The 144179-nt window shown below is 37.6% G+C and overlaps 1 long non-coding RNA gene across 1 annotated transcript; it reads left to right on the forward strand.

Moving 5' to 3' along the window:
- The first annotated feature begins 11682 nt into the window (after positions 1 to 11682).
- On the forward strand, positions 11683 to 117171 carry LOC129642286 (uncharacterized). Its single transcript, XR_008709594.1, has 5 exons — positions 11683 to 11780; positions 28467 to 28544; positions 67685 to 67797; positions 105716 to 105742; positions 117073 to 117171. It is a non-coding gene; the product is annotated as an uncharacterized LOC129642286 (long non-coding RNA).
- The last annotated feature ends 27008 nt before the right edge of the window (positions 117172 to 144179 follow it).

Genomic DNA, 144179 nt, shown 5'->3' on the forward strand with positions numbered 1-144179 from the left:
TATTCTTTGCGAGCCTTATGACCCTGCTGCTGCCTCAGAGCTGCTCTGCACAGCACAATGGGCATTTCTGCTGTTCCTCTGCTGCACTGAGCTCTCTCTCCCATTTTTTTTTTTTTTTTTATCAATAATGACACTGTTAAGGGATGCTAAGGGAATACTACTGTGTTCACTCTGTATTGAAGCTTTCCAGTTTTTCACTTAGGCTTCTTTTCCCTCAGATCTAATCATGCAGGCAGGACTATACTAGCAACGGGTTGAATCCACAGCCACCATATTGTACTCAGAGTGTCTCTCATCTAGATTAACTGAGGATATGATACTGACTTAGGGTAGTCATGTTGGGCCTCTTGAGACTTTTCTCTACTCATCCCTAGTTTACAAAACATGCTTTCAAATAGCTGGAACCCAGAGTGGATGTAGTTTATGTTTGTTCTGAGGACTCTTCTCTGCATGCATGCAAATTAAATTTTGCTGGCTCATCAAATATACCCAAGCATGCTTGGATCTTGAAAGTTGCTGATAGAAGGCAACAACTTAATAAGCAATAATAAGCTGAGAACTCTACTATCTGCACATACAAAGAATCAATAATAATCTTAGAGTAATTTACATGTTGACCAAACCAGTCTATATATTCTTCTGACCAATACTCCTGAACTATATTCAGAACTTAGTAAATTTATTATACTGATACACAAGTCAAAATGAAATAATATGAAAATATAGCTACTACTACATATTTAAATACTTGGGAAAGTGGTTATAGTCTTAGACATTTTATGAAATGTTATAATCTGTATTCTTATTAAACAATTAGGTGAAAGAAAGTGAAAGTGAAAGTTGCTAAGTCGTGTCCAGCTCTTTGTGACCCCATGGACTATACAGAGGGCTTCCCTTGTGGCTCAGCTGGTAAAGAATCCTCCTGCAATGTGGGAGACCTGGGTTCTATTCCTGGGTTGGGAAGATCCTCCAGAGAAGGGAATGGCTACCCACTCCAGTATTCTGGCCTAGAGAATTTCATGGACTGTATAGTCCATGGGGTTGCATAGAGTTGGACATGACTGGGATTCTCCAGACCAGAATACTGGAGTGGGTAGCCTTCCCTTCCCCAGGGGATCTTCCCAACCCAGGAATCAAACCCAGGTCTCCTGCATTGCAGGCAGATTCTTTACCAGGTGAGCCACAAGGGAAGTCCAAGAATACTGGAGTGCATAGCCTATCCCTTCTCCAGCGGATCTTCCAGACCCAGGAAACAAACTGGGGTCTCCTGCATTGCAGGCAGATTCTTTACCAACTGAGCTATCAGGGAAGTTCATCACCAAATATAATATATATATGTGATATATATATCTTACATATATAGAGCTATATATATGTATAGTTATATATATAGTTCAGATGAGCTGACCCCAGCTCCTGGCTTTAGATTGGGATGTCACTCAGATCAATGAACATACACTGCATTGATTGGACCAGCACGGGGAATGTGACGTGAACTGTGACAGTCAAAATGCTTCACCTTTTGCTTGAGCTATACAGAGTACTATTAAGTCCAGTAGAGTCACTCTTGACCATCTTTGCCACCACATAAGAAGAACCTGCTTGAGAATAAAACCAACGAAGAAAAGAACCACAAGAAGGGTGGAGAGGAATAAGTCTTGAGAATGCTGATTTTTAGTTGTGGGACTTTTTACTAATGTAAATTGATCCCTTCCCTTTTCTCTTTAAGAATTGAGTTGTGTATTTTCATCTGCAAGAATCCTACCAAGAGCGAAGAATAAAATTGGAACTGTAAGTGAACTTTCCTAATGCACACTTAAACAAAAACCTTGAATTCCCATTTGAAAAATTAGCCTTGGTTGTTTAACCTTACATTAAAAAAAAAATCTGTAACTAATTTTTGTCTTAATATTACTCATGTCAATGATAACTTTTGAATTAAATGTAATAAAAGTTTCATTGATATTCTTATTTCTCTTCTTTTTTCTCTCTCTTCTTAACATGCTCCCTCTCTCCTTTCATACATCAGATTTAGAGAATAAAAAAACATTAGCTTCCATTAATAAAATAAATAAATATAGCTTTTATTTTTATAATATTAGATTTTAACAGGCTATCCACTCAGAGGGAAAACAGCAACTCTGTCAAAATACTGTTTTCATTACTCTCATCAATTAATTAATTAATTATTTGCTAACTGATTAGTTCATAAGTGATTTGGAATTGCTGCTTGGTTGACCAGTAAACCAAGGGCTTCCCAGGTGGCTCAGTGATAAAGAATCTGCCTGCAATGCAGGAGACCTGGGTTCAATCCCTGGGTCGGGAAGATCCTGGAATGGCAACCCACTCCAGTATTCTTGCCTGAAGAATTCCATGGATAGAGGAGCCTGGTAGGTTACAATCCATGAGGTCGCAAAGAGTTGGACACGACTGAAGTGACTGAGTATGCATGTATGAATGGCCGAGTGGTTTTCCCTACTTTCTTCAATTTAAGTCTGAATTTGGCAATAAGGAGTTCATGATCTGAGCCAAAGTCAGTTCCTGGGTCTGGCCAGAAAAGCATTATTTTGCCAAAGCCTTGTATGCCATGGTGGCAAGTTTCAGCCTTACTTCTTGAGACATTGCTCGCTCCTTATGTCTGTCTTTTGCAGACTCAGAAATTTAGAAACAGAGCTATGTTAAATAACTTGAAATTATGAAAGTTCAAATATGAATCCAATGTTTGATGTTCAAGTATTTCAAAAGCTTCCCAGATGTGATATTGTGCTCTTAATTTGTATTGTATCCTTCGAAGATATTTTATTCAGAAGTGTCTGATTTTTTTTCTCATTGTTAAAATAGTAAATAGTTATACATATTCCAAGTAATCCTGCTGAAAAGAGTCATCCCATGCTTTCTCTTTTGACTAAAGATATTTAATCTAAAGAATATAATGCAGGTATACTCTATTTTTAAAATATTAATTTAATATAGTTAATTATATAAAAATAATGTATAATGCAATTATTTAAATTCAAAATGATATTCCTCATGGATTTACTGAAATGGCAAGTTCTTGGAAGCATTAAATATTTTATAATAATACTCTGCTTTATTTATTTCATCTGTATTTGCATAATAAGTTTCTATGTTGTAGAAATAATAGATCAAAAGGAAAGTTTCAATTTATTTAATTGTCAAACAGAATTTCTTGAATGTTGATTGTGAATCAGGAATTTTTGTAAGCATTGAACTATCCCTTAAGGAGCTCTGAGTATAAATAAGGGTACAGAGAAATTATTTAAGTGACAGTGTTCACGACATTTCTTTGTGTATGAAGAAAAATAAATTATAGTTATCATCTTCCAAGAAACTTAAAATAGAGTTTGGGAAAGAACACATACAAACAGTGAATGATAAAAATATTGTCATAGGGTAAATTATAAATACAATTCTATGGTATTGGCAGTATTCTATGAAAACAGAAAAAGAAGTTATCACTTTTAATTGGAAACACAACTAGTAAAATTTGGATATACAGGTGGCATATCCAAGTGGCAGAATATTCCAAATTAGAGCAAAGGTGCATTAAAAACCTCAGAGATGTGAGAACCCCAGAAGGGATATTTAAGAGAGGGTATTTTTACTTGACTGGAACATAAAACAATTGGCAACTTAAATGTAAAGTTGGAGTGCTTTTGAGATGAGTAGTTGGAGAATGGCAATGGTATTAAAAAAAATCTGGTGATGGGTATATAAATAGGAATAAAGATGAGTTACCTAGGAGCAACTGTACTTTTCTTTGAAGACAGTTTCATGAATAGTAATACTAAGGGATAGTAATATGAAGTAGGTAAGACAGGGTAATGTAAAAGGAATACAGGGAATTGATGGCAGGATCATTATTATAATTGTATAGTTCATGTGTCTTTCTGGCTAACTAAATGTGAAAGAGAAATAGAAGAAATTACATTCTAGGTTATATCCAGTATTATGAAGTTTAGTGTGCTAAAGAGTGCTAGTTATGAAAGTATGGCTAGCATTAACTTCATTTCTTTAGCACTTCCCTGACTACCGACCATACTGTTAGCTACTCTTTACTATAAATGCCATTTCTCTCAGTGGTGAGCTGCGGTTTGGATGCCTCTAGGCAAAAGTGCTAGAATAAATATGACACCATTTAGATAATAGAAAAAGATGTCAGTTCACATATAAAGAATTATATACTTGGTATATTTCACTACCTGAAGAATTATATTCTCTAAAATCAAAGTAAGAATATTACTGTTTCCTTAATGATAGTGGAAGTAAAATTAAAATTATTATACTAATATCTAATTATAAATCAATTAGATATTAATAAATCATGAAATATTAGTGTGGTTCTTAGAACCATGTCACTGGAATATATTTTTTAGCTAATTGTGTGATATTTAGTTTTTTCTTTATTGTGGAACATGATAGTCACATTAATCACACAACAGTCATTGAAGATTATAATAGATATTGAAGACATAATAGACATAATATTATTGAAGAGTTATTGAAGAGTTGCTTCATGTTGAAGAAGGAAACAGTTAAATCCTTTAAAAACATTCTAGGTTGAAATTTCATAGATAATCTGAGAGAAAGAGTCCTTTTCAACAAAACTTGAGGAATTCCTCTTGGGGCCTTTATACACCCAAAGCAAAATTATTTTTCTCATTTGAATTTTTTTCTAATCTTTTTTTAACTCTTGAAAAACTTATCTAATGACTTTAATTTAAAAATGGTGACTTCCTATTGGGTTTTAATGACAATGTCAGTTTTAGAACAGATCCTGGTTTCTTAAAAGAAGACAAAGGTTAATGAATCCTGTAAGAGCCTAGTAAATGAGTTTTTCTAATTTTTTTTTTTAACATGCAGAGAGTTTCTGAATTGTAGATTTTTTTTTTTATATGGAGAGTGTCTGTGTGTATCCTTGAAAGACCACGTACATCTGGAGATACTCCATATAATGAAACAAGTAAAGCTGTGTGGAATATGTATATAAACTAACTTTATGTTTATGTGACTCATGCATGCATGCATTTATTTCAGTGTGTGGTTATTTGATAATTTCAATTCACACATTAAAGTTTTTCCTTTAAAAATATGTAATGAAATCCATTGCCAAAAAAATCTACCATCCTAAGGTTTGCAATATTGAATACCCTCCAAACTGTTGGAATCAAATATTAAATACTCTAAGTATATTTTGTTCTTGACTTTGGATTGTTATCAACTTCTATTAAAACTATTACAGCTCCATAATATAAAATGTGCTGTTAGTGAAAAACTGTAATCAGGTCCTGATTTTCTCTCTTGGTTTAACTCTGAGTTACTCTGATTAGATTATGGGCATAAATTAGCCTATGTTATTACTTTCATTTCCACTAAGCAAGTTGGCAAGGGGGAATCAGAAGTTCCCTGGCCCTGGACATAGATAGGAATGCAGTGGAGGAGCAGTAGAACAGAAAAGGCAGATGTTTTATTTTTTCTAATGGCAACCCACTCCAGTACTCTTGCCTGGAAAATCCCATGGACAGAGGAGCCTGGTAGGCTACAGTCCACGGGGTCACAAAGAGTTGGACATGACTGGGAGACTTCATTTCGGCACAGATTCTAAGTCGATTGTGAGGGCTCTTGTGAAGGTTTGGTGAGGAAGCTTCTTTGACAGAACCAGGGGTTGGGGGACTGGCAGTTACAGGACTTCTTATAAAACATTATCCTCACACATACTCTTTTATGGATAATTGTGAGTTCCTACAATGTGCCCAAATTTGTTCTACGTGTTTGGTAAACCTTGGTGAACAAAACTGAAGGAGGAGGGCTTAAAGCTCATTGCAGGGTCAAATGTTAAGAGGTGTTTTAAATCGAACAGGGACAGGACAAGTCATGTTTATTACTTACATCCTAGAATGTGACCATTTCTTACTTCTTCTAACAACCACTTGAAGCAGGTATAATGACCCAGATTTATAGATGAGAAAAGAGCCCATAACATTTAAGTAAATTACCCAAAGTCATATAATCAGTAAGTGATAGACTATGATTTAAGCATGTCATTCAGATTGAAAATGCTGATCTTTTTTACCACAGCACACATGCCTGAAGAAGTTTGTGGAATATTCTAAACTTTATGTAGTTCAGCAAAATCACTGGGAATGTGGGCTTTGGAGAGGCAATCTTTTTTGTGACATTCAGCGTTGCCACTTAGATCTGCGACCTTAGGCTGGTTACTTAAAATTGTTAGCCTCAGTGGAGTAATCATATGTCTGTCGCATCGGATTATTGTGAGGATAAAGACAATAAATATAAAACATCTAGCACAGTGACTGGGACAGAGTAAGTAAGTGTTAAAATATGCTGTCTCTTCTTATCATGATCATCATTATTTACAATATTTTATTATTCTTTCCTGGTGAGAAAAGCTGTTTACCCATTTAAAATTTGTAACTAGGATTAAGAATCCTGGCTCATGGAGCAAGAAAGAATCTAAGTGTAGATTTAAAGATACAAAATTTCAGAAATACCAGGTATGTAAAGACGTGTGCTATTAATTTCAACATTTAAACAATTTTAGCTGACCTGTCACCAAATCCTTGGGTCATTATGGTGTTTTCCGACATTAAATATTTAAATTAGATGCACATTTTCCATTATTAAATTATTTTCATTTGAGAACAAATGAGTATGTTTAATGAAGGCATTGTTTAAAAAAGCACAGCATATTTAACTGAAAACATAAATGAGTGAGTTATAATATTTACATAATACATTTGTGCCATATACATCCCTGTTTTCTAAATTTAACATAATGTTGTACTGCAGTTACACATTAACCTTACAATTAGACACAAGCTATGCAATTAAATGCTCACTTAAAATTAGCAATTATAAATGTCCTTGCATATATAGTAGCTCCTAAAGACTGCAATGCACTTGCAGTAATATCTGCTATATTGTGTGTTGCTTTTCTGCTGTTCAGCAGAGGAATTGAATGGGGAAATAATTTCACACTGCATATAATGCATCTGATATGAAGGAAACTTGAAAATTATTTAGTTACAGATTTCTCTGACCAGGCTTGCACAGTGGCATATATTATGTTAATGGGCAAGCATTTGAAAATGAATTTGAATATTAAATGCACTAAATTTGGGTTCTGACATGAAGGCAGGCAGAGTTTGATATACAATTTACAAACAGGTTCTCTTTAACTCTTTCATTGCTATGGCTCACCGTCACGCTTTGTGCTTGACATTTTTAGTCTCACAATTTTTTCATCACTGAAAATTCCATAATATTGGAATCTAATGATTAGTCTGTACAAATGAAGTTCCACTATAGTATTAGATTTTTATATTCTATATTTAGTTGTACTGCATGTTGTTCAGTGAAAAATAGTTGCTTATTCATGAAAGTTGTAAGTAGGAAAGAAATGAGCCACATCAATCACTTTATTAACGGCATACTGTATTTTTTCGCTTTCATTTGTAAAGTAACACATTTGGGTTGACGTCCGTTGGACTGTATGCTACCAAGCCACCGTTATATACTCAACCGAAATATCTTGGTTTCACGTGGAAGCAGAGATCACCAATTGACTACTAGTGGAATCATCATGTTTAAATTTATAGGAAATGAATAGTTAATAGTAAACCTACCCACCAAAGCGTATTTTTATTGAAAGAGCAAAGTATTACAGTACACCGGATGTTTTAGGTCATTTATTTTGTTTTTGCTCTGGGTCATTTTACAAAAGCACTTCTGCTCTCTAGCGTTAAAATGAGAGCCACTCTACTCCCCAGATATTACCCAGCAGCACTTGGGGGCTCTTAATGATTAATACCATCACCGTCCAGCCACAAACCTTTCTGCCGCAGATAATGCCAGGCAGCAAGCGCGCTTGACACTTTTAATGTATAATTAAGTAGGAAAAGTCAGCACTCAGTATGCAAATTTTTCAAAATGATAAATGATGCCATACAGCAGTAGGGATTGATTTGGTGTAAATGAAACTAATTAAGGAAATGTCAAACATAATTAATAAAACAGGTTTAAGCTGCAAAACATTGTCAATTGAATGAATGAGGAGGCATTGGCTCCCATTGTTTCTGCTTTATTTAGGGCTTGTGTTTAGCTTGTTCTCTTCCTAAATGCACTTTCGCTACCTCACGCCCTCCACTACCAATTCCCAGAGAGGGGGAAAATAAATTTGCTTGTCTCTCCACTGACTGCCGAAATTAATTGCAGAAATCTTGTCCCATCCAAGTGTTACATTCACTCACAGGACATTAACATAACTAATTTGAAAGAGCCCAAATGACTGCATAATAGAGCACTGTCAGTATGCCTGACAGTCTTTGGTCATACCAAATTAGCTTGGTTTTCTAATTGAAATTTTTTTCCTTGGACTCTTTTTATAATTTTTTCCTCAGCTATTCATTTTTGATAAGAACAAAGGTTTTATAATTTACAAAAGAGTGCTTGACCTATAATTACTAGGAGGAAATTAGGGGAGGTAGAAAAGTCAGATTTAGTCCTGGTAATGATGCTAGAGACCTTGCTCCCTCTAGGGAGCCTGAAGAATAATGGAATCTTCTATTTTTACGGGCGACCTGTGCACTGGTGCTGACTGGAACTGTGAATCCACTTGACTTTGCAGATCACTTGCTTAACTCTAAAAGTGCCGGCCGCATGGCAGGCCATTACTCCAAATGTCATTCAAACCAACGCCATTTCCACACGCCCTTCCCATTCAGAGAGTGAATTGAAGAACATCTGTCAGTCCTCATGTCTCACCCTTGTAAATCTTCCATGTGGAATCTCATGCAACTTCGTTTGTGAACCATTTAGGTAGATAAGGGTGAAAGGGGTAAAGGGTTTGTTGAGAGTAAGAAATTTAAAGAGTGCTGAAATGGGGAAATATTATTACCTGCATGCTATGGATGATGCAATCTTATCATGCATGACACAGTTTTTCAAAAGAAGGATTCTGCTACCACTCAATCTTCAGTTTAGAGAGCTTTTCCTCAAAGGATAGTTTTCCTTTTGTGTATGTCATAAAATGATTCAATATATAAGAATGGAATCAGTTCACTTTTTAAATACTTTAATTATGAGTTATACACTCACATGTTACTTTAGATTAATTGAGGAAATTGTGTGGAACTGCAGATACGGAGTGCATAAGAACACAGATGGAATATAAACTCTCTTAGTCCATGAAGTTTCTGCTGAATAGATGGGTAGAGGTACAAGTGCTGTGGCATGGTTTTATTTGTTTAAAGTCTTGCTTCTATTAAACACTCTACTTCTATGTCTTCTTTTATTTGGATCCAAGAAAGTAAGTAATGTTTACATGCAATAGTATGTAAAATTATAAAGACTCCTGACTTTGAACTGTCCAAATCTTCTGAGGCTCATTCCTAGACACTCTCCACTATATTCTTTCTAGTTTTAAAATAATACCTGCTTGCATGTATCAGTTGCTCAGTCGTGTCTCACTCTTTAGGACCCCACAGACTGTAGCATGCCAGGCTCCTTTGTTCATGTGATTTTTCAGGCAAGAATATGGAGTGGGTTTGCCAGTTTTCTCCTTCAGGGCATCTCCTGACCCAGGGATTAAACCTGTGTCTCCATTGTCTCCTGCATTGCAGTGGATTCTTTACCTGCTGAGCCATCAAGGAAGCCCACATGTAATTATCTATTAATTTTATAAGATTGATTCATTCCATTTTTTTAACCAGCATAATATTTTATATGTTATATGCAACTGAAAGGAAAGATGGGTGGTTGTTTTATACAACTTTAAATGGAATAGATATGGAATAAATCAGTAAGATTCAAAATGAATCATTATTACTTCTTTTCTCTTTGTCTAAATAGGACACAAAGAAGTACCTCAGGTTTATTTTATCCAACATTTATGTTGGTAACTTTGCAAAAGTTTTTCTGAGGCATATTTCATATGATCTAATTCTAATTCCACTCCCCCATGCCCAGTTATAAAATAGGAGTTAAGGAATTTATTGACCAAGAAATATCTGGGGTCAGTTTTTAAGGACACTCTTTAGCCATAGCTAAGCAAAGTAGGTTAAACAATGTCATCAAGACCAGAGAGTTCTCTTTCTCATCCCTTGGTTCTGCTTTCCATTGGGTTGATTGCATCTTCAGACTCCACTCTTGGGTCCCAATAGCTTCACGATTAAGAGTGTAGCAGTCCAACAGTTCATTGCAATGAGAGAGAGTTGTTTTCCAGGCAATTAAAGAATTGTTCCAGGATTATCCTTGAATGAACCACCAAGAAAGAGGTAGTCATCCTAAAATCCATTACTAGTACAGACATCTGGAACCAGTTTAAAGACAAAGCCTTGGACTTTATGCTTCCCCTAAAACAGCCCCATCCAAAACCAACTGAACTGTGGGTAGGGAAGAGGGATTCCCCAGGGAAAATTGTGCTGTTTTTATCAAATGAAAGAAAAAATGAGAAAATACTGGTAAAAGCAATAAATATACACTCCACAAGTATATAATATAGTTTCTCCAAGCAGAATATATATTGTGTGGTATTCTTATTCACTGCTGGATGTTATTGAATACTTAATTTAAAAATAGGAAATTTTAAGACTTCTGTGAGTGAAAGGATTGTTTTATTTTTATGATGAATTTACTTAAAGGACGAGATAGATAAAGAGAATATAGATTTTTTTTGATGGTTAATGCTTAGGTATTTATAACTGAACAAAGAGAAATATGTTTTTTAGACTTTTTGTTTAAATTTACACAAGAGTCACAAAGATAGTATGGAGAATTCACTATCCACTTCACAAATCTTCCCCAAATGTTAGCTTACATACTTCTGATATACTTGTCAAAACTTAGAAACTGACATGGTACATGGATATTAACTATAGACTGTATCAGATTTTTACCAGTTTTTCACTTTTTTTTTTTTTTCCTTTTAATTCCCCATTTTTAATGCAGAATGTCGTGTGTTTTGGGCTTCCCTGGTGACTCAGTGGTAAAGAATTTCTCTCCCAATGCAGGAGACATGGGTTCAATCCTTGGCAGCCCACTCCAGTATTCATGCCTGGAAAAATCCCATAGACAGAGGAACCTGGTCGGCTGCAATACGTGGTGTTGCAAAAGAGTCAAACACAACTTAGTGACTAAACAACTACAACAACCCTGTGTATTTGGTTATCATGTCTCTATAATTCTATTTGTGATAGTCTCTCAGGTTTTCTCACCTTCCATGACCTTGACAGTTTTGAGGAGGACTGGGCAGTATTTTGTAGCCATTTGGGTTTGTCTGATGTTTTTTCATGATCAGTTTGAGGTTGTGCAACACTGGGAAGGATGCCACAGAGGCAATGCTCCTTTTTCACTGCATCATATCAAAGAATCTAGTATCAGCATGATTTATCACTGGTGATCCTAACCATAGTTCCTTGGTTAAAGTGCTCTCTGCCTGGATCCTCCACTGTAAAACTATGATTTTTCCCTTTCCATAGTCTATTTGTTAGAGGTGAATCATTAAATCCAGTTCACATTTAAGGGGAGAAGAATTAAACTCCATCCCTTCAGGGAGGAGTATCAGATAATTTGAAAACATATGTTGAAACCACTGTGTACATGCTCAGTTGCTCAATCGTGTCCAACTCTTTGTGATCCCACAGACTGTAAGCCTCCAGGTTTCTCTGTCCATGGATTTCCCAGACAAGAACACTGAAGTGGGTTGCCATTTTCTTCTCCGGGGTATCTTCCCAACCCAGGTATTGAACCTACGTTTCCTGCATTGCAGGCGAATTCTTTACTGCTGAGCCACTGGGGAAATGACTAAAACCACCATAGTAACATGAATATTGATCTCTGGTTCCTCTCCCTTTTCTAAATCCAACTTGAACATCTGGAAGTTCTCAGTTCACGTACTGCTAAAGCCTAGATTGAAGGATTTTGAGCATAAGCTTGCTGGCATATGAAATGAGTGCAATTGTACACTAATTTGAACATTCTTTGGCATTGTCTTTCTTTGAGATCGGAAATAAAACTGATCTTTTCCAGTCCTGTGGCCACTGCTGAGTTTTCCAAATTTCCTGGCATAATAAGTGCAGCACTTTAATGGCATTATGTTTTAAGATTTGAAATAGCTCAGCTGAAATTCCTCCACTAGCTTAGTTCATAGTGATGCTTCCTAAGGCCCATTTGACTTCACTCTCAAGGATGTCTGGCTCTAGGTGAGTGACTACACCATCGTGGTTATCTGGGTCATTAAGAGCTTTTGTTTTGTACAGTTCTTCTGTGTGTTCTTGGCACTTTTACTTAATCTCTTCTGCTTCTGTTTTTTGTCCTTTATTGTGCCTATCTTTGTATGAAATGTTCCCTTAGTATCTCCAGTTTTCTTAGAGACCTCTGGTCTTCCCCTTTCTATTGTCTTCCTCTATTTCTTCACATTGGTCACTTAAGAAGCCTTTCTTATCTCTCCTTGCTGTTTTCCGAATCTCTGCATTCAGTTGGTTATCTCTTTCCCTTTCTCCTTTGCCCTTAACTCTCTTCTTTTCTCAGCTATTTGTAAGGCCTTCTCACAAAATCACTTTGCCTTCTTGCATTTCTTTTTCTTGGAGATGGTTTTGGGTCATCACCTCCTGTACAATGTTATGAACCTCTGTCCATAGTTCTTCAGGCATTCTACCAGTTCTAGTCCCTTGAATCTATTCATCACCTCCACTGTAAAATCAAAAGGGATTTGATTTAGGTCATACATGAATGGCCTAGTGGTTTTCCTTACGTTCTTCAATTTTAGTCTGAATTTTGCAATAAGGAGCTGATGATCTGAGCCACGGTCAGCTCCCAGTCTTGTTTTTGCTGACTGTATAGAGCTTTTTCATCTTTGACTGCAAAGAATATAATCAGTCTGATTTTGGTACTGACCATCTTGTGGGTGACACGCAGAGGGCTTTAATGTCCGTTGCTCCAAATCTTTGTTGTGACGAGACAAAGAACCGAGGAACATACACTCGCATGACAGGAAGTAAATCCATAGACTACTGCTTGACTCAGCAATAAAATCAAAACAAAGTAAAACAAATGATATGTCTTCTTGATGATGAAAAGCTGGCACCACAGAATTAACGAAAAGTGAGTTACAGCTGAATACCAACGACGGAAGGAGGGGACATACGTTTGGAGGTGATGGATGATAAAAGAGCCCTAAATTCTAATTTCTAAATGGTTGAAATATGATGGGAAATTTCTAAAACTGAAAGATTAAGAAATAGCACAATCATTTAAAAACTAATAATGTAAGTAAATAAGGAATAACTCCAAGAATTGTAAATGATTATCAATGGAAATTGGTCTAGGAGGGAACCATAATTTTTCTTTGTATGGACTGCTCTTTCCTTTTTAGCACTCAAAATAGCTTAAAAATAAATAAAATTTAAATGTAAACAGCTTAAAAAAAAAAAGAGCCTCTTGATGAAGGTGAAAGAGGAGAGTGAAAAAACTGATTTAAACTCAACATCATTCAAAAAACTAAGATCATGGCATCTGATCCTAGCACTTCATTGCACATAGATGGAGGAAATGTGGAAACAGTGTCAGATTTCATTTGCCAGACTGATGCTGAAGCTGAAGCTCCAATACTTTGGCTACCTGATGAGAAGAGCTGACTCATTGGAAAAGACCCTGATGCTGGGAAAGATTGAAGGCAGGAGTAGGGGACAACAGAGGACGAGCTGTTGGATGGCATCACCAACTCAATAGACATGAATTTGAGTAAACTCTGGGAGTTAGTGATGCCATGATCTTAGTTTTTTGAATGATGTTGAGTTTAAATCAGTTTTTTCACTCTCCTCTTTCACCTTCATCAAGAGGCTCTTTTTTTTTTTAAGCTGTTTACATTTAAATTTTATTTATTTTTAAGCTATTTTGAGTGCTAAAAAGGAAAGAGCAGTCCATACAAAGAAAAATTATGGTTCCCTCCTAGACCAATTTCCATTGACAATCATTTACAATTCTTGGAGTTATTCCTTATTTACTTACATTATTAGTTTTTAAATGATTGTGCTATTTCTTAATCTTTCAGTTTTAGAAATTTCCCATCATATTTCAACCATTTAGAAATTAGAATTTAGGGCTCTTTTATCATCCATCACCTCCAAATGTATGTCCCCTCCTTCCGTCGTTGGTATTCAGCTGTAACTCACTTTTCGTTAATTCTGTGGTGCCAGCTTTTCATCATCAAGAAGACATATCATTTGTTTTACTTTGTTTTGATTTTATTGCTGAGTCAAGCAGTAGTCTATGGATTTACTTCCTGTCATGCGAGTGTATGTTCCTCGGTTCTTTGTCTCGTCACAACAAAGATTTGAGCAACGGACATTAAAGCCCTCTGCGTGTCACCCACAAGATGGTCAGGGCAAGAGGTAAAGAGAGTGACAGAGGATGAGATGGACATGAGTTTGAGCAAACTTAATGAGATAGTGATGGACAGAGAAGCCTGGCATTCTACAGTCCATGGTCGCAAAGAGTCGGACACAAGTTAGTGAGTGAACAACAACAACAACATGAATATTTGGGGAAGATACCTAGAGGCCCTACAACTATCCATTAAAATTTTTTTAGCATTCATTAGTGGATATTGAGGAGAAGGAGATGGCACCCCACTTCAGTACTCCTGCCCGGAAAATCCCGTGGATGGAGGAGCCTGGTGGGCTGCAGTCCATGGGGTTGCTGAGGGTCGGACACGACTGAGCGGCTTCACTTTCACTTTTCACTTTCATGCATTGGAGAAGGAAATGGCAACCCACTCCAGTGTTCTTGCCTGGAAAATCCCAGGGACGGGGGAGCCTGGTGGGCTGCCATCTATGGGGTCGCACAGAGTCAGACACGACTGAAGTGACTTAGCAGCAGTAGCAGCAGCAGTGGATATTGCCTGGAACAATTATTAATGTGATGTCATAATGGTGATTTTATATTTTCCTTTTCCTTCAAATTATTTTCAACTCTTCATTAAGTAGGTTCGCACAGAGTCTGACATAACTGAAGAGACTTAGTACACACCCTTGCATACAAAATACCACTACTCATATGTTATCATGGCCAAGGAAAAAAAATATTGGCAATCATGAAAAGTGAAGATCATAACATTTGCTGGTGGCAAAATGGTATAGTCACTCTGAAAGCATTTTGGAAGTTTCTTATAAGAGTTAAACATACGCTTATCCATTTGACCCAGCTATCCTGCTCATGGGTTTTTAACCTAGAGAATTGAAAACCAATGTTTACACAAATATCTGCATAAATATATTTATGACAGCTCTATTCATATTTGCCAGAACAAAACCAAAACAAACATAAATGGGAAGAACTCAAACGTCCTTCAGTGGGTGAATAGATAAACAAAATGTTCTCATCCATTCAATGGGATATTACTCAGCAACAAAAAAGACAAAGTGCTGATATATCTAACAACTTGGGTGAATTTCAGAGGTATTAGGCTGAGTTCTTATTAGGCTGTTTGTTTCCATTTGTATGACATTTTCAAAAAGAAAACAAAAAAACCCTATAGTTTTTGAGGACAGATCAGTGGTTACCAGATGTAAGGTTACGGGAGGAAGTAACTACATGAGGATTGCAAAAGTGAGTTCTGTATAGTGAAAAAACTGTTCTGTATCTTGACTGTGGTTGTGGTTACACAAATCCAATATATATTAGAATTTATTGAGCTGTATTTTGAAAGAAAAAAGTCAATCAGTTCAGTACAGTTGCTCAGTCATGTCTGACTCTTTGCAGTCCCATGGACTGCAGCATACTAGGCTTCTCTGTCCATCACCAATTCCCAGAACTTGCTCAAACTCATCTTCATCGAGTTGGTGATGCTATTCAATCATCTCATCCTCTGTCGTCCCTGTCTCCTCCTGCCTTCAATCTTTCCCAGCATCAGGGTCTATTCAAATGAGTCAGTTTTTCACATCAGATGGCCAAAGTATTGGAGCCTCAGCTTCAGCATCAGTCCTTCCAATGAATATTCAGGACTGATTTCCTTTAGGATGGACTGGTTGGATCTCCTTGCTGTTCAAGGGACTCTCAAGAGTCTTCTCCAACACCACAGTTCAAGAGTATCAATTCTTTGGTGCTCAGCTTTCTTTATAGTCCAACTCTCACATCCATGCATGACTACTAGAAAAGCCATAGTTTTGACCAGATAGATCTTTCTCAGTAATGTCTCTGCATTTTAATATGCTGTCTAGGTTTGTCATAGCTTGTTTTCCAAGGAATAAGCGTCTTTTAATTTCATGGCTGCAGTAACCATCCACAGTGATTTTGGAGCCCACGAAAATAAAGTCTGTCACTGTTTCCATTGTTTCTCCATCTATTTGCCATGAAGTGATGGAACTGGATGCCATGATCTTAGTTTTAAGAATGTTGAGTTTTAAGCCAGCTTTTTCACTCTTCTCTTTCACTTTCATCAAGAGGCTCTTTAGTTCCTCTTTGCTTTCTGCCATAAGGGTGGTATCATCTGCATGGTGGTATCATCTGAGGTTATTGATATTTTTCCCAGAAATCTTGATTCCAGCTTGTGTTTCATCAAGACTAGTATTTTGTATGATGTACTCCGCATGACAGTGAAAGTGAAAGTCGCTCAGTTGTGACTGACTCTTTACAACCATGGACTATAGAGCCCATGGAATTCTCTAAGCCAGAGAATTCTGGAGTGGGTAACCTTTCTCTTCCCCAGGGATCTTCCCAACCCAGGGATTGAACCCAGGTCTCCCACATTGCAGGCAGATCCTTTACCAGCTGAGCCACAAGGGAAGCCCAATAATACTGGAGTGCATAGCCTATCCCTTCTCCAGCAGATCTTCCTGACCCAAGAGTCAACCCAGGGTCTCCTGCATTGCAGGCAGATTCTTCCCAATTGATCTATAAGCATAGAAGTTAAATAAGCAGGGTGACAATATACAGCCTTGACATATTCCTTTCCCAATTTGGAACCAGTCCATTGTTCCATGTTCAGGTCTAACTGTTGCTTCTTGACTTGCATACAGATTTCTCAGGAGGCAGGTAAGGTGGTCTGGTATTCCCATTTCTTTAAGAATTTTCCACAGTTTGTTGTGATCCACACAGTCAAAGGCTTTAGCATAGTCAACGAGACAGAAGTAGATGTTTTTCTGGAATTCTCTTGCTTTTTCTGTGATCCAACGGATGTTGGCAATTTGATCTGTGTACTTCAACTGAACTGTACTTCAAAGGAAAAAAGTCAATATCATTATATGGAAATTTTAAATATAAAAACTGAAAAGTAAAATTAATACAGATGCAAACTAATTATTTTATTCTTTGTTAAACCCAGTACTGTGGTAATGTTTTTATTTTTGCTCAGGTTATTTCAGCTTTGGCTACTGGGAGCTCTTCCAGAGATCCATGTAAACATGATTTTTATTGAGATTGATTCATGAAGATTTTATCAGTGAAATTCTAGTATTAACTAAAAGGTTGAAAAGACAATTGATTATATAATTGTTCATTGGAAATGACTAAATTCTTCTGATTATTCAGTTCTATTACAGATAGCATCTGGTTGGTTCAGATTAGTTACTAATAGATTACTTCCTGTGATAGACATTTTTGCCAATTTGTGAATTCTTGCTTTATAACAATTAATTCATATTTTTCATTTCAAGATGACATATATTGATTTGTACAATTTCCTACTTTACCTTGTAGGACTCTCTTTCAAGTGATTTTCCCCAAGTTATTGCACTGAGTAGGTGGATACTTATTTGGGATCCAAAGAAATAGTTACTGGCAATTACATGACATTATTTGATCAATTTATAAAAAGCAGGAAAATGACTGTGAAATTTCTACCAGGAATCGATATTAATATTTCTTAAAGCATAATTAAAAACTGCATAATTCATCTGGTTAGCATGAATTTTGGTAAATCCTTTCCTTTACTGGGTAAATGGAATACTAAATGATGTATATACTAAACAATTATGTTGCAAAGTAATAATTATAAGTAAAATATTATATTATGAGAGAAAATTATTTGATGTATTTTAAAAGAGATAATAAGGACTTCCATGTACTTTGGGGATGGACAATGGTGGTGGTTTAGTCGCTAAGTCGTGTCCAACACTTATAATCCCATGGGCTGTAGCCTGCCAGACTCCTATGTCTATGGGATTCTCCAGGCAAGAATACTGGAGTTGGTTGCCATTTCCTTCTCCAGGGGATCTTCCTGACCCAGGGACTGAACCCGGGTCTCCTGCTTTGCAGGCAGATTCTTTACCAACTGAGCTACTTGGGACAATATCATCTTGAAAATAGAGTAAACAATTCTAGGTATAATCAAAATGCATTTCAGAACTCCAAATAGATTTCTACCACTGTTTTTGAAAAACATAACTTAATGTTTATAACTTGTTTAATAGCTATCACTTTTTATAATAAGCCAAGAAGAAAAACATTAATGGATATGTTTGAGGGAAAATGTGTGTGTGTGTATGTATATGTGTGTGAGAAATATACTGACTACTTTTATGTTGACTTGTGTGGCCTACATGCTGTGTATCTTTTGGATGTTTAGAAGGATTGTTATTTGTGGGAGAACATGATATGATTGGTTATAGGCTATGAACAAAATAAATAGTTTAACTGACACTGATAATAATGATTGACCCTAAAGTAAGCAAAAGATTAAAGGGACAGAGGCTCCATTTTCTATATGCTTGTGTGTTTTAATATCTTGATGCTCTGTTTATCCATTAGAAATAGTAGCAATAGCTGTATCAATTCAAAATGATATCAGCATTACCTGAGTCTACTTATACTCATCAAAGATGTTGGCCTATAAATTTCTTTTCCTGGGGTATCTTTGTCTGGTTTTGGTATCAGGGTAACGGTGGTCTTGTAAGGTGAATTTGGTAGTGTTTTGTCCTCTTCAGTTTTTTATAATAGTTTGAGATGGATAGTTATGAGTTCTTTTATGTATGTTCACAAATATGTGACACAGTTCAGTCCTGGACTTTTGTTTGCTGGAATTTTTAAAAAATTACAAATTCAATTTCATTATTATTTATTAGCTTGTTCATATTGTCTGTTCCTTCTTGATTCAGGCTTGGCAGTTTGTAAACTTCTAGAAATTTGTACATTTCTTCTAGGTTGTCCAATTTGCTGGCCTGTAACTGTTCGTAATATTCTCTTATACTTTTTTGTATCTCTGTGGTATCAGTTGTTATTTCTCCTCTTTCATTTCTTATTTATTTATTTGGGTCCTCTCTTCTTTCTTCTTGGTGAGCCAGATAAATGTTTATAGACTTTGTTTATCTTTCAAAAAACCAACTCTTGGTTTCACTGATCTTTTCTATTGTTTTTTGATCTTTGTTTTACTTATTTCCTCTCTGGTCTTTGCTATTTATGTCTTTCTGCTGACCTTGTGCTTTTTGTTCTTCTTTTGCTAATTTTTTTATGTGATAGGTTAGGCTGTTTATTTGAGATTTTTCTTGTTTCTTGAAGAGGATCTGTATGATAAACTTCCCTCTTAGGACTGCTTTTGCTGCATCCCATGGACTTTGGAGTGTTGTGTTTCCATTTTCACTTGTTTCAAGGGATTTCTAATTTTCCCAATGGTTTCTTCATTGATTCAGTGATTTTTCAGGAGTATGTTGTTTAGCCTTCATGTGTTTGTTTATTTTCCCACTTGTTCTTCCTGTAATGGATTTCTAGTTTTATACTATTGTAGTTACAAAAAATGCTTGATATAATTTCTATCCTTTTAAATTGGTTGAAATTCATTTTGTAGCCTTGCATGTTATCTGTCTTGGAAAATGTTCTATGTGCACTTGAAAAGTGTGTGTGTTTTGCTGTTTTTGTTTGAAATGCTCTACATCTGTAAGTCCAGTTGGTCTGTTGTGTCATTTAAGACCAATGTTTTCTTATTGGTTTTCTGTCTGAGTGATCTGTCCACTGTTGCAAGTGGGGTTTAAACTCTCCTACTGTTATTGTGTTATTGTCACTTTCTCCTTTTATGTCTGTCAGTATTTGCTTTGTGTATTGAAGTGTTCTGCTTTTAGGTGCCTCTATGTTTATTAATGTGATATCCTCTTTTGTATTGATCCCTTTATCACATAATCCCCTTCTTTGTCTTTTCTTATAGTTTTTGTTTTAAAGTCTGTTTCATCTGATATGAGTATCACTTCCCTGACTTTCTAGTCATTTCTGATAATTCGAATGTCAGATATTTCATAACATGACTGAAACAAATTAATACACACATTTCCTTACTACCACGTTATTATTTGGTTTCCATTTATTTATTTCTATTTTATTTATTTTTTAAATTAATTAATTTATTCCATTTATTTATTTCAATTTTATTTCCATTTATTTATTTATTTCCAAACTATTATTTATTATAGTTCTTATCTGTTGTTGTTTTTTGTCTTCTCTTGTGGTTTGCTGGTTTTCTATAATAGTATCTGTGTTTTTTTCTTTTTAGTTTTTGTGTATCTATTGTAGGTTTTCGATTTGTGGTTACCATGGGGATCCTGTGTGTTGACCTTTAACTATGTCTACCTGTTTTAAACTGGTAGTCATTTAAGTCTCAACATATTCTAAAAGATCTAAATATTTTACTCCGTCACTCACATTTTTGTTTTTCATATTTTACAGCTTTATGTTTACCCCTAAACTATTTATTATGGCTATAGTTGGTTTTTCAATTTTTTGTCTTTTAACATTCATACTAGCTTATTTAAGTGGTTGATTCTTAGTCCTTCTTATATATATTTTCCTTTCCTCGTGGGGTTTTTCTTTTCCTATAGATTCTACTTTTCCACTTGGAGAAGACCCTTTTACATTTTTTTAATGGTAGGTTTAGGGTTTATGAACTCTTTCATCAGTACATAGTATATCCTTTTAAATATAGTTATATACTTAGAATATCCATGTAAATCCATCATAGACTAATAAATATTTACTCCTAATATAAAGATAGAAAATTTCCTCTATTTTTATATTCCAATAATTGTTATTGTTCAGTCGCCCAGTCATGTCCAGCTCTTTGTGACTCCATGGACTGCAGCCTGCCAGGCCTTCCTGTCCCTCACCATCTCCCAGATTCTGCCCATGTTTACGTACATTGCATCAGTGATGCCATCCAGTCATCTCATCCTCTGGCACCATCTTCTCATTCTGCTCTCAATCTTTTCCAGCATTAGAGACTTTTCCAATGAGTTGGCATTGAAGTATTAGAGTTTCAGACTCAGCATCAGTCCTTCCAATGAGTATTCAGGATTAAATTTAAGATTTTCTTTAAGATTTCCTTTTAAATTTCCTTAAGATTGACTGGTTTAATCCCCTCTCCAATAATTAACAGCTAGAAAATATAATTTTAATAAGGAATGATTAATCAGAGCAGCAAATATAAAAAATATTTTGTGATACAATTGAATTTTAATATGTGGAAAAACTTTAAATGTAAACTATACAATCTTATCTTAGGAGATTTAAATGAAAATTTGAATAGTTGGATATATAGAGTATAATCCTGGAAAGGGCTATTTTATATTATCAAAAATATCAGTTTTAATGAATGCATAGAAAACATTACAATTTATATACATCAAAATTTGATTTGAACTTGGTAGTGTGACTCTTCATAAAATATAAATTTGAAATTTTCTTTGGGGAAAAAAGTATGAAATTATGACATAAGAAAAAAGTAACTGTCTCCATTAGACATTAGAAAATATATTTTAGTATAAGTGCATAAAGATTTATACATTTAATATCAATGTAATTTAGTATCAATGTACTTTAGTATCATTGCATAAGCTGTTAGTGGCTCAGTCCTGACTGACTCTTTTCAACCCCATGGACTATATATAACCTGTCAGGCTCCTCTGTCCATGGACTTCTCCAGGCCAGAATGCCGGAGTGGTTTGCCATTTCCTCCTCCAGGGGATCTTCCCAACCCAGGGTTTGAACTCAAGTCTCGTAGGTCTCCTGCGTTGTCAGGCAGGTTCTTTACCACTAGTGCCACCTGGTGAAACCCATCCATACATAAAACACTGCATGATTTGTTCAACATTTTGAACATTGAATGATTAAGTTAAAGTTTTGAAATACCAAGAATTATATATCAACTCATATGATAGAATATACTTTCTTTTTTTTAATTTTTAATTTATTTATTTTTTAAAAATTTTATTTTTTAACTTTACAATATTGTATTGGTTTTGCCATATATCGAAATGAATCCACCACAGGTGTACATGTGTTCCCCATCCTGACCCTCCTCCTTCCTCCCTCCCCATACCATCTCTCTGGGTCGTCCCAGTGTACCAGCCCCAAGCATCCAGTATAGTGCATGGAACCTGGACTGGTGACTCGTTTCATATATGATATTATACATATTTCAATGCCATTCTCCCAAATCTTCCCACCCTCTCCCTCTCCCACAGAGTCCAAAAGACTGTTCTATACATCAGAACAGTGGTATAATAATCACATTATTATATACCCGAAAAAGATAAGTAGTAATTAAAGTCAACAAATCCTATATTTCAGTGTTTATAAGACAACAGAGTAAATTTAGCAAGCATATTCAGCATGTTTATATTTGAAATAATTCTATTTTAGGGTGTACAGTAGTATTTATCTATTAAAAAGCACATTTGTTTTAAAATTCTCTTTATGTCCATAAAGACAAAAAGTAATCAAACAACTTGCTAAGGATCTCACAGGAACACTATGGCCACTGTGGCAATCATGTATTTATTTAGGTCCTCTTCCTTGATGGCTCACCAGTAAAGAGTCTTTCTGTGATGCAGAAGACACAGGAGACACGGGTTCGATCCCTGTGTGGGGAGGATCCCCTGGAGGAGGGCATGGCAACCCACTCCAGTATTCTTGCCTGAAGAATCCCATGGACAGAGAAGCCTGCTGGGCTGCAGCCCACAGGGTTGCAAAGAGTGGGACATGACTGAGCGCAAATCACATTCAGGCATTAATTCTAGGAAAATAAATTAAACACCCAAATATGATACTTGTCAAGTCCCTTGGGAAAAGTTATGTTTTTAATATTAATAGTTCTGTCAGGATGTTTGTATCATCAGTATCTTTGGATGATCTTCATTTTAGACTTATGGATTCTGTAATTACGTAAGAGAAAACAGTCTATTATGGGGCAGAATTGGAAAAATTATTTACAAACGTTGACATTTTCTTTTGGACTTAACAGTAGATAGAGTTTATATTATTGTTATTAAAAGCATTTCAAAAGTCATAAGGAAAAGCATTTTCCAAGCATTTACACAGGAAATAGAAAAGGAAGTACTTCTCTTGTTACGGATTTGTCAATATTTTCTAGTCGTTCATTTTTTTCTTTTGTATTTGAAGCTATGTTTTAGATGCACACCAATTTGGAATATGGTATCTTGGTGAATTAAACATATTATCAATATATGTGGTTTCTCTTTAGCTCTACTAATTATTTTCCCTAAAATTTATGTTATCTATAAAATTAAACGGTTGTATTGGTTTTTTGTGGTTACTATGGTTATGTTTTGGTGTAAAATATTTCCCCTATCCTTTTATCTTCTGTCTTTCAGTACTGTGGTTACTAGTGTTTATTATAGATAGCATATAGTTGGATTTTGCGGGTATGCAGTGTAGCTCTTAAAATGAGAGTTCAAAATGCTTTAACTGCAAACATTCTTCCTCTCATTACATGGTATTATTGCCCAGGATTTTTCACTATTTTTAAATACTTTTTAACCTCCTAAACTAGACAGTTATATTATTTACTCTACTCATATTATTTTAGATTTATCCATATGCTCATCATTTTTTATAGGTTGATTTTCTCTCATCTTAAAGTCCATCTTTATTATTTCCTTTAGTGAAGGTCTTATTCTAGCAAAGTGTCTCAATTTTTATTTGCTTAAAAGTATTCTTTTTCACTTATTATTGAAAGATAATTTCTCAGGATATATAGATCTATTCTACTTTATATTATTATTTAAATATAATATTCCAATGATTTGTGGTTTTCATTGTTACTTTTAGATTTTAATTTGTCTTCAAAATTATGAGTGCATTTTTGGATGGCTTTTAAAATGCCATATTTTTCTTTAGCATTATACATTTAATTGAGGTGAGTCTAGGTTTTAGCTTATTTTGAGATAATGATAATCTCAGTGGAGAAGGGACACATTATTGGGGGCAAGAACTCACTAAGTTTCAAATGTGTGGGAACTATTTTACTTCTTAAGCTGGGTGATGAGTTTTATGTATCATATTTGGAGATATTAAATACATATGAAAACTTAAATTTAAGAGTGTCTCATTCTCTAACCAGTCATGCTATAAAACTAGGTACATTATTATTTGTAACAATATTATACACTTATATTTTAACATAATATTCATTAATTTTATCATGCCCCATTTCCTCAACTGGAGTGTGAGCCTGGTTTATTCTACATTGCCTTGTTCATTTTTTAGACTCTTGGGCATGGAGTTCTTCAATGAATAAGCTTCAGTCGATTTACTCATTAGAAAATGATATGAAATAATGTTAAGAATACAGTTTTCTCAGCTAAATCTCTACAGTATTTAATCTAGTTTCACATTCTGAAAATTTTGAGTTGTTAATTAACTATGCTTAGCATTTTCATTTTGCATATTACTTGCTTGTTTCTTGCCTAGATTCTGACTTAATATACCTTTTCATAAAAGCAACTCCCATCTTCAGAATGAATATGTCCTGCATAAAACCACATAAGACAGGTAAATAACATACTGTGGGGGCTAAGTACAATATTAGGTTAGTCTAGTTCCTTCAAAGAGCCCTGTATCCAAGAACCCTTCAGTTTTATAACTTGTTGAGGTACAAGACAGTTCTTAGCTGAGCTGACTCTTTTTTAAAAAAGGAAGGAAAAAGAAGCTTTACTAAAACAAGTGCACATTTAACCCCCATCACAGCTTCATTTGCAGTGGTGTTTAAACTGCAATGGCATTTAGTGCAAATTTTCTATTTTCTCTTGTAGATGGTTGGAAAATGCTTTCCATTGTAACTTTAGAAATACTTTTAATAACAATAATATATATTTTATCTACTATTAAGTCCAAAAGAAAATGGCAATGTTTATAAATAGTTTTAATTTTTCCTTCTTGACAGTTATTGTCCTTCATGTATCTTGAGTTTATGACTTTCTGGAAAATCCTCTATTACCGTTCCACCATTCTGCATATACTCTTTCTCTAGTCTTCCTCTCTTCCTAGAATTTTCTGATGAGTTTTGAACCTTTCTTTTCCTCCATGTCTCACAACCTCTCTCTCAACTAAATTTTCTCCATGTTGTATTTTTTTTTTTAATTTCTTCAGATTTATCTTCTTCAACTTCTCAGCTTCACATGTGGTAAGAGAACCTAAGGTTCTAATCCTGAGATAATGTAGTAATGCATTGGGTTGGCCAAAGTATTCTGTAACATCTTACAGAAAACCCAAACAAACGTTTTGGTCAACCTAATGTCTGCCTATCGGCTGAGGAGTCCCTTTCTGAGCTGTTTTCTGCTAAAGCATGAGGTTTTAAATGTGTTTGTTTAAATATTATATTCCCATTCTGCATGTTAGTTTTTTCCGTTTTATGGTTTTACTGAAAATAAAGCTTATGTTCCTAATAAGCTTCATATAAACAAGAGAAGATTCATTATTCAAACCACACATAATTTAACTAAGAACAATATACAGACTGGCCAAAGGTGATGTTTCATCTGTGTTCTTTAAAAAAACAAAAAATTCCCTGGTATGGCCATCTTCAGGCAGGATTTTAAATTTGGGAGAACATAAAGGAAGGTATTTGAATTCTAACCTTTGCTACAGTCTGGCTGTGGGAACATTCCAAATATATTTTGGGGTCCTTTAAAATCATTTCACCAGGACTGAAATGCTTTCACTGAAGATGGCCTTTGCATAATAGTTTATTATTCAATCTAGGAGGTGATTTAGTTATTCTTCTAGTTATTAGTAATTTTTTGGTAAACTGGGAGTAAGTGATGGAATTTGGCAATAGGGTGTATATATCTAAAGTTGACTGCTATCATTATTGCAAAGTTGCCAGTCTGTCCATTAGAGATTAGGGGAATATTCAGGAAATAAGATTATTGATTCTTCTAAGTGCATGGAGGATTTATAATAACAATGCGTTCTAATTCTTTATCTTCGTCTGTAACATATTGCTAATATTTCTATTTGAAGTGATAAACAGGGCAGTCTTCATGCTTTTATAAAGGCTCACTCTTTTCAAGGCTGTGCCAATTGTGTTAGTCAAAATGACAAATGCCATATATTACTTTTCCTTCAACTCTCCCCCCATAAGCAATTCTGAGAAGAGACAAAATTCTTCTGTGTCTCTGAGACTTTGCACAAGGTCCCCACTGTGGGAAATGTTCCTCTTTTTGTCACCATTCCTCCGCCTTACTCCTATAGCACCCCCAGGTTTTTACTCTCTTTGTAACTTGTGATTATCCTGTGGGATAAGTCTGTATATATTCAGTCTGAGATAGACAGATATTCTCTGAATTCTCTTAACACTGTATGCAGGGTACTGTATTATAACTATCTATTTATTTGAATGATTCTTTACTATTCTCTAATTATTAGATTAGGAGCTCACTGAAAGCAGAGATTTTCATCCTCTCAGTTTCTCCAGTGCCCAGCATACTACAAATAAAGTAAGCAAAGAAAAAAATATGATCTGGTTTAATTACTAGGTTTTAAATAAAGGGTTTATTATATTATAAAAATGATCTTTGAATACAGCTGCTATAGAGTTTCTACTATTCTCCTAAGAAAGACAGCATTTCATGACAGCTATGTTTAGCTAAGCAAAATCATTAGTCAATCTGAGTGTGAACACAGGAACAATTTTGTTAATTTCCTTTCTCAATTTATCTTCAGTTGTTTGTGTTATCCTTCGGTCACTAAGTCGTGTCCGACTCTGCAGTCCCATGGACTGCAGCATATCAGGCACCCCTGTCCTTCACTATCTCCCAGAGTTTGCTCAGATCTTCAGTTACTGAAGATTACAGAAAATTTACTTGCTGACTTATACCAAAACCTTTTCATGGTAACAGTGGTGGAATTAGAAATACTTTATTCTCACTATGTATAAAATTTGGGGACTGAAGACTGATTCAGATTGAAGAAAGCAGAAGTTTACTTTTGTTCTGACTCTACTCTCAGTTATGAAAATCTTCATCCTACTACCTTTTGGTCCAGAAAAACTGATATAAAAAGCAAAAACTCAAGCCTTGGTTAACAAATTTATGGACATATTTGTATAATTTACATAAGTATATGTTTGTTATCTGTCTTACAGAAATTCAGTTATGTCCTAACTGGAAATTTATGGAGGGTAATTCTTATAAATTCAGTTTACACATTGCCTGGTCCAGCACAATAACAGATGTGTAATGCATGTTTTTTTATAATGATGTAAAAATGTTCAGTTGCAAAGGTGGGCTGTGGTCACATAATCTTCCTGTTCCCTGCTCAATGAATAATTCAAGTAGTAGCCTTCACATTCCCCATAAGATTGAGAAGATACACCTATTCCCAAGTCTTGTTTTCTATTATTGAGATGTAAGGAGCTACTGCAAATGCAGAGTCTCTGGGGCCTTGTTACAGGGGCCAGCTTCAAGTTTCTATTGTGAACTCAAAAGGATATGTCAGGAGAAACTTTAGAATAGAATCACTAGCGAAAGAGCAGGCATACTTTCAGGAGCAGGCATACTTTCAGGGGCAGTGTCTGTATTACATGGAGAGTGTGTGTGTATTTGGCAAAATAGTGTATGTGTTGAAGGGTGTTCCTTTACTTGCTTTGTGTTTTATGAACATAGCCAGATATTGAAATCGATCGAAGGATGTTATTTGAAAATATATAATCTTACATGGGGAAATATGGATACCATATTTTGAAATTATGTATCTTATATATGGTTATAATATGGTGCTACACATTAATTAGATAGCTATAATTGACATATATGAGAATTTTAAATAGTTGTATGGTTATGTGAGGGGAGAAAATAAAAAAATAAAATGTAAACCTAAATGCAAACCTATATGTGATGTGGCTATCCGAGTGATTTTGTAACAATTACCCACTGGACAACAGCAAATGAGGCCATTCATTAGGTTCTTGGAACCTGGGGAGAAGCTGTATGTAATGAAAAGTGTTCTGCCTTGAATCAAAAATTTATATCTGTACATTATTGGAGCCTTCAAATTTCACTCCAAATATAACAATTATAACAAAATAAATTTTATGTGTTTATAAAAGATATTAAATATTTTATGAGAGAAAATAGTGCTAAACTTTAGTAACAGATTTCCCATAATCAAGAAAAACAACTTACTGTGTTTTTTTTCCCCTGACCAAGGTTCTGATTTAATGAACCAACCACTTTCTATGCTGCTAAGTTTCCTTGCGCAAGCATTGCCTGGAAAGAAAGTCCTAGGTGAGTAGTCTCAAAAATATTGCTTCATTTACAATTTTAAATGATATTTTCGTAAGAAATCTGTTGACAAAGACAGCCAAAACAGGAAAACAATAGAAAACTTTATGATGTATAAAATGAATTCTTCAAAAGAATTTGGTTTCGAAATGCCAAGGGTTATAAGTCAAATGTATGCAGCACATATTACTATTTATTACCTTGCATTGGCTGAAATTCATCTCTTCTGACAACCCTGGGTAAATCATGTTACATATTTCATAAAATATGAGTGCTGGTCCTTTTCTGAAGATGCCACTTAGTGTGTGAACTCACTGCCATTGGCTGCCTCCCAGTTGCCGTAAGCTCCCTTAAGACCACTACCTCTGCAGAGTCCTATGGCAGTTGAGTCAGAGAAGAAAAGGTATTTATAGAAAACATATGCAAAAGGTTCATAGCTCGTCCAGTTTTTAGTGCACAGACTGACAGCTAAATACAAATTGAGAAATGTAAGTTTCACTTCAAGCAAATTTACTGGGTGAAAACCTCATTTTTTCATTTCATTTGAATACATTCACTGGCTTCTCAGAATATGCAACTTTATAGTGAGCATATTTTTTATTCTTGAAGGCTCATTATTTTACAGTGAGGTTACTGAACCTAGACCACGTAGAGCAGATTACCCAGCATAGTATTAATCAAAATATACATGGCAAATGGGATTCCATACAGTGCCATACAGGCGTCTGTTTTTAACACAGAATAAAAAAGTGTGTTTAGCTCCTTTATTAAAAGGTATTATGGACAATTTATTTTTAAACCATCTCTCTAAGACTGTTAACTGGCATATAATTTAATGTACTCTCAAGGAACTTGACTTTTACTGTTTCCTTCAAAACAATGATATATAAAAGCACCTTGATATAAAGATGACTTTGACCCTGAGAAGAGACTTAAATAGATAAGAATAAATTAAATAATATTTTAGATGCATGTAACAGTTACTCTGGATCTTGTAAAATATTTTCTGTTGTCATGTATGCCTTGATGGAAAAATGAGGCCACTTCTGTTTCTAAAGGCATAACTTTTATTCTCTGAATAAACCGTATCAGCTTTGTAAGTTTTGCTTAAATCTGACAGAGTTGCCAAATGCCTAAATATTTCTAAACCAACAAATGAAAGGAGATCCTGTGAATTTTTATGAGAGAGAAATAAATTCTATTATGTCTGTTTAGGAAATTTGGGACAGTTTAGAGGGTACTGGATTTTATACTATCTTTATTCAGTTCAGTTCAGTTCAGTCGCTCAGTTGTGTCCGACTCTTTGCGACCCCATGAATTGCAGCACGCCAGGCCTTCCTGTCCATCACCAACTCCCGGAGTTCACCCGAACCCATGTCCATCAAGTCGGTGATGCCATCCAGCCATCTCATCCTCTGTCGTCCCCTTCTCCTCCTGCCCCCAATCCCTCCCAGCATCAGAGTCTTTTCCAATGAGTCAACTCTTCGCATGAGGTGGCCAAAGTACTGGAGTTTCAGCTTTAGCATCATTCCTTCTGAAGAAATCCCAGGGCTGATCTCCTTCAGAATGGACTGGTTGGATCTCCTTGTGGTCCAAGGGACTCTCAAGAGTCTTCTCCAACACCACAGTTCAAAGGAGGGTTCAGGATGGGGAACACATGTATACCTGTGGTGGATTCATTTCGATATTTGGCAAAACCAATACAATAGTGTAAAGTTTAAAATTAAAATAAAATAAAATTTAAAAAAAAGCATCAATAGTATTTTCTTAATAGAGAAAAGGAAGCCAATTCACTTCCACTGAAATATAGCCAGATAATTTAATACTAAATAGGCAATAGGGATAATGATAGGAGAAAAAAACTAGGCTAAGAAGTGTAAAACAAAAGTAAACACTGTGACATTTTTAATTGAGTAAATTTTTTGAATGCTAAGTGGCAATAAAACATAAATCATAAAGGTAATGCAAGGATGCATGCTCTTTTCAAAGAACTGAAAATATTTGAGAATAATACTAGTAAGTGAAAAACAACAACAAAAGCAGCAATAAAACCTTGGCATCACCCCTTATTCCTCCGGCAATAAGATTCCATGTCTTGCTCTAGGTACCTAACATAAATGATTTGGAAGGCATCCTAAAAACCTTTTCTATATATTTGCATAGTTATATATATTATTATTTATATCTATATATTAAATGTCCAGGAGATCTTCCAAACCCAGGGATTGAACCTGGGTCTCCCACATTGCAAGCAGATACATTACCATCTGAGCCACCAGGGAAGTCCATGTATTATTATTTATATCTATATATTGAATGTGTATACATGCATGTTTACGTAAATGTATTATACACTACCTATGTTTGTACATATGTTTGGGCCTCCCAGGTGGTGCTAGTGGTCAAGAACCTGCTTGCCAATGCAAGAGACATAAGAGACATGGGTTTGATCCCTGGGTTGGGAAGATCTCCCGGAGGAGAGCAGGGCCACCCACTCCAGTATTCTTGCCTAGAGAATCCCATGGACAGAGGAGCCTGGCGGGCTACAGTCCATGGGGTCACAAAGGGTCAGGCGTGACTGAAGTGGTAGCACAGCACACACGTGTGTGTGTGTGTGTGTGTATTCCACATATAATTAAAAATTTTTTTCACTTGAAGTAAAATGAATCAATATTTTGGTATATGTGTCTTTTGTCTGGCTTTTTCATACTGTTTTTAAGTGTGGCTAGCAGAGACATTACTTTGCCAACAAAGGTTCATCTAGTCAAGGCTATGGTTTTTCCAGTGGTCATGTATGGATGTGAGAGTTGGACTGTGAAGAAGGCTGAGCGCCGAAGAATTGATGCCTTTGAACTGTGGTGTTGGAGAAGACTCTTGAGTCCCTTGGACTGCAAGGAGATCCAACCAGTCCATTCTGAAGGAGATCAGCCCTGGGATTTCTTCGGAAGGAATGATGCTAAAGCTGAAACTCCAGTACTTTGGCCACCTCATGCAAAGAGTTGACTCATTGGAAAAGACTCTGATGCTGGGAGGGATTGGGGGCAGGAGGAGAAGGGGACGACAGAGGATGAGATGGCTGGATGGCATCACTGACTCGATGGACATGAGTCTGAGTGAACTCCGGGAGTTGGTGATGGACAGGGAGGACTGGCGTGCTGCGATTCATGGGGTTGCAAAGAGTCGGACACGACTGAGCGACTGAACTGAACTGAACTGAGTATAAGTATCTTAACCATTTCCCTACTGATAGACATTGGACTAATTTAGATTTTTGTTTACAAATGTCAAGGAATCTTTATGTCTTTGAGATAGATTTCTAAGTGATTGATTGATTTTCCTGGATATTCTAAAATTTTATCTAAGAAGTTTATGCTTGTTTGTATCTCTTCCCCCAATGGTAAGAGAACTCCTCTCACATCCTCATCAACACTTTATATTATCAGCCTTTACTGATAATCTACTGGTAAAATTTTTCATTAATTTAATGTGTATTTCCATTACTACCAGTGAAACTGAGTATTTGCACCTGTCTATTGCATACACACAGACATACATAGACACACAATCTTACATAGATTGTAATCTTAATCCCCCTGAAACAACTCATGCTAGTCGATTTTATTTTCTTTATTTTATGGAAAAGAAAACAGGGTGCAGAAGCATTATGTGGCTTGCCTCAGGAGTTCTGGAATGGTTTTGCTGGAGGGCTCTACCTCAAGGTCTTTTATAAACCTGCTATCAATGTGCCAGCTGGGGCTGCAGTCATCTCAAGGCTAGACTGGGGTAGACCGCTTTCAGGTTGGTGTCACGATTCAGTTAGTTTTTTGCTGCATGAGTTTCACTACAAGTCAGCAACATGGCCTCCGACTTCCTTCAGAACCAGAGAGAGAGAGAGAGTGATAGAGGCTGAGCAAACAGAAACTAGAGTCTTTTTGTAACTGATCTCAGAAGTGATAGATCTCAGAAGCCCGTTACTTTTGCCATATTCCCTTCAATAGAAGTGAATGATTATGTCCAGTTCACAAAGTTAGGGCATTGTGCAGGGGATATACACCGGAGGTAAGCCTCCTCAGGGTGTTAGAGCCTACCTCCCACAAATGCAGAGAATGATGGAGGCCTGCTTTACAATATTGAATTCTTCCCATAGAAGAATATGGGAGGATTCCTTAATGGAATAGTTTTAATTATTTTGTTATTGTGAATGTGTTTAGTCACTCAGTCATGTCTGACCCTTTGCAACCCCACGGACTGTAGCCCACCAGGCTCCTCCGTCCATGGGCATTCTCCAGGCAAGAAAACTGAGTGGGTTGCCATGTCCTCCTGCAGGGGATCTTCCCAACCCAGGGATCGAACTGATGTCTCCCGTATTGCAGGCAGATTCTTAACCGTCTGAGTGAATGGGATTTTACAAATTTCTACTTGGAGGTTAAACAGAGGTTTAACTTGCTGTTAAACAGAAGTTTCTCTCTCTGTGTATGAAACGTTTATAAATTTTATTTTTATTTTACTTTTTGAATTCAATTAGCATTTTGATCTGCAAATAATAATGATTTAAATTCATTTATTTTAATGAAGTATAAATGATTTACAATTTCATATTAGTTTCAGGTAGGTATTCTGCATAGTGGCTGAACATGTTTGCTGATTATACTCCACTTAAAATCATCACAAAATAATAGCTATATTTCCCTGTGCTATACAGTACATCCCTGTAGCCTATCCATTTTACACATAGTAAATTGTACCTCTCAGTCACCTGTCCCTATCCTGCGTCTCTTCCATTCCCTCTGGTAAATATCAATCTGTTCTCCATACTTGTGAGTCTCTTTCTGTTTTACTATATTTATTTGTTTCATTTTTTTAGATATCACATTAGTGAAGTGTGATATTCTCCAGGTTCATCCATGCTGCTCCAAATCTCAGCCACTAATTTTACAGCTGAGAAATATTTCATTGTGTATATATTAATCTTCTTTACTCATGTATCCATTGATGGAATAGTTTGCTTCCGATCTTTAGTATTACAAATAATGCTGCTATGAATATTGGGGTGCATATATCTTTTGGAGTTAGTGTTTTCATTCTGTTAGACATATACTTAGGAGTGGAATTGCTGGATTGTATGGAAGTTTTATTTTCACTTTTATGAGGAATCACCATACATTTTCCCACAGTGGCTTAATTTATATCCCCACCAATAGTGTGCCAGGGTTCCCTTTTCTCCACATCTTCACCAACATTTGTTATTTGTGCTCTTTTTGATGATAACCATTCTGACAGGTGTGAAATGACACCTCATTGTGGCTTTAATTAGCATTTTATAATAATTAGTGATGCTGAGCACATTTTTACATGCCTGTTCACCATCTGTGTCTTCCATGGGAAAATGTCCATTCAGATCTTCTGCCCATTTTTAAATTGGTTGCCATTGTTGTTATTGAGTTGCATAAGTTGTTTATGTAGTTTTGAAAGGTTGTTGTTGAATCACGCGAATACACCGGAATTCTTGGCCCCCGGAGGAGAAGAATTCAATCCGGGGCCAGTGACGAGGCTTGATCGCTCAGAGCTTTTGTGTAATAAAGTTTTATTAAAGTATAAAGGAGATAGAGAAAGCTTCTGACATAGGCATCAGAAGGGGACACAAAGAGTACCTGCTTGCTAGTGTTAACAATGAAGTTATATAATCCAAAGAATGTCTGGAGGTTGTAAAGACCTCATCAGACCTACTCCCATAATTTACATTTTTTTAAATTAATTAATTAATTAATTTTTTATTTTTTTAAATTTTATTTTATTTTTAGACTTTACATAACTGTATTAGTTTTGCCAAATATCAAAATGAATCTGCCACAGGTATACATGTGTTCCCCATCCTGAACCCTCCTCCCTCCTCCCTCCCCATTCCATCCCTCTGGGTCGTCCCAGTGCACCAGCCCCACACATCCAGTATCGTGCATCGAACCTGGACTGGCACTCGTTTCATACATGATATTTCACATGTTTCAATGCCATTCTCCCAAATCTTCCCACCCTCTCCTTATCTTAATTTACATTTTAAGATAACAGAAGGTTGAATCCAAAGACTGTCCTGAGGCAGGATACATCCTTGTAAAGACCAGGTCTACTCCCATAATTAACATTTTAAGATAACAGAAGGTTGAATCCAAAGGCTGTCCTTAGGCAGGATACGTTATTGTTATATAATCCTAAGGAATGTGGAGAAAGAAAAAAAGTTTGTCCTTTCTTCCTCCTTGAGAATTCCAGACCCCTCTCTCCTTGGGGACCCCTAGACTCCCTATCAACCTGCCTAGGAAATGACTCTCTCAGTTTGAATGTTAACTCTTTGTTGGTTATATCTTTTGCTAATATTTTATCCTATTCTGTAGGTTGTCTTTTTGTTTTATTGATGGACTCCTTTATGTAAAAAGCTTTTAATTTGGTACCATTTATTTTTGCTTTTATTAATTTTGTCTTAGGAGACAGATTCAAAAAATACTGCTTTGATTTATGTCAAAGAGTATTGTTCCTATATTTTCTTCAGGAGTTTTATGGTTTCAGATTTTGCACTTAGATCTTTAATACATTTTGCATTTATTTTTGTATATGGTGTGAGGAAATATTCTAATTTCATTGTTTTATGTGTAGCTTTCTAGATTTCCCAGCACCACTTATTGAAGAGACTATATTTTCTCCATTCTCTATTTCTGCTTCTTTTTTTTGTAGATTGATTAAACATAAGTTAATGGGTTTATTTCTGGGCTCTTTATTCTATTCCATTGAGATATGTGTCTGTGCTGATACCATACTGAGTTGATTACTGTGACTTCGTTCTTTTTTTCCTCAGTATTGCTTTAGCAATTCAGAAACTTTTGTGGTTCCATGCAAATTTTAGAATTATTTGTTCTAGTTTTGTGAAAAATATCATTGGTATTTAGTAGAAAGTGAAAGTGTTAGTTGCTTAGTCACGTCCAACTTTTGTGACCCCATGGACGTAGCCCTCCAGGCACCTCTGTCCATGGGATTCTCCAGATAAGAATACTGGAGTGGGTTGCTATTTTCTCCTCCAGGGGATCTTCACAACCCAGGGATCGAACCCAGGTCTCCTGCATTGCAGGCAGACTGTTTACTGTCTGAGTCACAAGCTAGGAATTTAGAAAGAATTGCATTAAATCTGTAGATTGCTTTTGTTAATATTTTAACAATATTAATTCCTCCAGTACAAGAGCTCAGGATATCTTTCCATTTCTTTGTATCATTTTTAATTTCCTCTATCAAGGTTTTGTAGTTTTCAGAAACTAGTTTTTTGCCCTCCTTAGACTTATTTCTCGGTGTTTAATTTCTTTTGATGCAATTTTAAAGAGGATTTTTTCCTACTTTCTCTTTCTCACAGTTCATTATTATTGTATAGAAAAGCAACAGATTTCTGTATATTAAGCTTATATCCTGCAGCTTTACTGAATTCATTTATTCCAATAGCCTTTGAGGGGGGCTTTAGTGGTCTCTGTATATAGTATTGTGTCATCTACATATAACGATAGTTTACTACTTCCCTTTCAATTTGGATGCTTTTATATCTTGTATGACTGCTATGGCTAGGACTTTCAACTATGTTAAATATCACTTCTAATGTATGTTAAATAGGCTGTGAGTTTGTCATAAATTGCCTTTATTATGATGAGATATGTTCCTTCTGTATCAACTTTGATGAGAGTTTTTTTTTTTTTTCACAAATGAATGTTAAATTTTGTCAAATGCTCTTGCTGTGTCTATTGAGATGCTCATGTGTTTTATTCTTTCTTGTGATAATACGGTATATCACATTGATTGGCTGATGTGAAATCATTCTTGCATCCCTAGGATAAATCTTACTTCATCCTGGTGTGTGAACCTTTTATGTATTGTTGAATTTGGTTTGCTAGTGTTTTTTTGAGAATTTTCCCCCTTTTTAAAAAAATTTTATCTTTTAATTGGAGGAAAATTGCTTTACAATGTTGTATTGGTTTCTGCCATACAAGAATACAAATCAGCTATAATTATATACATATGACCTCCCTCTTGAACTTCCCTCCCCTGTCCCCCTCCACCCTCTAGGTCATCACAGAGCAGAACTTCCCCGTGTTATGTAGCAATTTCCTACCAGCTCTCTATTTTACACATGGTAGTGTATATATGTCAAGGCTACTTTCTCCATTGTCCCACTCTTTCCTTACCCCACTGTATCCACAAGTCTGTCTCTGCATCTATGTCTTCATTCCTTCCCTGCGAATAGGTTTATTAATACCATTTTCTAGATTCTATATATGTGCATTAATATACATTTTTTTCTCTTTCTGAATTGCTTTACTCTGCATAACAGGTTCTAGCTACATCCATCTCACTCACCTACACAAAGTCATTCATTTTATGGTTGAACAATATTCCATTGTGTATATATGTACCACATCTTCTTTATCCGTTCATCTGTCAGTGGACATTTAGGTTGCTTCCATGTCCTAGCTATTGTAAATAGTACTGCTATGAACACTGGGGTACATGTGTCTTTTAGAATTGAGGTTTTCTCAGGGTATATGCCCAGTAGTGGAATTATTGGATCATATGGTAGTTCTATTTCTAGTTTTTAAAGGACTGTCCCTACTGTTCTCATAGTGGCTGTATCAATTTACATTTCCACCAACAGTGCAAGAAGATTCCCTTTTCTCCACATCCTCTCCAGCATTGATTGATTGTAGATTTTTTGATGGTGGCCATTCTGACAGGTGTGAGGTGATACCTCATTGTAGTTTTGTTTTGCATTTCTCTAATATTTAGTGATGTTGAGCATCTTTTTGTGTGTTTATTGGCTATCTGTATATCTCCTTGGAGAAGCATCTGTTTAGGTCTTCTGCCCATTTTTTGATTGGGCTTTTGTTTACCTGATATTGAACTGTGTGAACTGCTTATATATTCTGGAGATTAATCCTTTGTCAGTTGTTTCATTTACAGTTATTTTATCCCATTTGTTGAGATTTTTTGCATCTATATTCATCAGAGCTATTGACCTGTAATTTTCATTTGTTGTAGGTTTTTTTTTCTGAATTTGGTATCACAGTAATGGTGACTTCATAGAATGAATTTGAGTTTCATCCTCTTCAATTTTTTAAAATAGTTTGAGAAGGAGAAATATCAATAACCTCAGATATGCAGATGACACCACCCTTATGGCAGAAAGTGAAGAGGAACTTAAGAGCCTCTTGATGAAGGTGAAAGAGGAGAGTGAAAAGCTGGCTTAAACTCAATATTCCAAAACCAAAGATCATGGCATCAGGTCCCATAACTTCATGGTAAAGAGATGGGAAACAATGGAAACAGTGACAGACTTTATTTTCTTGGGCTCAAAATAATAGCAGATGGTGACTGTAGCCATGAAATTAAAAGATGCTTGCTTCTTAGAAGAAAAGCTATGACTAACCTAGATAGCGTATTAAAAAGCAGAGACATTGCTTTGCTGACAAAGGTCCATCTAGTCAAAGCTATGGTTTTTCCAGTAGTCCTGTATGGTTGTAAGAGTTGAACCATAAAGAAGTGTGAGCACAGAAGAATTGATGCTTTTGAACTGTGGTGCTGGGGAAGACTCTTGAGAGTCCCTTGGACAGCAAGGAGGTCAAACCAGTCAATCCTGAAGGAAATCAACCCTGAATGTTCATTGGAAGGACTGATGCTGAAACTGAAGTTCCAACACTTCGGCCACTGGATGCAAAAAGCCTACTCATTGGAAAAGACCCTGATGCTGGCAAAGACTGAGGGCAGGAGAAGGGGACAACAGAAGATGAGATGATTGGATAGCATCACTGACTCAATGGACATGAGTCTGAGCAAACTCTGGGAGACAGTGAAGGACAGGGAAGCCTAGCTCACTGCAGTCCTTGGGGTCACAAAGAGTCAGACACAACTTAGTGACTGAACAACAACAAAATATATTAAAATATATATATATATATATAGTATAATAACATAAATATATAGTGAATATATAAATAATATACAGTAAAATAATATAAACATTATATTATTTGAATGTCTAGTTTCAACACTAATGTACCAGATTTGCAAAGAAGCAGACAAGTATGGTCCATGCACAGGAAAAAATTTAATCAATAGAACCTGTTCTTGAGTAAGCCAAGATACTGTAGTTGAGAAAGATCTAAAATCACCTGTTATAAATATGTGAAAAGAACAAAAAGAAACAGTGTCTAAAAATTAAAAGAAAGTAAGGTCTTCCCAGGTGGCAACAGTAGTAAAGAATCCACCTGTCAATGCAGGAGACCCCAGAGATGTGGGTTTGATCCCTGGCTTGAGAAGATCTTCTGAAGTAGGAAATGGCAACCTACTCCAGTGTTCTTGTCTGGAAAATTCCATGGACAGAGGAGTCTGGCAGGCTACAGTCTATGGGGTCCACAAAACATCAAACATATAGCAACTGAGCACTCATGAGAATAATGTACCAATATATAGACAATGTCTGTAAGGAGGTAAATTTGTTTTAAAAAGGACCAAATAGATAGTCAGAGACTGAAAGTACAATACCTAAAGTGAAAAATACAAAGTAGAGACTGAAGAGTAGATTTGTATTGGCAGAAGGAAAAAAAAAAAAATCAGTAAACCTGAAAGCAGCTTAACTGAGATTATATAATCTGAAACAGAAAAAAAAAAAAAGGCAATGAATAAAAATAACTAGAAAATTAGAGATATATAAGACACCATCAATAATAAATATATATATGTAATGAGGGTTGCAGAAGCTAAGGAGAGAGGTAAAGGATCAGAAACAATATTTAGAGATTAGGGTCAACAGTTTCCCATATTTGATTAAAAGCTTGGGCTTCCCTTGTGGCTCAGCTGGTAAAGAATCCACCTGCAGTGTGGGAGACCTGGGTTTGACCCCTGACTTGGAAAGATCGCTTGGTTAAGGCAAAGGCTACCTACTCCAATATTCTGGCCTAGAGAATTCCATGGACTGTATAGTCCATGGAGTTGCAAAGAGTCGGACATAACTGAGGATTCACTTCACTTCACTTTAATCAATATATCCAAGAGCTTCAAGTAGGATAGAGTTGTAGGTTCACCTCTAAGCACATCATAATCAAACCATTGAAACTAAAGGCAAAGAGAGGAATGTCGAATGCAGCGAGGGAAAAATGATTTATCACTTGAAATTATCCTCAATAAGATTAACATTAGGTTTCCGATCAAAAATCATTGTTGGCTAGAAAGCAGTGTGTGCATTTGTTCTCTGTAGTGTCCAACATTGAAATAACCTATTTCAGTGTTGAAAGAAAAAGACTATTAACCAAGAATTCTGTATCCAACAAAACAGTCAGAAAATTAAGGAGAAATTAAAACATTCCCAGATAAACAAAAACTAAGATTATTTGCCATTAGAAGACCTGCTGTACAAGAAATACTAAACGAGTTCTTTAAGAAGAAATGAAGAAAATCTCAGGCACTTACTTGAATGAATATAAAAAAAATAACAATCACAAGAGGAAATGCAAATGGCCGATAGGCACATGCTCAACATCACTATTTATCAGGGAAATACAAATCAAAACTACCATGAGACAGCACCTCACCTGTCAGAATGGTATCATCACAAAGAAGATAAATAACAATCACTGATGGAGATGAGGAGTAAAGGGAACTCTCCTACAGTGTTAGTGGGAATGTAAACTGATGCAGCCATTGTGGAAAACAATATGCAGATTTGTCAAAAACCTAAAAATCGACTGTCGTAAGACACAACAATTCCACTCCAGGGTATGTATCTGAAAAAACAAAAGTCTTATTCAAAATGAAAAATGTTCCCCAATGTTCATGGGAGCATTATTTACAATTGTCATGATATGGAAGCAACCTAAGTACCTATCAACAGATGAATGGATAAAGAAGATGTGGTGTGATTATATATATATCTATGATGAAATACTACTCAGCCATGGAAAAGAATGAAATTTTGCCCTTGACAGCAACATGGATGGATTTGGCAATGGCACCCCACTCCAGTACTCTTGCCTGGAAAATCCCATGGACGGAGAAGCCTGGTAGGCTGCAGTCCATGGGGTCGCTAAGAGTCAGACACGACTGAGTGACTTCCCTTTCACTTTTCACTTTCGTGCATTGGAGAAGGAAATGGCAACCCACTCCAGTGTTCTTGCCTGGAGAATCCCAGGGACGGGGGAGCCTGGTGGGCTGCCGTCTATGGGGTCGCACAGAGTCGGACACGACTGAAGCGACTTAGCAGCAGCAGTAGCAGCATGCTAAGTGAAATAAGTCAGATAAAAGACGTATACTGTATGATATCACTTATATGTGAAATCTAAAAAAAAGATGCATCCAACTACAGAATAAAACAAAAAAGAAGCAGCCTCACAGATATAGAGAAAAAGCTAGTGGTTGCCAGTGGGGAGAGGAAAGGAAGGAGGGGCAGTATAAAGGTAGCGGATTAAAGAAAAAATTATTATGGATTATGTGAAATCATGTATGTCAAACTTCTGAAATCTGTGAAGCACTATAAAATTTAAAGAATCTTCCATTTAACTAGGAAAAAAGTTACCAAAAAAAGCACCAGGAATGGGACTAGATAAACCTAAACATTGGTAATCCTCTTCTTCTTTTAATAATTAACATAAAAGACATCTTTACAAAGCATAATTTTAAAACTGTATTGATTATTCTCGACAGGGTGAATTCCTGGCATTTCCATATGAATTTTAGTATTAGTTTGTCAATTCTGCAGGAAAGCTAGCTAGAATTTTAATATGAATTACTTTAAGTCTGTAGATCAATTTGGAAAGTATTCCCTTTTTTACAATATTAAGTTTTTGGAATATGAGATGTCTTTCCATTTATTTAGATTCTCTTTAACTTTCTCAACAGTATTTTATAGTTTTTAAGAGTACAAATTTTCTACTTTCATTATATTTACTTCTAAGCATTTTATTATGTTTATGCTATTATAAATGACTTGTGCTCTTAATTTTCTGTTGTATTGCTCATTTCTGCAACTGATTTTAAAATTTCTTTATAATAATATATTTATTCACTGCTAGGTATCTTGGATATTAAATTTGACTTTATTAATGGGAAAAATAGGTTGATTCAAGATTCTTATGTATATCTTGAATGATGATCCTATAATTTAGAAGTATTTTGGCCATGTCACCATTTTGAAAGAGATGCTATGAGATAGATAACTATGCCAGTGTTTCAGTGCTAAAATACATTTTTATGAGGGTTGATACAGACTTTACCAGATGACCTCTTTGGTTTGAGGACAATGATATTGATAGAAATTCAACTCATATTCTTATAAAATTCAGTTACTCATTTATGCCATTCTGTAATTCTATAAAGATGTTGTAAAGTGAACCATGAGAGCTTTGATATCATTTTCTAAAGTATATTTATGTGAGGTTTTATTTTAAAGCCTTGCTACCATAAAAATAGAAAATGTGAAATCGTTTAATATCTAAATAAATTGAACATACCATACATGTTTTTAGTTTCTCAAGCTAAACAATGGCAGCTGTCTGTTGAAATTAACTTTTATGCAGAAATAAAATTTATATTTGATTTTATTTGTGTAATTTGCTAAAATTATTTTTCAGGAAGTGTTATTTTGCATGAAAAATTATAATGAGAAAGCTGTAATTTTGTAAACAGTGTTTTTATGACTTATGTGGATAAAATAAAATTTCCAAGCATAAAAATTAAATGTATGCACATTTTATGTGCATGTGCTCATATGTCTGTCATCAGCTTCTGGAGAGATCTCAAATATCTACTAAGTTAGAAACAACTGATATATCCGATGGGTTCAGTTAACTCAATATAGGCTCCATGGATTAGTACAATTATTTTTGAATTTCTGCTTTGTATTCTTTCTTTTTTATTTTACATCCAGCTGCTTTCCCAAAGTATACTTTCAAATATTTAAAATAATTTCCAAAGTAACATTGCCAATATTGAACTCCTGAATTATTCCCTTAAAAGTGTTTGTCCTGGTTTTCTCATTGCTCAGGAAAAAAAGCCTTAAGAGTCATCCTGGACACCTCTTTCTCTCATATCTTACATCCAATTTACCAGATAATTATTAGTTGTTGTACATTTATTGTCTAATTTAGTGCTAATATGAAGTAGATATTATTATCCTATTTCAGATAAATAGAAGATATTAATAATTATCTTCGCAAAGACACAGTTCTTACTACACCAGGCACTGTTTAACACTTTGAACTATTTTACTTATTGTAACCCAAATAATATTCCTAATAACCATGTGTGGTAGGCTCCATTACTATATCCATTTTACAAGTGGGAAAATGAGGCACAGATTAAGTATAAAAATTTGTTGCCTAAATTCTTATAAATAATGTGTGTAGAAGCCAAATTTGAAACCTAAACATGGCACCCAAATGCAGTAAGTTCCTTTCAGCTGAAAGGAGGAAGTTTTAGGGAAACTTAAATGAAGTACTACATAATGAATAGACACTAAATGTATAAAATTTTAGTTTTCCTCCCTTACCAGTATCCGACAGGTGTTTACCTGATACCCGACACGTGCCAGGCATTAATGCACAAAGACGGGCACAGCATGCTTCTTGCACCCAGGAAGATTATGATCTTGTTTGAGAGATCAATGAAACATAAATAACTGAATATATTGTCATCACTAAATATATGAAACATATGGAGATGAGAGAGAGAGAGAAAAGCTGCAATAAATACTTGTGATAGACAAATCACTATTTGTAAAATAGTAGTCAAGGTATTCATATATACATGTAAGAAAGAATGTATTCTATTCTTACTCTCTGTTTTCGATGATCCAGTGGATGTTGGAAATTTGATCTCTGGTTCCTCAGCGTTTTCCAAAACCAGCTTGAACATCTGGAAGTTCATAGTTCACATATTGCTAAAGCCTGGCTTGGAGAATTTTGAGCATTACTTTACTAGCATGTGAGATGAGTGCAATTGTGTGGTAGTTTGAGCATTCTTTAGCATTGCCTTTCTTTGGAATTGGAATGAAAACTGACCTCTTCCAGTCCTGTGGCCACTGCTGAGTTTTCCAAATTTGCTGGCATATTGAGTGCAGCATGTTCACAGCATCATCTTTCAGGATTTGAAATAGCTCCACTGGAATTCCATCACCTCCACTAGCTTTGTTCATAGTGATCCTTCCTAAGGCCCACTTGACTTCGCATTCCAGGATGTCTGGCTCTTGGTGAGTGATCACACCATCATGATTACCTGGGTCGTGAAGATCTTTTATGTATAGTTTTTCTGTGTATTCTTGCCACTTCTTCTTAATATCTTCTGCTTCTGTTAGATCCCTACCATTTCTGTCCTTTCCTGAGCCCATCTTTGCATGAAATGTTCCCTTGGTATCTCTAATTTTCTTGAAGAGATCTCTAGTCTTTCCTATTCTTTTGTTTTCCTCTATTTCTTTGCATTGATCGCTGTGGAAGGCTTTCTTATCTCTGCTTGCTATTGTTTGGAACTCTGCATTCAGATGCTTATATCTTTCCTTTTCTCCTTTGCTTTTCACTTCCCTTCTTTTCACAGCTATTTGTAAGGCCTCCTCAGACAGCCATTTTGCTTTTTTGCATTTCTTTTTCTTGGGGATGGTCTTGATCCGTCTCCTGTAAAATGTCACCAAACTCCGTCCATAGTTCATCAGGCACTCTGTCTGTCAGATCTAGTCCCTAAAATCTATTTCTCACTTCCACTGTATCATCATAGGGGATTTGATTTAGGTCATACCTGAATGGTCTAGTGGTTTTCTTCACTTTCTTCAATTTCAGTCTGAATTTGGCAATAAGGAGTTCATGATCTGAGTCACAGTCAGTTCCAGGTCTTGTTTTTGCTGACTGTACAGAGCTTCTCCATCTTTGGCTGCAAAGAATATAATCAATCTGATTTCAGTGTTGACCATCTGGTGATGTCCATGAGTAGAGTCTTCTCTTGTGTTGTTGGAAGAGGGTGTTTGCTATGACCAGTGCGTTCTCTTGGCAGAACTCTATTAGCCTTTGTCTTGCTTCAGTCTTTATTCCAAGGCCAAATTTGCCTGTTACTCCAGGTGTTTCTTGACTTCTTACTTTTGCATTCCAGTTCCCTATAATGAAAAGGACATCTTTTTGGGGTGTTAGTTCTAGAAGGTCTTGTAGGTCTTCATAGAACTGTTCAACTTCAGCTTCTTCAGCATTACTGGTCGAGGCATAGACTTGGATTACCGTGATAATGAATCGTTTACCTTGTAAATGCACACAGATCATCCTGTCGTTTTTGAGAAATGACAGAAAAACATCTATTTCTGCTTTATTGAATATGCCAAAACCTTTGACTGTGTGGATCACGATAAACTGTGGAAAATTCTGAAAGAGATGGAAATACCAGACCACCTGACCTGCCTCTTGAGAAACGTGTATGCAGGTCATGAAGCAACAGTTAGAACTGGACATGGAACAACAGACTGGTTCCAAATAGGAAAAGGAGTACGTCACCCTGCTTATTTAACTTATATGCAGAGTACATCATGAGAAATGCTGGGCTGGAGGAAGCAAAAGCTGGAATCAAGATTGCCAGGAGAAATATCAATAACCTCAGATATGCAGATGACACCACCCTATGGCAGAAAGTGAAGAACTAAAGAGCCTCTTGATGAAAGTGAAAGAGGAGAGTGGAAAATTTGGCTTAAAGCTCAACATTCAGAAAACTAAGATCATGGCATCCGGTCCCATCACTTCATGGCAAATAGATGGGGAAACAGTGGAAACAGTGGCTGACTTTATTTTTCTGTGCCCCCAAATCACTACAGATGGTGATTACAGCCATGTAATTAAAAGATGCTTACTCCTTGGAAGAAAAGTTATGACCAACCTAGATAGCATATTAAAGGGCAGAGACATTACTTTGTCAACAAAGGTCCATATAGTCAAGGCTATGGTTTTTCCTGTGGTCATGTATGGGTGTGAGAGTTGGACTGTGAAGAAAGCTGAGCGCCGAAGAATTGATGCTTTTGAAGTGTGGTGTTGGAGAAGACTCTTGAGAGTCCCTTGGACTGCAAGGAGATCCAACCAGTCCATTCTGAAGAAGATCAGCCCTGGGTGTTCATTGGAAGGACTGATGCTGAAGCTGAAACTCCAGTACTTTGGCCACCTCATGCGAAGAGTTGACTCATTGGAAAAGACCCTGATGCTGGGAGAGATTGAAGGTGGGAGGAGAAGGGGATGACAGACGATAAGATGGTCGATGGCATCACCAACTCAGTGGACATGGATCTGAGTGAACTCTGGGAGTTTGCGATGGACAGGGAGGCCTAGCGTGCTGCGTTTCGTGGGGTCACCAAGAATCTGACACGACTGAGCAACTGTACTGAGCTGACTCTCTGTTTACACACCTCCCTGAGAGACTTCTAAGTTCAAGATAAATAAAGACTCTTCATGGTCTCAAAGTGCTCAGCCTTTAGAACTATTTAATTATCTTTTCCAGTAAGAAACACAAAAATCACATCTACAAGGTATGATACGAAATAAAATGAAAGTTCTGAAAGATGAATTCAGAACTAAAGAAAATATAACCTTAGATTTATTTATTTATTTTTGTATGTGAATACATTGCATTTTTCTTATGTAAGCATTTGTCAGGTAAAATCTAGGCTGTAAATTGTATAATTGGGACAGTATTACATGAGATGTTAAGTATATTAGATGCAGTATTTCACCAAGGTCCTGCCTCTTTTTTTACTTCAAGAATTCTTATGCAGATAAAAGTTAACAATTGACAACGAGATTTTGAAACATGGGTCTTAAATATTTATAGACACTAAAAAACCCAGTATTTTCCATTTTCAGCTATATCATGTTCATGGCTTCTCAGATTATTTAACTTTTTGCTTCCTGCCTCTCTTTGTTTCTCTAGCTATCAAATATATAATAGAGAAAATAAGAGAAATTGTTCAAAATCTGTGGAAGGACATTAATTTTAGCAGTAAGTAAATCTTGCTGCTTGAATACCTTTTGTTTTTTAAGGGGCAAGATTCTTGTAAAGATGTAAAAAAACAGTCTAGTAGAATAAAGTACATGTGTTTTCTATGTAAATTGCTAAGATGGAAAACATTTTATTTCATGGCATTAATGTCACAGGTCAGTCAAGAGCTTATTGCCAATCCAGAGGAAATTCTCTTTTCAATGACATATGTCATGACCTTCAACTTCTAGTAGTTGTAAAATGCTTAAGGTCAACTATTCTTACATTCAGAAAATCCAAATGCTGTACATGACAAATGGTAGAGTATATTGTAAGTGATTTTTTGGCCAAACACAGTAAAATATTGCGCTGTGGGCTGAAAGGTTACTGACCCTGTGATATTATGTCTGACACTAATCATTATTTCCCAATTGAGCTATTTGAAAGGATAGTCAATATTTTGTTTGTTAGACTTCTCCTTTTAGTTTATATGAATTGGAAAGATGCTGCCCCTCCCTGTACCTCACCAAATGGAATGTAGCTACTGAAATTTTATCAACCAAAGACAAATTGTAATGAAAAGCAGGATTTCTTTCTTTCTATACAATTTTTCTTTCTTTTTGCTCTGATTTTAATTAGATTTTTTTCATTTTACTCAATGGAAAAAAATAGAAGCTTCACATAAAATTAAAATTTCAGTGTTAACAGTTTTACTATCTAGAAAGAAAAATAAATATTGAGCATGCATCTTTTATATACTATACACTGTACTGATTTTTTTTTTTTTGCTGTTTTCCTTAAATAACAGCCTCAATAGACAATGATTTAGAAATGATTTATCTGCCTTGTCTCTAATATGTGCGTTTCTGAGTTTTCAAAAGCAACAATGGATTTTTTTTCCTTCTCCAAAGTTGACACATCTCACCTCTTGTCCCTTTTCTACAGCTATCCCCCAGCAGTCCAAATGCCAATTAATACTGCTCCCCAGAGATTTTTCCCATAACATACTGGATGAAGGGTGCTGTCCTGTTTCACTATATGTCCCATTCATTATAGCACTTGTCTATTCTGTGTTTTGAGAGATTACAGCATCTAAGTACCAGATATGCATTCATTTGCTGCTCTTTTTGTATAAACCATGGCCTAATCGTCTCTACACTAGAAATGCCTTAGAAATCACTGTTTACTTTTATTTTAGGCTGTCAAAGAGATTAAGAGAAAAAAGTACTACATGACTTAATGTATTTGATTTCTAAATCCTCTGATTGGTAGGGATTGTAAGAGAGAACTTCCAGAACCTGTATCACTGCTTTATATAGCTTCTCATTTCATCCCATCCATGACTCTCATGGTTTATGGCACATAACCTAAAACAGTAAACTTGAGCCACTTAGAGAACATCTGTAACCTTGGAGAGAGAGACTCACTCTGAGACTAGTACATCTGGGACCACACACAGAAGGTATCCTAGGAGCAAAAACAAACAAAACCCCCTCAAAACTGCTATATTTTTTATTATGCAATATTTGTGTTTAGCCGTTGTCACTGTTATTATATCTCATTATTACATTTTTTCCCATGTTTATTACTACTGCTCTGCATATCACAGTTACTGTCTATCAAATATTTTTATTGCTGTAGAATTAACTTTATTCTGCCCCTATCTTTGAAGCAACAGAGGAAAGATTTTTCTATTTAAAAACTAGTGCTGAGATGACTCTAAAATAGAGTGTAACGAATTCAGAATGTGGGAGCAAGTATCATAAGAAGCTTTCCAGCCAACTTTGGCCTAAGAGCTACAAGAGATGTATATTATCACTGTGCTGATAGAGTGAAGTGAAGCATGTTCATGAGACTGTAACATAAGCCAAATTAAATTAAAGGCATTCTTTCCTAGATAGGTGCACAAGAAAGGAACTCAAAATGTCTTGGTACTTTCTTAAGAGGAGCGATCCAAGAATAGAAATGGCACAGATAAAAGGCAACAACCAATCCTCATTACTGTTAAAGATACATAAGGATGTGTCACATTAGGAAGGCACTAGGGTGCCTTCCCTCCATTAGAGCATCATTCACCCTTGCAGGATGGTTTGAGAAGTAGTGCTCTTATTATTGTTGTTTAGTTGCTAAGTTGTGTCCAACTCTTTTACAACCCCATGGACTGTGACCTGCCAGGCTCCTCTGTTTATGGGATTTCCCAGGTAAGAATATTGGAGTGGGTTGCCATTTTCTTCTCCAGGAGATCTTCCTGACCCCAGGGATCAAACTCATGTCTCCTGCTTGGCAGGTGGAGTCTTTACCACTGAGTCATCTGAGGCATATTCCTCCCCTCAAAATCCTTTATTTTAATTGATTAATTAATCCATTAGAATTGTTTTGAGTTATAAATTGAGACATTGATGATAATTGAGCAAATTGATGTGTAGGAAGCCATGATTGGGTTGTCATTATTTGGGGCAAACAAGAATGATTATCTTCTCTAGACTAGAGAGGATTTACGGAATAAAGAAGAATTAAAAAGTAACTAGCATGAAAGAAGTATGGTCCTCAAAATTTGGCTTATGACTAGACTTATCCATTCCTTCATCATTCAGTTAAAGAGAAAAGATATCCTCCCTCCCCATATATAAACAGAATAGGAAGAGTACAGTTTAAGCATTACTATGAACAAAGCTAGTGGAGGTGATAGAATTCCAGCTGAGCTATTTCAAATCCTGAAAGTTGATCCTATTAATGTGCTGCACCCAATATGTCAGCAAATTTGGAAAACCTAGCAGTGGCCACAGGACTGGAAATAGTCAGTTTTCATTCTAATCCCAAAGAAGGGCAATTCCAAAGAATGTTTAAACTAGTGTACAATGGCACTCATTTCACATGCTAGCAAGGTAATGCTCCAAATCCTTCAAGCTAAGCTTCAACAGTACATGAACTGAGAAATTCCAGATGTGCAAGCTGGATTTAGAAAAGGCAGTGGAACCAGAGATCAAATTGTCAACATTCGTTGGATCAGAGAGAAAGCAAGGGAATTCAGAAAAACATCTACTTCTGCTTCATTGACTATGCAAAAGCTATTTACTGTGTGAATCATAACGAACTGTGAAAAGTTCTTAAAGAGATGAGACCACCTCATCTGTTTCCTGAGAAACCTGTATGCATATCAAGAAGCAACAGTTAGAACCAGACATGGAACAATGGACTGGTTCAAAATTGGAAAAGGAGTACCTCAAGTCTATATATTGTCACTCTGCTTATTTAACTTATTTGCAGAGTACATCATGCAAAATGCTAGGCTGGATGAATCACAAGCTGGAATCAAGATTGCTGGTAGAAATATCAACAACTTCAGATATGCAGATAATACCACTCTAGTGGCAGAAAATGCAGAGGAACAGAAGAGTCTCTTGATGAAGGTGAAAGAGGAGTGTGAAAAATATGGTTTAAAAGTCAATATTCAAAAAACTAAGATCATGACATCTGGTCCCATGACTTCATGGCAAATAGAAGGAGAAAAAGTGGAAACAGTGACAGATTTTATTTTCTTGGCCTCCAAAAACACTGTTGGAGAAAAGCTATTACAAACCTAGACAGCATATTATAAAACAGAGACATTACTTTGCCAACAAAGGCCCATCTAGTCAAAGCTATGATTTTTCCAGTAGTCATGTACAGATGTGAGAGTTGGACCATAAAGAAGAATGAAAGTGAAGAATGTGGTATTTGAAAAGATTATTCAGAGTCCATTGAACAGCAAAGAAGTCAAACCAGTCAATCTTAAAGAAAATCAACCCTAAATATTCATTGAAAGGACTAATGTTGAAGCTCTAATACTTTGTCCACCTGATGCAAAGAGCCAACTCCCTGGAAGAGACCCTGATGCTGGGAAAGACTGAGAGCAGGAGGAGAAAAGGGGGCGACAAAGGATGAGATGTTGGATGCATCACTGACTCAATGGACATGAGTTTGAACAAAATCCAGGAGATGGTGAAGGACAGGGAACCCTGGCATGCTGCAGTCCATGGGGTCACAAAGAGTCAGATCAGACACAACTTACTGACTTAACAACAAAAACCATTTTTATTTTGCATATTTCTGCATTGAAACACCTGGAGTAACAGGAAAATTTGGCCTTGGAATACAGAATGAAGCAGGGCAAAGACTAATAGAGTTTTGCCAAAAAAATGCACTGGTCATAACAAACACCCTCTTCCAACAACACAAGAGAAGACTCTACTCATGGACATCACCAGATGGTCAACACCAAAATCAGATTGATTATATTCTTTGCAGCCAAAGTTGGAGAAGCTCTATACAGTCAGCAAAAACAAGACCAGGAGCTGACTGTGGCTCAGACCATGAACTCCTTATTGCCAAAATCAGACTTAAATTGAAGAAAGTAGGGAAAACCACTAGACCATTCAGGTATGACCTAAATCAAATCCCTTATGATTATACAGTGGAAGTGAGAAATAGATTTAAGGGCCTAGATCTGATATATAGAGTGCCTGATGAACTATGGAATGAGGTTCGTGACATTGTACAGGAGACAGGGATCCCCAAGACCATCCCCATGGAAAAGAAATGCAAAAAAGCAAAATGGCTGTCTGGGGAGGCCTTACAAATAGCTATGAAAAGAAGAGAAGTGAAAAGCAAAGGAGAAAAGGAAAGATATAAACATCTGAATGCAGAGTTCCAAAGAATAGCAAGAAGAGATAAGAAAGCCTTCTTTAGCGATCAATGCAAAGAAATAGAGGAAAACAACAGAATGGGAAAGACTAGAGATCTCTTCAAGAAAATCAGAGATACCAAAGGAACATTTCATGCAAAGATGGGCTCAATAAAGGACAGAAATGGTATGGACCTAATAGAAGCAGAAGACATTAAGAAGAGGTGGCAAGAATACACAGAAGAACTGTACAAAAAAGATCTTCATGACCCAGATAATCACGATGGTGTGATCACTGACCTAGAGCCAGACATCCTGGAATGTGAAGTCAAGTGGGCCTTAGAAAGCATCACTACGAATAAAGCTAGTGGAGGTGATGGAATTCCAGTTGGCTATTCCAAATCCTGAAAGATGATGCGGTGAAAGTGCTGCACTCAATATGCCAGCAAATTTGGAAAACTCAGCAGTGGCCACAGGACTGGAAGAGGTCAGTTTTCATTCCAATCCCAAAGAAAGGCAATGCCAAAGAATGCTCAACTACCGCAATTGCACTCATCTCACACACTAGTAACTGCTACTGCTAAGTCACTTCAGTCGTGTCCGACTCTGTGTGACCGCAGAGATGGCAGCCCACCAGGCTCCCCCGTCCCTGGGATTCTCCAGGCAAGAACACTGGAGTGGGTTGCCATTTCCTTCTCCAATGTATGAAAGTGAAAAGCGAAAGTAAAGTCACTCAGTCTTGTCTGACTCCGAGGGACCTCATGGACTGCGGCCCACCAGGCTCCTCTGTCCATGGGACCTTCCAGACAAGAGCACTGGAGTGGGTTGTCATTGCCCTCTCCGATAATAAAGTAATGCTCAAAATTCTCCAAGCCAGGCTTCAGCAATATGTGAATCGTGAACTTCCTGATGTTCAAGCTGGTTTTAGAAAAGGCAGAGGAACCAGAGATCAAATTGCCAACATCTGCTGGATCATGGAAAAAGCAAGAGAGTTCAAAAAAAACATCTATTTCTGCTTTATTGACTATGCCAAAGCCTTTGACTGTGTGGATCACAATAAACTGTGGAAAATTCTGAAAGAGATGGGAATACCAGACCACCTGATCTGCCTCTTGAGAAATTTGTATGCAGGTCAGGAAGCAACAGTTAGAACTGGACATGGAACAACAGATGGGTTCCAAATAGGAAAAGGAGTTCGTCAAGGCTGTATATTGTCACCCTGTTTATTTAACTTATATGCAGAGTACATCATGATAAATACTGGACTGGAAGAAACACAAGCTGGAATCAAGATTGCTGGGAGAAATATCAATCACCTCAGATATGCAGATGACACCACCCTTATGGCAGAAAGTGAAGAGGAACTCAAAAGCCTCTTGATGAAAGTGAGAGTGGAGAGTGAAAAAGTTGGCTTAAAGCTCAACATTCAGAAAACTAAGATCATGGCATCCGGTCCCATCACTTCATGGGAAATAGATGTGGAAACAGTGGAAACAGTGTCAGACTTTATTTTTCTGGGCTCCAAAATCACTGCAGATGGTGACTGCAGCCATGAAATTAAAAGATGCTTACTCCTTGGAAGGAAAGTTATGACCAACCTGGATAGCATATTCAAAAGCAGAGACATTACTTTGCCAACAAAGGTCCGTCTAGTTAAGGCTATGGTTTTTCCTGTGGTCATGTATGGATGTGAGAGTTGGACTGTGAAGAAAGCTGAGCACCAAAGAATTGATGCTTTTGAAGTGTGGTGTTGGAGAAGACTCTGGAGAGTCCCTTGGACTGCAAGGAGATCCAACCAGTCCATTCTGAAGGAGATCAGCCCTGGGATTTCTTTGGAAGGAATGATGCTAAAGCTGAAACTCCAGTACTTTGGCCACCTCATGCAAAGAGTTGACTCATTGGAAAAGACTCTGATGCTGGGAGGGATTGGGGCAAGAGGAGAAGGGGACGACAGAGGATGAGATGGCTGGATTGTATCACTGACTCGATGGATGTGAATCTGAGTGAACTCCGGGAGTTGTTGATGGACAGGGAGGCCTGGCGTGCTGCGATTCATGGGGTCTCAAAGAGTCAGACAGGAATGAGCCACTGATCTGATCTGATCTGATCTGCATCCATATTATTTCTTCTCAAGGTAGCTGAGTTTCAGTGGGTACCTCAACACAAGGAAACCCTCCGATGCCCTCATCTGTGGGAAATAATTTGTATTTTGTGAATGCCATGCAAATAATAGTTCTTCCTGTTTTTTTTTGGAACCAGGTATCTATGTGATAGATAGTTTGTTCTGAATCCCACATATTCTTGACCAATTCTTGTGTGAGAGAGCCTGACTGGAGAGTCTACTAGTGGCTATAGTACTTTTAAAGCCAGGAGACATTTCAAATTTCAGATAAGCAACACATTGTTCTTAATAGCTCAGTTCAGTTCAGTCACTCAGTTGTGTCCGACTTTTTCGACCCCATGAATTGCAGCACACCAGGCCTCCCTGTACATCACCAACTCCTGGAGTTCACCCAGACTCACATCCATCGAGTCAGTGATGCCATCCAGGCGTCTCATCCTCTTTCGTCCCCTTCTCCTCCTGTCCCCAATCCCTCCCAGCATCAGAGTCTTTTCCAATGAGTCAACTCTTCTCATGAGGTGGCCAAAGTACTGGAGTTTCAGCTTTATCATCATTCCTTCCAAAGAAATCCCAGGGCTGATCTCCTTCAGAATGGACTGGTTGGATCTCCCTGCAGTCCAAGGGACTCTCAAGAGTCTTCTCCAACACCACAGTTCAAAAGCATCAATTCTTTGGTGCTCAGCTTTCTTCACAGTCCAACTCTCACATCCATACATGACCACAGGAAAAACCATAGCCTTGACTAGACGGACCTTCATTGGCAAAGTAATGTCTCTGCTTTTGAATATGCTATCTAGGTTGGTCTTCATAGCTCAGTCATGTCCAACTGTTTGCACCCCTATGGACTGTAGCCGGCCAGGCTCCTCTGTCTGTGGAATTCTCCAGGCAAGAATCCTGGAGTGGGTAGCCATTCCCTCTTGCATGGGATCTTCCTGCCCAAGGGACCAAACCTGTTTCTGCTGCATTGCAGGCGGATTCTTTACCATCTGAGCCACCAGGGAAATCACACAGATAGGCAAACAAGACCCAAGATTTTAAGCTATTGCTATCAGGTCATAAAGCAATCATTTGATAAAGCTAGCAATAACACCTGAAATACTTGGTTCTTTACCTTCAGTATATATATTCACTGCTTCTTCAACCTCAGTTGACCAAACATTCTCTTATTTAGTTAAACTCTCTAACAAATATCTGTTTTTTTTTATTGTACTAAAATGAAATAAGTCGTGAGATTTTTTACATCTGTAAGAAATACTGTAATTATTTTTGTCTCTACTTCAAAGAAAGATTATCTGAGTCTTAAGGGAATTTTTCAGGCCACATCATACATCAAACTCTAAACTGAATTTCATAAAGAACTATAGATGTCTTAATTTCCATTATCATAGTATGAGTAATGAAACTGGTCAGAGAGGGAAATAATTTATGTACGTTAATAAGAAAGGGTAATATCAGGTTCTGAGTGGACCCAAGGTTCTGAATGCCAGTTTCATAGGCTCTATACTCCTGATTTGATCTAATCCAAGGAAAGTGCAGAGTCTTGATCAAGTTCAGTTCCTTTGAGTTTCACCCACACAGCGGTTAGAAAGTAGAATCCAAGGATGCTGCAATATAGTACCTGTCCACTTGAATTAATCATTTTCAGAAAAGAAGACTAAAAGTACAGTTAAGAAGCAACAAGGGCAAAAGGGAGATTTACTGCTGATTGAAATGGACTGGTAATTCTTTGTTCATCCTCATAAAAATCATGCAGTGCAGCAGGAGAAAGAAATTAAAGGAGCATTTGGAAGGCCAGTGGCAATGGGGTATCATTGTAAAAAAGGAAAGGAGAGTATATTAGGTGAACCGTAGCACCAAGGAAAGAGAAGCAGGTGTCTGCTGTCCTCCTCTGATCTTGTATTATTCATTACAGAGAACTTGTCCTCATAACAGAGAAAGTTTCTACTTGTAGGAAAGAAAAATATTTTGTAAAAGACACATGAAAGCTTTTTTTGTGTGCAATTCTTTATGTATATGGAAATATGTTTCTGCTGCCAGAATCAGAACTATATTTGTGGCATTTGCTTAAATGTTTATATTTTTATTGACAGCAGAGTTGACAACAGATATAACTGATGTAGGTGAAAAAGACTATTTTTGTCATGACTTGAAAAATAAATATGTCTATAGATATTTTAACTTTCCCAAGGGTTTTCATGTCTTTCATGTCCTTCATCTATTTGTTTACAGGTATTTATTAAGGGTCTGCAGTATCCTAGGCTCTGTTCTATATACTGATGATGCATTGGCTAGTAAGACATCCTTAGAGAGTTGTATTATGGTGGAAAGATAAACAGTGAACAACTAAATGAATAAAATTTTTTGGTGAGCGATACAAAAGCTAAAATCAGATTGATAAATTTAAGCACAGTGTATTAGTAGCCTGCTGCTGCTGCTAAGTCGCTTCAGTTGTGTCCAACTCTGTGCAACGCCATAGACTGCAGCCCACCAGGCTCCTCTGTCCCTGGGATTCTCGAGGCAAGAACACTGGAGTGGGTTGCCATTTCTCTTAGTATAGCCAGAACTAAACCCAGACCTCCTCATTCTCAGGCCAACACCATTTCTGTTATACAAGCAATAAAGGACAAAATAAGATTTATAATATATGTGGTAAAACAGATGCAAAACAAAGATGGTCACTATTCTGCAGTGATGTGTGTTTTCCTCCAGTGATGTGTGTGTTATTATTGGATTTGTTTTTTGTCCTTTGTTTTAGTTAAGCTTGTACTGCTTGTTGGAGAAGGAAATGGCAACCCACTCCAGTATTCTTGCCTGGGAAATCCCATGGATAGAAGAGCCTGGTGGGCTACAGTCCATGGGGTTGCAAAGAGTCGCACGTGACTGAGGGCCTAACACAAACACATACCTGCTTGTATATTAGAAACCACTGCTTTAGAATATTGGGCTTCCCAAGTGGTGCAGTGGTAAAGAATCTGTAGATCCCAGGAAGATCCTCGGGAGGAAATACTGGAGAAATACTCCAGTATTCTTGTCTGGGAAAATCCTCTGGACAGAGCAGCCTAGCAGGCATGCTACAGTCCACGGGGTTACAAAGAGTCGGACAGGACTCAGTGACTGAGCACAGACTCTTTAGAATATTCATTTTTAGATAAAAACAAAAAAAACCAAAGACTGCTGCTGTTGGTGCTGCTGCTAAGTTTCTTCAGTCATGTCCGACTCTGTGACCTCATAGAGAGCAGCCCACCAGGCTCCCCCGTCCCTGGGATTCTCCAGGCAAGAACACTGGAGTGTGTTGTTGGCATTTCCTTCTCCAATGCATGAAAGTGAAAAGTGAAAGTGAAGTCGCTGAGTCTTGTCCGACTCTTAGCGACCCCATGGACTGCAGACCACCAGGCTCCTCCATCCATGGGATTTTCCAGGCAAGAGTACTGGAGTGGGGTGCCAGGGCCTTCTCCCCAAAGACTGCTAGTAAACTTAAAAATCTTGTATATTTAATAATCCATATTTTACCAATAAAGAGAAGGATTTCAAAGTAACTATACTGACAGGGACTCAGTCAAATATGTATTCTTTTTTGTCTGAAGTGTGCTCATCCACTAAACTTAATTTTGAAAAACCCCCACAGAAGGTGAAACTAACTGACGGACGCTAAGTTTCCCAGTACTTCTGCTTGTCTGAGCCGACTAGAGCCGTCACCCAGCTTCTGATGCAGGAACTAGTAAACCACAGAGGAAGGGTAGGATGCATCTCCATGTCAGATGGAATAGGGCCAACACTTCATGTTGCAGGTGGAGCAAAAGAACCTGGGCTATGTTCGTGCTGACTACCTGGAGCCGCTTACAGTGGAGCCCAGAGGGGCAGCTTCTGGAAATCAGTGCCCAGCAGTGTTCTCTTGGGTTGGGATTTGGGGTGTGATTTTGATTACCGCTCTGGCTCTTGCCTGGCTTTTTTGGTTTGCTCAGTTCTGAATCTGTTAATCAGACTGTCCAGTAATTCTTTGAGTGACTTGATATACTATCAATAAATACCTTCTCTGGTTAAATAGTTTAGAGGTGATTTCTGCTGCTTGCAATGTTAAATTCACTATAACTTTATGAAGAAAAATCATATATATAATTTTTTTATAGCTATTAGTTCTATTAGAAACAGATATCAGGTTTTGGATAGGCAAAAGGAGACAGATATATGAATATAAAAAAAATCTCTCCAGGTATTTCTAGCAAATTCTACTACTCCTGTTGAGAATCTCTGGATTAAGACACCTCTCCATTGTTTTAAATGTCACAAAACAATTATTAATTCATTGAGTCCTGAGGCAGAAACCTGGAGGGGGGAAAAAATCAAGGGACCATTTGGTAGAATCTTGGCTTTTGTGGGCACAGGAGCCTGGACATTATAAAAATGTGTTTTGGAAACACGTTTGAGGGAGCTGGAGACTCATGGGAGATTTAATCTATGTGAACAAAAACAGTCTCAGTTACAACTTCATGTTAAATACACATAAAAATATAAGTATAGAGTACTTTTTAAAGTTCAGAAACATGTTATAGCATATGTTTTGTGAAAATATATTGAATGTAATGAGAGATAATTTCTTTAACAATTTTGTCTAAATGAAAGCATCAGTTTTCCTATTGGTATGAATCTCTGTAATTAAGAATCTCATGTTTAGGGGCAATGATCAAGCCTTTCAATAAACAAAAGTAACAAAAGCAACAAAAATTAATGAAAGTAAACAAACAAAAAACAAATAACCAGATCTCCCCTCAAAAAAGGAGGGGAAAAAAATCTATTTGCCATATTCTAAATAGTGAAAACCATAAACTTCGAAACTTGTAATATAATACAGATTTACTTATTGTTTCAGATTTAATTGTTCCAGACCCTGCAAAGAATTGCATTCAGTGAAACAGAGTAACCAGCAGTATTAAAAACTTTTAACTTTGGTCTTAAAAAGAACTTTAGATCAGATCAGATCAGATCAGTCGCTCAGTCATGTCTGACTCTTTGCGACCCCATGAATCGCAGCACGCCAGGCCTCCCTGTCCATCACCAACTCCCGGAGTTCACTCAGACTCACGTCCATCGACTCAGTGATGCCATCCAGCCATCTCATCCTCTGTCATCCCATCTCTTCCTGCCCCCAATCCTTCCCAGCATCAGAGTCTTTTCCAATGAGTCAACTCTTTGCATGAGGTGGCCAAAGTACTGGAGTTTCAGCTTTAGCACCATTCCTTCCAAGGAAATCCCAGGGCTGATCTCCTTCAGAATGGACTGGTTGGATCTCCTTGCAGTCCAAGAGACTCTCAAGAGTCTTCTCCAACACCACAGTTCAAAAGCATCAATTATTTGGCGCTCAGCCTTCTTCACAGTCCAACTCTCACATCTATACATGACCACAGGAAAAACCATAGCCTTGACTAGACGAACCTTTGTTGGCAAAGTAATGTCTCTGCTTTTGAATATGCTATCTAGGTTGGTCATAACTTTCCTTCCGAGGAGTAAGCGTCTTTTAATTTCATGGCTGCAGTCACCATCTGTAGTGATTTTGGAGCCCAGAAAAATAAAGTCTGACACTGTTTCCCCTGTTTCCCCATCTGTTTCCCATGAAGTGATGGGACCGGATGCCATGATCTTAGTTTTCTGAATGTTGAGCTTTAAGCCAACTTTTTCACTCTCGGCTTTCACTTTCATCAAGAAGCTTTTGAGTTCCTCTTCACTTTCTGCCATAAGGATGGTGTCATCTGCATATCTGAGGTGATTGATATTTCTCCCGGCAATCTTGATTCCAGCTTCTGTTTCTTCCAGTCCAGCATTTCTCATGATGTACTCTGCATATAAGTTAAATAAACAGGGTGACAATATACAGCCTTGACGAACTCCTTTTCCTATTTGGAACCCATCTGTTGTTCCATGTCCAGTTCTAACTGTTGCTTCCTGACCTGCATACAAATTCTCAAGAGGCAGATCAGGTGGTCTGGTATTCCCATCTCTTTCAGAATTTTCCACAGTTTATTGTGATCCACACAGTCAAAGGCTTTGGCATAGTCAATAAAGCAGAAATAGATGTTTTTTTGGAACTCTCTTGCTTTTTTGATGATCCAGCGGATGTTGGCAATTTGATCTCTGGTTCCTCTGCCTTTTCTAAAACCAGCTTGAACATCAGGAAGTTCACGGTTCACATATTGCTGAAGCCTGGCTTGGAGAATTTTGAGCATTACTTTACTAGCATGTGAGATGAGTGCAATTGTGCAGTAGTTTGAGCATTCTTTGGCATTGCCTTTCTTTGGGATTGGAATGAAAACTGACCTTTTCCAGTCCTGTGGCCACTGCTGAGTTTTCCAAATTTGCTGGCATATTGAGTGCAGCACTTTTGCAGCATCATCTTTCAGGATTTGGAATAACTCAACTGGAATTCCATCACCTCCACTAGCTTTGTTCGTAGTGATGCTTTCTAAGGCCCACTTGACTTCACATTCCAGGATGTTTGGTTCTAGGTCAGTGATCACACCATGGTGATTATCTGGGTCATGAAGATCTTTTTTGTACAGTTATTCTGTGTATTCTTGCCATCTCTTCTTAATATCTTCTGCTTTTAAGTAGACCCAATTGTGACTGGCTAGGTTTCTATGTGCATGCGTGCTAAGTCGCTTCAGTCATGTCTGTCTCTGTGTGACCCTATGGATTGCAGCCTGCCAGGCTCCTCTGCCTATGTGATTCTCCAGGCAAGAATACTGGCGTGGGTTGCTGTGCCCTCCTCTAAGGGATCTTCCTGACCCAGGGGTCTAACTTGCATCTCTTAGGTCTAACCTGCATTGACAGGTGGGGCCGTGAAGGATAGTGCCACTCTGTTTCCAAGTCCCGCTCAAATCCTCTCTAAACCCAGACTTGGAAGACTCTTTGCTTCCCTCTCCAGTCTTCTCTTTTTTTCTTCTCTCCTGCTTTGGTTCCATCACCTTCATCTGAGTATTGGCTTCATCTCTCTTCTTCTGGAAGCCTCTGTGTTTCATTTATTTTTTCCCCTGGTCTCTGTTTCAACATTTTAGAACTTCAGGAGCTCATTTGATTGAGGCAGTCCCTCTTCAGAAGGTGGAGGGAGATGAGGGAAGCTTGACTGAATAGACAAAGACTGCTGTGGGACTGGGAAGAGGAGGCTGAGGTCAGTTAAGGGTAAAGACATTGATTTTTATACTATTGTCCCCAAAATGCATGTAATGATGTTGTGCAAGGTGAAAATATATTAATTTTCTTTGATTTATTAAATATCTTACATTTATCATTTTGGAGGCAATGTTGCTATTTTGTTTTCTCTTTTTGTAAATCCCAAATTTCATTTTATTTTCTTTTTCACAAAAAAATTCTTCCCCAAATCTGAACAATAAAATGAAGATAGGGGGAAACCAATTTTCTATTGGATTTTTATAATCTTAAATTATGTGTCATTTAAGAAATGGCATAACTTGTGCAACTTAGATAATTGTACATTACATTCCTGCCCTCAGAAGCCCAGACCCTGGAGTGCTACTTTCTCTGTTTTAATACCTGTTTTGTATTACTAATACTATTCAAGTTTATAGAAGTATCCTGAGAAAATCTAGTATCTACATTATTTAAATTCCCTCTCCGTGAACATCCTACCCGCTCAGCTGCTTAGTCATGTCTGACTCTTTATGACCCATGGACTTTAGCACCCCATGTTCCTCTGTCCATGGAATTTGCCAGGCAAGAATGCTGGAGTGGGCTGGCATTCCTTACTCCAGAGTACCCTATAGACTTTTCTAAAATACTAATATCTATCTCTCCATCCATCTATCTACATACCAATATGAAATGTCTATCTGTATCTGTTGCTATATACAAATATATTGCTCTTTATGCACCCTGAGAGTCTCAGTTTTCAGAGTTTGAGAACTTTTATCTTTGGATCTATGTTTGAGATTGAACTTTTGCTGAGGATGGTTTATGTTAAAGAGTTAGTTGTGTTATTCAGTTGGGTGTATATTTGCCCCTTAAACCCAGGGGATGATGTTTGATTGTTACTATTAGATGAATGTTACTGTCATCTGATTTTGGTGTTGACCATCTGGTGATGTCCACATGTAGAGTCATCTATTGGATTGTTGGAAAAGGGTGTTTGCTATAACCAGCGTGGTGGCTCAGAGGTTAAAGCGTCTGCCTGCAATACGGGAGACCTGGGTTTGATCCCTGGGTCAGGAAGATCTTCTGGAGAAGGAAATGGCAACCCACTCCAGTATTCTTGCCTGGAGAATCCCATGGGTGGAGGAGCCTGGTGTGCTACAGTCCACGGGGTTGCAAAGAGTTGGACATGACTGAGTGACTTAACTAACTTTCTCTTGAGAAAACTGTTAGCTTTTACCCTGCTTAATTTTGTATCCAAGGCCAAACTTGCCTGTTATAATAGATGTCTCTTGGCTTCCTACTTTTGCATTCCAGTCCCCTATAATAAAAAGAACATCTTTTTTTTTGTTTTGTTTTGTTTAGTTCTGGAAGGTCTTGTAGGTCTTAGAGAACTATTCAACTTCAGCTTCTTCAGCATCAGTAGCTGGGGCATAGGCTTGGATTACTATGATATTGAATGGTTTGCCTTGGAAATAAACTGAGATCATTCTGTCATTTTTGAGGTTGCACCCAAGTATTGCATTTCAGACTCTTTTTTTGACTGAGAGTTACTCCAATTCTTCTAAGGGATTCTTGCTCACAGTTGTACATATAATGGTCATCTGAGTTAAATTCGCCCATTCCATTCATTCTAGTTCATTGATCCCTAAGTTGTCGATGTTCACTCTTGCTGTCTTCTGCTTGACCACATCCAATTTTCCTTGATTCATGGACCTAACATTCCAGAGGTTCCTATGTAATATTGTTCTTTACAGCATTGGGCTTTACTTTCTCCACCAGACACATCCCCAACTGAGCACCCTTTTCCCTTTGGCCCAGGTGCTTCTTTCTTTCTGTAGCTATTAGCCATTGCCCTCAGCACTTCCTCAGTAGCATATTGGACACTTTCAGATATGGGGGGGTCATCTTCCAGTGTCATATCTTTTTGCCTTTCCATACTTTTCATGAGGTTCTACTGGCAAGAATAGTGCAGTGGATTGCCATTTCCTCCACCAGTGGACCCTGTTTTGTCAGAATTCTTCACTATGACCCATCCATCTTGGCTGGCCCTGCATGGCATGGCTCATAGCTTCATTGAGTTATGCAAGCTTCTATGTCATGCCATGACAAGATTGTTAGCTATGAAGGTTCACTGGTCATAGCAAAAGCCCTGTTCCAACAACCCAAGAGACTACCCTATACATGGACATCACCAGATAGTCAATACCAAAGTCAGACTGATTATGTTTTTTTTTTTTTGTTTTTGTTTTTGTTTTTTGCATCCAGAGATGGAAAAGCTCTACACAGTCAGCAAAAATAAAACTTGGAACTGACTGTGACTCAGATCATGAACTCCTTATTGCAAAATTCAGACTAAAATTGAAGAAAGTAGGGGCACCCCTAGATAATTCAGGTATGACCTAAATCAAATCCCTTATGATTATACAGTGGAGGTGGCAAATAGATTCAAGGGATTAGACCTGGCAGACAGAGTGCCTGAAGAACTATAGACTTGAGGTTTATAACCTTGTATGGGAGGTGGTGACCAAAACCATCCTGAAGAAAATGAAATGCAAGAAGGAAAAGTGGTTGTCTGAGGGAGCTTTACAGTAGCTGAGAAAAGAGAAGTGAAAGGCAAGGGAAAAAGGGAAAAATATACCCAACTGAATGCAGAATTCCAGAGAATAGCAAGGAGAGATAAGAAGATCTGCTTAAATTAACAATGCAAAGAAATAGAGGAAAACAGTAGAATGAGAAAGACGTGACCCAGATAACCATGATGGTGTGCTCACTCACCTAGACCCAGACATCTTGGACTGTGAAGTCAAATGGGCCTTAGGAAGTATTACTATGAACAAAGCTAGTGGAGGTGATGTAATTCCAATGGAGCTATTTTAAATCCTAAATTTATTTAAATTATTTAAATTATTTAAATTATTTAAATTATTTAAATCCTAAATGACAATGCTGCTAAAGTGCTGCATGCAATATGTTAGCAAATTTGGAAAACTCAGCAGGGGCCACAGGACAGGAAAAGTCAAAAGAAGGGTGATACCAAAGAATGTTCAAACTACCGGAAAGTGCACTCATTTCACATACTAGTAAGATTATGCTCAAAATCCTTCCAGCTAGGCTTCAGCAGTTCTGTGAACCAAAATCTTCCAGGTGTACAAGCTAGATTTAGAAAAGGCAGAGGAACCAGAGGAACCAAATTGTCAATGTTCATTGTATCATAGAGAAAGAAAGGAGTTCCAGAAACAGATCTACTTCTGCTTTATTGACTATGTTAAAGCCTTTGACTGTGTGGATCATAACAAACTGTGGAAAATTCTTAAAGAAGTGGGAATACCAGTCCACCTTATGTGTTTTCTGAGAACCTATAATATGCAGATCAAGAAGCAGAAGTGAGAAATGGACATGGGACAATGGATTGGTTCAAAATTCATAAAGGAGCACAACAAGGCTCTATATTGTCACCCTGCTTATTTATTTTCTATGCAGAGTAGAAAATAATGGCATTTCATATGCCATGTGAAATGCCCAGCTGGATGAAGCACAAGCTGGAATCAAGTCTGCTGAGTGAAATATCAACAACCTCAGATATGAAGATACCACTCTAATGGCAGAAAGTGAAGAGGAACTAAAGAAACTCTTGATGAGAGTGAAAAAGCTGGCTTAAAACTCAACATTCAATCACTTCATGGCAAATAGAAAGGGGAAAATTGGAAACAGTGACAGCTTTTATTTTCTTGGGCTCCAAAATCACCGCAGATGTAACTGCAGCCATGAAATTAAAAGACGCTTGCTCCTTGGAAGGAAAACTATGATAAACGTAGACAGCTATTAAAAAGCAGAGACATCACTTTGCCAACTAAAGTTCATATAATGAAAGCTATGGTTTTTCCGGTAGTCATATACGGATGTGAGAGTTGGACCCTAAAGAAGACTGAGTGCTGAAGAATTTATGCTTTCAAATTGTGGTTCTAAAGAAGACTCCTGAGAGTCCCTTGAGCTGCAAGGAGATCAAACCAATTAATCCTAAAGGCAATTAACTCTGAATATTCATTGGAAGGACTGATGCTGAAGCTGAAGCTCTAACACTTTGGCCGCAAGAGCTGATTCGATGGAAAAGACCCTGATGCTTGGAAAGATTTAAGGCAAAAAGAAGGCAATGTTAGAGGATGAGATGGTTAGTTAGCATCACCGACTTAATAAACATAAATTTGAGCAAATTCTGGGAGATAGTGGAGAACAGAGGAGCCTACTGTGCTGCAGTCCATGGGGTGGTAAAGAGTCGAACATGACTCGGTGACTGAACAAGTGTCAGCTAGTGGGTGGAGTCCAGGAATACTGCTAAATCCACTGCAGTGCACGGGCAGCCCCTACAACAGGCACCCAGTCCATGTGTTGAGAGTGCCAAGGCTGAAGAACCCTAGATCAAAGATTTGTGACATAGTTTCACCACTTTTTTTCCTCTATGCCTTTTACAGTAGCCAATATATGAAATTTCAAGCTTTTACTGCTCCACCTCTCCTGTGGAGTATTTTCCTCAAATATAGTTTTTGAAAAATATAACTTTTAGGCATTACATTGTAATGTAATCTAAGATAGGTTTAGTTATCAATATTTTAATTAACTTATTGTTAAGAAATAACAATGCAATATTTAGAAATGGATAAAAATATTTTTCATGTGAATATTATTTTATATTTCTCCATTTTAAAAGATTACATATTATTAAATATATCCCAGTGATGAGAAAATAGTCTTAGTTTCAGATGATTTCTGAGCATACATATGTTGACAAAAGATTCTAAAGTAATTATTTAAATTAATGATTAATTTATAAACTAGATTTTTACTTTTTACATTTATTTAAGTAAAAGTATGAGATCCTAGATGGTTAACTTTTATGTAATTTAATACGATTTTTAATTGCTTTTCCAAGAAAAAGAATTTTGAATTTTTTTCCAGTATTTCATTTGAATCAAAATACTGATAATGTACTACCTCCACAAAAAGCTTGTTTTTATATATTTCATATATATGGGTAATAAGCTGGCTGAAAAAATTGACTTAAAGCTCAATATTCAAGAAACTAAGATTCCAGCATCCAGTCCCATCACTTCATGGCAAACAGATGGGGGGAAAAATGGAAACAATGGCAGATTTTATTTTCTTGGGCTTCAAAAGCACTGCGGACAGTAACATCAGCCATGAAATTAAAAGACGCTTGTTCCTTGGAAGAAAAGCCATGACAAACCTAGAGAGTGTATTAAAAAGCAGAGACATCACTTTCTAACAAAGGTCTGTCTTGTCAAGCCTATGGTTTTTCCAGTAATCATGTATGTATGTGAGACTTGGACCATACAAGAAGGCTGAGGGCTGAAGAATTGATGCTTTTGAATTGTGGTTCTAAAGAAGACTCTTAAGAGTCCCTTGGACACCAAGGAGATCAATCCTTAAGGAAATCAGCTCTGAATACACATTGGAAGGACTGATGCTGAAGCTAAAGCTCCAGTACTTGGCCACCTGATGTGAAGAGCCAATTCACTGGAAAAGACTCTGATGCTGGGAAAGACTGAAAGCAGAAGGGGGCGACAGAGGATGAGATGGCTGGATGGGATCATGGACACCATGGACATGAGTTTGAGCAAACTTGAGGGGATAGTGAAAGGCAGAGAGCCTCCCTCCGCCACCCTCACCTCATCCTATCCCTCTAGGTCTTTAGAAAGCCCTGCGTTGAGTTCCCTGTGATGTTTAGAAAGAGATATAGAATATTTCTTCTAAAATGAAATTAGAAAAGGAAAAACATTGAAGAACATTCTTCTATGTGCCATTTCATCTGCACCTGTATTTTATCAGAAAATAAAATATCTACTTAATGCTAGGAAAATATATTTACATGGGCTATCTTGTTAAACAGCATTGTTTTAATATTTTGATATATTAATATAAAGCTTAATGGGTTGGCTGTAAAGGAAAAAAATTTTAATGTTTTTTCTTTTTAAATTTTTGCAGTATTGTGTGGGTTTCTGCCATACAGCAACACGAGTCAGCCATACTTATACATATTCCCCCTCCTTTGTGAGCCTCCCCTCTCCCGATTCTACCCATCTTGGTCACCACAGAGTGCCAGACTAGGCTCCCTGTGTTACACAGCAACTTCTGGCCAGCTATTGGAGAGTCTGCTATATTACTGGGCACGTTGCTTTAAATGCCATTCCTTTATTTCCAAGGAATCAGGCTCCAGACTGGAAATATTATTTCAGGCTTACAAGAGGTCAATCAGCCAGGCAAATCTTTCCCTTCCACCATATCATTAAGCTCATTTCATGTGAAAAGGGTAACCAAAGAACTAGAGGAATTTGACTATTTATACTTAGTTGCTTGGAAGACCTTGGAGAAATTTTTTTTTTTTTCTCAGAGAGTTGGAGCTCATCGTGAACTAGGTCATGAGCAAAAGATCTGTGTTAAGTCAGGCAGATTTAGTTTTCACATATTGCTGAGAGGTCTGTGCCAAATACTAGGTACATGCAGTACATGGATAATTTGTTCAGTTTCTTTTCTGTAATTTAGAACTAAGGAAAGGTGTGGCAAGCTGCCATCATTTAAATCATAACCAGCAGATTTCATAACCTCTCATAGTCATAGTCCTAACTAACCAAAATCTTTGGTAAATAAATCCAAAATCATCATACGTTCTAGAAGGTATAATTGTTAAGAGAAACGAGAAGTCATAGTTAGTGGAACAAGGTTGGTGCAAGACATACTGTTAATTGCCTACAAAATACCCATTGAATATTTCTCCTTTGCCTAGAGTTACTATTCCCAACCTTAGGAAAGTACACTTGATTAAGTCAGTCATAATAGTTTAGACTTGTGATACCCAAAACAGTAACCACCAGTCATATGTAGCTTTTGAGAACTTGATATGCAATGAGGCTAAATTAAGATAGGCTATAATTATAAAATAGTTATCAAATATTGAAGATTTAAGATTGTATAAAAATATAAAATATTTTGTTCATCTTTTTAAAATTATATTTTGGTTATATTGGGCCAAAATATATTATTAAAATTAATGTTATTTCTTTCTTTTTATATTTTTAATGCAGGTATTACAAAATTAAGGATGATGCATGTACCTTGCATTATGTTTTTATTGGCTAGCAGCATGTAATAATGAATATTTAGAGTTTGCATTTACCTTAAATATTCTTATTTTGACTTCAGTTTTGAATGAAGAAATGTAAAAAAACATGCCCATCTGGAGGAAAGAAAATGATACCAAATGGAATTCTGAATCTATACAAAGTAGAAGAGTTTTAGGAAAAGTCACTATATAGGTAAATATAAACTAAATGACTTCTTATTTTTTCTCTTTTAAATTGAGATATAGTTGCTTTACAATATTGTGTTAGTTTCCTGGGTACAGCATGGTGATTCAGAATTTTTGCCAATAACATTCCATTATAGATTTTTACAAGGTAATGGGTATAGTTCCCTATGTTATATAGTAAAACTTACTTATCAATTTTATATATAGCAGCTTATATCTGTTAATCCTGTACCCATAATTTGTCCCTCTGCACTTCCCTCTCCCCTGTGGTAATGACAAGTTTTCTTTCAATACCTATGAGTCTGTTTCTATTTTGCATATACATTCATTTATATTATATTCCAGATTCCATACATATGTGATATCATATATATAATATTTATAATATTTGTTTTTCTCTGACCAATTTCACTAAGCACAGTGTTCTTTAGGTCCATCCACATTGCTGCAAATGGCAGGATTTCATTCTTTTTCATGACTGAGTAATATGCCATTAGATAGATATGCAATTTGTACACACACACACACACACATACCACCTCTTCTTTATCCATTCATCTGTGGATGGACTTTTGGGTTGCTTGGCTATTGTAAATAGTGCTGGTATGAACATTGGGATGCATATATCATTTCAAATTAGTGATTTTGTTTTTTCTAAGTATATATCCAGGAGTGGAATTATGATCCCTGGATCAGGAAGATCCCCTGGAGAAGTGAATGACTACCCATTTCAGTATTCTTGCCTGGAGAATTCAATGGACACAGGAGCCTGAAGGACTACAGTCCATGGCGTTTCAAAGAGTTGGACATGACTTAGTGACTCAACAACAACAGGAAACATCTCAATGTCACTTTCACAATTTTTTTCCCTGTGGTAGTTCTAGTTATTATTTTTAATGAAACTACCATACTGTTTTGGATAGTGGCTGCACCAATTCACATTTCCATCAACAGTGTACAAGAGTTTCCTTTTCTCCATGTACTCTTCAACATTTGTTATTTGTAGACATTTTCATGATGGCCGTTCTGACTGGTATGAGGTAACATGTCATGGTACTTTTGTTTTTCATTTCTCTAATAGTTAGAGACATTGAACATCCTTTTGTGTGCCTATTGGCCATCTGTATGTCTTTGTTGAAAAATGTCTATTTAAGTCTTCTGCACATTTTTTGGATGGTATTGCTTGTTTTTCTTTTAATATTCAAGTTGAATGAGTATGTGTGTATGTATGCTCAGAAATGTCCAACTCTTTGTGACCCCATGTAGTGCAATCCACCAGGTGCTTCTGTCCATGGAATTTTCCAGGCGACAATATTGGAGTGAGCTGCCATTTCCTTCTCCAGGGGATCTTCCTGACCAGGGATCGAACCTGTGTCTCTTGTATCTCCTACATTAACAGGCAGATTCTTTACCACTAGCACCACCTGGGAATATTAGCCCTTTATCAGTTATATCATTTGCAAATATTTTCTTCCATTTAGTAGGTTCTCTTTTCATTTTGGTTGTGGTTTCCTTTGCTGTACAAATGCTTTTAAGTTCGATTAGGTCTCATTTATTGATTTTTCCTTTTTTTTTCAAAAGAAGTAAGTCCTTTGGGGAACTGACCCAAGAAAATATCATTACAATTTATGTCAAAGAGAGTTCTGCTTATGTTGTCTTCTAGATGGTTTAAGCGTTCATGTCTTACACTTAGGCCTCTAAACCATTTGAGTTTATTTTTGTATGCAATGTGAGGGAATGTTCTAATTTCATTGTTTTACATGTGGTTGTCCACTTTTCCCAGCATCACTTGTTGAAGACACTGTCTTTTCTCCATTGTATATTCTTGACTCCTTTGTCATAGATTGAATATAGGTACATGGATTTATTTCTGTGTTCTCTTATCTGTTCCATTGATCGGTGTGTCTGTTTTTGTGCCAATGTCACACTGTTTTGATTACTGTGGCTTTTTAGTATGGTCTGATGTCAGGGAGAGTTATAATTCCAGCTTTGTTCTTTTTTCTCAGAATTGCTTTTACATTCCAGGGTCTTTTGTGGTTCCATGTAAATTTTAGGATTATTCTAGTTCTATGAAATACTCTGTCCTAAGTATTTTGATAGGAATTTGCATTACATCTGTAGATTGATCTGAGTATATGGATATTTTAATTATACTAATTCTTCAAATTAAAGAGAAGGGAATATCTATTTATTTGAATCATCTTTAATTTTCTTTATCATTGTTTTGAAGTTTTTAGACTATCTTTCACCTTGGTTAAATTCAAATCTAGGTATTTTTATTCTTTTTGATGTGATTTTAAATGGGATTTTTTCCTACTTCCCTTTCTGATTGTTCATTAGTATATAAAAATGCCACAGATTTCTGTATATTAATCTTGTATCTTGAAATCTTGCTGAGTTCATTTATTATTTCTAATAGTTTTTGGATGGAGACTTTAGTGTTCTCTATATAGAGTGTATTATGTCATATGTAAATAGTAGCAGTTTTACCTCTTGGTTTCCTATTTGGATATATTTTACTTCTTTTACTTGTATGATTGCTGAGACTATGCCTTCTAAAAATATGTTAACTAGAAGCTGTGAGAATGGGCCTCCTTTCCTTGTTCCTGAATTTAGCAGAAAGGATTATAGCTATTCACCATAGAATATCATGTTGACTGTGGATTTGTAGTAAATGGCCTTTATTATGTTGAAAGATGTTTCTCTATAAAGACCTTAAAAAAGTATACCTCAATCATCACCTCCTTAGACTTTGTGTTTATTATTGTCATTTATTTGTTTCTATCTAGCAATACATTCAGAGAAGGCAATGGCACCCCACTCCAGTACTCTTGCCTGGAAAATCCCATGGATGGAGGAGCTTGGTGGGCTGCAGTCCACGGGGTGGTTAAGAGTCGGACACGACTGAGCGACTTCACTTTCACTTTTCATTTTCATGCATTGGAAAAGGAAATGGCAACCCACTCCAGTGTTCTTGCCTGGAGAATCCCAGGGATGGTGGAGCCTGGTGGTGTGCCATCTATGGGGTCGCACAGAGTCGGACATGACTGAAGCAACTTAGCAGAAGCAGCAATACATTATAAATCAGATAATCCATTGTTATTGTTTTTGTTTTAAGCTGTTAATTATCTTCTAAAGTGATTTTTCAGAATAAGAAGTCACTCTTAAAGCATGCATGGAATATTTTCCAGGATAGACCATGTATTAGGTCACAAAACAAGTCACAACAAATTTGGGAAGGTAGAAATAATATCAGGCTTCCCTGGTGACTCAGCTGGTAAAGAATCTGCCTGCCATGCAGGAGATCTGGGTTTTATCCCTGGGTTGGGAAGATCCCCTGGAGAAGGGGACAGCTACCCACTCCACTATTCTGGCCTGGAGAATGCCATGAACTGTCTGTAGTCCACTGAGTCAAAAAGAGTCAGACACAACTGAGCGACTTTCACTTTCCTGTTTCTCTATGTCCACTTTGATGATAGTTTTTATCATAAATGGATGTTGAATTTTGTCAAATTCTTTTCCTATTTCTGTTGAGAGCATCATGTTATTTTTGTCTTCTTTTTATTGTTATGGTATAGCACATTGAGCTGAGTGTGGTAAGCCATCCTTGTGACTATAGAATAAATCCAATTTCATCATGGTGTATGATCATTTTTATGTATAGTTGGATTTGGTTTGCTAATATTTTATTGAGGCTTTTTGCATCTATATTCATCAGTGACATTGGCTTGTGATTTTCTTCTTTTTTTTGTAGTGTCTTTGTCTGGTTTTGGTATAAGGATATGTTAGCCTTAGAGAATGAATTTGGGAGTGTTCAATCTTCTGCAATTTTTTTGAATAGTTGAGAAGGATGCTGTGCTGTGCTATGCTTAGTTACTTAGTTGTTTCTAACTGTTTGCAACCCCATGGAATGTAGCCTGCTGGGTACTATGTCCATGGGGATTCTCCAGGCAAGAATAGTAGAGTGAGTTGCCATGCCCTCCTCCAGGGGATCTTCCCAACCCAGGGATCAAACTCAGGTCTCCTGCATCACAGGAGGATTCTTTACCATCTGAGCCACCAGGAAGCCTGATATTGTTTCTACCTTCCTAGATTTGATGTGGCTTGTTTTGTGACCTAGTATGTGGTCTATCCTGGAAAATATTCCTTGCATGCTTAAAGAGTGATTTCTTGTTCTGAAAAATCACTGTAAAGATAATTAACAGCTTAAAGCAAAACGAGTAACAATATATTATTTATAATGTATTTGTAATGATTTATAATGTATTGCTAGATAGAAACAAATATATGACAATAACGCAAAGGTTAAGGAGGTGATGATTGAGGTATATATTTTTTTAAGTTTTTTATGCTCTACTTGAGGGTAGATTTGATAATTAAAGGTGTATTTCAACAATGGTAATGAAAATCCCAAATTAGAGATATAGCTAATAAGCCAACAAAATTGAATCATAAATATAAATATAGTTAATCTCAAAGGAGGCAGGGCATGAGGGAAAAAGAATGTAAGGAAAAGATGATATCATGGAATATAATGAGCTATTTGGTAGATTTAAACTAAAAATTATCAATAATACCTTAAATACAAATTGTATAAGCCTCTCAGTCAAAATTAAAAAAAAATAGAATGGGTGAAAAAAAAGCAAGATCCAACTGTATGCTGCCTAAAAACATACAAAAACACAAATAGGTTAAATATAAAAGTATAAAAAGTGATCTTATACTAACACTCATTAAAGGCAAACTGGAGTGAATTGAAGACAGATATGTAAATAGATACTTGAATGTGAATGTTCATAGGAGCACTGTTTATACTTTTCACCAGAATTTTAGTAAGTAAACATTTACCAACATATTCCTATTCTTAATAGATGTAAAGAAAGCATTTCACCAAATTCAATATCCATCCATGGTTAAAACTCTTAGCAAACCAGGAGTAGAAGTAGACATACTTATCCTAATAAGGGACGTCTACACAAAAACTTCCACTGTATAATCCTAAGGGATTTGATTTAGGTCATACCTGTATGGTCTAGTGGTTTTCCCTACTTTATTCAATTTAAGTCTGAATTTGGCAATAAGGAGTTCATGATCTGAGCCACAGTCAGCTCCTGGTCTTGTTTTTGCTGACTGTATAGAGCTTCTCCATCTTTGGCTGCAAAGAATATAATCAATCTGCTTTCGGTGTTGACCATCTGGTGATGTCCATGTGTAGAGTCTTCTCTTGTGTTGATGGAAGAGGGTATTTGCTATGATCAGTGCATTTTCTTGGCAAAACTCTGTTAGTCTTTGCCCTGCTTCATTCCGTATTCCAAGGCCAAATTTGCCTGTTACTCCAGGAGTTTCTTGACTTCCTACTTTTGCATTCCAGTCCCCTATAATGAAAAGGACATCTTTTTGGGGTGTTATTTCTAAAAGGTCTTGTAGGTCTTCATAGAACTGTTCAACTTCAGCTTCTTCAGCATTACTGGTTGGGGCATAGACTTGGATTACTGTGATATTGAATGGTTTGCCTTGGAAATGAACAGAGATCATTCTGTCGTTTTTGAGATTGCATCCAAGCACTGCATTTCGGACTCTTTTGTTGACCATGATGGCTACTCCATTTCTTCTGAGGGATTCCTGCCCGCAGTAGTAGATATAATGGTCATCTGAGTTAAATTCACCCATTCCAGTCCATTTCAGTTCACTGATTCCTAGAATGTCGACATTCGTTCTTGCCATCTCTTGTTTGATCACTTCCAATTTGCCTTGATTCATGGACCTGACATTCCAGGTTCCTATGCAATATTGCTCTTTACAGCTTCGGACCTTGCTTCTATCACCAGTCACATCCACAGCTGGGTATTGTTTTTGCTTTGGCTCCATCCCTTCATTCTTTCTGGAGTTATTTCTCCACTGATCTCCAGTAGCATATTGGGCACCTACTGACCTGGGGAGTTCCTCTTTCAGTATCCTATCATTTTGCCCTTTCATACTGTTCATGGGGTTCTTAAGGCAAGAATACTGAAGTGGTTTGCCATTCCCTTCTCCAGTGGACCGCATTCTGTCAGATCTCTCCACCATGACCTGCCCTTCTTGGGTTGCCCAACAGGCATGGCTTAGTTTCATTGAGTTAGACAAGGCTGTGGTCCTAGTGTGATTAGATTGACTAGTTTTTTGTGAGTATGGTTTCAGTGTGTCTGCCCTCTGATGCCCTCTTACAACACCTACGGTCTTACTTAGGTTTCTCTTACCTTGGGCGTGGCGTATCTCTTCATGGCTACTCCAGCAAAGCGCAGCCGCTGCTCCTTACCTTGGACGGGGGATATCTCCTCAGGCCTCCCTTCCTGACCTTCAACGTGGGATAGCTCCTCTAGGCCCTCCTGTGCCCGTGCAGCCACTATCCTTGGATGTGGGGTTGGTCCTCCCTGCCACTGCACCTGGCCTCGGGCGTGGGGTTGCTCCTCCCGGGTGCCGCCCCTGACCTCGGACGCAGGGTAGCTCCTGCTACTACTCTCACTTCCACTATGTAGCTCCACTACACAGTGGAAGTGAGAAATAGATTTAAGGGCCTAGATCTGATAGATAGAGTGCCTGATGAACTATGGAATGAAGTTCGTGATATTGTACAGGAGACAGGGAGCAACACCATCCCTGTGGAAAAGAAATGCAAAAAAGCAAAATGGCTGCTGGGGAGGCCTTATAAATAGCTGTGAAAAGAAGAGAAGCGAAAAGCAAAGGACCAAAGGAAAGATATAAGCATCTGAATGCAGAGTTCCAAAGAATAGCAAGAAGAGATAAGAAAGCCTTCTTCAGCGATCAATGCAAAGAAATAGAGGAAAACAACAGAATGGGAAAGACTAGAGATCTCGTCAAAATATTAGAGATACCAAGGGAATATTTCGTGCAAAGATTGGCTCGATAAAGGACAGAAATGGTATGGATCTAACAGAAGCAGAAGATATTAAGAAGAGATGGCAAGAATACACAGAAGAACTGTACAAAAAAGATCTTCATGACCCAGATAATCACGATGGTGTGATCACTGACCTAGAGCCAGACATCCTGGAATGTGAAGTCAAGTGGGCCTTAGAAAGCAGCACTACGAACAAAGCTAGTGGAGGTGATGGAATTCCAGCTGAGCTATTTCAAATCCTGAAAGATGATGCGAAAGTGCTGCACTCAATATGCCAGCAAATTTGGAAAACTCAGCAGTGGCCACAGGACTGGAAAAGGTCAGTTTTCATTCCAATCCCAAAGAAAGGCAATGCCAAAGAATGCTCCAACTACTGCACAATTGCACTCATCTCACATGCTAGTAAAGTAATGCTCAAAATTCTCCAAGCCAGGCTTTAGCAATATGTGAATCGTGAACTTCCTGATGTTCAAGCTGGTTTTAGAAAAGGCAGATGAACCAGAGAACAAATTGCCAACATCCGCTGGATCATGGAAAAAGCAAGAGAGTTCCAGAAAAACATCTATTTCTGCTTTATTGACTATGCCAAAGCCTTTGACTGTGTGGATCACAATAAACTGTGGAAAATTCTGAAAGAGATGGGACTACCAGACCACCTGATCTGCCTCTTGAGAAATTTGTATGCAGGTCAGGAAGCAACAGTTAGAAATGGACATGGAACAACAGACTGATTCCTAATAGGAAAAGGAGTACGTCAAGGCTGTATATTGTCACCCTGTTTATTTAACTTATATGCAGAGTACATCATGATAAATACTGGACTGGAAGAAACACAAGCTGGAATCAAGATTGCCATGAGAAATATCAATAACCTCAGATATGCAGGTGACACCACCCTTATGGCAGAAAGTGAAGAGGAACTCAAAAGCCTCTTGATGAAAGTGAAAGTGGAGAGTGAAAAAGTTGGCTTAAAGCTCAACATTCAGAAAACAAAGATCATGGCATCTGGTCCCATCACTTCATGGCAAATAGATGGGGAAACAGTGGAAACAGTGTCAGACTTTATTTTTCTGGATTCCAAAATCACTTCAGATGGTGACTGCAGCCATGAAATTAAAAGATGCTTACTCCTTGGAAGGAAAGTTATGACCAACCTAGATAACATATTGAAAAGCAGAGACATTACTTTGCCAACAAAGGTTCGTCTAGTCAAGGCTATGGTTTTTCCTGTGGTCATGTATGGATGTGAGAGTTGGACTGTGAAGAAGGCTGAGCACCGAAGAATTGATGCTTTTGAAGTGTGGTGTTGGAGAAGACTCTTGAGAGTCTCTTGGACTGCAAGGAGATCCAACCAGTCCATTCTGAAGGAGATCAGCCCTGGGATTTCTTTGGAAGGAATGATGCTAAAGCTGAAACTCCAGTACTTTGGCCACCTCATGCAAAGAGTTGACTCATTGGAAAAGACTCTGATGCTGGGAGGGATTGGGGCAAGACGAGAAGGGGACGCCAGAGGATGAGATGGCTGGATGGCATCACTGAGTCGATGGACGTGAGTCTGAGTGAACTCCGGGAGTTGGTGATGGACAGGGAGGCCTGGTGTGCTGTGATTCATGGGGTCGCAAAGAGTTGGACACGACTGAGTGACTAAACTTAACTGACACAAAAACTTACAAATAGCATTGTGCTGCATGCATGCTAAGTCACTTCAGTTGTGTCTGAGTCTTTCTGACCCTATGAACTGTAGCCTGTCAGACTCTTTTGTCTAAGGGAATCTCTAAGCAAGAATATTGGAGTAACTTGCCATGCCTGCCTCCAGGGTATCTTCTTGACCTAGGAATCAAACTCATGTCTCTTATGTCTCGTGCACTGGCAGATGGGTTCTTTACCTTTAGAGCCACCTTGGACAACATTGTGTTTAACTGCAAAAGACTTAATCTTTCCACTTAAAATTGACTCCAAAGCAGTGAGGTTGCTCTCATCATTCCTATTCAACATAGTATGGTACATTCTCAGCAGTGCCATAGGGTTGTTGTTCAGATGCCCAGATGTGTCCGACTCTTTGTGATCCCATAAGGCCTCCCTGTCCCTCATCAGTGCAATAGGGTTAAATTATGTTAAAGGCCTACAGGTTAGAAAGAACTAATAAAATTGTCTTTATCCACAAACAATGTGTTGTCTACATAGAAAACTTTAAAAATAACTATAAAAAGTTATTTAAACTAATAGTGAATTTAACAAGGTTACAAGTTACTAGGTCAAGATAAAAAAGTCAATTCTGTTTTCATATGCATGTTTTAAGCAACTTGAAATTTAAATTAAAATCCACTACTTGTATTTGCACCAAGAAATATGTGCTTATATGTAAACCTAGTATAATATGTGTAAGATCTTTATACTGGGAACTACAAAACACAGATGAAGTAAATCAAGGAATACACAAATAAAAGAAGAAAGTTTAGTTTAAGGATTAGAAGACTCAGTATTATTTAGATGTCACCTCTCTCCAAAATAACATATAGATTAAAAGCAATTTCCCAAAAAATCCAAGTAGGATTTTGCAGACATTGCCAAATTGATTCTAAAATTTGTTCATAAAGACAAAAGAATAGTAAAGCAAAAACAAAATTGAGCTACAGAACTTTCTGTTTCTAGTAAGATTTATGATGAAGCTATTGGGTTCACACTTCAGGATGTCCATCTCTAGGTCAGTGACCACACCATTGTGGTTATCCAGGTCATCATGACCTTTTTAATATAGTTCTTCTATGTATTCTTGCCACCTCTTCTTAATATCTTCTGCTTCTGTTCGGTCCTTGCTGTTTCTGTCTTTTATTGTGCCCTTCCTTGCATGAAATGTTCCCTTGATATCTCTAACTTGCTTGAAGAGATCTCTAGTCTTTCCTATTCTATTGTTTTCCTTTATTTCTTTGCATTGTTCACTTCAGGAGGCTTTCTTATCTCTCCTTGCTAAACTCTGGAACTCTGTACTTAATTGGGTATATCTTTACTTTTCTTCTTTACCTTTTGCTTGCATATATTAAAATGACTACACAAAAATTCACCAATTTTTATGGTTTTTTACATGAAAGCTGTCACAATAAAATGTAACAAAATTATTTCTAATGATGTTAAAGACAACTCAGAGAAGGCAATGGCACCCCACTCCAGTACTCTTGCCTGGAAAATCCCATGGACGGAGGAGCCTGGGGGGCTGCAGTCCATGGGGTCTCAAAGAGTCGGACACAACTGAGCGACTTCACTTTGACTTTTCACTTTCATGCATTGGAGAAGGAAATGGCAACCCGCTCCAGTGTTCTTGCCTGGAGAATCCCAGGGACGGTGGAGCCTGATAGGCTGCCGTCTATGGGGTTGCACAGAGTCGGACATGACTGAAGCAACTTAGCAGTAGCAGCAGCAACAGCAGCAGCAGTAAAGACAACTAGGTCCTCCTAGAGCCATCTTACAGGGAAAAAAAGGAATAAATTCTTTGGCCAACCTCATATAATAATCTTGTCAGGCAGTAGTAATGAAATAATAGACATGTAGATCAACGGAACAGAATATGGAATCCAGAGATAAGTCTACACAACTAAATCAATTGATTTTTGACAGATATAAAGCCAATTCAATGGAGAAAGGATTGTGGTTTCACCAAATGGTGTTAGAGCAATTAGACACAAAACTCGAAAGGAAACTTGATACATACCAAAAATTAGCTCAGAATGGCTCGTGTACTAAATATATTATACACAACTATAAAAATTCAAGAAGAAAACAGTAGAGTCTTTGTAATCTTGCCTAAAGATTTCTTGGATAAAGAAAATGATTGATTAAAAATTGCTGAGTTAAACTTTATCAAAATTAAATATATAAGTTTTTGAAAGATACCTGTTGAAACAATAAAAAGATGAGCCATATACTATGTGAAAATACTTATTGAAATAAATGTTTGCAAATATTTTTATCTGGTATTGATTTATATCCAGAATAAATCAATATAAAGAACTCTCAACACTCAATAAGAAACAATCATCTCAGTTAAAATATATGTAATCAATTTGAATGGACACATTACCAAAGAAAATAAACATGTAAAATAAACACATGAAAAATTCTCAATGTCATTAATCTTCAAAATGCAAATTAAATTCATACCTCATAGAATTGAGAAATAAATAAAAATTAAAAAGTGATGATACCAAACACAGGATATGGAGCAAATGGTAATTGCATCCATTGGTGGTAAGACTGCAAATGATAAAACCACTTTACAAAAGTGTATTTTAGAAAGTTAGCATTCCTTTACACAACCTACCAATCGTGGTGAAAATTTATTTTTACACATATATCTATTTGTAAATCTTTGTAATATTATATTTCTTATCCATATAAGCATACACACACCTAATCCAACATTATTCTTAACAGTTAAATATAAAAGAATGGATTTCTGGTTTCATCTCTGATGGAATAATAAGTATTGGCCTTAACCTTTCACTGTAAACAACTCAAAAACTAGAACAATATGTGAAGCAATTATTTTTATGACATTGGAAAATGATGGTAAACGGCTGTTATCCCTGAGAAAAGGAAAACAAAGATGGTGAGCCTTAATATCACCCAGGATTTCTGCCTGATGACAGTTTTCAGACTGTTCGCATGGCCAGAAAACCCAGACAGTGTCTGGTGGCCTTGCTGAGTTAAGAAGCTGGAAACTGTAGTTCAGGGAGGCTGAGACAGAAATTTCATCAAATAGTTCTAAGAGGGAGTTATACAGAAAAAGCTGCATCTGTGTCCTTTAGTATTTGATGGCGATCAGGCTGCACATAAATAGAGCAAAAGTTCACAAGGCTGCACAAAAAATGACTGATAGTCATTTTTAAATGAGCAATGCCACTCTTCAGTATCCATCCACTTCTAGATGTACTCCTTGTCTTACTCTTGGAGTTTAGGATTGCATGCACACTGTGTACATACTAAAAAGTATTGCCCTCTCTAGCTGTTTCCTGAATCCCAACCAAATCCAACTTTCTTCTCTCTAAGGGCTCTGATAACACCAACTACCCACACAAAAATGCTGCTAAACAAACTCATTTGAATAAAAAATAATTGCTCAGTAGGAATTATAGACAGTAATGAAGATGGTGTAATATTGGTGAAGAGACACATAGAAATCAATGGAAAAACACATAGACCTACATGAATATGGCCATTTGATTATTGTCAAAGGTATAAAGAAATTAAACAGATAAATATTGGTCTTGTTAATAAATATTGTTGGCCATGCTTTTGTAAACATGCCAACCTATTTCTTTATTCAAATATTAATACAAAATAAATCATAGATTTAAATGTAAGACATGAATCTTCCAGTTCAGGTCGGTAACTCAGTTGTGTCCGACTCTTTGTGACCCCATGGACTGCAGCACACCAGGCCTCCCTGTCCATCACCAACTCCCGGAGTTTACTCAAACTCATGTCCATTGAGTTGGTGCCATCCAACCATCTCATCCTCTGTCGCCCCCCCTTCTCCTCCCACCTTCAGTCTTTCCCAGCATCAGGATCTTTTCCAATGAGTCACTTCTTCGCATCAGGTGGCCAAAATATTGAAGTTTCAGCTTCAGCATCAGTCCTTCCAGTGAATATTCAGGACTGATTTCCTTTAGGATTGACTGGTTGCATCTCTTTGCAGTCCAAGGGACTCTCCAGAGTCTTCTCCAACAAATACTTCAAAAACATCAATTCTTCAGCGCTCAGCTTTCTTTATAGTCCAACTCTCACATCCATGCATGACTACTGGAAAAACTATAGCTTTGACTAGACAGACCTTTGTTGACAAAGTAATGTCTCTGCTTTTTAATTTGCTGTCTAGGTTGGTCATAGCTTTTCTTCCAAGGAGCAAGCATCTTTTAATTTCATGGCTGCAGTCACCATCTGCAGTGATTTTGGAGCCCCCCAAAATAAAGTCTGTCACTGTTTCCCCATCTATTTGCCATGAACTGATGGGACTGGATGCCATGATCTTAGTTTAACTTTAACAAAAAGAAATAGAAGACATTGCCTATTATTTGGTGTTTAAGCCAAGAATTTTAGAAATGGCTCCAAAAGCATGACCCATAAAAGAAAAACAACTGAAAACTTGAACTTTATCTAAATTAAAAACTTTTCTTTGCCAAACTGTCAAGAGGAGGAAAAATACAGAGTGGGAAAGAATATTTGTAAGTCATGTATCTGATGAATAATTTGTATCTGGAAAATATAAAGAATTCCTAGAATTCAATAATAAGAAAACCAACAGCCCAATTAAAAATTAGGCAAAGACTTGAACAAACACGTCACCAAAGAGGATATAAATACAGAAAATAAGCACATAAAATACCTTCTACATTATTATCCAATAAAAAAAATTCAAATTAAAACCATAGTGGGATACCACTACTCACCTATGAAGTGGCTAAAATTAAAAAAAATAACGACAGCATCAACTGTGGTGATGACAGAGAGAAACTACGGCTCTCTCACATTGCTGGTGAGAATGCAAAATCATACATCTGCTCTGGAAAACAGATTGGCAGTTTCTAATGACGTTAAACATATACCTACCATATGAGTTAGCAATACCATGTTTGGATATTTTCCATAGAGGAGGGAAAACTGATATTCACACAAGAAACCTGTATGCAAATATTGAGAATAACTTTATCTGTTAGGGTCGAAGAGAGCTAAGTGATACAGGACAGAGCATGGCCAAGCCTTGTCCCAAGGAGGAGGGGACAGCACAGGGAGGTAGTGAGCCAAAGCTTCTCACCCCTCTGTGCAAGTTCCATTGCACCGTTGAACTTCTCTTTCAAAAGACAAATTCTAAGATAAAATTAAGCGTTTTTTAAAAAAAGAGTTTAATATTACCGCTGCAGAACCCCAAACATGTGACTCCCTTATGAGTGTGAGGCCTGTGTGTCTACACTGTTCACACACCAATGTAGAGCCAGTCCTTATTCCAAGTCATGTTCCTAAATAGGAATAGACACATAGCCTTCTAAATCCCTTTGTCCTTTTTACTGACAAGGAGAGGAGGAAAGCTTGAGCAACCACTTTGATGCCAAAACAGAGACCCCACAGGTTGAAGATGGTAGAGCTTTCCTATTAGTAGAGGATATACTGTCTATGAATGTTATATGAAAGATAAATAAACTTCTGCATTGTTTCAGTCTCTGTATTCTTGAATATTTTGTGATAGCAACTTCTTCCCTAATGCATTTTTTTCTTGGCTTATCTTCATAAGACCCAATCCCATTGAGAATATGCAAGGTGTCCTGGAAGGTTTGATGAGAGAAAATAAGGGAGATGTCTCTCATGCTGAAAATACTCCTAAAGCCTTGGAGAGAGGGAAAAAAAAGTTACGTAAACTATAAAATTGGCAACTTTTTGTGGCAACTCTCTGAAGACAGGACACTAGGTACTGAGAAAAGCACTGAGCAGCAGAAATGGCAAAACTGAAGGGATAACAAGGACAACAGAATCAACAGAGCTGACGCTCCCACATTTCAGTGGTATGGGGAAATCCAAGTTATTGACCGAAAGGAAGTAATGAAAATGGCTTTTGTTTACGCACACAAACTTGTTGCGTTTGTCTTACACCCACTAAAGATATAAAATCTTCCTATTTTTTATTCTTAAAAATATTATTCACATAAGTCTTGGAGAAATGCATAAGACATCTCTGTATGTTTCAGAAAGTTTTGTTATATTTAGTCTTATTGCCTGACTTTTTATTTGTTTTATTGTAAGGGCTTACTTGGCTCTGCTCACAACATAATTGCAGAATTATATGGAGAATGTAGGGCTTCCCCTTTGGCTCTGTGGTAAAGAATCTGCCTGCAATGCAGGAGATGCAGGAGACGGGTATTCAGTTCCTGGATTGGAAAGATTGCCTGGAGAAGGAGATGGCAATCCACTTAGAGTATTCTTGCCAGGAAAATTCTATGGACAGAGGAGCCTTGGTGAGGTCGCAAAGAGCGGGACACAACTCACAAGTGAGCACTCACTCACTCACTCATGCAAAATATACTTTTAATATAAATGATGATACTGTAACATATTAGCATACTATTTTGCATGCCTTTTGCTTCTCTGGTGCATTGACTGTTGTATAAAATTGTATGCATACATTCACTCAACAAACATTTAAAGATTATCAAATATGCACCTACTAGAACTCTAGTTCTTGTCTCTTGAGGAAAAAAAAAAAAAAAAGAAGAACAGAAGCTTGCTTGTTATTTTGCCTGAAGACACATTTATGATTATTTGATAAAATTCCACCATGGATTTTGGGGTGCCCATTAAGTTACCAGGAACTACCTGTTTATCTTCAGTGATACGTGAGAATTTCTGGGAAAAAATGGATGCCTACTCTCAAAGTTAGGTAGATTTATCCCTCACCTTTGACACAGTAGACAGTGATATATTGTTAGATCTTCCAGAAACATGAGTTGGAATTCTGAGACAGCATTAAATTGGTTTGAAATGTAATTATCTTTGTCAGCAGACACAGTATACTATACTTGGTAGCAGCTCATCGGAAAGTTATTCTTGTCCTTTTATTTTTATATTTATATGCGTTTCATGGCAGTGTCATTAATAGATCTTGATTTGATTATCATATTTTTGCCAGTATTATTCCGATTCACTAACTGGTTCTTGTAGAATCAAGTCCTGTGATTTTCCAACTCATTTTTTGCTTTATTAAGACATGGAATCGAATGATAAGGATAGTTCCTTCAAAAGAATGTTCATAAAGACTTATCTAAGTTATTTTAAAGATTTTTTCATACTTTGAACTTTTCTTCAGCTAGATTACATGGCTTCAATTGAAAAATTACATTAAAGGATACTAGGATGCCCCTATCAGCAGTTTATTTATTTATTTTTATTTTCATGCGGCATAGGAATTTCACAAAAGGATTTTTCACTATTATTAACAGAAGATTTACACTGACTTTTTTTCCTCTGAAATTCTATAATTTTTGAACCAAATGCAGAGTTATGTAAATCCAGTGGGACCATCCAATTCTATCACATTATAATAGAATCACTAATAGAAATGTCCCTACAGCAAATTTTATCATTCTCAAGGTTTGACGTGATTACAAATGTGTGATGAGGAATTTAATGTGTTTTTAGAAATAATCTCACAGTAAAATCCTATGGTGGTTCTATCTGGACTATAAGGTCAAACTTCAACTCTTAAGAATATTCTTAAGATCCCGAAGCCCCCTTTTCAGCTTTGTTTCTTAATTTTTGTTGTTGTTGTTGTGGTTTGTATAGATGTGTGAGTCTTTTGCATCCATCAAGTGGTTACTATCTCCAAATACAGGAGGACTGGGGTTCCCTGATTCTGAATTATACATTAACCTTGCTTTTCTTCCCCATAATTTATGTTAAGTGAGTGCTTCTCTTTTAGTTTTATTTGAAGCCGCAAAGGCTGTACCTACAAGAGAGTCAGACATTCCTTCCTTCTTGAATAAGGTGTTTGCTTATCTCTGCAGCGCTTGCTAAGGGTCCGTAAAATTGGTTCTCGATAATGTGATTCAGGCTAAAACAGGAGATTGAGGAGCCAAAAGAATTTTTATCATTGCTAAAGCAGAGGGAGTAAAAAGAATGAAAATACTAGCAAGACAAGCATGGAGTTAATGATGGAGAACCCTCTAATCCTTACATCTATTCATATCTCTTTTGGAAACAAGATAACCAACTTTTAGCTGGGTAGGAGGCCGTGGCAACCCACTCCAGTATTCTTGCCTGGAGAATCCCGTGGATAGAGGGGCTTGGTGGGCTACAGTCCATGGGGTCACAAAAAGTCAGACACAACTGAGTGACTAAGCACAGAACAAACACTTGAGATAAATATTATATTTTCCAATTTATTTGTAGCTAGGTGTGACTTTTTATTAAGTTTAGGGCATTATGGTGTGAAAAAATGAGTTGTATCACTTATAGAATCTGTCCTCCAAGGTAGAGGCTGTTCTTCCATTTCTCTCTTCTCCATTCTGCTTTTTGGAATGTGCTTGGGGTAGTGAACCATCTTGGATTATGAGAGCCAATGTTAAAACCTAACAAAGAGCAAAGCAGCAATGTAGAAGATTGGATCCCTTGATGATAATGGAAGTAGCACTGCCATGAAACTCTAAACCGCCTTCCCCAGGGTTGTGTTAGTAAGAAATTAGTTCCTAGATTAAATCACTCTTTTGTTGGATTTTGTTACTCACAGTTTAGCCATATACTTAGTAAAGTAACATATTAAAGATTTTTCACTTTATCTTATGGGCAAGCATTTAATAGTTTTATGAAGTTATGAAGATGAAAGACAAAGACTAAGACTGGAAAATGGATTGGGGAAGAGGCAGAGGAAGGTGAAAGATGAGAGCTTTTCAAAGGAATGAATTATTTGTGTGGTACAATGAGCAATACAGTTTTACAAAAGGCATAAGCAGTGTAGACGCTACTGTAGAAGCTTTCAAGAAGTAGAACTTGAGCAGGAATATAGAAGAAAAGAAGACACTTTTAGAAAAAGGCTCTATTGTTTGTGGTAGAGAAGCAAGACAAAGAAGGAGGGCTTCAGTGTTGAGCAGTAATGGGAACTGAGGGAAGAGGATAAAATAAAGGCAGATAATATTAAAACTCTGAATGTCAGAATGAAATGGATTTGTATAGGAAATCCATGAGGAATCATCATGTGAATACTTGAGAGGACTGATGTATCTTTAGTAGTTTTATAAATATTGGTTTGATAGAATTATACAATTACTGACTCCGTTGCATGTGTGTGTGGGTTGGTGGGGGGCGTGCATTGACTACAGAGGAGCACCCAATACAATATGTTGGAATCCTAGAGCAAGATATAACTCTTATACCATGTAATTTGTACAAAAACTCAAACATTTCCTATTTAATATAAGCAATCTTGGACAAAATATCAGAAGAGTCACAAATTGCATACTGTATATGGAGTATTATCAGGGCAGGGAGAAGGACCCACATCATCTTATGGTCCACACACACTATTGTTCATTTGCTTTCCATGTGTTACTACATGTTGCAGTTGATGGGTATTTCATTTATGATGATCCATATATTTTCTGGGCTTCCCTTGTGGTTCAGATGGTAAAGAATCTGCCTGCAATGCGGGAGACCTGGTTTCGATCCCTGGGTTGGGAAGATCCCCTGTAGGAGGGCACCTTGCTTATTTAACTTATATGCAGAGTACATCATGTGAAATATTGGGCTGGTTGAAGCACAAGCTGGAATCAAGATTTCAGGGAGAAATATCAATAACCTCAGATATGCAGATGATACCACCCCAGAGAGCGAAGAGGAAAAAGCCTCTTGATGAAAGTGAAAGAGGAGAATGAAAAAGTTGGCTTAGAACTCAGCATTCATAAAACTAAGATCATGGCATCCAGTGCCATCATTTCATGGTGAATAGATGGGAAAACAATGGAAACAGTGACAGACTTTATTTTCTTGGGCTTCAAAATCACTGCAGATGATGACTGCAGCCATGAAATTAAAAGATGCCTGCTCCTTGGAAGAAAAGGTATGACCAACCCAGACAGCTTATTAAAAAGCAGAGATATTACTTTGCCAACAAAGGTCCGTCTAGTCAAAGCTATGGTTTTTTCAGTAGTCATGTGTAGATGTGAGAGCTGGGCCATTAAGAAAGCTGCTGCTGCTAAGTTGCTTCAGTCGTGTCCGACTCTGTGCGACCCCACAGACAGCAGCCCACCAGGCTCCGCCATCCCTGGGATTCTCCAGGCAAGAACACTGGAGTGGGTTGCCATTTCCTTCTCCGAAGAATTGATTATTTGGAACTGTGATTTTGGAGAAGACTCTTGAGAGTCCCTTGGACAGCAAGGAGATCCAACCAGTCAATCCTAAAGGAAATCAGTCCTGAATATTAATTGGAAGGACTGATGCTGAAGCTGAAACTCCAATACTTTGGCCACCTGATGCGAATAACTGACTCATTTGAAAAGACCCTGATTCTAGGGAAGGTGGAAGGCAGGAGAAGGGGACAACAGAGGTTGAGATGGTTGGATGGCATCACCGACTTGACGGACATGATTTTGACCAAGCTCTGGGAGTAGGTGATGGACAGGGAAGCCTGGCATGGGGTTGCAAAGAGTCGGACATGACTTAGTGACTGACCTGAACTAATACATTTTCTGGTTTTATCTAATTTAAATCTCCAAAGATTACTGCTGCTGCTGCTAAGTTGCTTCAGTCGTGTCCGACTCTGTGAGACCCCATAGACGGCAGCCCACCAGGCTCTGCCGTCCCTGGGATTCTCCAGGCAAGAATACTGGAGTGGGTTGCCATTTCCTTCTCCAATGCACGGAAGTGAAAAGTGAAAGTGAAGTCGCTCAGTTGTGTCCTACTCTTAGTGACCCCGTGAACTCCAGCCTACCAGGCTCCTCCATCCATGGGATTCTCCAGGCAAGAGTACTGGAGTGGGGTGCTACTAGTGAATTTTAAAAAATCCTGTATAGAAAGTTCATATTGAAGGCAATGCTAATAGTACGAGAATAAGAAAACGATAAGAAATCTGCTGAGTTGGCAGTTCTTTTACACTTAGTTCAGGTCTTTGTCTGTTGTGTTATTAGATGAAAATAATGATAGTCTTGGTATGTTTAATATGAATCTATCAGTAAATGTTAAATTAAGACATTAAAAATGGGGGTTTTAATAAGTCTCACATATTGGTGGTCAATCATAAACACAATGTCTTTGAGGAAGGACACGTGAAAGATGCCTGAGGACTCTGAGTGGCTATTTTTGTAGCTTCTAGGTTTATTTTTTCTCTAAAATCAAGTTAATTTGTATAAATGGTGATGCAGGAACCCAGAATTAAATTGAAGACATTAAGGATTCTAGGAAAAACTCATAGATCTTAGACATATTCTGAGTTTTATTCCTTCATGTTTATGTTCAAAACATTTCATCTCCAGCAGTTTCCTAGACTTTAAACAATATTGTTTTAAACTGTTACCATCCAGTTAGTCAATCTCTGTGTGAAGCTCTTCTGCGCTTTTAGTCTTGAGCTGTGGACTTTCTCCAGGTCCTCTCTATGTCTTTTGGTTTCAGCATTTTGACAGAATCTTAAATAAAAAATACAGGAGAGTTTTAGTCCTTACTCTCCATAATAACATCCGTGCCCATGTTTTTGAAGTTTTATGATTTTCCAGTTTCACATCTCCTACTTTGTAGATTGATTTTTTTGTAATTGCTTTTTTCAGTTGGCCAAGATATAGTAAGAATTATGTATGTTCAAAAACCCTAGTGAAAAGAGGCAGATATGTAGGATGGGGTTCTCTTTACAAAGGTAGGTGTTTTCCAGAGATATACATGATTACGTGGTTTAAGTTCTTGCTACTGTCTTAGTCTGTTTGAACTGCTATAACAAAATACCATAGACTGAATGGTTTATAAACAACAGAAAATTTATTTCTCACAGTACTGGAGGCTGGGAAGTCCAGATTAAGGCACTGGCAAATTAAGTGTCTGGTGATAGCTGCTTTTTGGTTCACAGATGGCTATCTTTTTGCAGAAGAGGCAAAAGAACTCTCTAGGGTCATTTTTATTAGGACACTAAAAGGCTCCACCCTCATAACCTATTAATACCTCCCAAAGGCCCACCTTCTAATACCATCACATTGGATGTTAGGCTTTCAACATATTAACTGGGGAAGGGAGGTCTACATTTAGTTTATAGCAACTACACTTGGTTTGCTCACTATATTTTTTTATGCAAAGAATTAAACTACATTCTGTATCCCTTTATAGCCATGATATCTTTTAATTACCTACCATTTCCTGCCTCTTTAGATGCTGAAATTATAAGCAAAAAAATGGTTAAATTATGACTCTTTTCATGTGTTTACATTTTGTTGATAATTCTTTGTGAAATCTATTACACAACATTTTAGAGAAATTTGCAATATTAACCTTTATGTCAGTAGTCAAATCAAATGAAAAAATTGGATTCTATGTTTATTCTAAATTAAATAAAATGTCCAGTGGCTTTTACTTTATAATGTGCAAAAGGTCATGATTTTGAAGTGTATGAACTCTTCTAGGATAGGAGACTGGAGTACCATTCCAAGGTGAAAGTCTGTGTTCAACTTCAAGTTTGGAAAATTCATTTGCTTCTCATAAACCAGCTTATCTAAACAACTAAAAAACTGCATCACAGGGAACTAAAGGTAGCCTGTACTTGATTTTTAGTGTATTATTAAAGAATATGTTGCAACATCAAATTAAAACAAACTAAGTTCCACTGGAAGAGACCACTGGAGAGGCAAATAGCATCTGACCTATGTGATTTAGAAAAGTTGTCACGAAACAAAACAAAAAAACAAAAAAAAGAAAAGTAGTTGTTATGCTTTCTTTTCTCAGTCTTGATCTCTGACTTAAATGTTTACTTGTCAGTCATTGTTTTATTTTTATGACTGCATTATGAAGGCCTTTCTTAAAAAGATTACATACACACGTGTGTGGTGTGTGTGTGTGTGTGTGTGTGTGTGTGACCAAAATAAGCACTTTCCTTCCTGCTGCCTGGGAAGATCATACTCAATCATTAGTATTTACATAGCATTTGCTTCCATCGAATTCTAAGAGCAGAGGGATTCTCTTTTAAAGTCATTGGTAAGACAGTTTGTTTTTTCCATGAACATACTGAAATTATGCACTGGGCAAATTAGTGAATTTTACCAAATATGTCTCAAGGATAAATATAGCAATTTTCACAGTGAATGTTTTCCATCTCTCAGGAAATCTGTTTGTCATAAAATGACAAGATTTTTTGGAGGGTTGGGGGAATGGGGCGATTGCCTTTGCAAACTGATTTTGAATTTCATTAAATAACAAGGCAAACCTGAAAAATATTTTATATTTAATGGAAGTACTTAAGCATGATCTTTTGGTGGAAAGCAAATGGAAAGAATTTTTAGCACATCTACTAAAGAAACAGATTTTCCTTTACTGCTCCAGGGTGATCATTATAAACCATAACTTTAAAATTTTAAATTATGAAAAATATCTCATCTTGGGAATTCATGTGAATTTACACCAATAAACTAGTCTTGTAATGTTGTAAGTGAGAATTAGTGTGCTTTTATAAGACAATAATTTTGCTATTTTTCTGTGCAGTAATGCCAAAATAATCAGGTTTAAAATATGATGTACAGTGAAAATTGACATAAAATATTTTATATTTGTATCTCTACTGCCATATTTTTGGAAGAATGAAGTGAATGAAATACTAGATGGAGAAATAGCTAACATTTTATGCCCTCTCAAGCATATAAATAATAAAAAATCCAGAGTTTACAGAAGACCTAAATTCTGTGTTTCACCAGGTAACTCTCTGAAAGATGCAAGTCTTCCATCCAGTTATTAAAGCCATAGTGAAAGTTAACTTTGAGAAAGCTAATATGCTAATTATGTCACAATACTACAGGGATGTGAGTGAAGAAATACTCAAAAAAAAAAAAAAACCGTTACAGATTTTTCATAATTATTTCACTAAGAAATGTTCTTCCTAGTGGCTATTTTAAAAAAGCAACAAAACAGTGTTGAAGTGTCTTATAAATTGTACCTCAAATCAAAAAGTGGCAAAGTTTTCATTTTCTTTCCATCTCTCTTCCCTCTATGAATTCCTTCTATTTTGAGTGATCTTTCCAAGGAGGCTTAAACAATTAAATGCTGTTGAAGCAACCTGTTAGCTTTTCTTTTTATCTATTTCTCCCATTTATGTGGCATCTGGCTTCCTGGCACCTTCTAGTGTTGCTGTTTTTATTCATACCAAAGCTATGTGGATTTTAATGTAGTTAGTTATTTAAGTTTTGAGATCATAGTCAATTCATGTTTTAAGCCAGTCTCTGGTTAGAATGTCTATTTAAGACACAATTCTTAATATAGAAAGGAAAGGGCAAGGTTTTTTTTTTCTTATGAAATTGCGATGTTGTCAATTAGAAATTGTATTATACATGGCACTCCTCTCATAACCATATATAACAGAAGTTTGATTGGCCAAAAAGTTTTTATAAATTGATATGATTTGTCATCAGTTTTTCACAAAGGTTCTGGCTGACAGCTTAACAAAAGGGATGGAACACCACCTAAAGTAAACAGCAGTCATGATAGTAATCATTTTATACATTATGTATTTTCTTTTACTAATCTATAGCCAATGTTTATTTCCTATTATGCTACCCATATAAATGTAATTGATAATGATCAACAAAATTCCACTATCATTTTAATAATGTATATGCTAATTCCTTATTATTTTCCTAGCAATTGGCAGAATTTTGCTCTTTGCACCTGGAGGATGTTTGAGATTCTGCATAACCCAGGTTTATTTTCTGTGTATTGCAAAACGCGGGATGTTCCCTTTAATAACCTGAAATTTTAATAAGGGTCTAAGAAATAGTTGGAAAAAAATCAGTGAACTTGTATTTAAATTAGGTCTTTGAGAGCTTGGAGATTCTAACTTGGTGAACTCTAATTAAATCCCTTAAGGCCACTGGGTCTGCCTCCCTAGTTCTTGATGGTGAAAGTAAGGTCTTCAAAAAGAGTCCCTTGGCAGTATACAAGTGGAGGCGAAAAATCCTACAGCCCCTCACTATAGCATTTTACAAAGCTAGAATTCCAGAAGGAGTACCAGGCAAGGGGGGAGCTACAGAGGCTGAAACCTGAGAACCAGTAAAGCTGGGAAGTAGAGGAAAAAGAATTTGGAAAGAGCAGTAATTCAAGAACATCATTCACAGAGACGGCAGTGTGGATGTGAAGCAAGACAAAGGAGCAAATGAGATACACATGTGCTGGTAAGGATGGAGCAAATCTTAGCTGGCACATTTTGCAATTAACATTTCCAAGAAGAAATGCTCAAATACAAAATTGTCATTTTTTTAGTTCTGACATTAGAGTGTTTTTTTTTCCTCAGGGCACATTTTCCATATAAATATCTAAGCTTCCCCACCCCCTCCACCGGCCCCAACTAGATTTTAGTTGTGTGGGTGAGTTTATCTGTGATTGTGAGAGCAAAATAGGTATATTGAGTCTTCTTAAGGCCAAGAAGAAATAAATGATAGGCGATCAAAATATGTGGAACTCACATTTGTCTGTATTCTCAGTAGCTTTGTCTGTTCAGTAATGTAGAGGACATGAACTAAATAAACCATTGAGTGAATGCTTCTTTATTTTGTTGATGTGATAGAGGCTGGAGGTAGGGAGATTTTTGTACTTTCTCCTCACATTTAAGATATTTTCAAAAGTAATATTTATTAATAGTATTCATAATTTAATCTCCTTAACTCATTGTGCACTAAATAGTCCGTATTGCCTCTTAAAAAAAAGAATTGTCAGCCTTGCAGAGAGCTGTTTTTTTTTTTTTTTTTTTCCTTTTCTTTTTTACCCTAATCATTCATTTTCTACCAAAATATCCAGTTTGGATGCCAAAGTGTGTGTCAGTCCTTGCCATAGATACCTGTATTGTGTTCCTTTTTTACTTTTTGGCATTTACACTCCCTTTTACTAGATTGTATTTTAGTAGATTAAGACAAAGCAAGGATCTGCCAGTAGTGTCAAATACCCACAAAGTTTCCTTCCCCAGTGGGTTCCTGTGAAAATGGACAGAGAGCTAATTGAAAAGGAGAGGCACGCTGTTGGGTTCTCATTAGTCTATTTCAGTGCCATGGTCACGTGGACTAGTGCGTTCTTTCATATGTGATTGATATGTGATGTTCTGGCAGCCCCCGTCCTGACCAGATGCTCTACAAAGTAGGAATAATGTAGGAAAACTTAGAATTTATACTTTTGTAGTTTGCTCTGCTTTTTATTTCAAAAAGGCTTTTAAAGTCCTATGAATGCTATTTAGATCACTTATATGTCTAGATGGAAATACTGATTCTTGATGCTTTGAATAAACCCCTAACCCCAAAGGCATATTGAGCTACTGGGTGCTAGCTTTGTTCTTGAATACAAGTTCCAAAAAGTTTTATTTACTTTTTGAACTCTTTGCTAGGATGAAAGTGCCATAGCGCTTTTGTGGTCTGCCACTTAAGTGGCTTCATCTTTTCTTGAGGGAAAAATGAAAGTAACAAGCAAAATATAGAGGAGGTTTTAGTTTGTTCTCTGATCAAAAGGGTCATTTATTGATCTGGTGCTTGAAAGGAAAAGATCTGTTTGGGGGAAAGTCATTGTACTATCTAGAGTCTGAACTCTTCTATTCTTATTATCTATTAGAGCACGATAAGTCTACAATTCTCTTTCTGCTGAAGCAAAACTCATAATTAAAATAAGAGCTCCATCACCATTATGACCATATGACTGTTGTAGTAAACTTGCAAAGCTGAAAATAAACATCCATGCTAATTGAAATGCTGATATTTTAATTAGTCTTAAATGTAGATGATTTCTTCCAAGTGATAGTTTACACTATAATATTTTCGTTGTTTCCTCTCTTACCCAAAAGAGAAAATTAGGAAGAACTGTCCTTTGAAATTAAATATTATCTACGTTCTTTTCTCCCTTCTCACTTTTCAGACCTCACAAATTAGCTTGAATATACTACGGAAGGATTGTCTGGTTACTGGAAGACTACACTTAAAGCAGAAATTGCAGTTCATTTCAACTGTAGACCTACTACATCAAATTGAACAAGTTAGTCAATCCTTCCCACATTTGTTTTCTTCTTGGAAACTTCTAATATGGACAATAAGAGCTAGAGTTTAATATGGGCTTCCCTAGAGTTTAATATATATTGAGAAATTGAGGTACATAGGGCATTATACAGAGAAGACATTTGACCCCTTCTTAGAATCAAGCCTAAAGATTGTTGGATGTATGTAATATATATCTAGATGGATAGATAGAGGTATATATGTGTATGTGTTGTAGGTATAAATCATTGTAGTAAGTGATGGACTTGGATATATTAATATCATATAAATATTAAATACATGTAGTTGTGCTGATACAACTTTCCCAAACTTTGTTCTTTGGGATACCAGTGTTTTATAAGATGTTATATTCTTTTGGGGGAAAAAAGGGGCTCCCTGTTGAAATAAATGTAGACTTTCTTTGGATATTTATAATATAAATTAGAAAATTAGAGACTCTGGGAAAGAATGCAGAACTAGAACTAATGATTCTAAAATCTATTTTGTCTCATTATATGATTAATGTAAAACTTTTATTAAAAATTTCATCACTGTTCCAAATATACATTTGGAAAATAAAGCTTTATAGCAACAAAAATGTGCATTAAAACCTTTAACACTTATATTTGAATACTGGTTCAACTATTTAACTATAATACTAAAGAGAAAATATTTAGCTTTCTTAGATGTCAATTCTTACTTGCAAAGTAGGGGAGATACTATTTATCCCATGCTTGTTGTTTTTATAATGTGTGGCGTATGTGATGTATCAACTTAACTGCCCATTCCACTTCTGTTCTGCTATTTTAGTTGAGATTTCTTAAAAAAAAAAAAAACTTCCTATTTTTATAAGATTGAAGTCAATGTCTTTGTTAGATAAATTCCACGTGTGAAATCATGAATTTTAAGAGTTGTCACTCAATATACAAAACTAAGAATCTGTATCAGTTAATAATGCATTTGGCTAGAAGTCTTAGGAAATCTAAGAAGCACTTAAAAAATTTTTGTTTGCTTTTCTTTTCTTCTTTCCTATATGGCAAGAAGTCCAGATCAGCAGTTCTATCTTTCTGTTCCATCGTCATCATTTGCATATTGTATCATACAGCTCCTTTGCATGCCAACCTCTTCGGGTGCAGACCGTGGTGTGCCAGACCCCAGGTCCAGAGATGAGGGATTTTATTCAAATTTGAGAGTAGAGGGAAAGGCTAAAAGCTCCAGGCATGCTTGGTCTGTCTGCCTGGCATGTGGCAGCTGCCAAGAAAGGACACCTCCATGCTCACAGAAGATGATGGGCTGAGCTTAGCGGCAGCAGTGTGATCCAGAATGTGTGAGGACCATGAATATGAAAAAGAAACATTTTTTTTGTCTGATTGTTTTGGGTACTACCCACCAAATGACAATTTGGTGTCGGTAGTCAGGGGATGGGGCATGGGTGGAGAAGATGGTTCCCTCACACAGCCAGCAAGCAACTCTCTGGACACTGACTGGGAGTCCTACAAGTCAAACCAATTCTGACAGTATCTACCTGGTGGCTTAGATGGTAATGAATCGGCCCACAAAGCAAGACACACGGGTTTGATCCCTGGGTTGGGAAGATCGTCTGGAGAAGGGTATGGGGGATAGCTACCCATTCTAGTATTCTTGCCTGGAGAATTTCGTGGGCATAGGAGACTGGCAGGCTGCAGTTCATGGGGTCGCAAAGAGTGGGACATGACTGAGTGACTAGCACTTTCTACTATCCAGGTTGAGGGTTCAGTCCTAGGAGACCACCTCCTACCCCCAACCCCACAACATAGTTTGTTACCTGTGCTTCTGACTCCCTGGCTACAAATTGGAGGTTCCAGTAACACCCTCCAGCTCAAGATGTCAACTTATGTTGTTACTGATATTTCTGACCGACTGGCTGTAAATGAGAGGTTCCCACGACTTCCATCTTGGGTTTGACTGATTTGCTAGAGAGGCTTACAGAACTCAGAGGAACATTTTACTTCTTAGATCACTAGTTTATTATAAAGGGCATAGCCCAGAAATGGTCAGATGGAAGAGCTTCACAGGGCAAGACAGGGGAGAGGGCGCAGAGCTTCTGTGTTCTCTCCAGAAGCCTCACTCTCCCAGCGCCTCCACAGGCTCTCCCACCTGTCCTTTGGGTTTTTATGGGGGCTTCACTACACAGGCATAATTGATTAAATTATTGACCACTGGAGATTAAATTACAACTTCAGCTCCTCTCCCTTCTCTAGATGTGGGGGTAGGGCCAAAAGTTCCAACTTTCTAATCACGGGATTGGCTCCACTGGCAACCAGCCCCCATTCTTCATTGGTTTCCAGAAGGCATTATTTAACATAATAAAAGATACCCTCCTTGCTCTTTGAAAGAAAGAAAGTGAAGTGAAGTCACTCAGTCCTGTCCAACTCTTTGCAACCCCATGGACTGTAGTCTATACCAGGCTCCTCCATCCATGGGATTTTCCAGGCAAGAGTACTGCAGTGGGTTGCCATTTCCTCCTCCAGGGGATCTTTCCGAACCAGAGATCGAACCTGGGTCTCCTGAATTGCGGGCAGACACTTTACCCTCTGAGCCACCAGGGAGGCTTTACCCTTAGGCAATTTCAAGGATTTGGGGAGTGTGATCTGGGAACCACAGATAAGACCAGATACAGATTTATTACTATAAATAACAATATCACACTGATAGACTGAATTGAAGAATTGATGACTTTAGATGTTAATTTATCTCTGGAACCTAGGCTAACTCTGGGTCCAAAAGAAAGAAAGAAATGTAGTCGCTCAGTCCTGTCCGACTCTTTGCGACCCTGTGGACTGTAGCCCACCAGGCTCCTCTGTCCATGGGATTCTCCAGGCAAGAATACTGGAGTGGGTTGCCATTTCCTTCTCCAGGGGATCTTCCTGAGCCAGGGATCGAAGCTGGGTCTCCCATATCACAGGCAGATGCTTTACCCTCTGAGCCACCAGGGAAGCAGAGAGAACCTCATTTTGGTGGCCCTACAATTTTTATCAAAGTTTTAAAGCATCTTGATTATAAACTGTAATACTGGTAGACAGCACGCCACATTGGTTAAGAACAGGACGTTGGTTTCATACACAATTGGGACTTGAATCTGACCAGTGCTGCTGTTTATGTTTGTCACCTTGGGAAAGTCATTTTGCCACTCAGCTTTGAATATTTTTTCATCTAAAAATGTGAAAATATTAGTGCTCTTTCCCTTTAGGGTCTTTTGGGAGGATAGTATCTGAAAATCTATTTAACAGACTTGGTACAAAATAGGGCTTCCCTGGTGGCCCAGCTGGTAAAGGATCTGCCTGCAGTGTGGGAGATCTGGAGATACCCACTCCAGTATTCTGGCCTGGAGAATTCCATGGACTGTATAGTTCAGGGGGTTGCAAAAAGTCCGACACGACTAAGCGACTTTCAGTTTCTCTTCTGCTCCTCGTGTATAACTTTCTATTCACTTCCTTCTCCCTTGGTCATGTCGAAATTTTCAGGAACCTCTGCTTCTCAGATGGATTCACACTCGAGCCATCCTAATGGCCAAAATGAGGTGGGAATTTCTGTTTCATCCCATCTGCTAGTCCAGACAGGCCAGAAGAGGCCGCAGAACTCCCCAACCAGTTCCGCTTTCAGAAACGCACACTACGGAGCACATTTTGCTTTCCTTGGGGAAAAGACTCAGGTAACAGATGAGGATGTTGAAATAACACCACACCCACCACTTTCCAGAGAAGCTAATTTAAAATCACTTGCAATCTGGGAGAATCTGTCTCAATATCTTCTTGCAAGAACCTACAGCTAACTGTTTACTGAGAGGTTTCCTGAGAATAGGATTTTATCCAAGACTTGTGACAGTGGTAACATAGAATGAGGCTACAGAGATCTAATTAAAAAGGTGATTTCCTAACATATGGAGCTGCTCTGTGAAATCCAGAGGATGTGCTGTGCTGGGGGAGATTCTGACCCTGTAAATTCTTGTGACATTAGACTTAAATCTTAACTGCTAAACACCTTCCAAATATTTAACTCTCCCCAAGTCAATGCACTCCCTGTAAAGCTCTATTTGTTGACTTTTATCCCAGTTGGATCGACTTTGGGGACTGTCTCACTGAGACCTGTGCATTAAGTGGTACATATGTTGAATAAACAGCCAGACAGCTACCAACTGTCAAGTTGCTTTACTGGAGGATAAAAAAAAGCACATATGCCATGTTGAAAGCAAAGGAAAAACAAAAGTTTATAATAGAACTAGGAAGTGGTTCAGGTAAAATTCAACCACAGGCTTATGTGCATGATTATTTTTGTAAATAGCATTAGGATTATTTTGGAGAATAAATCATAATCTGGAAGTGACTTCAGATACAGCAATAAATATGATACCTCCTCTGGTGGCTCATAATTCATTTCTGTATTAATAAAATGAGGGAAGGGACAGGCCGTATTAATATAAGCAAAGGCTGGGAATGTGCTCAGTTGAGGAAACACAGGTTTGATTTTCTCACAAGCAACAGATGGAAATAAAGGCACAGGTTGTTCTTTGCAGGTATGGAAGAAACAACAGAACACACCAGCTTTTCTGGCAAAGAGGTTGGAAGTATTTATAGATAGTTTTCACTCTTGTTACCACCAGCGTGGCTCTCCTGTGATGCTCTGGTGGAACAACATTGACTATGCATCCAGGTGGCCACCTGCTGAGCAGAAAATCCTGGTCACCAGCAATTGATTTGCATAGGAGGCATAGTAGCTGTGTTATTTTAAAGCATGTTTTAGTTTATTTTGGTATCTTCCCAACTCAAGGATCGAACCCAGGTCTCCTGCATTGCAGGAGGATTCTTACCATCTGAGCCACCAGGGGGTGTTAGGGAAATGGACTCCCAAACTTCGTGTAATCATTGGAGTATCTATTCAGGGACAGTGGAAGCTGGGACCAAGACTGTCACAGGTGCAGAAGATGTATTGGAGGTAGGATGCATTGAAGCTAAGAGAAAAGGAAGGAGGAGAAGGGAAACAACTTCAGACTATGATTCAGGTCTGACATCTGTGAAATGAAGGAGGTGGGATGGAGAATTTGGTTGAAAAAGTCTCAGATGGCTGCCCACTCTTCACAATAGCCAAGACATGAAACAACCTAAATGTCCATTCACAGGTGAATGGATAAAGAAGACGGTTCATATATATATATAATGGAATATTATTTAGCCATAAGAAAGAGTGAAATAATTCCATTTGCAGCAACATGGATGGTCCTAGAGATTATCATACTAAGTGAAATAACTCAAAGAGAAAGACAAGTGCCATATGACATGATGTATATGTGGAATCTAAAATATGACACAGATGAACTTATCTATGAAATAGACTCACAGACGTAGAGAACAGACTTGTGTTTGCCAAGGGGCTGGGGAGGTATGGATTGAAAGTTTGGTGTTAGCTGTGCTGTGCTTAGTTGCTCAGTCATGTCCGACTCTTTGTGACCCCATGGATTGTAGCCTGCCAGGCTCCTCTGTCCATGGGGATTCTCCAGGCAAGAATACTGGAGTGGGTTGCCATGCCCTCTTCCAGGGCATCTTACCAACCCAGGGATTGAACCCAGGTCTCCCACACTCCAGGAGGATTCTTACTGTCTGAGCCAGCAGGGGGTGTTAGCAGATATACAAACTATTACATATAAGATGGATATACAACAAGGTCCTACTGTATAGCTTAGGCACCCATATTTGATATCCTGCAACAAACCATAATGGAAAAGGATTTTACAAAGAGTGTTTGTATATGTATAACTGAATCACTTTGCTGTATAGCATAAATTAACACAATATTATAAATCAACTATACTTTAACAAAGTAAATTTTAGAAGAAAAAGGAAAGAAAACAGTGTTTTCCAGACAAGGTGGCCGCTGGCCCAATGATAAACTCCAGAGAAGTGCCTAGAAGAAGGGCCTGTAATGGGCAGATATGGCCAGGTCCTAGAAATTGTCACTTCTGCCATCACTGGGTGGAGCTGCCTTTGGAAAGTGTGCCCTTATGGTAAAGACGGGGGTGAACTCCAAAAGTGCTGTGACTAGAGGTTGTTGGTTGACAGCACTCCTGTTGCAAGTCCTCCTTAAAAGGAGGTCTGAGGGCAGCTCTGTAGCTGGCACAGCAAGCTTTCTGAAGATAGCATGGAAGTAGAGTTGTAAGAAGGAATGACTTTTATACATTCATTTGTAACAAAGGGCAAAGATGACTTGACCTCTGTGGCTTCACTTCTGAGTTTATATTGATACAAATCCTCCAGACTTGCAAAACACTCTGTGTTGGCTCCCTTCACTTTCCCATCCTTTCTTTTGTGCATAACTTGGGAGTAAAATGTATTAGACAGTCAGGGGACGATTTTCCTAGGGTGGAGGAACTTTATCCAAATCTAAGAAAACAAATGCATTTTGCTGGTTCAGATCTCGGTTTTGCCACTCACCAATTTTAACATTTTAAGTAGCTTACTTTCTTTGTATCTTATTTTCCTTGTAATAAAAAAAGCAAATCAGTATCAAATATGTTTTATTTGAAGACTGACTTGCTGAAAGATTTTCTTGTTTTAGAAATTTTATTTTTGCGAGGTTGGTTCTATTTTTTATGATAATGTTATGTATACCTTTATGATATTTTCACTATAAATGTATGAAAGACTTCAGAATAATCGCAGTTCAGAATCAATGAAAATAAATATGCAATTATTTATTGGGCTCTTACTTAGCTCATAACACTGGGGATGGCAAATGTTGTTAAATTAGGAGAGCAAGAATTTGTAGATAATATTCATTCATTTCAGCACTTTGCTTGTTGTTGTTTAGTCACTAAGTCCTTTGAGACTCATTGCAACCTCACGGACTAGCTCACCAGGCTCTTCCATGTATGGGATTTCCCAGGCAAGGATACTGAAGCGAGTTGCCATTTCCTATTCTCCAGGATCTTTCCGACCCAGGGTTGAACCCACATCTCCTGATCACAGGTGGATTCTTTACCACTGAGCCACCAGAAAAGCTCCATTTCAGCACTTAGGTATGCTTATCCTTTTCTTTGATTAAAAACAACACAGATTTGTCATCTTACAGTTATGTAGATCAGAAGTCTGGCACGTGTCTCTCTGGGCTACACTCCAGTTACTGGACTGGGCTGCTGTTCCTTTTGGAATGCTCTAGGGGGCAGTCACCCTGGAGAAAGAAATGGCAACTCAATCCAGTACCCTTTCCTGGAAAAATACCGTGGAGAGGGGAGCCTGGTAGGCTACAGTCCATGGGGTCACAAAGAGTCAGCCACGACTGAGCGACTTCAATTTCACTTTACTTTCAGGGGGCAGTCCATTTATTTGCCTTTCCATAGCAGAAAAACTGCTCACATTCCTTGGATCTTGGCTCCCTTCCTCTAACTTCACAGCCAAATATATTTCATTTATCTAACCATTTTTTCTATGGTCATATATCATTTTGTACATAACTAGGAAAATTTCCTAAAGGAATTCAGTCTTGAATATTCATTGGAAGGACTGATGCTGAAACTGAAACTCCAATAATTTGGCCACCTGATGCGAAGAACTGACTCATTGGAAAAGACTCTGATGCTGGGAAAGATTGAAGGCAGGAGAAGGGGACAACAGAGGATGAGCGGTTGGATGGCATCACCAACTCAATAGACATGAATTTGAGTAAACTCTGGGAGTTAGTGATGGACAGAGAGGCCTGGCATGCTGCAGTCCATGGGGTCGCAAAGAGCTGGACATGACTGAGCAACTGAACTGAACCAAACTGAGGAAAATTTCACTGATTTTAAGGACCCTTGTGATAATATTGGACTTGGCTGGCTAATCTGAAATAATATTTTTATATCAAGGTTTCAAACTCACTTCGCACCTGTACAGTCCCATTTGCCAGGTAGGTAGCCTAGCCCCAGGTTCCAAGGATTACATTATAGGCATCTTCAGTGGGCTAAAGAGCTAGGGCAGCATCTAGAAGCTGAAAATGTAAGGAAAAATTTTATGCCCTGTGGCCTCCAGAAAGGAAAGCAGCAATAGAAGAGGAACATTCCACCCTACCTACCTGAATTTATTTTTCACTGCACTGTGGTACACTTTCCTCATAGATACGGCCTTCCTCTGCTTTACCCCAAGGGGTGAATCTGCTGATCTGGCTGGCTAGCAGACATTCAATTAGTCCAACCTCCAAAGTGTCTGTTGTACTGTTGCACAAACTATTTTATTTCCCGTCTCAGTCCTTTTCTTCATGCTCTTTCCAGCTTTTTAAGAATTTTTTTTTTTTTTGATGTGGATCATTTTTAAAGTCTTTATTGAATTTGTTACAATATTGCTTCTGCTTTACGTTTTGTTCTTTTTTTTTTTGGTCTGTGAAGCATGTGGGCTCTTAGCTCACATGCTGACCAGGGATCAGCTCACATCCCTGACCAGGAATTGAATCTGTACCCCTTGCTTTGGAAGGTGAAGTCTTAACCATTGGACTACCAGGGAAGTCCCAATGCTCTTTCCAGCTTTGAAAATAACCTCAATCGTTGGCTCTGCCTTTTCAAACCGGGGTATCCTTCAAGATTCTGTTAAAGACTCAGATCCTTCCTGAAGATTTTTCTACTTACTTCATCTCACCCTGAATGTTTCTCACTGAAAATCCCACTGGTATTGGAATCAGAGAGAGACAACTTAGCTCAAAGTGTTTCATATTAGCGATATCTCCACCAACCCAGGCAGTGTTCAACTCCTCAAGAACAAGAACAATCTGTTATGTATCTTTGTGTCTCACCAGCCAGTGCTACATACCTGGTGCCCAGGCAGTGTTAAATGAATACTTTGTTTATTGAGAAATAGCCAACATTTAAAATATAAATATCTCTAGGAGTTGATTTCATCCTTGCAGTTATTAGCATTTCACTGTAGTTTGTGTGATGATTTAAGTTACAGTCTATATAAATTGAGATCTGATCAGTGGGTTCAATAAGAAGACTATCTAGAAAGAGAAATAAATACAAACAACTCGGGGCTGTTAGCCTAGAAGGGGAACACACATGGGCTTTCTGTGAAGCCATACGGAAGCCTAAAGCATCGACAATCAGGGGATGAGGTGGAAGTGACAGGCAGACTGAGATAAGGAGACGGAAAGAGAAGGGCCCGTTCTACCCGTTCCATAATTTTGGCCTGACCAGACACATGTTTAACATTTCCCTGCATTCAAAGAGCCCATGATGTAAGAAATGAAATATTTAGTATGTTTGAAAGTAGGATAAAATGTATATTTCATCATGGAACAGATGGATTTTAGAAATTTTGTAAAGAAAAAAATGGTAGAATTTGGCTGTTTGAATGTAGAAGGGAATGTTGCATTTTGGAATTTCCCATTTCTTTTTCCACTTGCAACCGCAGTGAATTTATAGTCATACCTGTCTCTCTCTGTGTCTTTAAATACAAATATGTACATATATATATATATACACACACATCATCACACAATGTATGTTATATATATAAAGACACTATCTGTATATTATCTATATATTTGTCATCAGTTTTGTTAGTTGCATTGCTAAAAAGTGTGAGGGACAGTTTAAATTTTTAAACTTTGATACTATAAAATGGATAACCACATAAAAATGAAATTAAATATGCAGTCATAGGCTTATGTTTGTATTTTGAAAGAATATGTGTGCTCAGCATTTATTCAACCACCAAATATATGACAATTCTTCTGACACTAAATCATTAATTTAGATTGTATAAGACTGAGTTACAAGATGATTTATTAGTAAAATAAAATTTGCATTTCATTATCTCTTTAATAGTTCTGTGGAAAAAAGTATATTAATATGACTTTCAATGGATAACTAGAGAGTAATATTTACATGTTTTTTGTACAAAATTTCCTGAACAAATTAGGGTGTAAGTTATACTTCCCATTCTCTTATGCATTCTTGAATAAGATTTGTTTTAGTTAACTCTCGTATTCTTACAACTAAATAACTCAAAAAAATGTATTCCTGAGCATTACCAAAAGAGTCTTTTATGTTCTGTATGTTCTTAAATGAAGCACTTTAAAAAAAAGAATTTATTTTCTCATGCTTTGTGATTCAGTATATTATGCTACATTCTGATTATACAGAGATGCATAAATAGCACTTACCTTAATGAACCAACCACAATGTCTGGCTTTTAACGTGTAAGACAAGTGTTATGAGTTTGGTATGAAAATGAGTGGGAATTCCCGTGGACTCCAACAGAGAGGTTCATAGTACTGGGAATAGAATGATTGCTCCACCCAGAGTTAGTTTTTATAGCCCACACTTTCTTGATATTTGTCAACTAACAAGAACTTATGTGATTTTTTGTTAACGATGTGTGTGCTTATTGGCTTGTTATCTATATTTCAAACTGGGAATGAGTTTCATGTCTCTTTGTTCCCCAAGTCACAAAGTGCTTTGAGCCCATGACTCTTACGAAACAACTGACTGCAGCAGGAGAGTCCACTGTGAGACCACACTCCCAAGCTTGTCTGGACATCTTACCAAACCAGAGTCTGTGGAAAAACCTGATCCTTCTGTGCTTCTTGAGTATGTCAGGAAAAAGAGTCATATACTGTGATTGCCCATTTCATTTCATTTTTAGGCTGGTATACTTTGTATAAATACCAAACTTAAGAAGCCAAACTGTCCATCATATTTTAGAAATGTAATTACCCCAAGGAAAAGAATGTTGAGCTGGTTATCTAGTTAACTAAGAGGTCTATACTGTTCATGGGGTTCTGAAGGCAAGGATACTGAAGTGGTTTGCCATTCCCTTCTCCAGTGGACCACATTCTGTCAGCCCTCTCCACCATGACCCACCCGTCTTGGGTGGCCCCACAGGGCATGGCTTAGTTTCATTGAGTTAGACAAGGCTGTGGTCCTAGTGTGATTAGATTGACTAGTTTTCAGTGATTGTGGTTTCAGTGTATCTGCCCTCTGATGCCCTCTTGCAACACGTACCGTCTGACTTGGGTTTCTCTTACCTTGGACGTGGGGTATCTCTTCATGGCTGCTCCAGCAAAGCGCAGCCGCTGCTCCTTACCTTGGATGAGGGGTATCTCCTCACTGCCGCCCCTCCTGACCTTGAATGTGGAGTAGCTTCTCTAGGCCCTCCTGTGCCAGTGCAGACCACCTGACCTGCCTCTTGAGAAACCTATATGCAGGTCAGGAAGCAACAGTTAGAACTGGACATGGAACAACAGACTGGTTCCAAATAGGAAAAGGAGTATGTCAAGGCTGTATATTGTCACCCTGCTTATTTAACTTCTATGCAGAGTATCATGAAAAACACTGGGCTGGAAGAAGCCCAAGCTGGAATCAAGATTGCCGGGAGAAATATCAATAACCTCAGATATGCAGATGACACCACCCTTATGGCAGAAAGTGAAGAGGAACTCAAAAGCCTCTTGATGAAAGTGAAAGAGGAGAGTGAAAAAGTTGGCTTAAAACTCAACATTCAGAAAACAAAGATCATGGCATCTGGTCCCATCACTTCATGGGAAATAGATGGGGAAACAGTGGAAACAGTGTCAGACTTTATTTTTTTGGGCTCCAAAATCACTGCAGATGGTGACTGCAGCCATGAAATTAAAAGACGCTTACTCCTTGGAAGGAAAGTTATGACCAACCTAGATAGCATATTCAAAAGCCAGAGACATTACTTTGTCAACAAAGGTCCATCTAGTCAAGGCTATGGTTTTTCCTGTGGTCATGTATGGATGTGAGAGTTGGACTCTGAAGAAAGCTGAGCACCATAGAAATGATGCTTTTGAACTGTGGTGTTGGAGAAGACTCTTGAGGGTCCCTTGGACTGCAAGGAGATCCAACCAGTCCATCCTAAAGGAGACCAGTTCTGGGTGTTCATTGGAAGGACTGATTAAGCTGAAACTCCAGTACTTTGGCCACCTCATGCAAAGAGTTGACTCATTGGAAAAGACCCTGATGCTGGGAGAGTTTCGGGGCAGGAGGAGAAGGGGACAACAGAGGGTGAGATGGCTGGATGGCATCACCAGCTTGATGGACATGAGTTTGGGTGAACTCCGGGAGTTGGTGATGGACAGGGAGGCCTGGCATGCTGTGATTCATGGGGTCGCAAAGAGTCGGACACGACTGAGCGACTGAACTGAACTGAACTGAAGAGGTCTATGATTTTCAGAAATAATCCATTGCAATATGAGTTCATTACATCTGAATTGACCAACATTTGAAATGAATTCTTATTTCTACAGATCCAGTTTTTTATATGTATTTCTTTTTCTTACAGATCCACTTTATACTTTCCTCTCCTGTGGTGAGTACAATGTTATACCTGGCATCTATCACAATGCTTATTACATATAATAATGTGTAGTATAATAAATGTTATAAATATTAGTTGAAATAGGAAAGAAGTAAAGTATTGATGTCAATGAATGATCAATCCAAAGTTATACTTATCCCAATGATTAACTGGCATTGGCCAAGGCAGTCTTTGAGGATAACCTCTAGTTATTTCAGGGAAAAGAAAAATCCCCCAAATATCTGTTATCTCAGAAGTTGCTTGCCACAGGGAGCCACTCATGTGAATTAATTCCGGGGAATATATTCAAGATGTTTGTGTTTGTCATGCCATGATCTACACCTTGGCCACACAGACCTTGACTCTCTTCTGTCATTCTAGAAGTGTATAACCTCTCTAAAGTGTATGGACTTTAAAAAGATAGACTTCCCAGAAGTCTTTGTACTACAAAAGAAAACCTCCAGTAGAATCTAATGTGTTTCTAATAATGGAATTTCAATATAAATACAGGATATTTAAGGCTCTGAATTTCATGGAAATATGTTTCTTTGTCTCCAAAGGCAAGGGATTGTGGCACAAAAATATAAGTAAATTAGTCCCAGTGTCCTTACTGTGAGAGGGCTTCTGCCAGAGTAAAAAAAAAATTTGAGGCAATATTGGTAACTAGAATCAAGTTACAGTTGGAATTGGGGTGTGTATTTTGGTTTGGAGTAGAAGCATGTGTGCAGGAGATATGGGTTTGATTCTTGGCTCAGGAAGTTTCTCTGGAGCAGGAAATAGCTACCCATGGCAGTGGGTAAATTTGCCAGGGAAATCCCTTGGACAGATGAGCATGATGGGCTACAAACTGTGGGCTTGCAAAGAGTTGGGCATGACTGAGCGACTGAGCACACACAGAAGAATGTGTATGAATTAGTCAATGTGTGGTGGTGTTATACTGATTTGTAAAGTTACGCGTTCAAGTTAATAATGATGAGACTATATGGGCCCTTTTCCGTGACTTCTCTGAATCACAGGGATTTCGCAGGCTTATGCATGGATGTGTGGAGAGGGAGGGGTGTGAAATATTGCAATGAATAGCATGTCTGCGATGGTGACAGTAATAGGAGCCCTTGAGATCAAGCTGCTGTGTCCTTTCCCTAGGCGATGGCCACAGGCAGAAAGAGCATGAGAGTGTATATAAACATATGCGTATACATATATATACACACACACGTATATATATTCAGTTATGATATTGCTTATGTCTTTGTCCAGTGTTTTCAAAATCTCAAGGACTGACTTTAATATTTTTTCATTCTCCGGCTTTACTTCCCTGGTGGCTTAGATGGTAAAGTGTCTACCTGCAATGCGGGAGACCCAGGTTCAATCCCTGGGTTGGGAAGATCCCCTGGAGAAGGAAATGGTAACCCACTCCAGTACTCTTGCCTGGAGGATCCCATGGACAGAGGAGCCTGACGGGCTGCAGTCCGTGGGGTCACAAAGAGTCAGACGACTGAGCATCTTCACTTTCCTTTTCCTTTCCTTTTCTGCTTTACTTGGAAATGGAAATCTTTGAATTTCAATAATTTTTACCTACAAAATATGAGATTTAGGACAAAGAGCTAGCTATAGAATTGATCTTGGGCATTTTTACTCCCTGAATTTACTTTTGAATTAAACAAGTACACCAAAATAACAAGTCTGCACCAGGGAATTAAGACAGCTTGCTGTCCCCCAGGCCACCCTAGTACCCCTTCCAGTTCTTTGAATGACTCTTCCAGGATGTATAATCAAGAGGATGGCCTCATAAAATTCTCCAAAATCAAGGTTTGGGCTGCGGCTCTTTTGCCTTGTAGTTTTGTACCGAGCAGTGGGTTTTGCGCATCCTGAATCTGTGTCTAGTTATGCAGTGATGCTCACTGCCCACATTTCCAGGCGCATGCTGGTGGGAAGATCCAGACTCAGTGCTTTGGTGGTTCAAGAACACACACCGCTGCAGTAGAACATGTCTGAGAACACAGGGACCTTTCTGCAGATACTAAGAGTCTTTGAAAATCTTTGTACCATTGCTCTATGGGTACATCTTCTGTGTTTTGCCAAAATCAGGCCAGGATATTTCCATTCCTATTCCCTCTCTTTCAACTACACCCTGGGTTCCCTTTGGTCCTCAGAAATGTATCAACACTGAACATGATGTCTCAGTATAAGACAGGAACGGTCGATCCATCTGGGAATCTAAGCTTCCTCCATTCATTTTCAAACGAATAGTTTCAAAACCTGCTATTCCTGTTTGTTCCACACAAGGACTGGGTTTCCTAGTTCTTAGATAGTTGTACAGACCATTTCCTTACATACTGAGCTGTCAGCCATTGTTACTTTTTACAATCCGGAAGAATATGCTAATTGTACTGACATATAATGCAATATGCTTAAGAACATGCCACTCAGAAGTGTAGGTCTCAGGAGACTTCTACCTGCAAGAAACCTCATCTATAAGGAAATATCCCCTTTGAGATAAAGGCAATTCTTTTGTAATAACATTGGGGAAGGCTAAAATGTGATTTGTAGCACACCACAACACACTATAGTGTGATTTGACTGTTGTATAAAAACATATAGATTTAGGTTGAATTTAAATAGATGGTAGAAAGGGAGGGAGAGAGAGAAAATGAAAGAGAGGGAGAGATGAAAATACCAGATGACTTTTAACTATAAAAAGTTCTCTAAGAAATGGCAGAATAGTTAATGCATAGATTTCAAAGAAAATTACTGTTTCATAGTGTTGGGTATTAAACCTCTAATTTCTATAGAAATCTCTAATTTTTCCACATATTATGTCAAGGAACTAAAAATGTCTTCTGTGGATATTTTTATAATAATATTTTCTGTTATATAAAAGGCATTGCCAGACACTACCATCTGCCGTGTAGACTGACAGTGTACGAATCTGATGTCTTTCTGTGACTTCCTATCTTATATAATTGGAGGTTTCAGCCCAGAATGATGCTTCATTTCCACCTAAGGACAACCAAGTTTAAATTTGCCTGCAATATTTTAATCATTTCCCTGCTATGCACTGATAAGACCAGCGCTCTGTGTAGTTAAAAGCTATAAATGTGTCTATTGAGAAAGTGTTAAAAATTCTCTTCTGGGCTTCTGGCCATCGTCCAGAATTCCATAATACCTTTTGAAATGAGACAGAAAACATAATACATTACAATTGATAAATGTTTCATTTGTACTTTATTTGGGAAATTTTAAGCATTCAGAACTACATAAACACTGGGAAGTGTTTTTTGGTTTATTATTATTTTTTTTTTTTTGCTTTTTTGCTGAGGTGAGAAAGATGTCTTTGTGAACTGTCCATGTAAAGATTAGAATATTTAACATATATGTCTACCATGCTTTAAGAAAGATTCAAGGACAGTGCAAGTAGTCTATTGACTCAGATGAGTTGGTGCATGTGTTTGTGTGTGTATGTATGGGGAGGTTTAAAGGAGTAAATGTCATCATCCAAGTCAATGAGACAAGATGACTGAAAAAACTTCTGTAGTTATTTATTTTAAAAATAACACCCTTTTCAATAAAAGAGAAATCCTTGTAGTTAAAACCTGTTAATTGGAGATAATGTCTGTGTAACTGAACATTGTCAAAGGGTAATGACCTCCTGCTGCTAAGCCCTGCAAATGTTGACTGGAGGCCAGCACATTTGTTTTGAAAGCAGGAGACGTGGGTCCTTTGACATGATTATTTTAAAATGGTTTCATTTTTGTTACATGCCATAATAGAAACTTTATCATTCTAGGCCATATTAGAATGAGCTTCCACTTTTTCTGCCTCTAAATATCTTTGCAGGTTGTGTTTTCACTGCTCTTAAGTGTATCAATTGGCACCTCTGTTCTGCCAAGTGGCTTTTCTTAGAACGATACAAGTTAGTTCAGTTCATCTTGGGGTTTGCCAAAAAGTCTTGAAATGAATTAGTATTCATTAAGGTATGCCGCTCAATATAATAAATGATCAATGCTCTATAATTCACTGTGGCTGAGAAAATAGGTTGCGTAATTAAAGTAGGCAATGGCACCCCACTCCAGCACTCTTGCCTGGAAAATCCCATGGATGGAGGAGCCTGATGGGCTGCAGTCCATGGGGTGGTTAAGAGTCGGACACGACTGAGCGACTTCACTCTCACTTTTCACTTTCATGCATTGGAGAAGGAAATGGCAACCCACTCCAGTGTTCTTGCCTGGAGAATCCCAGGGAATGGAGAGCCTGGTGGGCTGCCGTCTATGGGGTCGCACAGAGTTGGACATGACTGAGGTGATTTAGCAGCAGCAGCAGCAATTAAAGTGAGACAGTGAGAGTGTCCCCAACTCTGTCCCGTTATGCACTTCGTTTGGCCAGTGTCTGAAATTTCATTTGGCTGATGTATAAAATTTCACTTAAAATGTTCTGGGCTGATTGAGATTTCTATCAGTAGGAATGAAAGATCTAAGAACTGGTTTCCTTATGAGTTCAGATGCACATGAGGAAGTGTTACCCTGGGATCAGAAGATCTGAGTGTCTTAAAGTATAATATCTTAATATGATTGTGCATGTGCAAGCAATTGTGTCTGACTCTTTGACAGTCCATGAACCAAAGTCCCTCAGGCTCCTCTATCCTTGGGATTTCCCAAGCAAGGATACTGGAGTGGGTTGTCATTTCCTACTCCAAAGGATGTAGTGTGAGGACTCTGTTCAGTTCAGTTCAGTTGCTCAGTCGTGTCCAACTCTTTGTGACTCCATGAATCGCAGTACACCAGGTCTCCCTGTCCATCACCAACTCCCGGAGTTTACCCAAACTCATGTCCATCGAGTTGGTGATGCCATCCAGCCATCTCATCCTCTATCATCCCCTTCTCCTCCCGCCCCCAATCCCTCCCAACATCAGGGTCTTTTCCAATGAGTCAACTCTTCACATGAGGTGGCCAAAGTACTGGAGTTTCAGCTTTAGCATCAGTCCTTCCAATGAACACCCAGGACTGATCTCTTTAAGATGGACTGGTTGGATCTCCTTGCAGTCCAAGGGACTCTCAAGAGTCTTCTCCAATACCACAGTTCAAAAGCATCAATTCTTCAGCACTCAGCTTTCTTCAGAGTCCAACTCTCACATCAATACATGACCACTGGAAAAACCATAGCCTTGACTAGACGGACCTTTGTTGGCAAAGTAATGTCTCTGCTTTTGAATATGCTTCTAGGTTGGTCATAACTTTCCTTCCAAGGAGTAAGCGTCTTTTAATTTCATGGCTGCAATCACCATATGCAGTGATTTTGGAGCCCCACAAAATAAAGTCTGACCCTGTTTCCACTGTTTCCCCATCTATTTGCTATGAAGTGATGGGACCAGATGCCATGATCTTAGTTTTCTGAATGTTGGGCTTTAAACCAACTTTTTCACTCTCGTCTTTCACTTTCATCAAGAGGCTTTTTAGTTCCTCTTCACTTTCTGCCATAAGGGTGGTGTCATCTGCATATCTGAGGTTATTGATAATTCTCCCGGCAATCTTGATTCCAGCTTGTGCTTCTTCCAGCCCAGCATTTCTCATGATGTACTCTGCATATAAGTTAAATAAGCAGGGTGACAATATATAGCCTTGACGTACTCCTTTTCCTATTTGGAACCAGTCTGTTGTTCCATGTCCAGTTCTAACTATTGCTTCCTGACCTGCATAGAGGTTTCTCAAGAGGCAGGTCAGGTGAGGACTAGAGATGCTTAAAAATCAACTCCACTTCCATCTTCATGTTTTTCAGAGGCATCTTTGGTGATGGCCTTGGATCTACTTACATCAGGATTGTGTGGAATGGATTAAATTGCAGTGATTCTCTTTTTGACTAAGGAGAGGGAGGTTTTTGTTACTTTTTAAAAGTATTTATATTTCTCTCCTGTCTCATCCTCAGTTGTTTGATTCAGTTGTTTCAGGATAGGGCCCTGACATATATAGAGAGCTATATTTTAATTTCCACAAGTGCTTCTAATTTGCAGTCAGTGTTCTCCGACGTAAGCATGCCTCAGAGTCTCTTGCACAGCACGCTGTCCCTGCCCCATGCCCTGTGAACAGCCAGAGCTTCTGATTCGGTGAGTCTGGGAGGTGCCTGAGAATGTACATTTCCAGCAGGTTGCTGAGTGATGCTGCTCTAGAAAGTATGTTAAGCCATTTGAATGATGTCAGTTTACTCATTTATTTTTTCTTGATGACATTGAAAAGAAGAAAAGGGACAATGAAGTACAAGAAGAACAGACTAGGGCAAAATTAGGTTGGGTTTTCCCATTATTATATTATTATTATTATATTATTATATATAATATATTATATTATTATTATTATATTGTTTCCCATTTCCCACTTTGTTATAGCTGACACACTGTTTTTTTTATTTCTTTCAGGTTTCCCATCCCTTTAGTTTATCTAGAATTTTTTTTATTCTCAAACTCATAAAATTTTTAAAACAAAAATCCTATGACTAGTACTTACTGAACATTTAGTAACCACCAGGACTCAGTTTAAATATTTCATACATATTATTTCATTTAATCTTCACCATTAAACGAATATTTTCTTATCATAATTTCTAACTATGTTCTTAAAGTCACACAGCTAATAGGTAGCAGGTTTGGAATTGGAAGTCAAGCAAACTACCTCCTGAGCCTGAACTCAGTAATTCCTCTAGGCTACTTCAGCATGGCAGAGGCGTTAATCGCTCAGTCATGTCTGACTTTTGTGACTCCATGGACTGTAGCCCACCAGGATCCTTCTGTCCATGGGACATCCCAGGCAAGTATATTGGAGTTGCCATTCTCTTCTGTAGGGGATCTTCCTGACCCAGGGATTGAACCCAGGTCTCTCACATTGCAGGCAGATTCTTTGCCGTTTGAGCCACTATGGAAGCCCCCTAATTCTGCATGCATGCACAGTCAATTCAGTTTTAACAAAAACCTCCCTCTCCTTAGCCAAAACAGAGACTCACTGCAATTAATCCATTCCATACAATCCTGATGTAAGTGGCTCCAAGGCCATCTTTGCAACCCTATAGACTATAGCCCACCAGGCTTCTCTGTCCATGGAATTCTCTAGGCAAGAATACAGGAATGGGTTGCCATGCCCTCCTCCAGGGGATTTTCCTGACCTGGGGATTGAACTCACATCTGCCTGCATCTCCTGCATTGCAGGTGGATTCTTTACCCACTGAGCCACCTGGGAAGCCCCTACTTCGGCAGGCCTAATGGATTTTCAAATATATTATCACAGCTCTGTGAAGGAAATATATCACTGATTGTTATTGAATTATTCCCAATGACAAAAATCATGATAAAACAGCTTCCATTTATTGAAAGCCTACCTTGGGTCACAGACTATGTTTAGCACTATTAGCAAATCAACTTAAGTGATGAGACAATTAAATGGCAAAATTAGGGTTTGATTTAGGCCTTCTCCTGGGTTTTGGAGTGTCTACTTCCAAAAGGAGTAGTTCATGTTCCTAAATACATGGTAATTTCTGGTCCAACAATCTGGAGAAATTCAGCTCCATTTCCAACAACAACCCTGTATAACTCTGGTAATCTTACCTTTTGCCTAAGCATGTCTGATATAGGCTGCTGTTACAATAATAGAAAAAAAAAATGATTAAAATGGTGGTCATTCTGATGTGAATAGTGAATATGAGGTTCGTAGGCTTGGAGAGTTGCAATGACTTAACTGAGATCGCCCAACTTATGAATACCAGAGTCAGGAACCAACAGCAGCACCCAATGGACTCGTGACATTTTGGCTTGTTTTCTCTCTGCTACGATAATCTACTCCCTGTGTCTGGTTTGGCATCTTTTCTTGGATCACATGTGGGAGGAAGTGTGAGATCACCGTGCAGATCGTAAATTGTGAGAGTTTGTTTCCGCACAGCATTTCTGAGAGCTGGCTCAATGAGTCTTCTGAGCAGGTAAGAGGGAAGGGTTGCCCCTAGTGGGTTTCAGGAGCGGTGGATAGCCCTCTGAGGGCCATCAGCCTGACCTCACAAGATTGTGGTTGGAAATAAACGAGATAACAGATGCAAAGTGCCTGCCACCTGGGAGGCACTGTGGCTCAACAAACAGTAGCCGTTATTGATATTCTCCGGAAGTGGCAAGAGCAGGAAGACTGAGTGGATGGAGACAACACATCACTGGGATGACTCAGATGACTCCCAGGCTTCCAGGATATCACATGAGGCCTAAGAAACACTTGCTTTGTATGTAGAGGGAAATGAATGTTTTCAAAACCCAGTATCAGTCACTTTTACACTCTTCTTTATGAGGTATGTCAAGTCATATCAACAGGTTCAGTTAAATCTGACTTTTATAATCTGAGCAATTATCGAGACCGGGACTCAGTGCAGATTTATTATTGCATGAGAGTTTTTTTCTGGTCATTTCGTGCCGAGAAACATTATAAACATATGGAGATGACTTTCCAATTTATTTATTGAAAAGCACCCATTTTGCAAAGTTGTGGGCACTACTCTACCAAACTCTAGGTGATATAAATTTAGCATAAGTCTTTGATGTTACCCGGTTTTTTGCTGCTTGCATCTCAGTGTTCTGTTTAGTGTCACCTGCCCTGACAGTGATTTTTTCTGAGTTTTAAAGGTTAGACCTAACTATATTTTCTAACTTAGATAATTCCTTCACTCATCCCATATGCATCCTACTGGCATCAACGAGTGTATGTGAATCCCACTGGTGAGGGGCAATACTTAACAAAACATTTATTATTGACTTTTATTGTCTGTCCTTGTCAGTTTTGATCATGCTCTTCCTTATCTCAGGATTTAGGATTTTTTTTTTCCAACAGTTTTCATATGTAACTTCTTTTAAAAACACAAATGTAGAGAACCCATCTTAGAGAAAATGTGAAAAATCGGACAAATGTAAATAGTGCATCTCTGAATCCAATTACTACTAGAATTTTAATATATTCCACTCAGTTTCTTAGAAAGTATTTACAAGTGTACTCATGATAATTAACTATGATAATAATTATAATAATAAACAATTAAAAAGTGTACTTATACTAATAACCAGGGCCATGTAGTTTTGCTTCAGGCAATACTTATTTTAAATACTAGCATTTATTCTTGAACAGTCTTTAGTAGTAATATTCTAAAAATAGCCAGATATCTTATCCAGTGGATCAGTGATAATATCCTAAAACATTCTCCTACTGTTAGATGGTAAGTTGCTTCTAATTGTCCTTAGTGTAAAGCCAGGCCTTACTAAATTTAACTTTGCATATGTTTTGGCTGATTTCCTTAGGCTAGATTCATTGGCCTATGAATAATGAGTGCAACTTTGACAAGGTATTTGCCAAATTGCTTTCTAGAAGAATTGCACTAATTTATATTGTCATCAGGAATGAATGGGATGGTGAATTCATTGCACTTTTACCAGCACTTTGAGCATTTAGTTACTTATTTATTTTTTCCATTTTATGTGTCAAATGGTATTTGTTTTAACTTACACTTTCTGGCCACTAGGAAGTTTAAATATTTTCAAGACTATATTTGATATTGTTTTTCTTTTTAATGTTAATTGTTTAAGTTATTGCCATTTTATCTATTATATTCTTAGTGATTTTCTTTTGGAAGTTTGAATATTCTGTGTTTTACACATATAAAAATATAATCAACTTTTTAAGCCACTGCCACATTGGTTGAAAAATTTCCAAAAGTTTTTGTTTTTTTTTTAATAGTAACATTTCAAATGTTATGATGACATTTGCTATTTTCCTTGGTGTATTTTTTGTAAATTCAAAGTGTAGAAATGGATTTCTTTGTCATTTGGTTTGATAAGTATTCAATATTATTTTCATTTTCTTTGGCTTGATTTTCAAAACATTAAACTTTTTAATACTACATCTGGAACTTGTTTCAGCATATGGTGTGAGGTGACCATATTTGACTTTTAAATAATTTACTATGCTATGACCCAGCTGCTTGATTTCCCTTACAAGTTGCCAAATGCCCAGTGAAAGAAGAATGCTCTTATATTTTGTGTTCGTTGAGATAGCATCTGTTACTTTATTAAGTATGCCAGAATTTTTTTATTGAGGAAACTATGCCTTAGCTGAGTGTTACGTTCGAAACGCTGAATTAATTCTTTCAAATGGGAGGGATATAACTTATTATTTTGTATTTTTTATGCTATTCTTTTTATTATAAGAGTATACCTTAGCAAAATAATGTAGATACTTTCTGTTTTTTTCAAAAGTACTTTAGCCTGTAAAATGTTAATGTATCTTTTTAATCTTATAGATGGACTTGGATATCAAATTTGAGTTTGAACTATAGCTTAATAACTGATTGTTTAAGTGGTTTTATGCAAAGTTTTCAAACTTTTGAGACCCTGTTTTCTCTGTAGAAAATGTGGATAATAACACCTACCTCACAGGACAATGGTAGCTATTAAAGTGAGGAAACATATGTAAAATGCCTGGTTAGTTCAGTTGTGTCAGACTCTTTGCGACCCCATGGACTGGAGCACGCCAGACATTTACAAATAATGCCTGGTAGGTGACCTGATAGAGAAAATACAGACTCATTGTTTTCTTTTCTGTATGGCACAAACTATTGACCATTTGAATTGGTAGAAAAGAACAAATACTCCTGGAAAATCTCACATAGCCACTATTTGACTTTGAAATATGTCTCATTTAAATTTGAATATAGTTATTTCTGATCTTCATTAAATACCAAAGCAAATCTTAGCCTTGGCTAGAGAGTTTATTTGACAATCTTCTAATGTTATAGAAACATTCAGCCCTCTAGACTCACAGAAGCTGGGCTTTTCAGATAAGACTACTACTTTTTCTTGCATGCATGCTTCAGTAGCTCAATCTTGTCCAACTCTTTGCCACTTCATGGACTGTAGCTCACCAGACTCCTCTGTCCATGGAGTTTTCCAGGCAAGAATACTGGAGTGGGTTGCCATTTCCTACTCCAGGGGATCTTCCTGACCCAGGGATTGAACCCATGTCTCCTGCATTGGCAGGAGGATTCTTTACCACTGAGCCACCTGGGAACCCTAGGACTTTTTTTTCCTTAGTTGGACTTACAACCCTTTCAAGGCAGTAATGTATAGCAGATTGCATATAGGCTGTGCTTTAGTCTAAGACTTTTCAGTAAATGCGTTCTTTGATTATTTTATCCCCACCTTTTCTACCAGTAAAAAGACAACTTACTGGATTTCACCAAATGAATTATCATTCTTATCCCATCATCAGTACCTGTAAAGATTAGCTGGAAAATAGTGCTGATTTGATTAATAATGTTCTGTTTAATTTCTCTGTTAACAGAATCCTGATATGACAGCTGCCTACAAAACAATTGCCAAGTCTGGGATTGAATGATTAATTGAAATAGTCACAAGTAAAGGTATTTTTGCCATAAAAGGTATGAAAATAGCAAACATATTTACTGTGAGAATACAAAGACTCGACTTAAAAACTAGTTAGTATTATAATAGTCCTGGAGTGTGAGTCAGCAAAAAGCTATCAAGTTGTCTTTTGGAATCAAAATGAAGGTCACTGAATTCAAGGTGGGCTGGTTATAACATGAATGAAATGGGAAGGAGGAAGCCATAGCTATCGCCTCAGAGAGAATCAGCAAGATGGCTCCTCGATGCTCTAGACACCACAGTGCTTGGCACTAGTTCTCAGAAAGAAACTTTGTGGTATTTGCAGAATGTGCTGATGCGTCTCATATTAAAATCCGTCCTAGTGTGGGTACACATTCAGGAGTTCAGTGCAAATGCACTGATTTCCCAAAGTCTTGAATTTATCCTGCTTATGTCTTTTGTGTTAGGAAAAATACTTCAAATAATTGCATCTTAATTTCTTCATCTGTAAAATGGAAATATCATTGCATATTTCATAAGCATATTACAGGAAATCAGATAGCATGCATGATAATGTACAATATAGATTTTTTGCCTTAAAAGTACTGAAATGGCATTTGGGGTTTGATTTTGTTGATTCTGATTGAAACTCTTGTTCAGTCGGTTCAGTTGCTCAGTCATATTTGACTCTTTGTGACTCTATTCTTCCCTGTCCTTCACAAACTCCTGGAGCTTGCTTGAACTCATGTCCATTGAGTCGGTGATGCCATCCAATCATCTCATCCTCTGTCGTCCCCTTCTCCTGCCTTCAATCTTGCCCAGCATCAGGGTCTTTTCCAAGGAGTCAGTTCTTCACATCAGGTGGCCAAAGTACTGGAGTTTCAGCATCGGTCCTTCCAATGAATATTCAGGACTGATTTCCTTCAAGATGGACTGGTTGGATCTCCTTGCAGTTCAAGGGACTCTCGAGAGTTTTCTCCAACACCACAGTTCAAAAGCATCAGTTCTTTGGCACTTAGCTTTCTTCAGTCCAACTCTCCAATGGTCCAACTCTCTTGTTAACACTATTTAAAACTTTGCATTTATTATCTCTAGCCTTCCCTAAGGGTTAGTTTCAGGGATATTTTATTTATTCTTGACCTTAATACATAAAAAGAACATCATATTCTATTTTTGCTCTTGATAATTATAAACTCAGGCCCCCTTAATGGACATATACCATGTCTTTGAAGATGTTCCCATCTCTGAATGATTTCTTCACTAGCTGTGACCGTGTTTTGTAGCCTGATCTCCATTTGATCTTGGCTTCATGTGGCTGCTAAATTCTAACATTTCTAGTGTAGCTCATTATGAAAATCTTCCAACCCTTTTCTGAATCTGGCAGGGAATTTGAAAATAACTTTCTCCAAAAAAGTGAGAGCATAAATAATAATGAAGCTAAAATGGAAATGAGAGGATGTAATCCACTTGTGAGCCAGAGAAGAGCAAGGTTACTATTCATTTGGTTTGTTGGTGGCTCACCTGATTTTGTCAGCCTATAAAGATTGCTTTTTTTTAATCACTTTGCAATTAGTGCTCTAGTTTTTTTTTTTTTTCTTGTGAGGAAAAAAGCAAAAAATAACTGTATGCTATGATTTCTTGAGAACTTAAAAAGAAAGCAAAAAAATGAGTTCTTCTTATTCCTTCTTTTCTAGGTTCTAATACTTCTCACATTGAGCTAATGACTATGAGTTAGATTCAGTCCTTTGACCTCCACCTAAACGTGGGATGAGAAGTAAAAAGAGAGCACCATCATGGGAGCTCCAGGCTGGGGCTCTGTAATCAGTGTTGTATTTTTCGGAGAAGGCAATGGCACCCCACTCCAGTCCTCTTGCCTGGAAAATCCCACGGACAGAGGAGCTTGGTAGGCTGTAGTCCATGGGGTCTCGAAGAGGCGGACATGACTGAGCGACTTCACTTTCACTTTTCACTTTCACGCATTGAAGGAAATGGCAACCCACCCTAAAAGCTCTGTGTTTCTCAGTTTTCTTACTTATTAAGCAGGGTAAGTAATGGCTTCCTTACATCATGGGGTTATTTTGAGAATCAGATAAAATGATGAATATCAAAATCTTTTGCAAAACCAAAATGTCATTTTTAAACACATGTAAAATACCCCAAATAAGTGATGCTTCCCCCTTCTCTTTTATACTCACTCTAACACATTCAATTATAAATATCAATGTAACTTAATTTCATAGAACTGAATATAAGTAAAAGTCTTACGGAATACACACATATACATTACTTTTTCTCGTTTGCCATTATCGATGACGCTTGTCAAATTATCTTCTTGGCACAGCATTAGCTTAGGGCCCAGGTATGTCATAATTCCTCACTGATGTGCTTGCTCTGGAAATTTACTTAAAGTAATTTGATAAAAAGCTTTGTTAATTCAATTATTGAATTCCATGCCTTATATTTAAAGTCTATAAACAAAAATTACAGAAAAGTACTTAAGTTATTGCATTATTTTAATACTGTGATTGAATAGCTTTTGTATTTGAGATTGGTAGGCCACATATTTAAGTGATGTGTTCATGAAAGTGAAATATTAAAAACAGCTTATGGAAATCTCCCATCTGGCAGTTACAATTGATCAGAAATCTACTCTTCAGCATTATTTTGAAAATAGCATGAGTTTTTAATTAAAACTGTTCATTCGATTTATTAATGTAAGTAAAACCTCCCATTTGAACAGGTTTAACTGAACTGAACTTGAGAAAGTGGTTTTCTAAAGCCCCTTTATGGATTGAATGATACAATTTTCAATAAAGAATAGTTATAAAAGATGTCAGACGTTTTTTTCTCCATCGATCTTTTTTGTGTTCTCTTTAATTTCGAAATTGAACTGTGAACATAATTCTGCTTGTGTAAAAATATTTGATGAATTCATGATCTTAATTCTATTATTTTAAATCTAAGCTAACTGAAAGGATCTACAGAGAAAACTCTTTCATAAACTGTGTGAAGTTATTCTTTATATCAGGTAATTTTAGTAAAGCTGGCATGGACAAGAAATAAGCACATTATTTAGCTTAAAATGTCTCACTTGGAAACAATATGCAAAGCATTTTATTTAGATGATGTCCAATGCTTATCCAGTGGCTTCGTTCATTACACACATCATCTCATTAATCCTTTCAATAATCCTGTTCCTCAGCATTTGTACTATCTACATTTTACCTGGAAATAAATTGAAGATTGGGAGCTATGCAACTTGTGAATAAACTTCAGGAGAAGGATTCCAGATCAGGCAATGGACCCTCAATCCACAGGCATTTCCTCACTACTCTGAACTGGAGCCCAGCCCCTGCTTGTCCTGTGACAGGTTTATAAAGACAGTGCTACTAACTTCTCTCTGAGAACCCCAGCACCTGAATTACAGGCTGTGGTGTTTCCCAACCATAGGTATTGATCAAAAATGGATTATCACAAATGTGAATTGAGAAACTGTAACATGGGAAATCCCCTTTTTGACGTGTCTGTTCCCTGGGAAGTGTTTGTTTCCCTCATGTTTTATACTGGCAAACGTCATGCTAGTGTGTTAGATCACAAATGGGTAATTTCTCTGTGTGTTCATTGCACAGTGTTATTGCTGATGTGTTAATGATAATTCCTCTCCTTTCCAGGTGAAAATTTAACAGACAGAGACAGTGTATTTGTAGTTGAGCCCTCTAGGTTCGAGAATAGGAGTGAATGGGGAAAGATGTGCACGCCTGACTCTCCTGCCCTGGTGATGTCTTTATTTTCATGACACCCCCCATGTGAGAGGTTTCTGCAACCCATTTAGTATCTAAATGTAGCATACCCATTCACCAGGAATTGAAAGTCAATGTGCTTAAGTATTGGCAGTCTTCTTGACTGTATGTATATATGTATATATACACACACACACACATATACACATATGTCTGTGTGCATATATGTGCATATGTGTATATATGTGCATGTGTGTATGTGTATGTATATGTGTGTGTATATGTTTACACACACATATAATAAACATGAGCTTCCCTGGTGGCTCTGATGGTAAAGAATCTACCTGTCATGTAGGAACCACCAGTTCTCCCTGGATCAGAAAGATCCCCTGGAGAAGGGCATGGCAACCCACTCCAGTGTTCTTACCTGGAGAAGCTCATGAACAGAGGAGCCTGGTGGGCTATAGTCCATGGGGTCACATGGAGTTAGACAGGACAGAGTGACTAAGCATGCACATATGCATGATGAACATGATTGCTCATGAACTTAGAGTTCAAAGTCATAAACTTTATGTGTTGCTGTTGTTATGGGACTCTTAGTCTATTTTGTAAGACTCGGAATAAATAGGCTCAGAGGATCTTAAACCTTATGTTATGAATAAGTAGGGCTTCCCTGATAGCTCAGTTGGTAAAGAATCTGCCTGCAGTTCAGGAGACCCTGGCTCGATTCCTGGGTCAGGAAGATCCCCTGGAGAAGGGATAGGCTACCCACTCCAGTATTCTTGGGCTTCTCTTGTGGTTCATCTGATAAAGAATATGCCTGCAATGTGGGAGACCTAGGTTTGATCCCTGGGTTGGGAAGATCCCCTGGAGAAGGGAATGGCTACCTATGCCGGTATTCTGGCCTGGAGAAAACCATGGACTATATAGTCCATGGGGTCGCAAAGAGTAGGACATGACTGAGTGACTTTCACTTCACTATGAATAAGTATATGGTCATGAGACCACCAGTGTCTGTATCTGCCATTGAAACCTGTATAGATATAGATATACTTTTCTTGTTCAAATTTTCCAGTGTGCTCCTTTAATATATTACTAATAGTCATGTGCCTCAGCATGGGAGCAAGGGAGACTGGAAACTGGTTCTACCAGCAGCTCAGCTTGTGTCTCTTGTGAATTCAGGAAACTTAACTGTGCTGTTTTCAGTCTATGTCTGTAATTCATATTCTGCTTGTAACTCCGAATTACAGCTTTATTATTTTATCAACATTACTCAAAAAAGTAATTTCCAAAAGCTTGGAAGTTTGTACTTCTACTGCTATTTCCTACCTTTTCAACAAATAAGTTCCATGAGCTCTGGAATGTGTTCCCTTGCAAATAAATTCCAGAGTGTTTAGTTTTTAGTTGTTTATTTAACCAGTACTCTGAGTTATAACAATAATTATTCATCAGAACTTATAAATTCTCATACAGAATGAAATTAATTTTAAATGTGTGAAAAAGCCAAGATTAAGGGAAAATAAACATAAAAATTGAACTGAGGGTGAGGTTGGTATATAAACTATTTGCCCTCAAATTCTATACATTTTTTAGAGATAGATCACAAATTTGACTCCAAGGTTTCTAGAAATCAATCAGAAAATAGAAATGTGATCTCTGTCTCTAGTATAAAAGGAAATGAATTGCTTTGAAGAAGCATATTTAGTATTCATGGAACCAGGATCAGGTATCAAAATTTTATATATTTGTATATTGTAAGGAAGAAAAATGGAAAACCTATTTATCACAAAGTAAGGTGCATCATAGGTCTGTTTTGTGTAAAATCCCTAAATATTGGGAGGTATGACCTTGCCAGGGCCTTTCCTAGTGGCTCAGATGGTAAAGAACCTGCCTGTAATGTAGAAGACCTGGGTTCGATTCCTGGGTCGGGAAGATACTCACCCACTCCAGTATTCTTGCCTGGAAAATTCCATGGACAGAGGGACCTGGCAGACTACATTTTGCAAAAAGTCAGCTACAGCTGAGCGACTAACACTTTCACTTTGAGCTTCCCTGGTAGCTCAGCTGGTAAAGAATCTGCCTGCAATGCAAGAGACCCTGGTTCAATTCCTGGGTTGGGAAGATCCACTGGAGAATGGATAGGCTACCCACTTCAGTATTCTTTGGCTTCCCTGGTGGCTCAGTCAATACAGAATCTGCCTACATTTCAGGAGACCTGGGTTCGATCCCCGGGTTGGGAGGATCCCCTGGAAGAGGGATGGCAACCCACTATAGTATTCTTGCCTGGAGAATTCCCATGGACAGAGGAGCCTACCTAGCAGGTTTCAGTCCATGGGTTGCAAAGAGTCAGACACGATTGAGCGATTAAGTATAGCACGTCACCTTGCCATGGTATAATACAATAAAAATCATTTTGATGGGAGAGGAGTAGCTATGTTGTATGATCCAGTCATGCCACCTTTTGATGAGCCAGCTGGTGCAAAGAGAGATTTTAGAATGTCAGAAGTGAGGCTCAATGTCAGGTCTATAAATGGCTGTAAAGCTTCAACTTAAACTGTTTTATAATAAAACATCAGTTCAGTTCACATGCCCCTGATCCTTCTTGGAAACGGATGGCACTTGTTGCTTCTGAGTAAAAGGTTCCTAGTTACTGCACAAGCTTTAGCAAAGAAGTTCTAGAGCCAGGAGTAATAAAGGCCCAGGTTGGGGTGGAGGGAGGAAGGGGGAGAAACCATTTCTCACTCATCTCCACCACCCCAGGACCTGCTAGTGGAATGCCTGGCACACGAAAGGAGCTAGGTACTTGTTGCTTTATATTGAGGTTATTCCTGATCCAAGCTTAGAAATTAATTCACTATTTTAATGGAGGCACATAACTTTGTTTTTGAAAGGAGAGAATGATAGTGATCTCAATGGGATGTTTCTAGGACAAGATAAATTATGATACAGTAACACAGTGACCAATAAAAAGTGCTTGGCAAATATTTGCTGATTCAACTACTGAACTCTAAACAGTATATAATGTAAGAGGTGAGAAATGAGTGGATTATCTCAGTACTGCCACGATAAATATTTTAGTGGCAAAATATCTATGCTAGTATTCTGACTGATGTTACTTTTTTAGTAAATAATCTCAGTTATAAGAATGCATTTTTCCCCATGAGGCTTGATATAAGTATATTTTATTTTGAATGGCTATTAAAAAATAATTTGCAGAGGTGTTTTATTTTGCTTTTTCCTATTTATGTTAGCCTTCTTTCAAGAAAATTGCTAACCATTGATCTAGATTCTAAAATGAGTGGACTGCATAATCTTGATGATCCTCTCTAAATATTTATTTTTCTCTATATTGATATTTTGACTGATATTATGCAGTAGTATGGAGAAGGCAATGGCACCCCACTCCAGTACTCATGCCTGGAAAGTCCCATGGATGGAGGAGCCTGGTAGGCTGCAGTCCATGAGGTCGCTGAGGGTTGGGCACCACTGAGCGACTTCACTTTCACTTTTCACTTTCATGCATTGGAGAAGGAAACGGCAACCCACTCCAGTGTTCTTGCCTGGAGAATCCCAGGGACGGAGGAGCCTGGTGGGTTGCCGTCTCTGGGGTCGCACAGAGTCGGACACAACCGAAGTGACTTAGCAGCAGCAGCAGCAGCATGCAGTAGTTAAGTTCAGATCATATTACCTGATTTAGTAGAGTCTAAGTCTTGTCAATTAAGTGACAATAAGTTGAATGATGGACAAACCCTTGGTTTCTAAATATAGTTAAATTTTCTAGCCTAATCTTGCTAACATATTGTCATGTTTATTAGTAAATAATTTGTCCTCCTCCATATATTATCCTTCAATAAAATAATACATTTTTGTCTATTCAAATGATGCAGTTTTCTTCAATACTGCCTTGGAAATCCACTCTCCAATATTTGTTCTTAGATTCTCTTATACTATATATTGTACTGTTAAGGTATAGATTTCCAAACTGGCCAAAGTTTGGTTTAAAATAACATTTTATTTCAAAGGCCTGTTCATTGGCAACACTTTCTTGAGCCTTACCAGGCATAGTCATAGATGTTCTGAAAACTACCTTTGACTAGGAATTCTTTCTTTGCTCCACTATTTTATTTATTTGGACATAAAAGTTGTGTAGAAATGAAGAAACAAAAAACAGTGCCATTTTGAAAATAATTTTAGTCTCATATTTCCACAGGTATATGTATATGTTTAATCTTATCACATTGTATATTTGGGTAAACTTTCACCCATGCAGAAGTCCAAGTTTTCTCTATTTTTCTTTTCCTTGATCTACCTCCTGAAGGATTTTTGAAAGTTTTGGTTTTATCCTTGAGAAATGTATACCTTTTCTTCTAGATCCTCTGTTCTCTTCTTATTCCTGTTAATATAGGGTTTTTTTTCCAGATATTTAAAATTTTAATTTTATTATCTAAAGTTCTATAATACATTTAAATATGATTTCTAATCTGTTACTTTCCAATCTACTGCTAGGCTAAAAGAATTTAACTCATTATAATAAAGAAATTATTTTGTCATTTTGAGCCATCTGTGGAGAAGGCAATGGCACCCCACTCCAGTACTCTTGCCTGGAAAATCCCATGGATGGAGGAGCCTGGTGGGCTGCAGTCCATGGGGTCGCTAAGAGTTGGACACAACTGAACGACTTCACTTTCATTTTTCAATTTTCATGCATTGGGGGAGAAAATGGCAACCCACTCCAGTGTCATTGCTTGGAGAATCCCAGGGATGGGGGAGCCTGGTGGGCTGCCATCTATGGGGTCGCACAGAGTTGGACACAACTGAAGCGATTTAGCAGCAGCAGCAGTGTCTTTCCTGACTTGGTGATTTCAAATTTTATAATTTTACTTAATTATAGCCTAACCTTGTCTAAAAGTCATGGTTTAGATACTGACTTCATTAGGCACTGTGATGGTTATTAATTTGCCAACTGTTTTCAGTTTTCACCTTTTAGACATACGACAGTATATGGCTTTCAGGCCTGTTGTGGTTGTGAGAAAGGGTCCATAGGACTAGTTCTGTCCACCGAATTCTGAGCAAGAGTAATGTACATCACTTCTGGATCAAACTATTTCCTTATCTCCAGGCCATGGGGTTGCAAAGAGTCAGACACAACTGAGTGGCCCACACACTTTGATCGACTGGAATAGGTTGTGTTTGGTTTGACCTTTTCTGGATGGTGCTAATGAAATTTGAAATTGCAGTGCTCCACTCAGAACCCTGCAGATCCTACTAACAATCTACACTCTTTGCCCACCTTCTGTGAGCTTTTACATCACATAGCATGCACTTGAAATTCTCATCAGTGGCCTGTCCTCAAGTTACTGGTGCCAATTACTCTTGGGAGCATACAAACCAGTGATTGACTGGCTCATGAAATCCCAGCTTCCTTACCTGCAGAGAGGACAAGTTTGAGATAAACATACCCTCCCGAATTCCCTGTCAGGATCAGTGTGAAGCTACCTCTGTGGGAGCTTACCTGAAATCTCACCCTTGCTTACTGCTCCCCCTTTCTATGTCTTGCTTTCTTGGCTCCCTTATAAGTTTCTGCTGGGAATTCTCTCTTGATAAGTCTCTTGTACCTCATGTTAAAACCTGTCCTGTGAAACTCTACCTAAGATTGGGAATGAAACATATAATATGTGGTTCCATAACAGTGCTTAAGGAAATACACTTGGTAGGACTTTAATCACTGCAGATGGTGACTGCAGTAAAATTAGAAGACACTTGTTCCTTGGAAGAAAAACGGTGACCAACCTAGATAGCATATTAAAAAGCAGAAACATTACTTTGCCAACAAAGGTCCATCTAATTAAAGCTATGGTTTTTCCAGGAGTTATTTATGGATGTGAGAGTTGGACCATAAAGAAAGCTGAATGCCGAAGAATTGATGTTTTTGAACTCAGGTGTTGGAGGAGACTCTTGAGAGTACCATGAAATACGAGGAGATCAAACCAGTCAATCCTAAAGGAAATCAGTCCTGACTATTCACTGGAAGGACTGATGCTGAAACTCCGATACTTTGGCCACCTGATGGGAAGACCTGACTCACTGGAAAAGACCGTGATGCTGGGAAAGATTGAAGGCAGGAGAAGGGGATGACAGAGGATGAGATGGTTGGATGACATCACCAACTTGATGGACATAAGTTTGAGCAAGCTCTGGGAGTAGGTGATGAACAGGGAAGCCTGACGTGCTGCAGTCCCTGGGGTCACAAAGAGTGAGACATGACTGAGCGACTGAACTGAACTGAGACTTTAACTTACCATGGTATATTAGAAAATCCCCAAATTTAGAAGGTTCCTTTTTAGCTTCAAACCTTTTAAGCCAGGAATTTTGTCATGTTTAATGTTCTGTTATTTGTCAGATTGAAACAATATTACTGCTTTATTTTTTTTAGTAAGGCTTGATTTTTATATCATTATTACATCATTTCTTCGCTTTGGGTGGTGGACTTGTAATCATTCTATCTGTTTATAGTCTTCAAACATCTTCAGAGCTCAGGTCACATTATAAGATACATTTGGGGTTGTGATCACATAAAAAAGCAGAGCTTACTGGCCACACACAGGGGAAATTTACCAATAACCTCTCATTACTGTAGTGCTTTCATAAGCTGTTGTAACTGGCCATTGATCATGACGGCATATAAAAGTAAGTAGGGAAAAGCCCACTTCTTTCTTCTGTTGCTGCTTTTATGTGTGGACTGTTAAATTTATTAATAAGATTTATCCTTTTTACATGCTATCCGCTTTGGTGTACAATTCCAAATGATTTTCTCCTTACTTTACTTAATTTCTGAAGTGATATGAATATTTATATGCTGGTTTGAAAAGATACAATCCTTTAGCAATTTTCAAATGTGGAATTTATTTTGAAGTATCCTTACATATTTTTAGGTCACATGAGGAAAAGCCAAGTGGAAAGCAGATCATCCAGACCAACCTACTGAAATGGTAAGAATCCTTTACTGCATCACCTTATAGGTTAACTGGACTCATACTGACAAGCGAACTAAAAACAGAGCCACCGCTGTGTCATTTGTTTGGATGTATATCAGACTTTGAAGAAATAAAGCATTTCCCCTCTCGGAAAATGTCTCTTGTGAGGTAAGGGTCTTTGAACTTTATTTTTTTGGTCAAGGGTAGAAGAAGTGGTGGATAACTCATATATATTATGGTTAATGTAATTAAACCCCTATTAATTTAATTGCTCTTTATATTTTTATCAGCCCTTTCTAGTTTTTCCTTCTTACATCATTTCTTGAGATTACTTTTATTTACATCTGGTTAATGAGACCAAAAGTTACCAGAAAATCTTTAGGTGCCATGCATTTTATAGGGATGCAGGTGAAACCCAGCTATCTTTTCTCTCTGCCTCTGAGATAGAGTCAGGGCTAAACAATAAATGATGTATCAGCTCACAGTAAACATTTGGAAAATAATATGCCACATTTTAACATATGCATGTATCTTTTGACTTAGCTTATTCATTTTTAGGAATGGAGAAGGAAATGGCAACCCACTCCAGTGTTCTTGCCTAGAGAATCCCAGGGACAGAGGAGCCTAGTGGGCTGCCATCTATGGGGTTGCACAGAGTTGGACACGACTGAAGTGACTTAGCAGCAGCAGCAGTATATAAAAATAAAAGTGATAATATATAAAACATATATATATATATATAAAATTGGGGTTTATTTTACCCTTGCTTATCATTTCAAAGACCTGGAATTACTCTGAATATCTAAAAATAAGTGAATGGTTATACAAGTGAAGGTACAATTTTAATAGAGATGTTTTTCAGCTATTAATATAAATGAGTTAAACTAATATCCTAATGTGAATAGATGTTCTTGATTTGTAAAAGGGCAGTTATAGGAAAACAGGTATTGAATTTATCTTAAAAGAAGAAGCTCTCTGTATTGGCACGAGCATAGAGTCAAGCCTCAAAGAATATATACTAAAAATTTAACATTTAACCCATGGGCAGCATAGCTGGGGAAAGAATCTAAGCTAATAACATTTTAATGCCTCTGTATTATTCAGCATGACATAGCAGTTACACATTTCTTTTGTAATTTTGAAAATGATAAAGTTTACAAAGTTTTCTGAAGAATAATTCAGAGATAAAGATAAATGTGTCTACCTCTGTTATTTAGGAAACACTTTCATTATCATTAAAATTATTTTCTTCTAGGTAAGCATATCTGTTTTTCTCTAAGGGTTTCTACTTTTGGCTTTTGACAGCAGATTTCTTTTGGAGTATATAGGCAGGAAGACTCATTTCAGACCTTATTTATATGTTGTATCTGTAACTGTTGTCTATGATGTAGAAAGAGAGAAGTAAACCATGCAAAGATGACCAAATATTCACATTGTATCATGTCACTAGACAGAGATAGCTCTTCTCCTTTATAAATTCACCTTCAAAAAAACAAAGAGATCAGATATCAAGTGTTGATTTCATAGATATCACTAACACTCACCAAACCTCTGGGTCTTTGCTGCTTCTGGACATACAAAAGACCAGTTTTCCATTCCCTTAAGTTTAGGCATGGGCATGAGACTTCCCCAGCCAATGACATGTGAGCCGAAAAGAGTGTGCATTATTTCCAGTGAAAGCAATACACCTTTTGTTGTTGTCATTGTTTATTTCTGCAACATACACTATCATGCCCAATTGATAACAGTTACTGAAAAGACTTCAGTTGTCTGTGTAGTACTTGGATCTTATACTCTAGGTGTTGTCAGAATTTTGTATGTAGGAGACACAATCTTTCAGAATTATCTATGAGATAAAAGAGTTTTTTAGTTATATGAAATTTAATCTCTTACCTAGTGGGTTATGTCATCAGACAGATATAGGTTCTTATCTTGACTCAGTCATTTACTTGGTAATATTGTACAAGCTGCTTTACTCATCTGGGTGTCAATTTACATAAGTGAAATCAAAGTATGCTTCCTCATATCAGATGGTTCTATGAATTAACCACAGTAATGTATGTGACCCAGTGTTCTATTTGTGGTGTATGCTCAATAACTGTTCGTCACCTGTTTGGGAGTTCTTGTGAAAATATTCTAAGTGGACTTGAGAAAGTGTAGAGAGAGCATTAAGATAAAAGGAAGAAAACTGTTATTGCTAACAGGATTCCCAGTCCCATCAATTTGATTAGCTGCATTCTTTGAGATTATGGAGTAATGTTGAAAGAGTATGTGTCAGCCTCTTCAGCTTCTTCAGTGTTTAATTAGGTTTATGATATTTATTCCATCATAGAAGAAAAAGCTCAGAGAAGACAATGGCACCCCACTCCAGTACTTTTGCCTGGAAAATCCCATGGGTGGAGGAGCCTGGTAGGCTGTAGTCCATGGGGTTGCTAGGAGTCAGACATGACTGAGCGACTTCACTTTCACTTTTCACTTTCATGCACTGGAGAAGGAAATGGCAACTCACTCCAGTGTTCTTGCATGGAGAATCCCAGGGACGGGGGAGCCTGGGTGGGCTGCCGTCTGTGGGGTCACACAGAGTCGGACACGACTGAAGCGACTTAGCAGCAGCAGCAGAAGAAGAAAAAGCTAAAGATTTCTCTCACCTACTTCTAATATTTATATATTGACTAAGTCCTAGTTTATTTTCTTTTTTAAATTTATTGGAACACATTATAATTGAAATACAACGCTGAAGAAGCTGAAGTTGGTTCTATGAAGACCTACAAGACCTTTTAAAACTAACACCCAAAAAAGATGTCCTTTTCATTATAGGGGACTGGAATGCAAAAGTAGGAAGTCAAGAAACACCTGGAGTAACAGGCAAATTTGGCCTTGGAATACGGAATGAAGTAGGGCAAAGACTAATAGAGTTTTGCCAAGAAAATGCATTGGTCATAACAAACACCCTCTTCCAACAACACAAGAGAAGACTCTATAAATGGACATCACCAGATGGTCAACACCAAAATTAGATTGATTATATTCTTTGCAGCCAAAGATGGAGAAGCTCTATACAGTTAGCAAAAACAAGACCAGGAGCTGACTGTGGCTCAGACCATGAACTCCTTATTGCCAAATTCAGACTTAAATTGAAGAAAGTAGGGAAAACCACTAGACCATTCAGGTGTGACCTAAATAAAATCCCTTATGATTATACAGTGGAAGTGAGAAATAGATTTAAGGGCCTAGATCTGATAGATAGAGTGCCTGATGAACTATGGAATGAGGTTCGTGACATTGTACAGGAGACAGGGATCAAGACCATCCCCATGGAAAAGAAATGCAAAAAAGCAAAATGGCTGTCTGGGGAGGCCTTACAAAGAGCTGTGAAAAGAAGAGAAGTGAAAAGCAAAGGAGAAAAGGAAAGATATAAACATCTGAATGCAGAGTTCCAAAGAATAGCAAGAAGAGATAAGAAAGCCTTCCTCAGTGATCAATGCAAAGAAATAGAGGAGAACAACAGAATGGGAAAGACTAGGGATCTCTTCAAGAAAATCAGAGATACCAAAGGAACATTTCATGCAAAGACGAGCTCGATAAAGTACAGAAATGGTATGGACCTAACAGAAGCAGAAGATATTAAGAAGAGATGGCAAGAATACACAGAAGAACTGTACAAAAAAGATCTTCATGACCCAGATAATCACGATGGTGTGATCACTCACCTAGAGCCAGACATCCTGGAATGTGAAGTCAAGTGGACCTTAGAAAGCATCACTATGAACAAAGCTAGTGTAGGTGATGGAATTCCAGTTGAGCTATTCCAAATCCTGAAAGACAATGCTGTGAAAGTGCAGCACTCAATATGCCAGCAAATTTGGAAAACTCAGCAGTGGCCACAGGACTGGAAAAGGTCAGTTTTCATTCCAATCCCAAAGAAAGGCCATGCCAAAGAATGCTCACTACTGCACAATTGCACTCATCTCACACGCTAGTAAAGTAATGCTCAAAATTCTCCAAGCCAGGCTTCAGCAATATGTGAACCGTGAACTTCCTGATGTTCAAGCTGGTTTTAGAAAAGGCAGAGGAACCAGAGATCAAATTGCCAACATCCGCTGGATCATGGAAAAAGCAAGAGAGTTCCAGAAAAACATCTATTTCTGCTTTATTGACTATGCCAAAGCCTTTGACTGTGTGGATCACAATAAACTGTGGAAAATTCTTCAAGAGATGGGAATACCAGACCACCTGATCTGCCTCTTGAGAAATTTGTATGCAGGTCAGGAAGCAACAGTTAGAACTGGACATGGAACAACAGTCTGGTTCCAAATAGGAAAAGGAGTATGTCAAGGCTGTATATTGTCATCCTGTTTATTTAACTTATATGCAGAGTACATCATGAGAAATGCTGGACTGGAAGAAACAGAAGCTGGAATCAAGATTGCCGGGAGAAATATCAATCACCTCAGATATGCAGATGACACCACCCTTATGGCAGAAAGTGAAGAGGAACTCAAAAGCCTCTTGATGAAAGTGAAAGTGGAGAGTGAAAAAGTTAGCTTAAAGCTCAACATTCAGAAAACAAAGATCATGGCATCCGGTCCCATCACTTCATGGCAAATAGATGGGGAAACAGTGTCAGACTTTATTTTTCTGGGCTCCAAAATCACTACAGATAGTGACTGCAGCCATGAAATTAAAAGATGCTTACTCCTTGGAAGGAAAGTTATGACCAACCTAGATAGCATATTCAAAAGCAGAGACATTTCTTTGCCAACAAAGATTCATCTTGTCAAGGCTATGGTTTTTCCTGTGGTCATGTATGGATGTGAGAGTTGGACTTTTAAAGAAGGCTGAGTGATGAATAATTGATGCTTTTGAACTGTGGTGTTGGAGAAGACTCTTGAGAGTCCCTTGGACTGCAAGGAGATCCAACCAGTCCATTCTGTAGGAGATCAGCCCTGGGATTTCTTTGGAAGGAATGATGCTAATGCTGAAACTCCAGTACTTTGGCCACCTCATGCGAAGAGTTGACTCATTGGAAAAGACTCTGATGCTGGCAAGGATTGGGGGCAAGAGGAGAAGGGGACGACAGAGGATGAGATGGCTGGATGGTATCACTGACTCAATGGACGTGAGTCTGAGTGAACTCCAGGAGTTGGTGATGGACAGGGAGGCCTGGCGTGCTGCGATTCATGGGGTCGCAAAGAGCAGACACGACTAAGCGACTGATCTGATCTGATAACTACATTATAGTTCAGAGTCCCTTTCCCATCATCTTCTACCTCACAGGTATTAGGGTCTCAGGCAGACAAAATATTTTTCCCCTATCTCCCAACTCTACCTCCATTCTGAGACAGCAAATACCAGGAGATATATGAGCAAATAGCAGGGGAATTGGAATTGAAAAATGCTAGTCCTTCCAGTTTCTGGAAACTGAAGTAGTTCACAGACATCACTTGTTCATATACCAGATGATGGAACAATGGGATAGGAGAGCTGCCATCTTGATACATTAAGCTGTTTATATAAATATATCCGTGCTGGTTCTGACAGTTGGGATGGAAATGCTTAGTAACTTAACTTCCACTTACAGTTTTGGAAAGTGTGACCTATTTAGACAATTGGGGCAATTCAAATTTACCAGGTTGTAGCATGGTAGTTAAGATGTCTGCCTACCAAGGATTTGTTTAGGGATGGGCAACTCTGACCATTGATACATGAAAGAGTCTAGAAGGCAATTCTGGCAAAGGTTCCCTCACTCCCTCAGTAAAGAGAGATTCACAAATACTAATAGTGTCTTTCTTCCTCTAAATATTGTCATGTTTGGACTTGATGTCCAGAGTGACTGCACTTACTTTGTGACCATGAGGGTACCATTTTGAGGACAAACCTGAGATCTTTGATGATGGGGTAAAACTCTAATTATATCAATCCTGAAATTATGTTGCTAGAGACTTCATGTTGTGAAAGATGATAATATTTTTAGAAGAAGAAATTTGAGTTGGATATTTTGTTTTTGTAGCCTAAGACTGTTAAATTGATATATGGTTAAAGAGTTGAATTGGGAATATGGTTTGTAATTATTCAAGACTTTGAAAATATTTATTAGGTTTGTGACGTAGACTTTGCAAGAGAGAGCACATGACGAGGAACACAGATGTAATCTCTATCTTCGTATTTTGCAATTTGAATTGGTAATGAGACAATTCTACATTACAACATACTGATAATATACTAGTATATCATGTGACATCATATGATAGGTGCCTAACTCATCACACGAGAAGGATGCCTAACTCAGTCTTCAGATGTTGGAGAAGGGTTTCCAGAGGGTTTTCTAGTCTGGGGTCAAAATGATGATAAGATATATAGCTAGCATATGATAGTCAAGACAGTTGTTTTCCTGGAAAATGAAAGTAATTATTGGTTGCTGTAACCAGGAAGTGCAAGTGGTAATTTCAGTCCCAGCTATATCCAGAGGCTCAAATTGTATCATCATAAACAACCTAGAGTGTGGAGGGATGGAGTTGCCATCAGAAAGGTGAGTTGGGCCTGTAGGTTTCAGAGAGAATTTTAGGAACTCACTTTGGGACATATTCATTTTGAGATGCCAGTGGTATTGTCAAATGGGTATGTCAGTAGGACAGTTCAGTTCAGTCACTCAATCGAGTCCAACTGTCTGTGACTCCATGGACACCAGCACGCCAGGCTTCCCTGTCCATCACCAACTCCCGGAGTTTACCCAAACTCATGTCCATTGAGTTGGTGATGCCATCCAACCATCTCCTCCTCTGTCATTCCCTTCTCCTCCTGCCTACAATCTTTCCCAGCATCAGGATCTTTTCAAATGAGTCACTTCTTCGCATCAGGTGGCCATGTGTATCGGAGTTTCAGCATCAGCATCAGTCCTTCCAGTGAATATTCAAGACTGATTTCCTTTAGGATGGACTAGTTGCTGTCCAAAGGACTCTCAAGAGTCTTCTCCAACACCTTAGTTCAAAAGCAACAATTCTTCAGCGCTCAGTTTTCTTCATAGTCCAGCTCTCACATCCATACATGACCACTGGAAAAACCATAGCTTTGACTAGACAGACCTTTGTCGGCAAAGTAATGTCTCTGCTCTTTAATATGCTGTCTAGGTTGGTCATAACTTTCCTTCCAAGGAGTAAACATCTTTCATGGCTGCAATCACCATCTGCAGTGATTTTGGAGCCCCCCAAAATAAAGTCTGTAACTGTATCCATTGTTTTCACATCTATTTGCCATGAAGTGATGGGACCAGATGCCATGATCTTAGTTTTCTGAATGCTGAGTTTTAAGCCAACTTTTTCACTCTCCTCTTTCACTTTCATCAAGAGGCTCTTTAGTTCTTCTCTGCTTTCTGCCTTAATGGTGGTGTCATCAGCATATCTGAGTTAATTGATGTTTCTCCCGGCAATGTTGACTGTAGCTTGTGCTTCATCCAGCCCAGAATTTCTCATGATGTACTCTGCATATAAGTTAATTAGGGAGGATGACAATATACAGCCTTGACATATTCCTTTTCTTGTTTGGAACCTGTCTGTTGTTCCATGTCCAGTTCTAACTGTTGCTTGTTGACGTGTATACAGATTTCTCAAGAGGCAGGTCAGGTGGTCTGATATTCCCATCTCTTTCAGAATTTTCTGCAGTTTATTGTGATCCACACAGTCAAAGGCTTTGGCATAGTCAATAAAGCAGAAATAGATGTTTTTTCTGGAACTCTCTTCCTTTTTCCATGATCCAGTGGATGTTGGCAATTTGATCTCTGTTCCTCTGCCTTTTCTAAATCCAGCTTGAACATCTGGAAGTTCACGGTTCACATACTGTTGAAGCCTGGCTTGGAGAATTGTGAGCATTACTTTACTAGCGTGTGAGATGAGTGCAATTGTGCAGTAGTTTGAGCATTCTTTGGCATTGCCTTTCTTTGGGATTGGAATGAAAACTGACCTTTTCCAGTCCTGTGGCCACTGCTGCATTTTCCAAATTTGCTGGCATATTGAGTGCAGCACTTTCACAGCATCATCTTTCAGGATTTGAAATAATTCAACTGGAAATCTATCACCTCCACTAGCTTTGTTCGTAGTGATGCTTCCTAAGGCCCACTTGACTTCACATTCCAGGATGTCTGGCTCTAGATGAGTGACCACACCATCATGATTATCTGGGTGATGAAGATCTTTTTTGTACAGTTCTTCTGTGTATTCTTGCCACCTCTTCTTAATGTCTTCTGCTTCTGTTAGGTCCATACCATTTCTGTCCTTTATCGAACCCGTCTTTGCATGAAATGTTCCCTTGGTATCTCTAATTTTCTTGAAGAGATCTCTAGTCTTTCCCATTCTATTTTTTCCCTCTATTTCTTTGCATTGATCACTGAGGAAGGCTTTCTTATCTTTCCTTGCTAGTCTTTGGCACTTTGCATTCAAATGTGTATATCTTTCCTTTTCTCCTTTGCCTTTCACTTATTTTCTTTTCACAGTTCTTTGTAAGGCCTCCTCAGACAGCCATTTTGCCTTTTTGCTTTTCTTATTCTTAGAAATGGTCTTGATCACTGCCTCCTATGCAATGTAAGACAGTTGATTGAATAAACTAGGAAAATGGCTGTTTATACACATTTGTGAGTTGTTGGTGTGTATATAGACAGTATTTAAATCTGTGAAGTGGGATAAGATTACTGTAGGTTTGAGAATAGATAGAAAAGATCCCAGGGATCATTCCCTGAGATTCCAGCATGTAAAAGTCGGGGAGATAAGAGACAATCAGTAAAGAATATCAAAGTGAGCATCCATAGATATAGGATAAAAATTAGGAAATTTTGGTCTTGGAAGCAGAGATATATAAATATAAAATGTGGAGAGGACAAAAGAGAAATACATTCACAGGCCCCCTCTAGAAACCTGTGTCTATGCCTTAATAATCAGCCCTCTATTCAGTTTTAGGGATGGAGCTCCTATATTCCCAGAAAAGGTCATCCTTCCTTTTTTTGTATTTCCCCATTCTCTCTAATGGACAGAGAACAGTTTGAGCTAACTACAGTGGTATTGATTTATTTAATAGGTAAACGTCAGGAAGGAAATAAACAATACTACAGAAGAATCAGCAAGTAATTACTGCCTTTATTTTCTTCCTCTGGAATCCTTCAAACCCAAGTTCCAAGGGGTAGCTGGGGAACTAAAATCCCTGTATCAGAGGTATTATGGGTTCCAGACCACTGCAATAAATTGAATATCACAATGAAGTAAGTTACATGTATTATTTGGTTTCCCAATGCAATAAAGGTTATTTACACTACACTGAAGTCTATTAAATGTACAATAGCATTATGTCAAAAACCCCAATATATATTTTCAATTTAAAAATATCTGATTCCTAAAAATTCTAACCATCATCTGAGCCTTCAGTAACTTGTAGTGTGCTTAGTCGCTCAGTCATGTCCAACTCTTTGTGACCCCATGGACTGAAATCCACCAGGCTTCTCTGTCCATGGGGATTCTCCAGGCAAGAATACTGGAGTGGGGTGCCATGCCCTCCTCCGGGAAATTGTAGTAGGAACATCAGAGCTCACCGATCACCATAAACATTTGATAATATTGAAAAAGTTTAAATATTGCAAGAGCTACTAAAATGTGACATACATACAGGCCAGGAAGTAAGCAAATGCTGTTGGAAAAATAGTACCAATAGACTTGCTCAACACAGGGTTGCCACACACCTTCAATTTGTAAAACTTCAGTATTGGAGAAGTGCAATAAAACAAGGATTGCCTGTGGTAAGTTGTTCTGCCTCACCTTCCTTGACCACAGGTGTCTGCCACCAAATAGTTCTAAATCTACTTGTCGATGTTAATATTCCTATAAAGTTCAAGAGTCAGAATGTTTAAATAAAGGTGATTTTTTTTAGTTTAATGCTTTCACCATAATGGAACTTAGGCAGTGAACAATAAAACCTCATAATCAGGAGAACTGAATCCTCTGCTTGGATGAGTCATGAACAAAATTTCAAATACGAGTAGATTTGACAGTCTGACTCTAGAGCCCATACTCCCAACCAGAGCTTGAACTCTGTTTTAGACTTTTGTGAAGATAATACATGTGAAAGTGATTGGGCAACTTTAAAAGCATTCTGCACATATAGATACTATTATCCCTTTTTCCCAGCCTATTTCAGAGATCAGTCAGGAACATCTGGACACCACTTACTCTCTGAACACCCTGTTAAAGATTCCATTCTAAAGAATGTGTGTGTGTGTGTGTGTGTGTGTGTGTGTGTGTGTGTGTGTGTGCCCCCATATATGTGTGTAAAATACTGGTTGCTTTGGATGGATTTGTTAAGCCTGTTTAGAAAATGCTTTTCTTTTCTAAGCACCCATTGGCCTGTTGTCACTAGATGGCAGAAACAGATCCTACTTCTGTGAGAAAATGAGAGTTCGTTTTGCATTCAAGGAGGGCACAAAAAAGCTTCCCACAGACAATGTTTACAGGCTTTCTTTATTTTGACATTTCTTCTGAATACATTAATGTTTTGGAAATTCCCTGTTAGGTCCCCTGCAGGGGTATGCTGCAAAGTGATCTTGGCTTACACAGAAGAAGGATGGTTTGCATTATGCACTTTGTGTTTCAGTTTATAATTTTAGAATTGAATACTACTTTATTTAAGGTGGAGGGGGGTGCAGTGTGGGAAGGGGGTGGAGTTACAGACTAAGAGAAATCAAGATGCTGTCTTACAATACTAAAGCGCTGCTATCAGAATATTTTCTCTGAGCCAGAGATGGCTTCATTATAATTCATTCTCTTTAGAATAAGGGAATTGACAGTCGAGGTGTCAAATATAAATATATTTTAAAATTCTCTATGTGAATTTCTATACGGGTGAGAGAATGATTTTTTTCTTTGCCTTTTCTACATAGTAGTTATTGCTTCAGAGTGCTGTTAGTTTCTTATAAAATTAAATGATTGAGGCAGTATTTATTTTAAAAGCCAAGCTGATGCTCTAGAGGCTGTACAAACAATGTTTTACTATCCAACCATTGATCTTTAATTGCTCACATACCAATTATGACCTTCCTTTAAAACTCCCAAATAGAATTGTCTTAATTCAAAGAAAGCCATTACAGCATCTTGAGGCTGAAATTATGGATTAAAGGTTATGCCCTATACATTTGTTCTCATGTATCTTTGAAAACACTTTACAACATAATGTTATATTAAAAATAGTTTTGTTCCTCTTGGAGAAAAATTTAATTCTCTTAGGATTAAAGGACAGTTTTAGTCTCATATTTACTTGCTTAAAATTCAACTTTAAAATATACGTGTCATTGTAGTTGTGGCTGTGGGAATTCCAAAACCATAGGAAGAAATGCTTGGTGAATTCATTTGCATGCCAATACCCAGAATGCTTTTCCAGCTCACTGCTATTTAATCGAAGTCAGCTGGTGTCAGAGCTCTGGGAACAAACTGAACCATTTTGACATGCTCCTCTGTGCATGTACTGAGTTCTTTTTCTGCACCAAGGACACAATGAAAACTCCAAATTTGATCACTGCTGTGAATTTTTCATAGACTTGACATTTTTTTTTTGATCTGCATTTTTTTTACAACTTTCTTTTAACCCTTCCTATGAAACATTATTAGTGCGATAAAATTCTGATAAGTGGTTCCAGGACTAATTACCTGGCATATAAGTTAACTTGAATAACTTGTGACTCAGAACACAAGTTGGAGACTTGGGAGAACATATTCTTCAATTAAAAAAAGTCAACTAGGAAAGAGTGGTGTTAAATTGGGACACTCTACAGGTTTGGTGCCAGAAGTTGGTGACGTCTCATGCAAGTCAGAGATACTGTGGATCTATTTTAAATTATGTTAAATGGTACTGATCAGAGTTAAGTGCTAGGGAAGTGGAAGGTATGAGTTTTATGGAGAGTGTGTCAGAAGGAAATCAATTATGGCTCTTTGGTAATATTAGAATTATGTGTTATGGCATGGCAATAACATTGTGGATATGGTTTTTAAGCATCATATTTTAGAGCTACATATAAAAATATTTAAAGATTAAATGATATGATATCCAAGATTTGCTTTAAAATAATGTGGGAGAAATGAGGAGGGTTACAGATGAAGTAAAAATGCCATGTGTTGATAATTTTGGGATGTGGGCAATGGATATATGGGGTTTTTAATAATTGTTCTGTTTACTCTTGTGTCCATTGAAAATGTTCTGCAATAAAATATTTTTAAAAGGAAAGATAAAGAAATAAGTCACATAGGACTTAAGCATTTGAATTTACTCTAAATTTTCTTTCAAAAAACAGTGATTTGTGTCCTTAGGTATTGTATCACATACATCTGTGTGAAGGGAAGTTATTTCCTCAACTAATAAATAAGAAAAACGAAGCTATGAAAACTTTCCTTCATTTTTGACCCCCACCCCCGGCCCCCAGCTGCTCCAGAGCTTACTGTATCTCTCCTGAATCTGTGTTTAAGTTCTCTCTTCTAGATGCTGTTTAGTGGTGGTAAAAGTCTCTTTCATCTTGTGAGGTTATCTTGGTCTTCACATCCTCTTCTTATCACTCTCTGTCTTGTTTTCAGAAGACTTTGTCTACTTTCTCTATTCCTTTCTTGCCCTATCATTCTTTAAAAAAAAAATAGTGAAAAAAAATGGATTCAAAGAAGTGCCAATTACCTATGAATAAATGGAGTACTGCTGCTGCTGCTGCTAAGTTGCTTCAGTCGTGTCTGACTCTGTGCGACCCCATAGATGGCAGCCCACCAGGCTCCCCCGTCCCTGGGATTCTCCAGGCAAAAACACTGGAGTGGGTTGCCATTTCTTTCTCCAATGCATGAAAGTGAAAAATGAAAGTGAAGTCGCTGAGTCTTGTCCGACTCTTAGCGACCCCATGGACTGCAGCCTACCAGGCTCCTCCATCCATGGGATTTTCCAGGCAAGAGTACTGGAGTGGGGTGCCATTGCCTTCTCCGAGATGGAGTACTACCAGTAACTTAAATTTTTAATGTGGCTGTCCTTACTCATATCTCCTTTTTATCCTATTGTATATAATGCAATAAGATAGACATCATACTGAAATTATCGTTTTTGCTGTGTTCTTGTTTATTGTTTTGCCACTATGTGTATAATGCTAAATACTTTTTTTTTTTACTTTTAACTGCTTGATAATATCTTACACAGTGGATCATTCTGTAGTATTCTTCCATGTTATGCTTTTGAGATTCATCTATGTTGTGTACAGTTCATTTAATTTAAACAATCCATTATATTTTGGTCTATCATATTCTTGTACCACTTATATTTATCTGTTTTATTGTTTGTAGACATTTACTTCCAGTTTTGTGCTCTTAAAAATAATACTGTGTATATGCACATTCTGGTATATTTACATATGCTATACATGTGTACGGATTACTATAGGACATTTTTGGGTCACAGAACATGGGTATCTTTGATTTTTCTAAGTAAAGACAAGTTGTTTCCAAGGTGTGTAACATAACCAGCAGTGTTTAAGTGTTCCTGTGGTTTCATGTTATTGTATTGGCAGTACTTGATATTTTTAAAATGGAATATTTTTTGTTAATCTGGTGTACTGGTATGTGAAATAACATAGAATTTTCTTGATTACTAAGAAGGTTGAGCTGCTTTTCCTATGTTTGGTTGGCCAATCAAGTTTCCTACAATGTGAATTATCTCTTCAAGATATTTGACAATTTCTATTTAGTTTTCTATTTTTATAACATAGACTCTTAGGAATTGTGGTCACTCTGCAAAACATTAGTAGCAACATTATAGTTGCTACTAATGTCATCTCTAGTTGAGGTCTTTTCTGAACTCAGTGTTAACAATTCCAGTGGACAATTTTAAGTCTTCATTTTACTTGATTTTTTTCTTTTCAGTTGTATTTTAAAACTCCTTTTTTTCCTTGACATTATACTCTCCTGATTTTTCAACTCTAACTTTCCTCAGTCTTTGCCTGCTTCTTTTCTATTCTTTATTTTTTAAATCAATTTCTATAAACTAGAACACTATTGACTAGTGTTCTTCGGATTACCATCCTGAACTCTCTTCTCTTTTCATTATTCACTATATACCCAGGGCTTTTGTATAAGTGATGACTTCTGCCTAAAACCTAAAATACATTCTCTTCCCTACCCTCTGCAAACTCTCTTTATATCTGTCTTTCTTTTTCTATTTCACATCTTCCCCTCTGTCTCTCTCATCCCCTTTCTTTCTCTCCTCCACTGTCACCCAATCCTCACTGATTTTAACACTCATTTAACACTCTGTTTCAGATTCAGTGAAAATTACCCTGGGAGATCTCCAACATCTCAGTCCAGATTTTATAATCTTTTCACACCCTATGCGTTCCTTGTATATCTAGTCATTTGTGCTATTGTTTCTTGACCACATGCCTCACTAGACACAAAGATTCATGTGTTGAATCCACACCTGCTTCCCCTGGTCTCAATATCATTTCTGTTATATAGTAGGATCTTAATAAATATTCTTGAATAAAAGGATAAGCAGACTTAGGCCTATGACTTTGCATAAGTGGCATGGTGATACCATTTAGCAATACAGGGAATTTAAGAGAGAAGAGAGTTTATAGAAGAAGATGAAGATTTTGATTTTGGATACATGATGTTCAAAATGCTTTTGAGTGGGACATTCAAGAAGAGGGACAGTAATGCTTGATATGAGGATCTGAAACTGAGGAGAGCAATATCGGTAGGGATTATTGACCCATAAATTATCCCTATGTAGGGGATATATGGGATAATGAGAAAAGAAATGATTTGTATATGTAGCCTGAAAAAGAGGACCATACAGATGTGTAACTGGCAGTGATCTAATTAAATTCAGCACTTTTCTCATAGGCAGATTTTCTTAGCTCAGCCCATTAGACCTAAGAGTCTCTGAGTTACAGAAGGAAAATATTTAATTCTGTAACATTTCTAAGCACCTCTTTCCTCATTTCTATATAATCAATTCTGAGCACTCTAGTGTCTATACAATAGCAAGATGTATGTGTGTGTGTGTGTGTGTGTTTATTGTTTTTAAATAATCTCACTTCTCACTGCCCTAGAATGGTCTCCTAAGACACTCAGAATAAAACCCAAGGTCTTTATATCATGGCCTGTACTGTCCTGTGCCTCCCTGCGGCTCACCTTTGTTCTCACTGTCTCTTCCTACTTTCTCGTCTGCTCTGCCCACATTGGCCACCTCTGGGGATGCTCTGCCCCTGGCCACAGCTAGGACAGGTTCCCCTACATATTTGCATAGCTTGTTTCCTCTTTTCTTCATGGTTCTGGGCAAGTGTCACCTTAAAAGCATGGTTTCAGTTGACTTCTATCTAAAATAGCAATCTCAGCCGTTATACTCCGTTCTTTTTTCTGCATTTATTTATTTTTTTATCTCTTCTTTATCAATTTAACTTGTGTTTCTTCTCCATCCCTCTCCTGAATGTGATAAGGTTAAGGAGAACGTGAATTACTATTCAGCTCATTCTAATAACCTCAGTTCTAGAACAGTGCTTAGCACTTAAAAGCCACTCAATAAATGCCTGTTAAATGACTGAATGTAAGAAAACACAGTAGAAGAAGCAGAAGAGATATGGCTTGATGGTTAACTGCAGGGATTCCGAAGTTCTTATGCCTATGTAACTCCATCACTCACTAGTTGGGGAAATTACTTCAACTCTCAGTACCTCATTTACCTTATATTTAAAATGAGGATCACCATTTCACTTTATACAGTTGCCATGAGGATTAAAAAAGATATTACACAGAAAGCCATTGTTCCAAGGCCTGGTGCATAGTCAGCACTCAATAAATATTTAAATATTATTAATATTAGCCGCCCTAATCAATTCAGTTTATGAAGTATACCATTTATTTAGGAAATATTTGCTGAGTATTATTACATGTTAGATATTTTTCTGAGATTAGGATCACAATGATTAATATAGATTCAGATCAGATCAGATCAGTCACTCAGTCGTGTCCGACTCTTTGCGACCCCATGAATCGCAGCATGCCAGGCCTCCCTGTCCATCACCAACTCCCAGAGTTCACTCAGACTCACGTCCATCGAGTCGGTGATGCCATCCTGCCATCTCATCCTCTGTCGTCCCCTTCTCCTCCTGCCCCCAATCCCTCCCAGCATCAGAGTCTTTTCCAGTGAGTCAGCTCTTTGCATGAGGTGGCCAAAGTACTGGAGTTTCAGCTTTAGCATCATTCCTTCCAAAGAAATCCCAGGGCTGATCTCCTTCAGAATGGACTGGTTGGATCTCCTTGCAGTCCAAGGGACTCTCAAGAGTCTTCTCCAACACCACACTT

The sequence above is a fragment of the Bubalus kerabau genome, chromosome 1, assembly GCF_029407905.1.
Source record: "Bubalus kerabau isolate K-KA32 ecotype Philippines breed swamp buffalo chromosome 1, PCC_UOA_SB_1v2, whole genome shotgun sequence".
NCBI classification, from domain to species: Eukaryota; Metazoa; Chordata; class Mammalia; order Artiodactyla; family Bovidae; genus Bubalus; species Bubalus kerabau.